This window comes from Oreochromis aureus, linkage group 19 (assembly GCF_013358895.1).
Source record: "Oreochromis aureus strain Israel breed Guangdong linkage group 19, ZZ_aureus, whole genome shotgun sequence".
Classification (NCBI taxonomy): domain Eukaryota; kingdom Metazoa; phylum Chordata; class Actinopteri; order Cichliformes; family Cichlidae; genus Oreochromis; species Oreochromis aureus.
In genome coordinates, this window is record NC_052960.1 from 4,647,144 (window position 1) to 4,766,457 (window position 119,314).

Genomic DNA, 119,314 nt, shown 5'->3' on the forward strand with positions numbered 1-119,314 from the left:
AAGCAGCATGCATCAGTATTCAGCCTACCCAAGCCACAAGTTACAGACGGCCAGTGAAGGTACATTTTTCATTCATTTCTCTTTAATAATAGAAAATCTCTCGTGGCATCTTCATAAAACGGATTTTTATTTCTTTTTTTATTTAGTATAAAATAGTTTGATGTTAATATCTAAACGATTGCTGTGTGGACTTTGGACAAAACAAATATTTGCTCCTTTAAAAAAGTTCTTATTGTAGGGTCCTTGTGAATATTTTATCAAGCAATATACAATACCAGGTTTAAAATGTATAGCGCGACCACCGGCATCACTGCCATAATCTAAAAACACGGGAAAAAAATCAACTAACAATCTGTGTCAATAATCCAGCTCAGTACAAAAGTATGAAAAACGTGAGTGTGTGACATATACACTGTCAGGCCCAAACTGATACACTCAGTTCTGTGTCTTGGAATATAAGGGTTTAAATGTTACTTACTCTGCACATGCTCAGTGGGACGTGCAGAGTTACTGCAGAAATTCTCAAGGACAAAACTGGTTTTGACAGAACGAACTTACTTTGTGGATGTAGAGTATTTTTTTTTTTCTGCTGCTTAATGTTTTACTGACTGTGAATTTTCTTACCTGGAGGCAATCTGTTTAAAAATTGACATGAACAACCTGTGCTGTTATAGGTCTTGCTAGCAAGAATGAAATATTGCAACACAGGTGTCATAATGGGTGAAATGTTAAAAAATGGAAATGCTTCACTAGAACAAGCTGTAACGTGTCATTCCAAGATTGTTTTATCCTTGTTACAATAATTTTAACCTGCATACAGACATCTGTCCACCTATGTTATTTTCTTTGCTGTCGTGTCTTGACATTGCTGTGCTAGCACAGTAGTGGGAGAGGTTCGAAGTTGGCTTTTGTAATGGTTTATTAAATAAATTTGGGGAAAGTCCTCACACTGGGACTGCTGCTACTAAGAGACGTTAGTAGGAATGCAGCATTTCAAGTTGATCACTGCATTGATGATCAAACTGAACACTGCAGCGTTAAATGAAATAGTGATCCACTTGCAACTGAATCGGAATACACGGAAGTCATACATATAAGACACAATATTTGGAATTCCAACAAAGAAGAAGATCTAGTTGTGTTACAGCAGCAGAAAGCTGGTTTTAATAATGTGGCTGCTGGCTGTTGTTAATATTGAGGCAAGGAGGATGTACCAGGAAAATGACAGAAAAATGTAAGTCTCCAAAAGTTGAATCTGTTCATCTGGACGTAGCGTTTTGTGGGAGAAACGTTTCGTCACTCATCCAAGTGACTTCTTCAGTCTCAGCTGACTGCAGGTTTCCCCAAACCTTATAAACAGTACATTTGCATAATGACTGAAACCAGCCCACTGAAGGAACAATGGGCTGTGAGGTCAGTTACTTAATCATAATTATGCAAATTCCCATGACCATTGATCAACAATCACTGACCAAAACCCACTGATCAAAGAACACTGATCAATGGCCATGAGTACCATTCACAGAGAGTTGGGGAATGGCTGCAATCACAGCATTGTAAGATGGCGAAAGATGGACCCTTAGGCCCCCTCCTCGATTCAGAGATGGTCTTTCCCTTTTCACGTAAAAAAAAAAAAATGTAAGTCATGTCTTATGGTTTGGTAGATATGACTGCGCAGTTTGCATGCATCGGCACCTGCCCACATCTATTAAATATTTGCCGCACCTACAGTTAATTAAGAATAAGCGATCAAACTGACGTGTGGAGGTTTGAACTGTGAACTAAATGCCCAAGGGCAGGGCACACCCATAGCCTAGTCCTTATTGTCCTTCGACATACCAGGCAATCAAGAGATTGAGGCAGTGCATTGTGATGCATTGGAAACACAAATGAGTCACTAACAACAATCAGTTTATTTACTATCATAATAGAAGGGTGGGGCAGCATCACAAAAACATGACCTGACATGTCCTGGCTACCACCTTTGAAAACTGACGGCCTTTTGGATGAGAGATGAAAAACCTTAAACAGCCTAAAAGAAGCCCAACTGCCTTCAGTTCAAGCACTTTAGTCCTTCGCAGCAATGCCTCCGGGACAGGCCCCACCTGTTTTTAAAAAAAAAAAAAACAAAGTACATGTACTGTCATCGCTCACCTGTGAGAAACCAGTGCAAGCTTTTCCCTTCAACGGCAGACAAGTAACATATCCTGTTGGGTCAAACTGCTTATGACCTGTCGACCAGTGTGTGTGGAGTTGGAGCTGTGGTGTGACAGTTTGAGCAGCAGAACAGCAAAAAGGACAATGGGAAGAATCAACTCTGTTGCCCCATAGATGGCAAAAATCATTAAATGAACCAGTAAATCAATTAATATGCTGGCTGGAGAACTCCAGGCAACTTCACATAAACAAGAAAAGAAAGAAAAACCAACAGAACAAAAAAGTCTGGGTTACTATTCCCTGGTTTATTGTGGGTAGCAAAGACAACTGTACCGAGTTAAAGTTCAAGGACCAGGAGACACAGGCTAAAGGAACAGTTGCAAACAGCTGTCTGTTGACCTTGAACTTGTTGGTATTCTCTGATGGGTGAAAAGACTCAAGTTACTAACTCACAGAATTAAACTACTCAGTTTAATGAGACTGTGCTGCAGCCCAGTTCAGTTGAAAACAAGTAGTGGAACAGGCTCTTCCAATAAAACCCAGCTACCTGTGCAGCGTTTTCTTTTTGTTTTTGGAAAAGACAGAAAATGTATGTTCGGCACAAAAATGCAGTATTAAGACAGACATCAGCAGCTGGGCTAGCAGATGTTAAAGTGTGAAAGTAGATACATGTAGACCCACAGGGAGCTTTGACATGCCTCGTATGACAAACTTGTACTCTGTAAGCCATTTATTGAAAATACAGCAAACATGTTATTTAACACTAAAACCATTACAGAAAGTTGAAGATGTACAGTATTTTCATCATGTCAGGATGAGATTCAGAAAAAGAATGTAAAAAAAAAAAAAAAAAAAAAAAAAAAGACTATAACAATACTGTGAAGCTTAAAATGTTGTTGTTTGCCAGAGAAATGCAGCACTCTGGACTTTTGCCTTTTATTTGATACAAAAGATGGAAACAGTAACACAAACAACTTGCAATTTAATCCAAACCAGTGAAGTACTGAAGCCTGGCACCAGCGCTGCCTTTGTGAAGTTTCTTTAATTTTAGTCTGGGCCCGTATCAGAGTGCTGTCGAGTCAACTCGGTGGTTATTTGGAGGCTATTATTTTTGCTTTTTATTGTAAGGTGTTTGCGGTACTTTTTCAGACATGACAATACTAGGTAAACCACAGGAAGTTGGGGGGGGGGGGGAACAAAAAAAGAGTACGCTTTCTCATCATTGTTGGAAATATCCCTGTCAAAGGCCTGTTTTAATCCTGTATCCCCCTGTGACAGATCCGCTTCATTTACTCAGCTGAAATTTCTTCAATGTTATTAGGTAGACATGTAGCAAAATTCATTTTTAGGTTTTCTGTTAAACACAGTGGCAGCTACATTTTTTTTATCATAGGTGTTAAGTTTCACTCTGAATAATTAACAAATGGGAGGGGGGCAAACTGAAGAATGGAAGAACTGTATATCTTTTCCCACTGGATAATCTCTAGTTGTTTAAAAGTGAAACCTCATCTTTCCTTCAGTAGATCATACATCACCCACCTCAAGAGTCTTTTACAAAGATGTCTTTTTCAGAAGTCCATACAAAAATAGCAAGAACAAGATATACATATCAATGGGCTCTGTGCATAAAATACTGCTGATTTGCCTCAGGTGCACATCACGATGAGGACGTGTCTTCTTAACTGTTCGTGTAATTTCCAAGGAAGCTTTGACTGCACATAAAGAGAGGGTCCATGGAGGCCACTTTGGCAGCGATAAAAGAATGTATACAGTGGAGGACGGCTGTCAGATTAGCAAACTCCAGCTCCTGAAAAGCACACGTCAAGGACAAGCGACGCACTGATTAGTCCGTTATGTTCACAATCCAAATCACAGTATTTTAAAAAAATTAACAGGTAATTGTGGATTATTAATCAATTTGGTAGTTGTGGCTGATGCTAACTGCACTCTCCAGATCTGTCACAATACTAGGAGTTGCACAAGAGAATGATAACAGTGTATGTCAGGGCAAATAGCTTCTTCCTGCAAGATTTATATACAGCCAGGTCGTATTTAGACAATGACATTTTTCTTTCTGGTACATCAGAGTGGATTTTTGATAAAACGATGTGATTAAAGTGCAGATATTCAGCTTAAATTCAAGAGGTCTAACGAATGCAAGGCAGTAATGCATTAAAAAATAATAATCAACAGTCTGGTACACTGTTAAAATGAAGGAATCAACTGGCAACACTGGAAAAACCTGAACGACAAGAACGCACTCACTCTTGTCAAAGTCTGCAATCAAGAGACACTTTCAGGTAAATACAGAGGTGTAAACCACCAGTTACAATCAAGACCGAGAAGGCCAGATTAGAGTTTGTCAGAAAACATCTAAAAGAGCCTACAAGGTTCTGAAAAAAATCTTTAGACGGACGAAACCAAGACTATCTTAAAGTGGCTGCAGGAGACACAGCAGTTTGTGCTCACGGGTTCTAGACCTCCGACACTGGCTTCAGAGAATTTTCATCCAAGTATTGAAGAAAGATCCTTGACTCCTTACAAGTCTGTCCAATTACTTAGGCTCACATTTTCAGAGCTTTACATGTATAAAAATGGCCATAACTCCTAAACAGTTAATGAAATACTTGAGTTAAACCACTTAAATAAAACTACCGTTTAATCACATCTTGACTATCTGATTTATGCACGGTGCTACAGAGGCAGAGACTAATTAGAAATCCCGCACTTCAAGTCACAACTAGTGTAAAAGAACCCAACTTGAATTAAACAAGTACATCTAATTTTATTAAATTGGGGGAAGAAATGTTTTATTACCTTCATTTCTATCTGCTTGCTTTCGGGATTCTTGAAAAGGAGCTTTACCCTGGTTTTCCCATCGTCAGAGGAGCCTTTAAGTTGAGAGAACTTGTATCGCCACAGTATGGTCTACAAGGGAAGGATGAAAAAACACGGCAGAGGGGTTTCAATAATGAGCACAACAGGCTGCATGATCAAGAAATGTCATTTTAATGTGCAGTTTGTGCACAGTGGACCATCTTTAAAGTTATTTAATGAAGGATTTTAACCAGTGCAGATCTGCTAAATTAAACTCAAACTGTCATTTTAATAATAGCATATTATTCTTGAAGATATAAAAGTCCTAATGGTAGAAATTCATTTGTGCAAAATGTTAAATTTGGCTCCCCCCCCCAAATAGCTATGATTAGTGCCTAAGCAAACATCAGTGAGGAGATTTTGAACTGCCATCTCAACACTAAGAACAGTTGAAGCAGTATGCCAACAAGAATTGTGAACGGAGTAAAATGTCACCTTTGAAGTGCTTTCAGAGCAGGTGAAGCCTGATGCAAAATCTATGGTGAAGCACAGCACATTCCCCTGGCTGCTGCACATGTAGCTTTTGGACTGGTGAGAGAGAATTGACATCCATTAACAAACTGGCTGACACATTTCTGCATTACATTGCTGTACAAAGGCACTTAATACCGCTCTGCATTAGCATCCACAGCCTTGCATCGAACCCAGAGAGGAATGGTAGTCTTGCGTGCATTCACAGCGGAACACTGAATACATTTGTGGTATAGATAAATAAATAACCTGCTTAGCATTCACCATACATCTGTGTTAACCCTTCATTTTACTGTTTTTATGACAACACAAAGTATGCTTTACTTTCTAGCGGCTGTTCTGATTTGTCATACTTTGAAAAGCACAGGTGTAACTAACCCAATTAGCAATGGCTGTGTTCCATTTAGCTGTGCCAGAATTATCATGTTCAAGGTTAATGTTGCATTCACTGACATTCACTACACCCAAGTGTCACATGCCAAAATGTCCACTGTAAGAAATGTGTACAAGAATGTTACAGTATTTGATAAAGGTTCAGAGTACGGATTCAGTTTAGTTTTATTTCCTTGGTGTGAGCTGACAACAAAAATCACGTCAGTAGAATTTTTACTTTTATGTTCCATGAAGCAAATCTGCTTCACCACACCTCAATGTGTGCAACTGCATTGAGATCTGGTGCCCGTGACTTCGACCAAATCCAAATTCTGACCCTGTCACAACAGTAATCGAGACTCATCAGAACATTCGACTTTATTTCTACAGCGCCAAATCACAACAACAGTCGTCTCATGGCACTTTATATGGTAGACCCTACAATAATACATACAGAGAAAAACCCAACAATCATATGACCCCCTACGAGCAAGCACTTTGGCGACAGTGGGAAGGAAAAACTCCCTTTTAACAGGAAGAAACCTCCGGCAGAACCAGGCTCAGGGAGGGGCGGCCAGGATAAAAGACATGCTGTGGAAGAGAGCCAGAGATTTATAACAAGTATGATTCAATGCAGAGAGGTCTATTAACACATAGTGAGTGAGAAAGGTGACTGAAGAAGAAAAACACAATGCATCATGGGAATCCCCTAAATCAAATCAAATCAAATTCAAATTTTATTTGTCACATACAGTCATACACAGTACGATATGCAGTGAAATGCTTAGACAACTGCTCGTGACCTAAAGAAAAAAAGACTATGAATAGGATAGGAAATAAATATGAAAATTAAAATGAAGGGTAAATTTAACTAGGAAGGAATAAATAAAATATAAAAATTAAAGTTAAAAATAAAATAACTGTACAACAAAATACACAATACACAAATACCAGTATAGAAATGTATGAGAATATATGAAGAAATATAGAACAATAACAGCAGCTGTACAAGTACTAAATGGTAATGAAGAAATATAATGTCCAGTGTTGTGCAATCCACATGTGTAAGTGTCTTGTGCAGTGCAAATATGCTTAAAGTGATTTATTTAAGTGACTTAGTGATAAAGTGTAGGTAAAAGCCTACACCTACTGCAGCATAACTAAGGGAGGGTTCAGGGTCACCTGATCCAGCCCTAACTATATGACTATAGTTATATGACTGACTGACTAACTATACTACTTTTTCTAGTCTTCTATTGTCCAATTGTGGCCAGCCAGTGTGAATTGAAGCTTCGGTTTCCTGTTCTTAGCTAACAGGAGTGGCACCTTTTGTGGTCCTCTGCTGCCGTAGCTAATCTGCTTCAAAGTTTGATGTGTTATTCATTCCTAGATGGTCTTTTGCATACCATGGCTGGGTTTTAATAAGTGGTTGTTGGATATTTCCTTTTTGGGGGATTTTCTTTTCTTTTTGTTTGTTTTTTGGACCATTCTCTGTAAACACCAGGAATGGCTGCGTGGGGAAAAGTCCCAGAAAATGAGCAATTTCTGAAAGAAATACAGGAAGTTGCTGCCATTGGATTGGCTCATTTGTGTAACAAGCAGTTGAACAGTTATGCCTAACAAACAGTTATGCCGGTGAATGTACATATTGTACGGTGAAGAATCTACAGCAGTAAAGTGAACTATAAGCAAGGTTTCTTGATCCTTGAATTATGTGGGTATAAGGGGAAAAAAGTATGTAATACATTTAGTGTAATTTAATCTACTTCTTCCAACTCACAATGGTAAAACAAGCAGATGTACGCCAATGAAACATTGCTGTTGTTTGGATCCTCATACAAACAGCATGTTCTAATTGTATGATGGACTCATATAACCGTTTTAAACTCACAATATTTCATCAGTCATACATCATAGGCATTTCCCATGTGTAGAGCGCTTGTGGAAGTCTGACATGTTAGGCTGGCAATATCTGATAAGAAGAGCAAATCTGTTTTTGAAATGTATTTATTTATTAATTTTGGTCTTGCATGAGCTGTTGGCACACCCAGCATCCTGTGCGGCGTTCTGATAATGTCAAGACACATGACACGGGAAATCTATTTTAAAAGCTATAAATTGTTAACATTCATTTTCCTGCTGGAACACAAACAAGCATGTGTTTTCCAATTCTTTTCACGCAAATCTTTTGAAAGCACTGATGTGTAAGCTTTTCAGCCTCTGCGGAGCATTATGCCTCAAAAGGCTTCTCTTGCCTCACGACTTCATTTTTCGATTGTGCGGTCCACTCAGTTGGAATGGCAAGAAGCGTATTCTGATTTTTGTATTTGTGCTATATTTTCGCTTTATGTTCACAGACAGCAGGGGCATGGTGATTTTAATTATACAGTGCAGTGTGCAGAGAATGTGGCAAGGGACTGTACAGTCCTTTTACTGAAAGTGTTTTGTGCTCACAGACCTCAACCGCCCTGTCTTTAGTGGTGTCGTGAATTCAGCTGTGAAAGGAATGGGGTGAAAAAATGAAGAAAAAAAGAAACCCACAGTAGCAGGCCAGCTGCTAAGTTCTTTCTGTCACCAAATGTAAGACTCTGTTGTGACACGGTGAGCAGTGACTACACTTCACTAATTGGAAAGGATTTTTCTGAGGGAATTAGCAACATGAAATATTTTTAAAGAAAATCTCCTTAAGTCTGACAGAAGTAGGAGCATGTGTGTAGAAGGGAAAGAAAACACAGGACACAGGGAACGCTCACAAGTGTGAAGATCTGCTGTGTCTTTCATAATTGATCATAAAGGGCGTCGAGGAGATAAAAAAGAAGGGTGGCAACGAAGACTGTGAAAGACACAGATTCACCTTTTTACCCACTAAAAAAGGTGCTAAATACATAGTACCACAAACGGCTCCAGCCTGAGGCAACGTTTAGCTAACCTCTGACCACACCCTGTGTCACTGTGGGGGTAAGTGTACTTAAGTGACCACACCTAACAGAGATGTCACCATGTACTGGCCTGACCCAATGTACCACACAGAGACCGAGGAGAACAGGTTGTGTTGATGCAAGTTGTTCTCAGAAGCAGATCTGTTAAAAATGTCTGAGCTTGTGAGAATTTGGAACTCTACCAGGACGAACTTCCATGTTTGTTGACGAGCATGAAATGTATTTGCTAATTACACTAAATGAAGAAACTTTTAAAACATTATACGAAATTTAACACGAGGTTGTTTGTTCAGTGGCTGCATGCCTTCTAACAGGAAGCTGTTAAATACAGAAATTACCAAGATAAGATGGTGATGACAGGTGATCACACCAACAAATGCATTCCACCCTGAACCAACCCCACCCTCTGCACATCAGTGACTGGAAGAACTTCACGTGCTGGATGACAGCCAGACACACGGGCTGCTTATGTAATGTGTCACTGCCTATTGTTTCTCAAAGACTTTCACTGTTTAAAAGGGAAACAGGTTGGGTTAGTTGGCTTTTAGAATAACAGATCTTAACAATGAGTGGATTTGTAATAAAGGTTGTTGGAGATGGTTTCCATCAGGGCGGATTTTCATGACTAATTGGTTATGACCACATACTTAATGATATTAAGCCTTAGCTTTATTTGATGCTTATTAGCAAATGTTAACATGCAAATACACAAACTGAAGATAAACATGTAAAACATTATACTGTACTTTACTGTAATTGCAAACAAAGTAAACAAAAAATATTTTAAAAACAAAAATATAAATTTTTCTAAGAATTCATGTTCATTAAAATAGACTTTTCAGTGACCTGCAGCATTTTTTTTAACCCCACACTGAGGAAAGTAACTTGTAACATTCACCAACAGTTTGAATGTACTGAATGTCGTAGCTGCGCATAAAGTGTTAATTTGAAACAGGTGTCATGTTTCTCAAATTATCATGTTAACAATATTTTAAGAAAGAAAATGTATAAATCAGTTATCATCAACATCAGGCGCCTAAAGTAACACTTGATTATTTTGATAGTTTAATATAAAAATATTCAGAAATGCAAAATCCTGGGTCAGGACCCAAGTGTGAAGAGCTGATACCAGTGTGGCTGTTCTGGGTTTGTTAATTATTGCTTTTAAACTCTCTTTGTTTTAAACATTCAGCCAACATAAAAGTGCCGTGAGACAATATAGAAACGTCTTCCGCTGCCGGCTGTACATCGTTCATGTCAACAGGCCGATATTGGTTAATATCAGTGCAGGCGATAGAAAATGTCCCCAAAAATTTTACTGTCATCATTGTGGAAATTATGATCTGATGAAAAGCTCCTGAAGCAGGTAGAAAAAAACATGAAAGACGATGCACTTAAAGAGGACAAGTGCACCACCTACAGGGAAACACAGAGTTTGCAATATTCATCACCTGCAAGGAAACTTAAATTAAAAAATTTTTTTACCCCCTTTTTTTTCCCCTCTCCCAATTTTATTTTTCCTTTACTTAGTTCTTACAATATTCAATTTTGTACAACAGAGTAAGTGTTCAGCAGGAATCAATCTTCCTTTTGATGAAAAACATTTTTTTTTTTATCCAGATTTTATTAGACTAGTGAAACTGAAGACCCTAAATTGCAAAAATCACTGTCAAGAGTATGCAACAGGTGGCAATAAGCATCCAAACATATGGGTCAATCAACAATCCACCGTGTTTTACAGATGGCTGTAGACACTCAGTTGTATTGTTCTCTTGACCTCAGACATGCTGATGTTTGAATCACGAAATTTCAAATTTAGATGCATCACTCCTGTTGCCCGTGATTTTCAGTCCACTTCTTGTGTAATTTGGCGTACATCACCTTTTTCTTCCTGTTCCCTTTCCTTAAGAACGGCTTCTTGACAGCCACACTAGACCATTTCTGATGAGCTTCAGTGGAAAGTCAGATGCATTTCACAGATCCTGTGTCAGCTCTTTGCTGTATCTTTTCCCATTTTTTTTCGAGGGACGTAACTTCAGATACTATTCATCTGCTGTCGTTCATATGTTTTGGGGTTTCTTTTGTTTTGTTTCTTTTAGGCCTGACCCCTTTTCCAGTTACTGCCATTCTTTAAAGAAACGCTGCACATCATGTCAAGATATGCCAAGTTTCCGGCTACTAAAGCTTTAGGAGTCACACTGATGGTGCAAAATTACTATTTTGTGCCTGTCAAACTGTTATCGTTGGCAGTTTCTTGCATAGTCAAGTAGAGAAATGAGAAACATTATGTGTTTTTGCTTTTGTTTTATGCTTGAGGATCAGCAGCTCAGGCAACCAAACAAATCAACATTTCTCTAAAAATGGTCAAGTACAAGAGGTGGACTGAAAATGAGTGAACAAACAGCCAATGTCCCAAGAAAACCTTTGAAACCCTGTTCAAGACCATATTTACCAAAACCTATATTTACCAAAACAGTCCTGTATTTGTGAACAGGCCAAAGTAAGAAAGGTTGTGCATAACCCTAACATGTTTATGACTCGAACATGCTTGGCGATATTTCAGCTTGTAGGATACAGCGCAAGTGAAATAACATGGATTTCATCACCTCCAAATAACAAAAAGAGTAAAAATGTGTTAGAGGATGCACGCTGGGCAATTTTGTCTGTTATACCCTGTACTCATACCCATCAGCAGTGTTTATGTAATGCCCTGATCCAGTCAGTTTGAAGGTTAGTATACGATGGATTCTGCTGAGTGCTCCTCAGAAACCACAGGAGGCTCGCCTAATTGGCTGGAGAACAGAGATTCACAGGCAAATTGAAACCCTTCATCACTTTCATTGGCTTCCCAAAGGACAGTCTCCCACATTTGCATCATTAAAGACTGAAAAAATGCTACATTACCATATTTATGTTTGGTTTCATACTAATAGGGAGGGAACCTGCCCATGCAGCCTCGACTTGGTCAGAAGCATTGAGTATATAAAGTGTTTCAATGCCCTGTCCAAATGGCCAAAGAGAGAGGTTACCTGTATCCATAAGGCCATTCAAATACATGCAGAAATGTTGGGCATCAATCAGCGGTTTGACATAGATTGCATTGTTAGAGATGTGTGTCAGTCTAGTTGTTTAGCCTGGATTTCAGACTGTCCTGAATGTCACTTGCAATTTGACAATTGACATTGATGTCACATCAAGAGCGGATTCAGCCAATCATTAGCTGGCAAAGAGCTGACTGTGTGACTGCAGCATCAAACACCCCTGCATATTATCGCTCCCCTTTGAAGCTAATGTCTGGCACAGCAGAGGAATGGGATATTGTTAAAGCAAAGAAGAGAGAACGAAATCAGGTCTATTCTTCATCCGTCCTGCAGTTTGGGTTTGCTTCTGTGCTGGAAAAACACGGCCAGTTAATGTACGAATGTGTCCATGCCTTTTGATGTCGACCACAAGCAAATACATTAACATTCACAGAACTTTCTGACTGTCTTCCCTTTGTTTGTGTACCCCTTTGTCAGCCTACTGTACTGGTCACATCTATCATGTAGCACAGGCTGCACAGAGGAGACGAAACCTGGACAATCAAATTAATGCCCTGCATCTTAAGCACCCGCCGCCAAGTTAACAATTTAATCTTTGTATGGCTCTACTCAATAGGACACATTTCACCCACAAATCATCTGCCATTGACATTCTCATTTATAATAATAATGATATACTAGACCGTTATGTTATTGAAACTTGGCAACTATCAGCTGCATGCAGCAGGATCTTTAACATGTATGAAAATGAATGCTCAGTAATTGACCATTCTGGATTACTGCATATAATATTCACTGTTCTCTGCATGTGTTATGTCAATGCATGTAATTGCCTGGTGAGCCCTGTCTTCCTTATTTAGTTACAATTTCTATGTCCAAGTTACTTCTGAAACAATGGATCCTTGATTTCAGACAGAAGCAGACAGAGCAAGCTTCACATTTCTTGACAGTAATTACATACTTTTCACAAGTAGATTTTTTTTAAGCTTTTAAAATGCAAAGATAACATCTGCATGAGTTGGTTGAAAACTGCCTCTGGCTGACTATTATCTTTTTCCCAACATTGCAGTGCCCGTTTCTGAGCCAGTTTTGCCTTGATGCCTTTCTCCAGGTTTGAGAACTGAACATAACACAAGGTTACACAGCACAAGGTTCTATTTTTATGAGAAATATTTGTATGTAAAGATGAAATCAGCAGCCTGAATCATTCTTTAATTTCTTTTGCTGCTGCCAGTCTTTCTCTGTGGATATAGATAGAATCTGTTTGAGATTAATGTGCAAGATTAGACAATATTTCCAGATATTACAGCACAGAAACCCTGTAAAACAGGTCTTAAATGTGGAGCTAATGGTTTGTTCTACATGAGCAGTACACAACAAATAACATCGACATTGAGGACTCATCCTCTGAAATGGTATTTTCAACAGTCCTCTGGTTCAGTTTAACAGTATAAACAGTAACAGCCAATCAAAACTGTTACCTTCATCGTTGAATAGCTTGGCAGCACAGTCGTGTCAAATAACCGACTAACCACAGACGCAAAGCTGTAACCAAGCTACCAAAGCATTTTGTTTTGAAATTAGGTTTTCTCATAACATGTACAGAGTGCCACAGAAATGATCCTAAACTCTGATATTTTCCATAGCTCGCTTTCACAAAGTGGTGTAGGCAGAAAGGTCTTAAACGTAACACTAGATCAACACTTTAGGTAAACATGGGGCCAATAAATGTGCTGTTTAAACCATAATTAACACCTCTATAAACTTATACCTCTGACCTTTATGTTTGTAGAAAGACTGACTCAAAGTGGCTAGAGAAATGCAAGATTTAAACTGGCCTGCAGGGATGAGCTACTGCTGCAAAGCTATAATTCTAACAACTGTAAGGTTTTTTTTTTTTTTTTTTTGGTTTTTTTTTAATCCAAAACATATTTATAAATAGTTGCACTGATTTTATTTTTAACAAATTTTAACAATACATGCCTTTTTTAAAGCAGCATAGAGTGCTCTATTATTTTATCACACTACAATATCTTTTAAAGTTGATTTTAAGCGCAATATTCTATAAAGCACAGTGAACCGGCTCACTGAGAATCAGAATTTGTAGCTCTAACCGAGCCAGTCTGTATCTCCCACGGTTCGATTGTTGGCTTTTTATTTTTTGTGCGATGCACTGTGCCTGAAGAAGTTACAGTCTGGCCTGTTTGGATAGCGCAGTGCCCACAGAGCCTTGCATGAGCTACGTGTGCTCTGATCTTCTAACTGTAGCAGCAAAGTCAAACGCATGAATTAAATATTTTGTTCAGTGATTCTCCTTGTTACAATGACAGCGTGTTTGGGGTCACAAGAGTGCTTTAAGTCAACACTCTCTCCAATCGTGCACATGTGAACATGCAAAGTGCAAAAAAGTGTTAAATATAAACACTGTTGGGTTGGAGCAGTTGATTTTATGCCCCCACCCCCCACCCCCCAGCATACATGCTGAAGGCCTGATGCCAATACATTTATTCCCTTCTTTGTGACTCATAGCACATTTATGGTGGCTGCCATGAGCATTGAACTGGGTTTTTCTACTTGGAAGCATCTGATCCAGTGTTTTGAAGACAGGTCCAGATGCATCCTTCTGAAAGGCTTAGGGATGCAACATGATGTGCAGCTCAGAGAGCTCACAGATGTGCCAAACCTCCAATTTTGTTCATATTGTTCAAAGTATTCTGTTGTAAAACTGAAACAACCCATTTCGAAATGCTTATATAGATAAAAAATGAATCTCGTCTTTGTGGTTTATCCAGCTAATACCAGTTTCAGTAGTAACACCCCAGAGCTTATGGTTTGTGTGAGGTGGCACTGAACAAAGAGTAGCATATAAGCCTGCAAAGCTGCTGTGGTTAATGCCATCGGTCCATTATGCTGTGAATCAACATTGTTAGGGTCAAATTTCAGGTTATTTCAGCTCGGTAGAAATGCAAGGCAAAAACTAATTGACCTAAAATGTATATTTCTTTACAAGTTAACGCTTTTTGACTTGAAATAAATTAAAGGGAAGAGTTCCCTCAACTCCTGAAGGCTTTGTGAAAAGCATAGAGCCCTGACTTGCTGCAAAATGTGTTGGTCCACAGAGAAAACGTAGTTTCACTACAAAGGCATTTAAAGTGTGAGCTAGCTATATTTTCATGGCAAATTGTAGGGGTGGGAATGGTCATTCTGAGAACTCAGGGTTCCCTTTTCATTTTGCTAACATATGGTTAATGCAGTGAAAGGGTCTATTTTAATTAAACCCATGACATTTTCACCTAGAGAAGCAGGGAAATCAAAGTCATGAAAATACAAGAAAACCAAGTCTCAGGAAATCTGAAATTACAATGATTGCCTCTGACAACCAGCAAAGACGTAGTTTACATCCTGCCCATTCAACACTCATTCACATTCAGTATCTAAGCAAATGGATTACACAATACTTACACAAAGGGATTGTTACAACCCTCAGGAGACCTTTTTATTCTGAAGAAAAAATATGCATAATAAAAACTTGTTTTGTTAAATAAATGATGAAACAAAAGTGTGATTGTTTCTGTTTGTAAATATAAAAACAAATTATCACACTGAGTGCCAAACTCTGCACTCTTATTTAAAAATCCACTCGGAGCCATCAAACTCGTTATCTTTGGACCAACAAAGTGACACAGTGTATCAAACTGTGCCCATGTCCCTTAAGATCTCACTGATGAGAGGAATTTCTGTTTTCAAACAGCTGCTACACTCAGCTTCTTGGCCACCCATTTTAACAAAATACAAGTACACCACTGGCTTCTTTGACATAAAGTCTATTTAAAGATTTGCCAAAAATAATGGATTACTCGTAATAGCACAAAAGTGCGTCCAAAAAAAAAAAGAACTGAATGTCACCTTACACTGCTTTTTACTGCGCTAAAAACTTCTTTAAGTGTTTAAAAAGAACAAAAGAAGGAAAATGAATATAAAATACAACATTATCACCTTAAAAAGCAAATAGTGCCCAGAGACTGACCTGCCTTGGCTGAGGTTTGTGCTCTCTGAGTGCTTCTTGTTCAATACATGCAACCACAATCTTGGGGAAGATTGCTGACTTGACAGTTGTCCAGATGACAATCGACATCCTTCACAAGGAGAGTAAGCCACAGAAGGTCATTGCTGAAAGGGCTGGCTTGCTCAGAGCACTGTATCGAAGCATATTAATGGAAGAGAAAAGTGTGGTTTAAAAAAAAAAAAAAACAGCAACAGGGACGACTGCAGCCTTAACAGGATTGTCGTGAAAATTTCAAGAACAAGGGAGAGTTTTACAACGAATAAACTGATACAGGTGTCTGTAAATCAGGAGCCATCATAACACAGATGCCTTCAGGAAAGGTGCTACACTGTTACTAACTTCACCACTCCTGAATCACAGACATCATTGGTGTCTTTCCTGGGCTAAGGAGAAAAAGAACTGGACTGTTGCTCAGTGGTCCAAAGTTTCACCTTTGAGACAAAATTTTGCCTTGAATTCGGAAATCAAAGTCCTATAGACCGGACAAAAAGCGGAGAGGCTCAGAATCCAAGGTGTTTGAAGTCCAGGGTAAAATTTACCCAGTGTGCCACGTCCTCTCCTGGTGTTTTGTCAAATCGACAGTCAACACAGCAGACTGATAACAGAGATTTTAGACCAACGTGCTCCCATCTGCTAACAATCCTTATAGAGATGCTGATTTCCTTTTCCAACAGGACTTGCCCTCAGCACCAAAACTACTTCCAAATGGTTTGCTGTCCATCATTTTGCTGTGCTTAATGAATCAACAAACTCCCCTGACCTTGAACCCCCAGAGAATTGACAAGGAAACCCCGACCCAAAAAGACAGATGAGCCGTAGCTCAGCAGTGCCTCAAGTCGATCACCTCCGTGCCACGCTGAGGTAATCAGTGTTAAAGGAGCAAGTACTGAGTTGTGATTTTGGGACATATATTTATCTGAAATTTGAACAATATTCTAATTCTTTGAGATGCACTAGTAATAGTATTAAGTTTTAGTCTGTATGAAAAACAGCAGCATATCAAACTACAGACCAGCTGATCCCGAGACTACAGCCCTATCTACCAGGGTGTTCTTTGATACAGAAACCACATCGCATTCCCAAAAGGGAATATTGGCAAACAGCAGCACAACTGCTAGAGACATTAGTAATTTTAGCTTCCCTTGTGCAGAATAAAAATTTCATGTTGCTGCTGTATATAAGACAGTTTACAGTCTACAGTTTCTAACAGTTAACAGTGATTTAGGCTTAGGAATTAGCATCTGCCGAATTAACTGGAGAATGTAATTGAGTCCTGTGGAATTATGACTCTAAACTCTGAGTGACCACATGAGCTCTCCGGACATAAAAGGATTATACATGGTTCCCAAGACTTTCAGATTGATGGCTTTTGCCCGCGTCCTGTGCCGAGTCAAAGATGCTGCTTGCTGGTATTATACCCACGTTTGGTTTGCTGTTCAAAAGTGAAATAAGATGCCATTTAATTATGCCTGGTTCCCACAGTGACCCGGAAAGGATTTTAGATTGTGACTGTGTGATTTAAATGGCTTCTGACAGGTGCTCTGCTTTGTAATATTTATAAATGTCCCTACTTAAGGGTCCCACGCACCAAAGCCCTGAGGCTTCATAGTGTTTTTAGCCTTTATCTTTGGCTGGCCGCACTTCAGAGGTGAAAGGGTGGGAATGTAGAAAAATTAAAGGCACCGCTGGCCGTTTCATGAAAAGTCTGACCTGACATGTGCCATACTTTCTTAATTCTCGAGTATAATGGACATGGCTGTGTGGGAGATTTTAAAGTTCCATGAGAAACTAAATGATACAGACAGAGACGACTGCATTTTGGCTTTAAGCAAGGAACTCGATATCTGTGATTGTGCTTATTGCAGTAGGTGAATCAAATGTTCTTTTCCCCCTTCCTCAATCTGAGGCTGGAATTAAAAGAAACTGGGAATTACTTTGGTAATAATGTTCAAATGGGAAAGAATCAAACTGTGCTGATGAAAGCCTGATCAAACAGAACCATGTGTGGAGCTCTCTGTTATTTAGACTTGGACTTTGTTGTGAAAACATAGCTCTTCCCTGATATCGAACAATTCTGTGTTACTGCGAGTCCTCAGATAATTCAGTTCTGAATTTAATGCGGCACAAACGGATTCACAGAAGGTGCTTTATACTGTGGTGAAAACGAAAATGAATAAGTGGCCTCGTTCCGTCCTGCGTTCCTTTTCTGCGACGTGAGGAATGTTTTCAGAGCCGCAGCACAATTTCCATCTTAAAAAGTACAGATGAGGGGATGGATTTGAATTAAATATTAATACTGTTTTCCCTTTCAATAATGAGCAGAAGCATACGGCTGGTTTAACGTGTTAAACTTCAGTGACATTCTTTGATTTGTTTGCCTTACTAAATCCCGATCAAGCGCATGTCACTGAGGTGTGCAAGTATATTACAAATACATGAGTCTGATGTCAGTCTTTTTGCAATGGCCTAGCAAGAGGACTCGATATTTTAAAGCTTGGTCAGTGCTGTGTTATGTTTTTGAAGCCAGTAGTTGCCAAGTGTGACTTTTAGGATGCAAGCAAGCTGTAATCATAAACTGTGTGGCTACAAAACACACACATCTGCTAATTAATGCTAAGTAAGAAACTAATAAACAGAATGTCAAGAATTTCAAAATACTAAAAGTTTAGCACACATTTCTGGGATGGTCTGCAATACACAGCAAGCTGTATTATTAGTATGTATTATCGGGCAAGTCCATGAAAAATGTTCCAAAATGTTCTGGAGGTCCAGTTCAGTGTGACTTCAGTCAGTGCTGGCCTTGAAGAAGCTCATTTTCTATGGCTGCATGTGTTAGAATCCCTGCCAATGTGGCCCTGATGCCAAAATCCAGAATCATAAAAAATGTAAAGAAAAGGAAGAAAGAAACGCTCATTTTCACCCAGTACTGTTAAGTAAAACTTACTGTACGAACGCCTGGAGGCTCCAACTTCCCAGTTGTGCCCCATTTAACTACTGGAAAGGAGGCGATGACTGACTCGGTGAAAAAAAACCCATTAATCTAACTTTGAATGGTGAAAAAGAATATAAAAATTCAGCATTTCCTTTTTTTTCTGATTTTATTATATATTTTGTCAATTTCTCTTGTGAAGCAGAAGCTTTAGTGAAGGTTTAAATTACATGCTAAGACTGTTTTTATTGTACTTTGTTCGCATTTTACTTTCATCAACACCGTCAAACCCTTTTTGCACAAACCTTTTTGCAGCATTTCAAGATTTCTTTGGGTCCTGTCTCCCTCTCTGTGTTGCCTTAGACTATCATCTTCACTGCACCATTACTAAAGTTATTTCCCCTGTTCAGGTCTTTTATCTGCTTTTCATGATTTATTTGAAGTTCCACATTTACAGAAATGAAATTCAGTTAATAAATGTTGTGTATTATTCTAGAAAGAAGCCATTTATCTGTTTTTGTGCTCATGTTGCTGTTGATGGTTGTGGATGAATTTAAATGGAAACCTTTTTTATATATATATATATATATAGATAGATAGATCTGTCTCTATATCTATCTATCTGTGTGTGTGTGTGTGTGTGTGTGTGTGTGTATATATACGTATATATATGTATAAAATTCATCATTAAATTCATCCACAGCTTCTAACCCATTAGAAGTAAACATTTCAAGTGGCCACAGTAGAATCCATAGTTGCAGGTCATCTCATAAGATGCTTATTTGGATTCTTTATTATTTATCAGAAAGTTGATTCTCATCAAACACATTAATATTCAATCAACATTCTCCCATTTTAGAAGCTTTCTGAATTCATGATTGAAGATGAAGCTGACAGCTGTTGACTTTTAAGGAGCGGACATTTACACAAAGAAAATTACGCAAATATGCAGGAAAAAGGAAAAGCCACGTTTTCATTTTCAGCTTGAACATCAAAGCAGAGAACAGAAAAGAAAGAGAATAGGTATTGGCTAAATAATTCAAACTTTAAAATGAATTATGTGTCGAAAGATGGAAATTTCTCGCAGCACTGCTGCCAGATATCACACTGCATCCCTCCACAGTTCACACAATTAAAATACTGCAACACAAAGACGGCAATGGCCAAACAATTTCCAGCCACTATAAATCCCAGAGGAATATTCTTATATCCCTCACACACGCATTTGTTAATATTTACACCCAAAGCATCTGTTAATCGCCAGGAAAATTTAGTGTCAGACAATTTGTTCATTACAACCGGTGAATTTTTAGGCAACCCAAAAATTAAGCACCGTGCAATTATTCGACATACGGCTGAATAAAATGCAAGTATGAGCTATTGTTGTCACTTCCTTTTACACCAGCTTTGCTGCAAAAGAAAGTGACAGTGTGCACTGGAGAGGCAACAACCAGACAACCTTCAGAAAGGGTTTAGCAGGTGGTGTCCACAGACCATTGCTCTCTGCTTATCCCTCCTGGCTGATTTTCCTCTATCTTTGCTGGCGTCCTTGTCACTACTAGTAGCGTGAGATGGTATCTCCTGCCCATTCAGGTTGCACAGGTAGCCCCACTCCTCCTGGATGGCAAATGCATACATGCTGTTGTAAGGGGGTTTACTGTGTCTCCCAGCACAGTCTAAAGCATGTGGAGGAAATGCCCCATTACACAAAAAAGCTGGATGGAGCTATAGCAGGGCACCAACCCAGCAGCAGGACCGATATCGGCTCGTTTCTGTGAAGACGAGCTCTGCCAAAGTCATTCAGAATGACCTCCAGCGTGCTTCTCATGGAGTCTGTTTCTGACTAAAATATCAGACATCCTTCAGTGGGACCTGCTCACAGACCAACAGTGTGCAGCTCAATCCACACTTACCAGATAACTGGTGCCAATACTGGTGCCCTGTTCTCAAAAGTAATATTGTGAAGTTAGAAAGTCCTCTGTTCCCATTTTGTTAGCATGCCACATTTGAGCCATCTGACTTACAACTATTAGAAAGTCTACATTACACAAAGGTATGCAGCAATTCAGTTCATTTAATTATTTATATAGCATCAAAGCACAAGGACAGTTGCATCAAAGCGCTTTATATTATAAGGTAAAGATCCTACAGTGAAACAGAAACTAGAGAGAGCAGACACAAATAAGATGCTGGCATAATAAATTGAAAGGCAAAGTGCTGCGTCACATGTTTTTGGGATCTATCTGGTCTCGTACATGCTGACTGGATAAAAAATTAGAAGCCAATTAAACCAAATTATGAAAGTTAACATAACTGAAAACACAGGGGAAGAGCGTCCTGGGGTGACTCCTGGCTTCTTAAGCTGTCTGTGGAGTATTTATGCTTAGACCTCTTGATGGACATGAAACAGCTACAACCACAGATTTCTTAACAAAGCACTCTCCACGAGAGCTTTACACTTTAAACATTTTTGCTTAAGAGGCAATTTAATGGCTCATTGATGTGAAGACGAATTCTTTAGGTTCCTTGTGATAAACGCGCTGAAAGTAACAATAACATTTATGGAAAACGGAGTGCTGGCTAGTCGTTCTGTTTTAGAAGCAATTAGTTTCTTAATAAGACTAAATGAAAATCACACTGAACTTCATCACTTTCAAATAACTTCTCACTGCTGAAGCATTAAATTGGCAGAAATGAGCAGTGCTGATTTTTTTAAAACTTTTTTTAAACACATAATGTGGTTGACTAACGCCAGGGTGTTGATCAGGAAAAAAAATCTAACTTCAAAACTGAAGTGCCCTCAAAAGATGAACAGAGTATGAAATGCTTTTCATTACTGTTTTGATTTTAAAATCAAAAGATAAATGACAGTAAAGGAGAAACTATCAACTTTTATTTCCATGCATTTTACTATTTCACAAAATAGTGAAAAAGTGAGTTAATAACAACAAGCAGATGAGTTTCTTGCAGGGATTGGTCACAAATTAAAGGCTATTGCTGCTAAGCCTTCATTCAGTCCATCTCTCTATCCGTTTTCAACTAAAGCCAAAGGCATACAACACGACCAGAAACCTGATTGACAGAAACACAGCTCGTCTAAAAACAAAAAAGACACAGAGAATCAAAACAATATATAAAGAACAGCAGTGTGGGAAGATCTGAAGGAAAAGGTACCCAGTGCTAGACTTTGAAATAAACACAGGACAGGTTGCCCATAGCGAACAACTTGAGCTGATGACAGAAAAATCCCTGGAGCTGTGAAGAAGAACTTCAAAACGACAGTCAAGGACGTCACTGTCAGTGTAGAAAGCACAGGTGTGAAAATATCACAAGATCAAGACAAAAGAACGGGCAGCAGACTCCCAGAGACGAGGCTGCAAGATGCAAATCTCTTATCAGCAAGGAGGAATCCATAGGCTGGATTGGCATTTACCAAAATATAGTGGTGGAAAGCCAAAGAGTGGAGAAAGACGAGAAGTAGCCATGATCAAAACAGGTGTGAAACCAAGACGGGCGCTGGGGTGTCACCGACCGGACTGTGGACGTTGAACCTTAATTTCAGTATTTTTATTTATTTATTTTTTAAAGTGATCTTCTCTGCAGGTTCAGTGCCAGGTAATCATATAACACCATGACTTACTTCATAGGGGAAAAAAAACGGATAACTTGCTTGTTTAGTGTCAAGTAACATCCTGATAAAATATTCATGTTTGTCTCTCTTATGAGTTTGGGCACTTTAACATGGGGGTCAGTGGGGACTGAGTCACTGACATCAGGAACTGGGTTTGCTTCATTTTTCTGCTCTAGAAGCCGACGTGCGAAACATGAAATGTTTAGCAAATCACGTCCCGTCCTGGCCACTTATGGTAGGTCGGGTACATGGATTAGTTTGTTTCCCAGTGTTGATTGATCGCACATAATGGCAGCAACAGGCTCTATTCACTTCTAGTTTAGTCTGTCTGTTAATAACTCTGTCTCATTCAGGGCTGGACTGGGACAAAAAATCGGCCCGGGCATTTTGACTAGCGACCGGCCCACCAGGTATTATAGGAAAAACCATAAAGCCTTTGAATGAAAACAAACGCTGTTTATCACAGTGATGTACACGGTCTTGTTGGTATATATGTATCAGTCTAATAAACTTAAAACTACACCATCCTCCCTATTCTGGTATTCTAAACAGTACCCGAAAGTAGACTGCTTGGTCGAGTTAACCTCCTGAACTATCTACAACACGTGGTGAAAACCTGAAAGTAAGACAGAGAAGACTAGAGGTGAGACATGATCATTACTGATTACTGATGACAGATTTAGATATATTTTCATAAATCATTCATTTGCCACATCAATAAACAGCATGGCAGGGCAAAATATTTTTTCTAACATGGCAACCTTTAAAAAGTGAAAGGAGATAGAAAGACAGGTGAGAAAGAAAAACTTAATTGACTTTTTGATGGCATTTCACACACAGTACTGGTACAGTATCTAGAAAATGTGGGAAAATACTGGCATCATATGCAGTACTTAGCTACTTCTGAAGAAATTATGATGAAGCCCTAAAAAAATTAATATGTACAACAATGGATTTCTATATATATAGGGCAGCACGGTGGCACGGTGGTTAGCACTGTTGCCGCACAGCAAGAAGGTCCTGAGTTCAATTCCACCATCAGGCCGGGGTCTTTCTGTGTGGAGTTTGCATGTTCTCCCCGTGTTTGCGTGGGTTCTCTCCGGGTACTCCGGCTTCCTCCCACCATCCAAAGACATGCAGCTTGTGGGGATAGGTTAATTGGATAATCCAAATTGCCACTAGGTGTAAATGTGCGAGTGAATGTGAGTGCGAATGGTTGTCTGTCCCTGTGTGTTAGCCCTGTGACAGACTGGCGACCTGTCCAGGGCGTACCCCGCCTCTCGCCCTATGACAGCTGGGATAGGCTCCAGCGCCCCCCGCGACCCTGAAAAGGATAAGCGGAAGCGGATGGATGGATGGATGGATGGATGGATTTCTATACATTTTACATCAGATGAAAACGTTTGTTGTAAGATTCAGATAATTATTTGTTAAAAGCGAGACATTTTAAATGAAAATAAGAAAGAAAAGTATTTCTTTGTGCCCCCCTTTCCCTGTTAATGCTCTACCTGGCCCCCTGGCAAAAACTTTGCTAGACCCGCCCCTGCACAGTTACCAGCTGTCAGCTACGTAGAAAAGGATCCTGGTGTTATTTGTCTCTCGGAAACGGTTCATAACTTCCCTTCAACTCATTCATGTCACCTAAAAGGTAAACCTGTTTCTCCATCACCTGTTCAGCTCTGATGATTCAGTAAGGACATCTCCTGGTTTCATCTGCATGTTTCCCTCTCACCACATATACAAACCGACATCATGACCAGCAGCTTTACAGCTGTGACTCCAGCAAACATCAGCTGATGCTAGATATTAATATTAAATAAATTCTAACAGCAGCTGATCAAGCTTAAACGTGCTGCTGTTGTTTAACGCGACATCCGCTGGTTTCCTCTTTCTGGCGCAAAGTGGGCGAAAAACAAACAAGAGAGAAAAGCCGATCAGCTGATCATTGATCAGTTTCGTGATTGAAGTAGAAACGGGAGAGGAGAGAATGAGAGAAGAAGACGCAGCTGAGCAGCAAAGACACAGAATAACTCCAGCTTTGTGTCTTTTTCATTGTAGCTGAAGTACGGGACAAACTGTGTTTCTTTTCACCTCAATACGAAACTGAATACGAGACCATTCCGTTTTTTACAGGACGGTTGGAAACTCTAATAACTAACCTTATAAATAAAATAACATAAAACAAGTTCAACATCAATAACATCATAGCACCCGCCCAGCAGTATATAAACTCCGTCATGCTAGCTTAGTACGCAGTACGAGTTATTGTAACTGACTGTAAAAAGTCAGCATAACAAAAATAAACTCCACCTAAACTTGGTTTATATCTGACCCAGATAGACTGCAGGTCATACCTTCTTACCTGAAGTTCAGTTCACCGCCTCGGGTCTCTGCTCCTCCTGCCTTTCCGTCATCCACCTGCCAGCGTGTTGCATCTGCTGGCCTCCACCACTTGCTAATGTTACTGAATCTGTGGAAGCGCCGCAGTAACCACCACCAAACAATTGAGTTATTTTTACACATCTCCCAGCATCTGGCCAATCGACCACCTTTCAGTGTTTATACCGTTACTGGAAAAAAACGGAAAAAAAAACACAGTGGCCCATAAAAACGAAAAATCACCATCGGCCCACCGCCAGTCCAGCTATGGTCTCATTGGCTGGCCCTTGTTCTCCCTACATAACAACAATCCTAAACACAAAGCTTTTAATAGAAATAAAAACTGAACATTCTTGAACTGGCCATCAACAGATAAAACTCGACTGAGCACGGGCTTTAAAAGCCCGGAAAACAATTTCCAATACAGAAACCAAGCTTTTAGGTTTATCACTGAGTTTTTAGGCTTCAGCGCATTTATCACAAGAAACAAATATTAGACTTAATTGCTTTTTATTCATTTGACCTTCATTGATTAACTTTTGTTCATGTGAAAAAGGAGCCAACATTAAAAAAAAAAACAAAAAAAACAAAACAAAAAAAACATATGTGCACATAAACGGTGTCACATAAAAGCTAAAAGCCCGTCTCTGCTTTTCTGTGTCGTGTTTTGATCTCAAATATAAAAGTCTGTGCAAACATTAAATTGCACCCTCGTGCAAATTAGGATACTTTTGAAGCTGCACTGTAATAACTAGTTAGCTATATTTATTTAATATTTAATCTGCTAATTTATGTCAATATTACAACTGATCGTCAATTTGGGGACACTCCTTTTTGTAAAGCTGTTTAATGCTTTTTATTGTTAAAGATCGTGACTATTGAAAGCGAATTTTAACAATGGGGACTGAGTCACTTTTGGAACAAGCTGGAGCAAGAAGTGCAAAGTCATGAACCGCCCCTCATTTCTTTGTATTTTGCTTGGAAAATGTGAAATAGGTGTAGAAAGATGCGTGGAAATGCAGTAAATAAGAGAAAAAAGTTTGTACAGTTCTAACCTTGACAGTCAATACCTCACGCTGTGTTGAAGAATACAGCCCGAAACCTTTATTGTTCATTTCTTGAAGTAGTCTTCAGGAACAGTTCTCTAGGCTTCTCAGAGGACATTGAAAGCTTCTCTTTGGTTACATGCTGGCTGCTTTTTGTTCCATTCTGTGCCAAAATGATCCCACACTGCTTCAGTAATGTTGAGGTCTGGACTCTGGGGGAGACAATCCATGACTTGTGGTGTTTCAACTCTGTGTTTTTCTACCCAGGCATGATTTTACTGTGTTGGTATTAAGCTGAGAAATGAAACCTTTGGAAATTCACTGTGAAAGACAATTTGAACCAAAAATTCCAAATCAGGATTCCTCACGGCTGTTTTTTTCAGTCCACTTGTTGTGTTTGGCATACTTTGCATAGGAATGGCTTCATGACAGCAACTCTGATGAAACTTAATTTAACAGTAACTGAGGGGCCAACTGTATCTCTCAAGTCCTGTGTGGAGTCTTTGGTAGATAACTTTTTCTATTTCTTAAAAACATGACTTTTAGATACTATTCATCTGCAGCAGGTAGTTTCTTTTTTCAGGTTTGCAGATTCCTCTTTTTTTCCCCTCATTTTATCCATTTTCCTCTTTTTTGTTTTTGGTAACACATGGCGAGATATGCATTTCTCTGAAAATATTGATGTAACTTAACACATCCTGTTGATTATAGAAGTATTTTAGGGGTAAGGTAAGAAGATTTATTAAAATGCAGTTGGGCCTAGAGTTTGTTTGGGTAGGGTTATATCCAGTCAGATAATGAAAGCGGCACAATTTTAATATCAAAGAGCTCCCTCTGTCCATCATTGCCACACACACAGTATATATATTTTTGGTAGGCACATGGAAATGCATTCAGGGCAACACAAACACATTATTTCCCTGCTAAATCAACCCAAATACCAAATGCACTCAGCCCTTACCTGAGGTAGCTGTAGCTTTCTCTGGATCTGGGTTTAGTATTCAGTGAATCCACTTTAAATATGAAGTGCGGCTCACAGTTGGCATTAGTTAGGCAGCATCAAAGAAATAACCTCCAAACATCTGCCCTCTGATGAAGCAGAGCCGACCACAAAGAGAACGACAAAACACCAGCAGGTGTTTGAAAAATCAAAAGTTGCCCCTGAAGTATTTCACTACAGAACGAGCACAAAAACACAGAGCTTCTGTGGCCTGGCGATGGCTTTAAACTCCTAAACATCAGTGTTAAATTAACATGCAGGCCAATAAAATCTACAAAAACAAAAAAAGACTGAAAATAAAGCGTCTTTCACTGGGAGGTTTGTCTGAACATTGGGAGGTGTCCAAGATGCAGCATTATATAGCGCCAGCTCAAATGCACTACAAAGAATTTGTGTGACTCATTGTCAGGTCCTACACCCAAAGTATTTCTGGTTGAGCTTTTTCCCCCTATTTTGGGTGATGTCACTTTGTCTGAAACAGTAAGGCTTGAGTTTTCCTGCTGTATGCTGTAACATTTTGTTATGTTAAGGATGAAAAATTTAAGCTGAATGTATTTTAGTTATTAATTTTAAGATGCAGTCATACTATTGGCAGCTGGCCTAGACGGTTTATTACAATGAGCTCTACATCCATATACTTGTAAGTTCCCAAAAAAATGAACTGATCTATTATTATAATTAAGTGTTTTACACATCTGTCAACTAGACAAGTGATTCGCTGGTTTGACAATCATCACAATAGTTTCCAATGGTAGCTGCATAGGCAGACACCACTGTGATTAATATAAGCAGGCCTGAAATATGATAGAAACTGCTCGTTTCAGAAAATAAATTCAAGCATTACTCCTAGCAAGAATTAAGGAAACATTCATTTATTATTATCAGAAGAAATCACAGATCAAGAACTTCTAAAGCTTTTTGTCCCAGCTGTCATTTGTTCACCAAGCCGTGCGATGTGTAGCGATCTGGTAGCTGGTTGGACACAAACTAAAAGACCAACTTTTTCAGACTTTTATAGACAATGGATAACAACCAGCCTCCATGAGGGATTTCGGTCTATTTGATACCCTAAATCAAGGGAAAGCGACTGAACTCTGTGCATGTTTGCCAAACTGAGAGGAGGAATGGGCTGGATGGAACTGTCAGGGGACCAGTTAAGCCCCATTTGCAAGCCAGACAAATTCATCTGAAGCAGGTAAGGCCTCTGGCATTTTTCTGAGCTGCAACCAGAGAATTCAAAAATGTTGTGGCATGTTAGCCTGGTGTAGCCATACGACTGAATAATGATTCCCTCAGACCCAAATCCAATCTCTAATTTTACTTGCACTATCTGTGCCACGAAAACTCTTTTAACTGCTCACCATGTCAGACCCGACACGCCGAATCAGGTTGGTGAAATTCTATTATTAAAATAACTGTTTTTAAATGTCTTTGTATCTTTAAACAGAAACTAAAAAGCCGCAAAAGTTACAAATCTGACATTTTTGACAGATTTCAAGTAATGGTTATTCATAGCAAAACTGGAATTAACAAAGGTTTCCTTGGTCAAAGGAAAAAGAGATGCCTGTAATCCATGGATATTGTAATTCACCAGTGGGGAGATAATGTGTTAGATTTTATATCACAGAAAAGTACTGATTGTTTGACTGATTTAGACGTCTTCCAAATGTCCTCTTCTGGCTGCTCCCTTTAGAGGTTGCCACAGTGGATCATCCGCCTCCATCTCACCTCTATCCTTCCTGTGTCATACTAACCCTCTACTGTGTCCTCCTTCATGAGAGTCTTCTGTGGTGTACCTGGCAGGTCCATCTTTGGCATCCTTTGTCCAGTATATCCTCGATCCCTCCTCTGCACATCCAAACCATCTCAGCCTCTAAACTGCTCAGCCTGACCTGTCCTCTCATGTACTCATTTCTAGTCCCGTCCATTCTGGTCACTTCCAATGAAAATCCTAACATCTTCAACTCGGCCGCCTCCTTCTACTTTTACACTCATCCCAGAGACTTGTCTCCAACTGCTCCACCCAGCCTGCACTCTCTCCTTGACCTCTCCTGTGCACGGTCTATAGCTTTGGCTGGTTGAGTTGAGTACAGGTATTTAAATTCATCCAACTTGCATGTTCACCTTTCCACCCGCCTACCTCTCATTCACACACATGTATTCTATTCCTACTCTCACTACAGATTTCATGAGTGTCATCTGTAAAAGTCCACAGAGACTGCTGTCTCGTCTCATCAGTTAACCTGTCCATCACCACTGCAAACAAAAAGGGGTTCAGAGAGCTTTTCTCTAGATCTACAAAGGCACAGTGCAACTCTGTCTGATCGTCTCTATTCTTCTCCATCAGCAAACCTCAAGCAAACATCACAGCTGTAGTGTTCATTCTCAGCATGAAGCCCTAACGCATGTCACCGAGTGTCACTTAACCTAGCTTCAACAACTCTTCATGGTATGGCTAATCAGCCTCATCTCTTTCTAGTTACTACAGCTCTGCACATCAACCCTGTTCTTGAAAATTGGAGTCATTCTTCCATTCCTCTGGCAGCTTCTCAATCTCCAAGATTGTGTTAAACACTCGAGTTTAAAAAAGGCCACATCCTATCTTCAAGACATCTTCATACCATCACAGGTATGCCACCTGGATAAACCCGACTTTCCACACTTCATTCCTTTACACAGCTACCCTCGCTTCCACCTTCTTAATTCTCTGCACTCCACTAACTTAACATCATCCATTTCTATCTCTGTCTTTAATCACCCTAACCTGCTGCACATCCTTTCCAGCTCATTGTCTCCATCTAACCAATCAACACAGGTTTTTCTTCTTCTTTGAGAGGTGTTCAAAAACTCGTGTATCAAATATAATACACACAGTTTTAATAAATACAGGAGGTAAATGATGAATGCAAGTCACTTCCTCAAAACCCAAGGTGCAATGACAATAATCATCAATATCATATAGGTGTTACAGGAGGATTTAAATGGCTTTCAAATTTTATGTTAACATTTTTGTGCTGTTCTGTTATGCTAATTAAATGGACCAGTGCACAATTGTACAGGAATATTACACACAAATGCAATTGTGCTGTAATGTTCCTATGCAATAATACTGGTATTAAAGGATTATAAAGCTCCATTTTCAGACTGTCATGTTTGTATTTGGAAGAGTTCATTTTAGTCATCATCCAAGATTATGGATGCTATTTATCTTCCTTCTGGCTCCAAAGCCCAACGGACAGCACACTTAGTCGTGCTGTGGTCTTAATTTCCACAAACACTCAGTATTTCGCGTTGCTCCTTTGAGTTGAGAAAAAGATGCTTTATTTTAGAGGCGCTCCATTCGAGCTAATATTCAAAGAATTTATAAACAGAAAATACCCAAAAAGGGTCTGAGATCATTTTATATGAAAGTACTCACTTGTACTCGCTGCACTTCCAAGAAGACAGCCCTTTGGAAGGACTTCTCCCAGATAGCCAGGTCAGTGGCCAGCTCTACCCTGAAGGTGTGGCTCTGGCCGTGGCCGACCAGAATACTGAAGCACAGAGACTCCGTGTCCTGCTCAGGAGAATGCTCCAGTCCCAAGTAGAGCCTTGCCTGGAGCCAGCAGTCCTCTGCCATCCACAGCTGTAATGCAAACTTGTAATTACTACATACTGGGGGAAAGGTACTCTGTTGTTTCACTTTCTACAGCTGATGTCAGTAGAAGAAATCACTAGTATTTCTCTATATTCGCAGGTTAAACAGATAAACCTGTGTACATGCCTTGGTTAGACAGCTCCCTGAATCACTATACTACACGCTCAAAGAGGAAAACAGACATCTCTAGAGAGAGCAAACAGAGGTGATCAAAATTTGAACAGCCCTGATGCACATCACAGCATCCTTCTCATAACTTACCTTGTGAACCTTGAAAAGAACCTCATAGAGGTTATATGTTGTTTCAGCTTGTCCCCAGTCAGCAGCACTGATCTGAGAAATAAACATCAAGGAGGATGAGATGAAGAGGAAGCGTATACAAACAAGCTTTTTTGCACTTGTTAGCAGCACTTCCTCATCCACATAATAAATGCAAATGAAAGTTAGGCAGGTCACTTTGTTGCTCTGTGTGAAGCCCTGGATGACTGCCAGTGTCAGGGAGCAAAATGGATTGATCCTGCTGCACTCTGCATGGGGAGAACATTTACATCATGAAAGTAACACGTTGATTCCAAAGACTACAGCAAAATAAACCAGTGCCTTTAAAAACTAGGACTTCCAGGTTTTGTTTCACAAATAACAACTTTAAATAATCCCTCTGATTTAAACTGGGATTTGTAAAAAATCCAACTGAGAATATTTTTTTATGGCCGCAGAAAGAAAAATGAAAGTGACGGCTGAATTTAGTAGATATACAGGCTCACTGTCCAACGCAAGGCTGGGAGCTTTATTTGGGGTGTGCTTAAACTGAGATACAATGTTATGCACACAGTGTTTATGACTTTAATCATAAACATCATTTGATTTTTTTTTTTTTTTGCAAAGTGGACTCTATTAGCCTGATGATCAGTTATCTGAAAATGTTAGAGTGGCACCACTGGTTACACGTATGCTAATAATATTAAATATCTGTAGAGTGTAGTTGATGTTTGTAATTCTCTTTGGTAAGCAAAAATACATCTATTTTTTTTCTTTATGCTATTTCAACATTAGTGTTAGAATTACCTGAGTTAATAATTTAAAAAGCAAAAATGAGCTATTGTGAATCCTATAGATCAGGGGTCCCCAATCCCAGTCCACGAGGGCCGGTGTCCCTGCAGGTTTTAGATGTGTCCTTGATCATCACAGCTGATTTAAATTGATAAATTACCTTCTCAACATGTCTTGAAGTTCTCCAGAGGCCTGGTAATGAACTAATCATGTGATTCAGGTGTTTTGACCCAGGGTGAGATCTAAAACCTGCAGGGACACCGGCCCTCGTGGACTGGGATTGGGGACCTCTGCTATAGATGTTTAATGTAGAGCTATTGGTTTTAATTGTGTTGTTCTCTTGTTTTTGAGCCTTTTTCCTTTAATGTAGAACATGTTTTTTGTATGAAAAATATTTTTCTTAAAGTTTGTCACACCCCAGGAAGAGTAGGTACTGCTATTGCAGGAGCTAACGGGGATCTTAATAAACTAAACTACTGAATTCATGAAAATGCTGTATCTTCTGCAACATTCTGTTTGCTTGTGCATAAAGAAAATCCTTGATTTGTTGATTGATTTTGTTTAGGTATTTTCCAGTGTGATGGCATCTAATAAGATCAAAGAAAGATCCATAATGTCCCATGTAAACATAATTAGTTGTGAAGCGGTTCTAAAATCATTCCTCAGTATATTTCCACTTATTTAATCACAATGAACAATGTCTAGTGCCTCTTTGTCTTCTTTACGATAGGTTGTGTTGTACTGGTTCTATAAATAACAAAACAACAAAACATCTCATACAAAATCAGCTTTGCATTAAAAATCTAACTGATTGAATAACACGTAGCGACAGCCGTAAACATCCCTAAAGACTCCTTAATGTTCGCGCCAGGCGTCATGTCATGGACGTGGTGGTGAAATGACAGTCGTGGTGCAAAATCACACATTGTTGGTTTGGGTATATTCATGAGATTTACTGACTATAAAAGAAACGGCCTTGTTTTATCCCATATGTGGAAAATTTTGGATTTAAAATAATAAAAATAAGGCAATGCTTTGTTTGTTTGTTTGTTTGTTTGTTTGTTTCCAACAGCTAACATTGTTAAAGTACTAAAGTAAGTTTTCTCTTACTGTACTGAGCTGTTACTGTTGACTTCTTTTTGACACATGATAATTGATACTAATAAAAACATACTGCTGAATATTCAAGGCCTCACGGCCTCAGGGATATTGGCTACTACCATTTTTCAACACAAGCCAGAGGACACGTCTGGCATTTCACAACCCACCAGCTGCATAATGTCTTTAGCTCAAGGAACCATAACTTCAGTGACTTCACAATACATCCATTAATGTTGTTCATTAAAAGTACAGCTGCTCACTTCTTTTGCTCTCATCCTGTAAACATGATTTGTTGGTCCTATGACTGGCCTATATCTTAACCAAAAAAAAAAACCTTTTCATTTTTGTAACTGATCTGTGTTGTGTGTAGTGTACTGCAGTTCTCGCCTACTCCCAGCCTGTAGCTTTTTCTCTTTATTTAAAAACTATGAAAAGGCATATTCTTTGTAAAAGACTTTCCTGCAGCACTTTAAAGAACAGTTTAAAAATTATATATATATATACTGGCAAAAATATTATCAGCCATCTCATTACATTATGTTCTCCTGGCAAACTTTAGGTTCTCCTATTAATGCAGATGCTACTTTTAACGGGCATCAAACTTTTCTAAAGAGCAAGCAAAATACCCCACGCTAAGAGTACGACCCAACTGCAGAACCCACAAACCAATATCCTAGAACGTCACAGGACACCCCCATAGGTCCTTTGTCCATGTCCTACCATCCTAAATCTTTTTTCTTGGGAATGGGGCGAGGGTTGTGCCAGATTAAGTTTTAATGTTGTGGGTTATATATATGGTTAAGTATAGCCACATACACACAACTTATTGGTTAGGGTTATTTAGCTGAGTATTTACAAATGAGTATATACATGATTGCACATTTTAAACATTTCTTTAAATCCAACAAAACTTTTTGATTTTGTACAGAAGATTGACACCAGAGGCCTCTCACCCAGTGTTACTAAAAATCTCTGATGGTTATGATTCTTTTTCCTGTAGTGATGCCTCAAGCACAATGATGCACAGGTTGCAACAAAAGGCCTGTTTGATGGTATCAGCAAGTGTAGTTTAAACAAGGCCAGGCTCTTGTTCCTGCCATTTCAACAAACAGCTGGGGTGACCATCACTAATCTTAACACAAAGCATCAGTGTGCAGAGGGAATTGTAAAAATGCACTGTTCAGACAGCCGTGTAAACTGACACCGAGACAGAGCCAGTCTGGAGACTCGAGCAGACTGAAGAGGATGGAAGTCAAAAGGAATGCATCAGTGTGCCTACGTGAGTTGCAGAAAGCACTGCATAGATGATGAAATGCTTAATTTCCTGCACATATGCAAATGGACAGCGGGATGTCAAGTAGCAAGGGCAAGGTTAGCAGAGCTCTTAAAGATATTCAGTACATGGAAATGCTGTCAGTGTGCTAATGAGTACAGAGACGCAGCAATACCGGCTGTTGTGCTACATCAGGGGTGGGCAATTCCAGGCCCCGAGGGCCGGTGTCCCTGCAGGTTTTAGATCTCACCTTGGGTCAACACACCTGAATCACATGATTAGTTCATTACCAGGCCTCTGGAGAACATCAGGATGTGTTGAGGAGCTAATTTAGCCATTTAAATCAGCTGTGTTGGTTCAAGGACACATGTAAAACCTGCAGGGACACTGGCCCTCGGTGCCCACCCCTGCGCTACATAATATCCACATATCCAAGATGTGGCATCCAAGATGCTTGGATGATGCTCCTCAGAGAACTTTAAGCATACATTCATATAACACTTTTATTCTATACATTTCACTCTATCAAGCTCACATATGTAGCCAATTTAGAGTCACCAAATAACCTTAAATGCATGTCTTTAGCGTGCGGGAGGAAGAAGCTTCTCATCTCATGGTCAGGTAATGGTCTCTCAGACCTACTTGTTGATTTAGCTGTAAATATGAAAAGTGTCTCATACAGCTGAGTACCAGTTGGGGGGGAAAGGGGGGGGGAGGAAGCTTGCAGGACTCCTACTGTCCGTACAGCTGGCCACTGAAGAAGGCTGCATATCAGAAGAAAGGCAACTGATATGAGTGTTCCTGCAGAATTACAGAAGTGAAATGCTATTAGGTAGTTATTAATCCAGATCAGTGGACTGGTACTTGTTTAGCACTTTTCCTAGTTTAACAGTACTTTTTACTACAAGCCTCATTCACCCAGTCACGACTGTGATAGATCCAGGATCGTGCTCAAGGATACTTTGACATGCAGAATGGAGGAATCTACCTGACCCACTCTAGCTTCTGACCCACCTCATCTATAGTTAAATTAAATAATCTTTCAATGATCAATACACAGCCTCCCGAGAGAGAGAACATATCTCCACTGAAATGACATCTCAGTACAAGAGTTCAGTGAGCTATATTACATCTAAACATTAGAAGCCCCTTAGAAAAATTGGATTTTGTTGACATAAGTGAATTTTTGTCCTTACTGAAACTTGCCTAACCAGGTCAATCATGCGGACATAAATTTGGATTACTACATGTCTTTGGCATTGACAGGAAAACAACGAGGTGCAGTATGACTGTGTCAAAGGCTCTACACAGAGGCTTGCCTTGTTACTGTTGCGTCGCTACCAGACTACTGAATATATTGTTATTGACTCCCCTGGAGGTAGTGCACATTTTACTGTTACTGGAGTTCATCATCTTCCTGCTGCAAGCAGTTCAGCCCTGTCAGAGACTGCCGAAGTATTGCCATTACATGTTAGTTCTGAGGAAGTTATTGAGTGTGACTTGAATTTAGATTTGCTCTCTAAAAGCTCTGCTACATTACAAGAACATTATAAGAGATTATTATACAATAATTGATTTGTAGCCTTACATGTCCAGATAAATGCTTTCCTTTTAGATCAACCATGACAGATCTTTTTGAACAAATAACCCACTTAAATAACCCAGTAGTGCAGTTTTTTCTGGATACATCAGCTACCAGTGCCCAACTACATGTGACAGAAAAATGTTTGACCTTCAGACTAACAACCATCTACACTTAATAAATAAACTGAATTTTAAATATTTTAATGAAAAGATTTTTTTTTTTTTTAAGGAACAGCGGCACTCTGACCTCAATTAAATTGAAAACGTTTCCAATCATGACCTACCTTTAATCACGTCACAAATTTTAAGATGTACTTAATCATGCCGCCATAAAATTTTCAGAATATATCTGTGTATAATCCTTGGTTCTCCTCCACAATGCTCCCATTGCAGAACAGACTGTTAGATATTTAAAATCACCAATCTTCTATCTGCAAAGTTCCAGCTAATAAGGAAAAAAAGTGTCTTGTACTTATTAAAAAAGCTAAATTTGATTAACATTCTTTCAATTAGCATTTAATTTCATTCGGAGAGATTTTAAACCCATAAATACAATCTTTAATTCTATATGTTCTAATTTTTTTTTTTTTTTTTTTTTTTTTTCCTGTATTGGTAAGATGAGATAAGATATGTCGTAAAGTTGTCAGTTTAAACTGAATCTCTCCCTGTTTTGCCTCTGTGCTGGGCTAACTGCTCTCACTATAGCTCATTTTTAAGTTATCGGTTGCAGTAGATAAATGCATATAAAGACTCCTAACCATCTTAAAGGTTCCTTGTTTTATTCTGTGGATTTCTCAAAAGCATTTAATTCAGTACCGTGACACTCTACTAGAAAAGCTTTGCTCAGTCAGTGCAGATTAACAGGCCATGTTTGATTTGTACTCTGTGTCCAAAGACTTCAACCCAGATGTCCTTGTAGTTTGCACAGTTGTTCAGCAGGGATCCAGTCTTGGACCTCTTTTATTCACCATAAGGTTTATCTCTGGCACCAAAAACTAAAGTTAACACAGATGGCACTACTTTTATATGGGACTGCCTCTTTCCTTAATATCTTTGCAAATCTACAGCCTGCTTTTGATGCATTTCACACATCTCTAATTCAAATTTTGCTCTAAACTAAAATAAAACCTGGTGCATTCTATTAATAAAGTCACCAAAGAATCTTCAGCCCACTATCCATATCCAAATTTCTTCATGACTGTAACATTTAAACTGTTAATACATGTTATTAGAAGCCCAGCTGAATGCTATACTCATTTTTAAATATTAATGTGGAACAACCACCAAGGAAAAACGGTCCAAAACTGGATTTTGAAAACACACTTTTCTTTTACAAGATGTAAGATTTTTGAGCAATCTACAGTTTTATCTGCTCTTGAATATAATTATTTTTCTATATTTGCTTTGCTATTCAGCTTGAAGCTGCTCAATTCCACCTGCTTTTATCATAACCGTTTTCTCACTCACCACTGCATTTTACATGTGGAATGGTCCTCACCAAGCATAAAAGAGCAGCACTCAACATGCATGAGATCCTTTTTGGGCAGTTTTGGGTAACACACTTGCTGTTTTCTCACGAAATGTAAGATGGCTACACAAGATTAGATACGATCTGCTTGTGCGGATCTTGGTGATGGGGTCACCCTCTTTTAAGAGCCTTCATATTATTTTGGTCTGCTGGGTTTGAAATGTTATCCAGTATTTGTAATAAGTAGATGTCAGCAGACCTAAGGCTTGCAATGTCTGGAGTTTCTCTCGGGACGTTTGCACTTACAGGTGCCTGCCTGGCAAACGTCAAGCCTGGAAAAACTTTAATTTGCTGCAACTTGTTCAAGCAATAATAATGTTCTGACTTAAAACAAGCTTTTTACAAAATGCTTTCCCCCTCTTACAGTATTTTCTCTTTCAAAATAATGAGCAATTTGAAATGAAAATATTTAAGAAGAAATGCTGCACTGTATTCGTTCACCTACAGCCACTGTCGTCAGTAGTCATTATTATTATTATTATTATTATTATTATTATTATTATTATTATTATTATTATTATTATTATTTTCGTACACCCTCATAAAATGGTCAGGAAATGCCTGGATTCTGTTCTCAAACTGCAGCTAAGAAGAGATCGAAAGTCTCTGACAACCTGAATTTAAACAGAGCAAATACACACACACACACACACACACACACACACACACACACACACACACACACACACACACACACACACACACACACACCAAAGTTTGCTACATTAACGAACCATCAAAGAGAACATTAGCTTCACCTGTGTACAGTTGTGTAAAGGGTAACAAAGACAGTCCAGCAGGAAGGCCAAGAAAACCTAAATCACCATTAATGTGCACACACTACCTCGGGAGTAAAAACCACTGAATAACTGTGATTAACCAGAAACACTTTCTAAATTATATAAGGAGAAGGAAAAAAGACACTTTAGTGTCCAGTGGTTTTTATACCAACGAGTGAACAGAACTTTGGAACAGAGAAGGACAGAATAAAAAGCCACATGCTCCATTCTGTACCTCTGATATAAACTACTAGAGGAATTACACTATAAACAATATAATGGCCAACGGTCATTTCTGTTATTCTCATATTACATGTGTCCCCAGTTTATCGTAGAAAAACATTCTTTAAGTATCAACATTACACGATGACACAGAGGTCTCACAACAATATTAATCACAAAATGAGGGCAAATTGTTTTCTTATGTTTCAAAACTTCCACACAAACAGGCTTTTCATCCACTGAGAACATGAGGACCCAGAGTTTTTATTTTTTATCTGGAAATTTTGCCTTTGCTAATTACATGTATCCAGTTCCACACCAAACATAGGCACCATACCACAACCCCTCCTTTCTAAAAGCCAGCTGTAGAAATGTATTTAGTTGATTCACTTCAGAAGAAATGATTTATAAACCTGCCCAACTCTAGTGAGCTTTCTGACCCACCACAGTAATGTACCAATTTCCTCTCCATATTGAATAGGAAAATTGAAAAAACAAATTACCGGCGGACTTTTGAAGATATAAAAATATGGTCCTCGCAGTGCCAGGAACTTAAATGTTGAAGATCGACCAGGAGCGCTACCCTCGGGGCATTCACATGCCCAGCCCATGTGAACAATCTGCAGAGATTCAGAAGGATACATGTTCATTATTTGATTTGAAATAAATAAATGGATAATACACAAAAAGACACACAATGAAAAATATGTTCTTACTAAGAAAATGGAAAAGAATAGTCAAAAGTGCACTGACAAAGTGAATGGGGGGCACCCAATGACACAGCTCATTTAAAATGATACTTTTCAGTTCTGCAGTCTCAGCTGCACTGCAACAATTTCCTTTTATCTACTCCAGATTGACTTGGGAAGTTGCCCTGTTCTCATCTAAGCAGAGGAAAGCAGAGAAAATCCCAAGCACTGCTTATCAGCTACACTCCCGTATCCTGCGGTTAACAGTGTCCACTGATTTCTAAGTTTGGGCCTTGACTGTTTCCTGAAACTACGTTCTATCTAAAGAATCCTGCAGTAAAGTTTAGAGTGACCAAGTTCTATTTTTTTTTTTTTTTTTTTTCCCCCTGACAAATCGAGTTTAATTTTCATATTGCCCCGATGATTTTGCACAGAGTTGCAGTTGTATGCAGACGATGCCATTTTATACACATTTATAACATTTCTCACAAAAAACTTGTAATAGACATGTGTATAAAGTTACTGCCAACATGGGATACATTGGTATACTCCTAGGAATGTGCTCACCAGTAGTAACTAAATTGAAACCTTGACAACAATTTAAAAAAGGCCACGACAATGACTAGAAACGCTGTTAAGGCAGGTCAAAAGGAGCTTGGGACAAGTGGTAAGTGAGATGAATGTAACGGCTAGAACTGCAGTTTCTAAAACATTGGTCTGCAGCATCATCGAGACCTCGGCTTTAGAGACTAAAATAGATATTCACACTCAGAATATGGTCGGAGGAAAATATCTGAGTTAACTTCAACAGGCTGTTTCACACATGTCAGGTTTCTGCTCATAGAGCCAGGATACACATTCACAGGGTGGACGGCATTTTCAGTTTGATTTTCGCCTCTCTCGTGTTCTGAAGGTGTGCTGTCAGAAGGAGTTTAATTGGCCTGTTGGTCTTTTTGGCAATTAAGCACCTGTTCTCAAAAAGATGCAAAAATGATGTGTTTTTGTGTCAAGTTAGGCAAATAATGACATACTTGATCATCTGAAGAGCAGTACTTGTTGATGATCTTTATCTATTAAAAGAAACAGAAATTAAACAGATATAAGTTAGAAAACATATTTAGATTTCAGATTACATAATGACATTCTGAACCCTTAATAGCTGTGAATCAAAGAGTTTTAAACCTTTTGTGCATTTTTACAAGCTAACCAGTTTTTACATGTCTATTTACATTCTGGGTGTCAAGAGAAGCTCAGGTGTAACCACTTGAATGCTACAGAACTTATTATAAATAAACAAATCAGCTTGTTTATTAAAACCACAGGATAAGTGAATCATTTAGTCTTTTAATATAAATGCTATTGTGACACATACAGCCATCGTAAACACTGTTATGTAGCCCATGTAGCCCCATGGAACTACATGAAGGCAGTGGCCTTGTCTAGCAGGACAGTGAACACCACCACACCACACAAACTGGTCAGGAAAGCAAAAAACAAACAAACACAAATTAAGTAGCAAATATAAATGTATTATAACGTATTAATGAGGTAATAAAAAAACATCTAAAGTTGGCAGCACTGCCTGGGAAATATGCTTCCCTGCAAATGAATCTAATAAATTCATAGTCACAATAAACAAAATCAGTGAAATAAAGGAAAAGGAAAAAACGCCTCTCTGGAGTTACATGTTGGCTCCCCACCAATCCGCAAAATAGCAGACCCATTTTAAAGTCATTGGATGACAGTGCATGTCAATTAAAGACCACCTTGAGAAAATATAGGTCTAGAAAAAGAGAAGCATTTTCCAAATGTGCCACAGAGGTTATCACTCAGCAGGAAAAATGTTGCAAACCAGAGCAAAGCATTTTCACACTGAAAGCACACCTGGTGTGTCAGCATATCACAATCAGCATGGGGCTCGTGACTTGCTTGTTCCACCTGAGCTACATTCGAAAAGTTCACCGTCACCTGAAATCTTCATATTATTAGATACCAGCGAGCTGCTGCTCAAATCTTTATATTTGTTTTCTCTTTTCCCTGGAAAAGAACATCAAAGAGCTTCATATAGTATTCCACCATGCTATACTCTGCGACGGACCCCAAGTGTGTTAAAGAGTCTATTTAAAGGTTGTAGGTCATTAAAACAAAAGTTCTGCTCTCTCCCAAAGCGGCAACACAATTACATCCTGATTGGCCATTTAGCAATCACACTGCACGTCCGTAATTAGGTGAATGCAGGCATGAATTAATCACACTTTTTAAAAAAGGCAGCTGTGCCATCGATGAGCACGGGCTTACAGTACGTCTTCATCCTCACCAAAAACTATTCGCATCATCAGCGTGATAATCAAAGTGAAATAGGAGGAAATGAGAGAGAGAGCAGAGCACGCGCCGAATGACTACTTAGCAGTCATTAATTAGGTATCGAAGAGCATTTTTTTTTTTTTTTTTTTTTTTTTGTCAGTAGAGGGGGAGAGGTGCCACTGTGAGTCAATGAGTGCTTGTCAGGAAGGGTCTATTAAAACCACGTTAATGTGTGATGGGGGGGTGGGGGAGCCAACTGTGGGCAAAACAGTTTCAATGATTCTTTTATTACTGAGCAGATCAAAAGTGGAAAATAATTCACAACCTGAATTTTGTCAAGTTTTGTGAATCCTTCCTTCCTCCCGTTGTGAAACTATTAATGTGCATGTGTAAATCATTCATTTTAAACTTTATGGAAACAGGAGAGCATTCGAATCACTCTTTTCACCTTCATTTTTAATACACACTCACAGGAAGATCCAACCAAGCCTCTAATGTTTAGAAATGGACTTACATTCTCCTGTGTCAAGTCATTGATATTTGTGGATATTGCTTGGAGCCAGTCTGTGCTTTCTGCTGCAGTGCAAAATTGAAGAATATTGGTGCTGGCTCCATCCAAGGCAAAAACTTCAAAACAGTTGAACCTGGTGGAGCAAAGAGGTCAAAATTAGACAGAGACGAGAAGATCAATGCTGATACTGAACAAGTGAAGCTTGAGTCGTCCAGATGTGAATTCATAGTCTGTAAGCCTTAATAGTATTTTTACATGCAGTAGAGCATCGTTATCATCTGATGGCTCCTATGTAAAAACGCCCAGCTTTAATAAAATGTTGATGACTGCAATGTTCAGGTTAAAGCTTCAAAACCGATGAGTGACGCAAGCAGCGTCTAACTTTTTTATGCACATGTTTAAAGAAGCTGCTACTAGCTACTACAATATGAAGAGGAGAGAGGTCCAATAAGAGAAAGCTGCCCAGAGGCCAAACAACCTTCTGGAGATGGGCGCAAAGAAGTAGTCTGGCTCAGTCCAGAGTAAAATTCAAACACCAGGACTCTCACCAGTTCTCAACGTGAACTTTGCTAAAACTGACTTTTTTTTTTTCTCATTTTGTTAGAAATTTTGTTCCCAGCTATTTCTTAGCTAGGAGCGGTAACTTTGTGCCATTTTCCCATTGCTTGTGCCAAATCAGCCAAGTTAAGCTAACCAGCTGCTAGCTGTAGATTCATATTCATGTGCTTTATTCACAGCAGCCCTTATGAGATAAGAGTGTTGACGGTAATGATAATAATAATAATAATAATAATAATAATTAGGGCTCAGGTTTGAACAGAACACAACTTTCATTAATGTCATTACTAACATGTGCTTTATATTTTCCTACTTTTTTCTGTCAAAATCACTGCTGTGAAATTGTTCTACTGGACAGATATAGGAGCATTAACAGCTACCCAACCCAAATATACTCCAGAGGATGAAGAGGGCATCCTGCATGACCGCCAACCAGCTAATAAATATGAAAATATAACACACTGCAGTTAAGGTTGAGAAAGCTACCAATCACAAACCATTTACAGAGTAAAATGAGAATATTAACAGTACAAATTTGCTTCACGTGTCCCTTCATTTCATTTCCTTTATTTGGGCCTGTATTTAAAACCTCTTTTCTTACTTTGGAGTGGCCTGCAGTCAAGGGCATTACTTTACAAATACAATTACGTTTCTCTGTTGATGGGGTTCTGATGAGGTCATCTGAGGGGATTCATGCTCATCAGCAGAATGCAAAGCTTTGACACTTAATTTTCGTGCATTCGCATGATGGTTGCCAAGGAAAAACGGTTATATGAGATGGTTAAGCAATCTCAGGCACTGGAGTGGAGAATGTACAACATTAGAAAGAAGAAGAAAAAAAACCTGAATTTTTGAGAAGTGTTGAGCAGCAGCAGTATGATGCTGTTAAGGTACGTGAGATGAAGGCTGATAAACACAGAAACAATAAAAGGCTTCCAACGCTCAGTGTGAAGAGGGAAATCTTCTTAGACGGCTCCTAAACCAAACACTCCATCCTCACGCACAGAGCAGCTACTCGAGGTTAGATTATACAAAGTCAGCATTCCTAACAAATCCTCTGAGCATGACTGTTATACTGTATCTGCAATAGGCTTGTTAAAATCTTATGTTCCGCTGCCTGTGTACTGACCCAGTGACTCTCCAGGGGTGATTTTGGCCGGACTGGAATGTCGTTTTTTGATTTAACAAGGGTGCAAATTCTTTCTGTCCCAGTGCCTGACCCAAATTTGCCTTATGTTGTGGTTTGTGTAACTGTGAAGCATCACTAATGGATAATCAGAATGTCTTTGTTTTTCGAGCAAGCATTGCCAAATGCATCTAGTTGCATTTCAGTGAGTACTGCATGGATAAATGAGCAGCTGATGAGCTCACCTTAAAAATAAATAAATAAACAGTATATCAATTAGATCTCTTTCAAATGACGTAAAACTTCCGAGGCCATGCAGCACAAGGGCAGATACGAGAGAAAAAGGGCAATGAATGAGGAGTTGAAAATGCAGAGATTAATCAAAGGAACGGACAGCTGGCGGCTCAATGTAGGGAGAACAGCGCTGTCAGGAGGAGCTGCTAAAGCCCTTCCACCTTCACTGAGCAGAACAAAAAAATCCTCGCTGAGAGATGGGATCTAGGGAGAGTGCGTTTTTTCATACATCTGCGCCATTCCCAGCGGCACAAATTATTGTGTCCTGCCTGCTGACTAGGCAGTAATAAATCCACTGAGACAAAGCATGGACATATCACCCAGTCAAGACGCAGGATAACACACGAACAATATACAGGAAGAAACTGTTTTTAGGGGAATCAAGCCATTAGTTTCAGTATAGTACAAGTGGCAGAGAGGGGGAAAATGTGCCATGGCTACTGATTAGTGAAGCAGGGAAATGAGCAGGCTTTGGGGCATTTCGTTCTTGGCATAATGAATGAGAGAAACTTGTTTGCTTTTGATTTCCCACCAAGAAATGCATAGATGTAAGTGCAACTTTGAATCCATGACACTGATCAAACACCCAGCTTGAATCATTAAAGTGCAATATAATATTCCTTTAATTAAAGCTGGGATTTTCACGAAATTAAACCCCCATTTTTGTCCCTGCTTAATTCCCACAACTACCAGTCAATATGTTTAGCGATCATTTCGCTACATAGTCATTTTCTTGGTAGTAGCGAAATGCATGAAATCCATGGCAATTTGATCTAATTAACAGCAACCTTACTTTTTGCTGGTGTGCCCCTGTATCAAAAGTGTAAATTGCACAAAACGGTGAGCATATAACAGAGTTGAAAGTATACTGGGGAACATATACATCTCTTTGGACTTGAGCTTGAGCTACGGTGCTTAAAAATATATGAAAACTTTAATTTGGTGCATGTGTTTTCTGCTGGATTTACTTTCACTGAACAACTGGCGCCCATCCATTTGTTTAATAGTAGCTTTGCAATATGTTTAGTCTACTAATGTTGGTGATGTGATAAAGACAAGGTTATGTACTCGGTGTCAGCATTACAGCGCTGCATGGGGTAGGACGGTGGGCTAGTGCATCGTTTTATTGTGAACTTCTGGACCTTGCAGATATTTTTGCATTGGGTAGGTATTCAGTAGTAATATCTTTTATTTCCAATGTGCAAAGAGACGCCATCCCAGCGTGGTTGCTGGAAATCCCTCTCACAGAAATGATCATTAAGCTTCAGTTCACCTGAGTGACCTTTCATTCCCCTTTGGAAACTACAAAGAAGAAGCTTAGCCAAAAAATCTAATGACAAACAGTCAGCAGTTGCGCTTCCACTACGAGGTCTTGCTTTCATAGTACAGACACACGATTGCCTGTTTCTGCATTGATTAGCAAGTAGCAGTGAGCAGCAAGCACCAGCACCCATGAGTGCACTGTTTGCACAAGCTCGTGCTGTTCTTATGGTTGTCTGCTGCACAACACCAGGAGGCTGTGCCAGATAATCTTGCATTAACTTTCTATCTGACTGACTCTTTTATATGTGAGTGTAAGGGAAGCAACTGCAGCTGTAATTACCTGCACTTTTACCTTGTCAAATGGTGCTGTGTCATCAGGATCTTAAACAATTCTCTACACACAAAATACACATCTTTGCATCACAGTGTTGTGTCACTAAACTGTATTTAGCTTCTACTGAGCCCCTAAAGCTAGTTTGCACACTGCTTAGCATCTCTTATTTGGTTTTTATCATTATATTCTGTTGTTTTTGTGACCATTTAGTTTGAGCTGACTCCTCGTTAGGTTTCCACATCAGATTAATTTTGGCAGAGGAAAATAAACACTTCTAATATCATGTAAGGAATTAAGAGATAATTAAGGCAAATGTTCTAAATGATATCATAAAACAATGTCATATTTGTTACTGCCTTTATTTCTGTGATGTTTCCGAGTACCTTCTCAAGAACTGTTTGCAAACCTATTAAATGCGCTTGCATCACACCGGCCAAGGATGAAACTTTGATGCATAACACTTGGAGTAAATAATTGCTTGCTTTTAGAATTTTTTTTAAAAAGCCCAGCTGTTAACACAAGTGTGGCTGACAAAGCCCTGATCATCTGCAAGATCTGCTCACTTTCAAATGTATCCGTTTTGATAGCTTAAACAAAACGCTGATAATACGCCATAGTCAGGATGAGGGACATCTCTGACACCTCGGTATTACTGAAAAAATGTATGCAAAAAGAAAGAAACAAGGCCTGCTCTTCTTCTTTGCTTTTAGCTTTCCATGTAGCTTTGTTTTAAAACATTTTGTTAAGAGTAGAATTAAATTCATCATTTGAGAGTAAAACTTTGAAAAAGTATCTGGCATACCAACTGGAAGCATACAGCATGTACTAACAAGGACCAGTAGAGCATTGTTTAAACTTTCAGATACAAATACACCGCAGTGTGCAGAGTCCACATCAACATTAAATGAGACCATGAGTCAACACTTCTCCATCAACACTAATGGAAAATCTTCATGCTCCAAGTGGGAATGAAAATACAGAGCAGCCTGTGAGATATAGAAAAGCTTTATAGAAATCATCTCAGCACCTACTCTTACATTACAGGATATATGCATGTAACAAAGTAAAAATATAATAAGGATAATATTAAATATGCTATCCCCATCCAGGTCTGTGTGAGCCAAACTGAAAAATGAGTGCTGCACCTTATTATTCATTTAATCAAATGTTAATTTTCTAAGAAATAATTCAGCTTTTAATTTGGGAATTTGGATATTTGTTTTTTCAGGCTTGGACACCTGACATTTCTCTCGCTTACAGCAGTGATTACCACACCTCATTGTTGTCAGCTTGGCAGCTTTTTCGCTGTTTTTATTGACTCCTCATACACCTGGCAAAAAAAAGCCAAACAAAAAAACCCCAAATCAAAAAGAAACACCGAATGGACAGAACTGCTTGGTGATTGGAAGTCTTGCTCTTCTTCAAGAACTCATGTTAGCAAGTGGAGAACACCTCTCTCTGTACACAGTGTACTGTAGCTGTTGGTTACAAGATGTTCTTTGAACAATGATTGGCTCCAACACATTATGCTCGTAGTTACACAACTTTTAGTTAAGCACAGACCAACCTTGTTTGGATGACCTGCACTTCATTCTGCACAGTGAAACTCGTACATCTAAATAAAAAAAATACATTTGTGAGTGGTACAGGGCTCAGAGAGTGAGAAATAAGAGGGAGCTGAGATCCAGACAAAGCATTCTTAATCTCATTGCAAGGTTTTTACTAATGTTTGACAGTTTTCTTTTGGACAAAGTTTATTCTGATTTCTGACGTCAGTAAAACTCAAAAACTGGTTATCAGAGCGACTTGCCAAGTTAGAAATTCACCCTGAATCAGATTTTTGATTCAAAGACATGAATAACCTATCGATGCATTTTCATATGCAAGTGTTAATCCTGGGCTACAGTGTGCATCTGTCAGCTGAATGAAGACGGCCGCAATAGCAGCCTGGCCAGTTAACCTTTAATATAAGAATACGAGGAATGTTTAATAGTCAATCCGTAGCTGATGGCACTGTTCTCTTAGATGGATTAAAAACAATAAGTAACCATTAAAAAATGATAAAATGGGTCACCATATATACACCTGGCCAGTGAGAACTGGCTGACTTTAACATCCAGATCCAGACTGGTGGTCAGTCTTTTATTATTTATCATCGACTGGAGTTTGGCAACGAGGCACAAACTATCCAGTCAAAATGACCTGAGAGACCTCGCATACTAACCCCAATAAAACAAACTGTGTAAACAAAATGCAAACGCAACTAAGCACAAAGCTAAACTGATTCAAATCGAACCCCGTCAGCTGTCTGCTGTTAAATGTGTTTTATTCCATGGCCATGATAATAACTGATAGGAACAAACGATTAACATAAAAAAAACAGCAATATGCATGTTTATTGCTGTAAATGTGTGTAAATGAATAGGTCAGATGTGAGGTGGATATTATAAGCATGGCTGTGGCCCTCGCATCCACACTGATCCGATCTATGTTTGTGCATTCTAACAGACTCATGTTATCCACATTTTTTCAGTGTAAACTCTGATATTGATGCGCTCTCTGCCTGCAGGGTTCCCTATTGACTGGACTCTGGTATTTCAGATTCAGCATCAGGTTATTACATTCAATGTGACCAAGCTCCAGATCTCCTCAATACATTTCTTTGGTCCCACTTACCAATCATTGGACTGCTGATTGGACTAAGCATTTGACAGATTTAGTATTGCAGGACTGTTGCTTCATCCAAATATAAAATTTAGGAGTAAAGATCAACTCCAGACGCATCGCCTCCTGCTGCGAACTGTGCCGCAGATTCTGTACTTTGGACTGATCAAGCGATACTTCAATAAAGAATATATTTAATAAGGATATCTTAAAGTTACAAAAAATATTTTTTACTTTGAAATGTCAAATTTTCTTTCATCCTTAAGATTTTTACAGACTTTGAAGTCATGGCATCAAACTGATTCGCCAAATCTTAGATGCAACATTTACAGTGTAAATATGAGAGCGTCCACATTCCTTTAAATTAATTCATTATAATATTATGTCTTTGACAAAATAATTCTCCATTTCTGGTGTGTACCACAAATGAACTTTCTCTGGAGTTTTTAAACTCACCTTAGGAAAAAGAGCTTGGTCATTCACAGAGACTTCCCACCAGGGCAGATGGATGAATTGATTTTTTTTAAACGTCTGTCTCCTTTAATACTGTAATGCATTGATCTCAATATACAGTGCCCGGCCAAAAAAAAACCTCATACACAAGACTATTTTGGTGGACCGCCTGTACCTTTGATAAAGGCGAGCATTCACCGTAGCATTGTTTATAACAAGCTTATGCAATCCCAGAAAGTTGATTCTGCTCATCTGGATGCAGCGTTTTCAGTGGGGGGAAACATTTCCTCACTCATCTGAGTGACTTCTTCAGTCTCAGCTGACTGCAGGTTTCCCCAGCCTTATAAACAGTACACATGCATAACAATCCAAACCAGCACCGCTGCATAACAATGAGCATTGAGATCACTTTCATCATCGTTGATATGCAAACTGCCATGACCATTAATCAATGTCCATGAGTACAGACAATTGGGAAATGGCTGCAATCACTGCATTGAAAGATGTACTGTTAGAGAGGCTTGTTCCTTTTTACATAAATGGCCTCCTTGACTCGCCTCTCCAATGTCAGATTTATTTCAGTTTGAGTTTCCAAGTTGCATTTCTTTTTTTCTTTTTTTTTTTGCCAAGTATTTTTCAAGTATTGATAATGATTGGAGAGTTGAACCACTGCAGCAGCACATCCTAAAGACTGCCACTGGGATTACGGTTTGGACTGTGGTGGGCATGTGCAAAAAAAACTTGTGCTCCCTGAATGTCACAGTTGGAGTCCGATGATGAAATCTACCATGAATCCATGCCATCAGCAAGCAAAAAACTCCATTGATGGAAAAATCTGATCTTCAGTCAGGAGTCAGGTGACCTCATTTTTTTTAGTGTTGCTGAACTCGGACTTGACCAACAGCAGCAACTCCAGATCCTAACAATGCCCCCACAGGTTTGTGGGTACTCGGCATGATAGATGCATCAGAGCTGGTGTGTCTCTAACATGAGGAGGAGCAGCACCTTTTCTAGAGCTTCATACTGACTTATAATATAAAAGGATGGATTAGATAAGCGTTACTGCATAGGTCATGGATTAAATCTATTTGGTTAGAACTAATTATGAACTGCAGTTTAGACTCACAGTAGTCAGTCATCAAAATTATTTCACTTCTGTAATATAAAGTTTACACATTTAAATATAAATGTGGAAAAAAATGGAAACCACTGGATTAGTAACTTGACAGGACATTAGAGACTATTTAGATCAATGTTTAATAAGTAATTTAAGCAAAGATGATAAACACTTAATTCCAGCTTTCCAACTGTGTGTGCTACTTTTCAATATACAGTTGTCCATATCGAGTGCTTCTGTTACTCCTTTAGCATGCTTTTGTTTTCCAGTGCAGGATTTTTTTTTCTTGTTAAAGTATGTGAGAATCAGCCCAGCTGAAGTTTTGTTAAACTATGTACTGACCGCACGGGGCAGCACGGTGGCACGGTGGTTAGCACTGTTGCCGCACAGCAAGAAGGTCCTGAGTTCAATTCCACCATCAGGCCGGGGTCTTTCTGTGTGGAGTTTGCATGTTCTCCCCGTGTTTGCGTGGGTTCCCTCCGGGTACTCCGGCTTCCTCCCACCGTCCAAAGACATGCAGCTTGTGGTTAGGTTGTGGTTAGTAGTTGAACTGTCAAACTTTTCCGCTGAAAAATCGATTTTAACTCTGAAATGCTGTAAAAATATCACTATGTATAGGTAGGTTAACTGGATAATCCAAATTGCCACTAGGTGTAAATGTGCGAGTGAATGTGAGTGCGAATGGTTGTCTGTCCCTGTATGTTAGCCCTGCGACAGACTGGCGACCTGTCCAGGGCGTACCCCGCCTCTCGCCCTATGACAGCTGGGATAGGCTCCAGCGCCCCCCGCGACCCTGAAAAGGATAAGCGGAAGCGAATGGATGGATGGATGTACTGACCGCTTCCTTTAACATGGGAGAACATGAGGGAGGGAAAAACCACAGTGTAGCACTTTTATACGATTTTCTTATCACTCGCTGCTGCCTACAGCTTGAAACGGCATAATAACCAATGTGGAGTCCAATAAACAAGTTTAATAAACATTTTTAATTAACTGAGCAGAGTCCCATCATTTATTTATCGTTAAGTACCTGCAATTTCTGAATTCTGCAGTTTGACACACCCTGTGGGGACTAGTGCTCAGCACAAGTGGAGGAAATGATAAGGAAAATGGACTAAGGTAAATAATTTCCAATTTGAAAGAAAAGCCATTTAAATGGAAGAAATTAGAGGTTTTATTAAGCTTCCTGTTTATGAAAAAGGTAACTAATAGTTGTTTAGAGCACAAGCTCAAGCACCTAAACTCGTGGTACCAGACTAACTTTGGATATCTGCATTTTCTACAGCAGCTACTCTGTGCTCATTTCTTAACAATATCTCTAATAATCACTTTAATAGACAGTTATTTTATTCTTTAGACAACTATGTCTTGTTCAAGCTTATAGAGTTTGCTGTTTTTACCTAACACAAAAAAGGGCTGTGAATATTTTATTTGTGATTTGACACTATGTTACACTAATATACTAATTGATATATTGCTTGATAAATTGATAAAGATGCTATATTGATTTGAAATAGAATTTTGTATGCGCAGTTTCACATTATTTGTAGCTTACAGGCTGCAAATAATATGGACATCTGCATATGATGCATGTAAATATCATTCAGACTTTGCTGTGGCTAAAGATAGTTAATTACCTTATATGGATGATGACCTCCAGTTTGCATTGGGGAGGTTTGCATTTGAGTGAAATGCAAATTAGCACCTCCAAATCTATGGTCATGATTTTCAGGCAGTAAAAGGTGGTAAAGGCATCCTGGGCTGGGACCAAGTTTCTGCCCCAAGTGGACGAGTTCAAGTATCTTGTTCATGACTGAGGGAGGGCGAGACTGACAGATGAATTGGTGCAGTGATGCAGATGTTGTACTGGCCTGAATGTTGAGAAGAGAATTCGGCATTAAACCAAAGCTGCTGATTTACCGGTGCATCCATGTTCCATCGTCTACAGCCACACGCTGTGAGTAGTGACCAAAAAAAATTATATCATGGATACAAGCGGAGAAAAAAAGGATCTTGGTCCGAAGACTGTCTGGGCTTTTCTTTAGACACAGATTTTTGAGATCTATGCCAGAGGAGGGGCTCAAACGAGGGGATACTTCTGCACGCTGAAAGGATCCAGTTAAGATGGTTTGGGCATCTGACCAGAATGCTTTCCGGATGCCTCTATGTAAGGTGCTTCAGACATGTCCTGCTGAGGGGAGGCCCCGGGGCAGGTGCAGGACACACCGGAGAGATTGTGTCACTTGGATGGCATAATAATATCTCGGTATCCCACAAGAAGAGCTGGAGTAGGTGGCTTGGAGAGGGGGAGGTTTGGCATCTCTGCTTAGATTGCTGTCCCCGTGACTGGGACTGCGATAAGCAGCAGCAAATGCAAATTGCACCCATCACTTTAAACAAATAGGGGACACTCCCAAAAAAGTCTCTCACATTAACAATGGATTCATGGTAGTTACCTGAAAATTCAACACGATACAACTTCCTAATTACTGTGAAGATGCTAATGATAATTTTCCCCCAGTGCAGAAATATTGTACATATGAGAGGAGATGGCTACAAAAACAGAAACCCAAATAAATCTGAGCTTCAAATGACAGAAAACACACAGAAACACAAAGAGAATCTAACTGAAAGAAATGGTTGGTACACACAGGGAAAAAAATCAATGCATTTCAGCAGTTTATACAAGCCTGCCATTTGGGATCTATAGGTTATGACTGTCAAATGTGAAACTATATCAAACAACAGGCCTCGTAGGTTTATTTTGTACTACAGTTTGGAAATGACTGAAAATCCTGATTGAAAAAGCCTGTGAAAAAAAACTGTTGTGAAATTACATTGCACAAGAAAATCAATACAAAAAAGGACAGGTATAATAATCAGAAGCATTTACAAGTTCGACCAGTGTTCTCTTAGTCGCACCTTCTGAGCCACAGCCTCGTAGCTGCGGTGACCTTTTAAGCCGTTTATGCCTGTGCATAGATATTGGCATTAACATCGTCCCGCTTAAATGAAAAGTGCTTGCTAAGCCAACAACTGCGCTCAGTGAACTGTGCGCCTTGGAGGTGAATTATATCATGCTGGATTACCCTTACCTTAATTTATCTTTGCCAGCTTTGTATCTGGAGACTCTGGCCATCAACAAGGGCAGGGAGACGGCATCCAGCCAGCGCTTCTCATACTTTGGTTCATTAGCTGAGGGCGAAGGGGGTGATGGAGCCTGCGTGGAATACATGAACGATGCGTGAGCTTTCTGCTTCTGTTGGCCAAATTCTTTTGATTACTGATGGATGCAACACAAGCACCATTTACATGCAAAAGAATTCCCTTCTCAACCAGGGCTAATCAGCTATTTTAGTCTGAAGTTCTCACTGTCTGCTTACTCTAAGCATGTCTGAGCGGGGTCGATATACTGAAGTTATAGACTCCAGCTGTTTTCTTAAAACACACACAAATAGCAACAGTTTTTCTTTCCAAATCAAACCCAATTATTCAATGTAAGTGGTGCAAGTATATCTGGTGCCCCAGATATTAACAGAGCTTTCCTCTGAATCAGGGAAATCACCTCCTGTTGCAGTTAACATGATGAAAATAATCAATAACTTGTGTATTGACTCTACATGTAAACTACATGCGCAGTGAGTAAGTTTGGAATAAGTGTACTGAAACTAAAAAAATCACTCAGCAGAACCTAAAAATGTCCATAATTTGCTAATGGAGTAAATACTGCACTCTCACTTCTGTAGTGAATCCACGTTCTGACTTCAGCATGCATCATAAATCCTTCCCTTCAGTTCCGAAACTGAATAAATCAGTTAGAAAAGCCTTTCATTTCTTTCAAATTATTCACTTTGAAATTGTTTTGTTATGAGTACAGCAATTATGTTTGTGGTCAATGATTTTGTGGAACACTAAAAGGCAAGGCCAGGACCCTCCACAGTGTTTGTATAGGCTAGGGCTGAGTATCATCACTGATTTCTAGAATCGATTCGATTACGATTCGATATTATAATTCTGATGATTTGTCAGTACTGACATTTGTGAGACTTGATCAGAGGTGTAAGCATCACAGCAGATGCCTTTGTGTCGAAGTAACTGAAGATAAAACACAGAAAAATATGAAGGAGATTTTCCTGGCCTGGCTTTTTAAAGCAGATAACCTTAAAAATATTCTGCAGTAGAACAAAAACAGAAGAAAACCATGACTCAGCATATGAACATTACCAGATGCTGCTGAAGTGAAGCAGAGCAAACTTACAGAAGTTTAATTAGAGTCACAACTAAGTGTTTTACAATTTGGCATCATTTTAAAAAGTTTACATTTCTTTACTATTAAACAGCAGAAATGGGGCTTTCTTGTCAGAAGTCATTTAAAAAAAAAAAACAGTGGCCAACAACGCGATATCATTTTATTCAAGCTAAACAACGGTAGACTGGTGGGTAATAAGCAAAACGGCAAAAGTCAGATGGAATTCATGACGATGTTTATGTGAAGAGAAATATGAAACATAGTCTGGATCAAACATAGTTTGGAGACACAAAACCTGCAGCTTCAGAATCTGAGCTGTCGGCTTTCAGCATCGACGACGTGTCTGTGTTCATGCCGTCGGGTGAGAAAGCCGACGTCTCACTGATCCTGATGCGTCGGGTCCGCGCTTTGTGTTTACGTCTTTTTGCAGAGTCCGTTTACCTGCTCTCATTTACTGTTTTAGCTGTTTGGTGGTTGTTGAAATTTATATTTAAAAATCCATTCAGGCTTTTAATGAATAGCTTTATTCGCTTTATTCAAGCTAAAATTGATTTTAATCAGAAAATTGATTATCGAAACACACCCCTAGTATAGGCCCCACAGATGAGTGGAAGACAGCAAACTATTTTTAACTTGCTGCTTAAACACTCGGAAGGAGCGGGGTGTCGTGCCAAACTCCTATTTATCGAATTTTCTTTGGCATTTAGCACGATTAAACCACATGTTGTAATCAGTCTTGGTTAAGTTGTTGCTGACTGGATTCTGGACTTTCTAACAGGCCACACAGGTGAGAGTATAAATACTGATAATGTTTGGTCTCTTCGGTGCCTGGAGAGGAAATGACAAGTTAAAAAAAAGTTTCTCTTCAGTTACAAGGAAAGCAACAAACTTTGTGCACTAAGACCTTGATTCAGAGAGACCACAGGGTTACAGGAAACTAACAAAGAGTGCCTTGCAGTTGGGTTTAAAAAATGGTTTGTAACTAAACCAGAAACTGTTCCTGGAAAAGGATCTTTGTCCAGTTGTATTGGTCTGCAGCAGAGCATGACTCCAGACAACAAAGGAACATGGCACAGTCTGATAAAACTAAACAAACCAGGTATAAAATCTGAAGAGTTAAAGTTTCGTTTCATTCAGGAACAGAGCAAACAGGACAAACACACACTCTACCAATCAGGCTACATACGAAGTTTAGATAAATCAGGTAACAGCCATTCTTTGGTGTCTAAAAAGAAGCTGGAGTAGATTAAGTATGTTTCTATTATCATCTTATTAGCAGTCACCTGGGAAACAGTTAGTCTTCCCAGTGTCTCCAGATAAATACTGATTACAGCTGTGTTAATGGAAATGTGCAGCATCGTTTACAAGAGAGAGAAGTTATAAAAACATCACCTCACACTCACACATAATCAAAAACACAAGTGGATCTGTGGAAAATAGTCACATATCAGAGCAAAATGTCTTGTTGACATTGATTAATGACAGAATGAAATTAGTTCTTGTAAAAATGTTGAGGTGTTAGCGAGTAATTTTAGGGAAAATACACTTGCCGTTTAAATTGATAGGTTTCAGTCATGTTGACAGTGTCTCTCTCAGCTCTTTTTAATGGATTTTTTTTATAAGTGGTGAGTGCTGGATACAAGCCTCTGGCAAATACAGAAGTGCATTTAGATATTTATAGGCAAAATTAGGCAAATAAAACTAAAATTGCTGTTTAAAAAATGCCTGGTGTATAACAATAATAAAATGTGTTAATATGAAATGGAAATGTGTGTTATGGATACGTGTTGATGGTGGCATTTAACGTGGCATTAAGCGAGTCTTCAAATTACTTTATAATGGACTCCAGAGCAATTCAGCATTACCATAATGGTCAGTGCAGCTCGCTCTGTATTAGAATCTGTTCAGAAGAGGAACGAGTTTGAAATGTGTATTCAAAATAGTTGTGCTTAAGTTTTCTTTCTGACAAAAGTTTAAGGAAAAGTGACAATGGCTGATTGCTGTATACTGCATACCTTTGAAGCATTATACCTATAACGAAATGCACTCAGCTATGTTATTGGGTGGTGCGGTTTCACCATCACCACCAGCAGCAGCCTGAGCTGTTCATACAAGCCAGGATGGATCCATGCTTTCATATTGTGTACATAGTTTACTCTAAATTCTGACACCACCATCTGTATTTTGTAACAGAAATCAAGGCTCATCAGACCAAATGACATTTTTCCAGTCTGCTGTTAAATTATGGTGAGTCTGTGTGGATTTTAGCCTACGTTTCTTGTTCTTCGCTAACAGCAGTGGCGCCTGGTGTGATCTTCTGTAGCCCACGAGCTTCAAGGTTAAAGGTTCTGGTCCTTTAGAGATGCTCTTCTGCATACCCGCTTAGTAACAAGTGATGTCCTTTCAGCTTGAAGCAGTCTTGCCCATCTCTTCAGACCTCTGACAAGGCATTTTCTCTCAGAACGGCTGGAGGCTATCCCAGCCGAGAGGCTGATATAGAGTCTGGTATAGGCGAGTGTCAGGGTACACCCTAGACCTACACCCTAGGCCTACACCCTAGGCCTACACCCTAGCCCTCTGTCACAGGCCTAACACAGGGCATGCACATTTATACTTGGGGGCAATTTAAGATCACCAACTTTCATATTGTAAAATCTTAATAAAGCCTGGTGAGTTTTCGGGAAATTCTTTTTCCATTAACAGTTAAAAATCAATGCAGGTGAAAAAGCCAAACAACCCTTAACTGGAGGAAGAAACCATCAATGTTTGTAGGAGTTCGTCCATATAAAAGCTTGTAAGGAATCTAGAAACTGAACACCAATTCCTGTCATGAATATAGAACCATTGTCTGAATTGGATATATAGTGGTTATGTCAAATAACACATATGATCTTTATTTTTAAATGCGGGCAGTGTTACAAACTCGGTGATGAAATTCTGACAAGCAACTCTCCAATAAGATGGGAGGAGTCAGGAGGAATAAAAGAGAAGACTGTTTGTGTGCATTTCCCAGAACACAAGTGGTTCAAGTAGAGATCCCTGTGGCACATCAGTATTAACGTACACAATGCTTTGTGTTCTTTGTCTCAGTTTTCGGTAACAATGTCACCAACCACAGCGCAGTGTGAGATTAGATCATCGAAGAACTCATTGGCTACACTGATCAGTGCAGGTTTTCAAGAGTTTTCTGATTTCAACTCAAATCCCATCCACCTTCATCAGCTGAGTATCTTTGCTAATATGTGGCTAATAAGTTTTTATAAGAGATTCAGAATATTGACTATATTTCTACCATGAAGCCGTCTTTTCAACAGTTCTTCTGGGGTTGCCTGAAGTATAGTCTAGATTTTGTAACATTTTAGGAATATTAATATTATGCAAATGCTTATGACAAAATTGCTGAAACAAATGTTTCCAACTGTTTTTAATTTTAGTCTTTCCATTACTATTGGTATCCAAATGAGAACCGTGCTTTTGCAGCAAAAAACACCAGACTGTATAATTAAAATGCCTCAAATTGTTTCAGAATTTCAAGTTCTAATGGAGCTTCTGACTGATCCGGTGCACCAAAAGTCATTTATTCTAAATAGTCCTGCAGCAAAATATGTTGACAAAAGCTCTGACAGTTGGAAGTATGCCACATTTAAATGCAAATCACACTATACTTAATGTGTAATCCATCTGTTCTTCATTATCTAATGAGTTACAAGCTTGAGGATCAACTGAGTGAAGCCGAGTGAACATCAAACAGTGAATCGTTCCTGAAGCCAAAGATTATCTGTCAGCACAAAATCCCAAAACTCCACAAAATAATCTGATGTAGTCCCGCTTTATCATTGCATGCACAGTAGAGGAAGGCTTGTGTTCACAATGCAGGAAACCAAATCGCCTGCCTTCCTCTGACTTTGAAATGGCTGAAGATGAAGCATTTAAATAGCCGCTAGGTGGACTGCAGTCGGGAGTGAACGGCAGAGGAAAAAATGCCCACCTTTGCACATTGAGACACGTCATTGCTGAACTACAACATGTCGCATGCAGACCCCTGTCAGCTCGCCACCAGTAATAGCAACATTTCTAAAGAAATTATCATCCTTTGCTCCAATTATGTCAACCCCGAACAACATGTTACTTAACTCTCAAGTGGAGCTCTGCAGAGAGTAGATGAGGTGGCAGGAAATGGAAAACTATCAGGCTGTCAGAATGGATTACACTGACAAAGCACCTGCCTCTTCTGTGGAGCTGGAAAACAGAACCTAAAGCCACAGTCAGCCATTCCATCACGGATACTGATATTTGAGAAGTGTCATGAACTGAGAATAATTACTGGAAAGGCTAGTGAGGACCAAGCTCAGTAGATTCAAGAGGACATTACTAAAATGTATAGGCACAGCTCTCTCCTTTCAGCTTAAATTCTATTATCAGCATTATAGTACAGGCAAAATATTTTATGTAGAGCAATGTAGGGTGCAAATCAGCAAATTATCCTGCAGGAGTCTTGAATGTCTAAACCATTTTTCTACTAAAACAATGTATTAAAAGAAGAGGAAGGAGCAGGGTGCTGCAGTGACTTCTGTGTGGAGTTTGCATGTTCTCCCTGAGCATGTGTGGCTTTTTCCCACCAACATGTATTTACAGTATGTTTGTTAACTGGTAATGATTTTTTTTGTTAGCTCTGTAGGCTCATTCTGCAACATATCCCAGCTGCCATAGGATGAGAGGCAGGGTACACCCTGGACAGCTCACCAGCCCACCGCAGCGCTAACACATAGACGCTAACACTTAAGGGCAATTTAGAACACTAATTGTGCAATTCTAATGAGGATACATGGCATTATTTGGTATGACCAGCTATATTCAGAGTGTATTTTTCTGTGTTCATAAATCCATCAATTTTGACGAGAGCCCCAAAATCACTGGTTGGCATGTAGCTAAAAATGATGACCGAACGTCCACTGTGTTTTACAGATGTTTGTCGACACCATCTGTTGTAACTCTCTATTTGAACCAGAAATGTAAAACTCAGATTCATCAGTCCCTAAAAAACCTTTTTGCCACTGATTTTCACATCAGTTCTTGCATAAACTGTGATACCTCAGCCTTTCCTCTCTATTCCTTAACCTTTTAAAGCCAAGTGTATCATACTTGATACATGAGTTTTTGTGAGTTTTTGAGACTTAAAAACTAAAATGAATGGCACAATACATTTTTAAGGAGCACGAAATATTACTCAAGGACACACACGATCCTGAGAGATGCCAAGTTTTTGGCCAATAGCTTGTTGGGATTCACCTTGTTGGTGCAGAAATAATACTTTATGCCTTTGACACCATTATCTTTAGCATTTTTCATAGATTGTTTCCAGTTCTTTAATTCAATTCAAACTGTGTGTTTTACTGACAGGTCGGTAATAACACAGTGCCTAAAGAATTTAAAGGTGGTTCTTTGCCAAGTTCTCCGTCATTCATAGACAAACTACTGATTCGTCCCCTGAGTTGGGTGGCTTAACAAACCACATTTCTCTGGAAACTGTAAGGTACAAGGACTGGACTAAAAATGTGTGTAAAAGCAGTCAATGACCAAAGACGGAGTTCTTCAGAAATCCTGGAAAACTATTGCTTAAGATCATTTAATAAAATACTGGCGGCTGCTACCCTCAGTCTCTGAATAGATGCACAAAGTGTCAATTTGATAATCCTACATCACCTCATTCAAGTTATCCTTCCAACTGACGAAACTGGTTGTCCATGCTGGCCGGCTGAGAGGTAATATATATAAAGAAACGATGAGTGGGACTCCGTAAAGCAAGTAAAATTAGTCAAGTCAGTCTCAAAATAATCTAAGAGCTGATTTTACTCAGACTGATGGTCTGATGGAGAATTGGCTGAACCACCAACCATAAAACAGCAATCCTAGAAAATGTAGCATAGGGCATTATTATGTGCATCAGTGACTCAGCACTGCTGCACAATGCTGGAAGCAAGGCACTGAAAAAAGAAAGCTGAAACTGATTTACAACACTGAGGCAAAATTGTGTAGGTTTTTTTTTTTTTTTTAATTAAAAGGTAAGTTTTTGTTGTTAAAACAAATAACGGACCCGTACGTGACATCATTCCACAAGAAGAAGGAGCTGGTGTTCATCATTGCCACGCATTATTGCAGTTCTTCTGTGAGGATGTTGTTTGTGTACCAACTTTGCCTCAACTTGCCTTCACGATTTTAACTTTTCCCACATTTTCAGACTGAGTTTTGACAGTGAATTCAGCAGAATGCAGCCATTTAATGTAAAAGTAAAGAGCAATATGAACTCAAAAAAAGGCAATGTCTTTTCTGACAAGAAAATAGGAGCAGCATGCTCCTCACCCCACCGTGCCCCTGGTGGCTGCACAGGATTCGGGTTTATTGGGTGTGCTGTCAGTGAAGAAATTGCAGTCTCTTACACTCTCCACCATTTCTCCCTGTGTGATTGTTGAGTGTTAATGAAAAATGGTCAGTCTAGATAAAAGTCCTTTCTCACAACTGGGGAACTCAAAACCATTTCCTGTTAGTGCTTTGGAATGTTTATGTGACAAAATATCAATTTTGTCGGAAAATTTGCCCTTTTGAAACAACATATGGTGACGGTGCTCATCCCTTTTTCTTACTATCAAAATGTCTAAGACTGCTTTTTCCTTGATGGATGTCATCAAGCACCAAGGTTGTCATAATAAAGGAAAATAAAATACACACTCTTAGCTTGGCCATGACATTGGACAGAAACATGATGTGGAATGTAAAATTAATGCCACAGCGGTGGGTTTAGACCGTTTTTTGTGGCCATGCTACGCACACTTTCTTCCACATTAGCGTTGCACTGAAATGACGCATCTATTCTATAACTTCTGTAGGCCCCCTCTTTTATTTATTTATAGAGGAAATTAATATATGAGGGAGTCAGCTCAGGTCGAAGATATAGTTAGGCAAGGTTGAGGGTTTGGACACGTGCGGCGAAAGGATAATGGATATAATGGACAAACGATGCTGAATATGGAGCTGTGAATCAGGAGGTAAAGAGGAAGACGACTGAGTTCATGGATGTAACGAAGGAGGACATGCAGATGGGGAGGTGTGACAAAAGAGATTGCTAGGAATAGGGTGAGATGGAGGCACCCCCCAAAAATGATGAAATCTATATGGGGATATGACTAAATAAGTCTAGTATGCACTTTCAGCTCAGTTTTGTTGTCCACCAGCTGTAAACAGAAATACCTGGACCTTTAGCGGCTTTAGTCAATGGTCTGTTTTGTAAAGTCGCTACTAAATGTGTTGCTAAAGTTTAACCAGAACTGAGAGAGGCTAAAATGTCAAAATGTCATGAGTGTGCATTTGCTTTGTAGTGTAGTTCATCTGAGGCCGACCTCATGCTTAAAGAACATTTCCTTTACAAACCATTTCATATGATGCTACTGAGTTACTTAATTTTTCCCCAAAAAAGAAAATCAAATGACATTGCATGCCATTAAGTTATGTGCTGCCCTACTTTTCCTTAAATCTCTATCTTGAGGCTTCCTATCATTATTCTGTGAACATGAAAGTGAAATCGTGCCTTGTACTGCACTAAAAAATCTCAAACACAACACACAATTAGGCCTACTCAAAGAACAAAAACAACCACTCACATAACACTCCTCTGTGAGGCAAGAACGATCTCTGTTGACGTGACCAAAAACACTCCAGAGGCCTGCTTTTGCCATTTTGTATTTTTGCAGCTTTTAAAAATGTTATTTTGTTCTCGGGAAACTGCTCATGTTGCCAGACACCTGGTTTACAACTGAAGATTTTCATGTAAAGACCCTTTATACAGAGCCAGCTGATCTGTAATGTTACAGATTTGTACCAGAATTATTTTTGCATAGGCAGGTATGTGTCAGGGTTTACTGTGCAAAATAAGATTGTGCACAGACCGTCCAGAGACGTGTGCTTCTCCAGTGCCTGCTAGAGATTTAAATGGAAACACTTTAAATCTATGAAAGGTTAAAATGACCACCTGCTGCCCTTCATGATTACTCTGAATAATGCATATGAAATGACAAGCCAGACATCCTGTTTTAAAGCTACCCTTTCCATTATAAATGACTGTATTAATATGCAATTATCTGAGGATTTACCATTAAAACCAAAATATTATCTTTAGGTAAATAGATTTGTTTATCCAGGAGAACTCAAACACTTTCTCTTTGATGCACTGATACACATGTTTTTGTTAGCTAGTGTTGTCAGTGAAGGTAATGAGCAAACTGTATCATGCTGTCCTCTGGTAAGACTGAAGTATCCCCTCTGTGAAATCAGCTGCTTCTACACTGAAACGTCTCCCAACCCGGCATCCCAGCAGTACACTGTAATCACAGCCATTACCACTGAAGATCAAGAAAGCTCAGTGAGCAAATAACAGCTTTGTAGGATGACAGAACAAAATGAATGACTTAGGTCTGTTTTCTTTTTGACCCTTCCTACCCTGTGACGGCGCATTGATTCAACTGCTTCATGAACTCAAACAGGCAGAGGCTCTGTTGCTACTGTGGGCAGAGTCACACTCTGATTCTGCAGCTGTGGATATGAAATGAAAATTACACTTTGTTATTTTGACACAGAGCTATTAAAATAGAGCCACTATTTAACATAGCCTATGATTAAGCATAAAAAAAAAATGACCAAAACTAACGTGATATAATTCCACAATATTTTAAACTGCTAATACAAAATTTTCCCCTAAAAAATATGAAAACAAATAGGTTTTGGTGGGTTTGCAGGTATTACTCTTAGGCAAAAACAATCTTCATCAGTGAAGCCAGTAAATCTTTGTTTTGACATGAATGAATGTTGGAAGCAACAGCAAGACTCTAGCTGAGGTAATTAATTCTCCTCCCTCTGCCAGGGGCCAACTCTCAGGTCTGGGACCTGCAGTGTGGAAAAAATAAAAAACACCATCCTAGCATATGTGTGCAGAGGATGTTATGGATTACTTCACATTTAATAACACGTCAAAGTCAAAGGAGATTTGTATGAGCAACAGTCCAAAAAGAGAGGCGGAGGATCAAGCTGCAGCTGATAACGCTACAGCTGCCATGATAGTGGTCAGCCCTGCTGAGCTAGCTAGAATGATAAATGGTGTGTCTTCATAGTCGCTGAATGAAGCAGAGTTTGCTCCTGTTGCTGATGTTAAATCAAAGCTTCCTAAAAAGCTGTTATTTTATAACTTCTTACCATCTTACAACTTCAGTTTCAACCACAGGTTAAACTGGGATTTAAAAATCTGATACTCCAATAAAGCAACCAGTATTTTTTTCCTTTCTAAAGAACAACTCCAATAGAGTTGTTCATCAGACTAATAATGACCCCTAACAGTTATAAAGGGTAGTTATTTACTCATGTTTGCTCTGTCCAACTCTGCTCAGATTAGATGGATGTTTGATTAATTTTCAATTCATTTTCATTTATTAGTCATTATAAGTGTCACCTTAACTGCCAAATAGCTTATATCGGTTGATATCCTCAGCCCAGCGGTATATCGGTCGGGCCCTCATTGAAGGAAGCTTCATGGTTTTAGGAAATCTCCTCCTGTGTCTATATTCTAATATCAGTGCCATTCTTCCCCTACTAGCTGTCCGTTCTAGGCTCGACGTAGGCAGTTAATAGAACAAGTAACGCGTTGAGTACTTCGCTGGTGAGACAAAATGAAAAAAATGTAAAAAATCATCTCTCCATCCACTGGTAGCTTGCAATTTTCAGCTACTGTACTTCCATACTAATGCATTTTTTTCAGACTTTAATTCTATTTTATTTATATAACTCCAAATCACGACAACAGTCACTTCAAGGCACTTTATATTGTCAGATAAAGACCGTCCGATAATGCAAAGAAAACCCCAAAAATCAGATGAGCCCCTATGAGCGAGCACTTGGCGAATGTGGGAAGGAAAAACTCCCTTTTAACAGGAAAATTCCAGCACACCCAGGCTCAGGGCAGAGCCACCATCTAATGTCACTAGTTTGGGGTGAGGGGAAGGAAAAGGGACACTGTGGAAGAGAGCAAGGAATTAATAATAACGCAAACAAATACAATCCTTCTGGTGTGATTTGTCTACACTTTGTTAGACATTTTGCAAACCATCACATTTACTTTAAATTTAATTTATCTTAGATTTTTAAATATCAGTATTGTGCACACTCTTCCCAAACAGCTGTTTTCTTCAAAATGCCCTTTCCTCTAATATTCTGAGCCACAAATCTCCACTTCAGTAGCACTTACAAACTTTCCACTTGGATTCCTCTATGTAATCTAAAGCTTTACACCGAGGACTCGTTCATATATCATTCAGTGACTGATGGAATATTTTATTTCCAGAAACATGTCAGAAATTGACTTCTCTGTCTGTTGACTGAATCTTCCGATTCATGGAATAATAAAGAAGTCGTATCCAAAAGCTTCACTGTCAAAACCTGTAACTCCAACAAAATAAAACAAGAATTTAGAACCTGGATCTACATCACAATATTCACAGGATGGCAGGAAAACGCACAAATATTGAGATTTACATGTCTTATTTGCCCCTACTTGGATACTTTAACAACATTTCTGAAAACCTCTATTGCAAAAAATATTTTTAAAGTAATTAGTCACCAAGAATTCATCATGATATGATTTAGTTGATATCTTTTTACCTTCTTGACCAGCAAAAGCCCACATAAAGAGAAAAAAGGAGGAGTGGAGGTTTAAATTCTAAGACTTAAAAAGCATTTTCATTATACGCCTCCAAAGAGACATCAATGCTGATAAGGCTCCTCTAACCGCAAACAAGGTCAACTCGAAGTCTTTTATGAGGCTTCTTATTCATTAAAACTCCTGTTATTTGAATGAATTTTCAAAAAATGATTGCGTATCGAACACTTGCAAAGCTGAGATAACCTATAGCTGTTCACCGTTACTGCTACTAACAACCTACACCTTTCTCATTGTTGTTATGTGCATGCACTTGGGTGATCTCACATAAATCCCAGCATCCCACGGCCAGACCTTTGTAACTGGTCTAAATCAGCCACAGTGTGTGGGCGTACTGGGGTTTTGTTATTGCATGTGGGATTAACCTTTTTCAGAAAACGAGCTCAGGTGTAATTTCTATCATTTAAAACTGAGTTTCAAGATTCCAGGACTGTCGCATATTGAGAAACCATTTCTCAGTCGAATGAAAATGTTACATCCACAAGATGTTCATTGTACTAATTGGAATAACAAGATGGCTCTGGCACACATTTATCTGTTGTTGTCCATCGCTGGGTGTGATCCCAGCAACGCCTCGATGAGATGAAGAGTCTGATAGTCTAACAATGCAGATTTCCCTAATGTACACAAACAGAAGGAAGCAGGGAGGAGATGTCAATATTAGCAGTGCAAATAGTCTCAGCTGCTACTAATGCTAATGGCCCTAATGTCTCAGCAGTATAGAAAATTACAAGCTACACTCACTGGCCACTTTATTAGTTACACTCGTAATATCAGGTCGGACTTCCTTTTAAGATAAGATAAGATGGCCTTTATTAGTCCCAGAGGTGGGAAATTTGTTTTGTTACAGCAAAAGTGCAAAGTTATGTAGCAGAAATTAGAAAACACTGGAATGCAATAAAATACAATAAAATAAAATAAAATACTATATACAATAGAATAAAATAGAAATACAAATACTATATACAACTGAGTAGGAAAATACAAAAACACAACTTCGTCAGAAGAAGAATTGCACGTATAGCAGTCTTATTGCACATGTGTGGGTTTGTGTGTTTGATCAGCTGCAAAAGTCTTTATTGTAAGTTAAGTTCAGAAAAGCTTTAATTCTTTATGGCGCTGTTCTGCAACACCCCAAAGGTGCTCTATTGGACTGAGATCTGGTGACTATGGAGGCCATTTGAGTACATTTGATAACTCACTGTGATATTTAAGAAACTAGTTTGAGATGATGTGAACTTTATGACATGGTGCGTTATCCAGCTGGGAGCACCCATCAGAAGACGGGTACACTGAGGATGGTTAGCAGCATGGTCAACAACATTACTTCAGTGGGCTGTGGCGTTTAAATGATATCCAGATAGTAATAAGGAGCCCAAAGTGCCGCAAGAAATATCCCCCCACACCATTACACCAATACCAGCCTGGTAATGCAGGATGGATCCATCCTTTCATGTTGCTTACTCCAAAATCTGACCCTACCATCTGAATGTCGCAGCAAAAATTGAGACTCATCAGACCAGGCAGGATTTTTCCAGTCTTCTATTGCCCGATTTTGCTGAGCCCGTGTGAAATGGAGCCTCAGTTTCCTGCTCTCAGCCTGCATGTGTGGCAGCCTGTCTGACACCAGTAACCGTCCCATGTTTAAAGTAAGCCAAAGTTGAAGGGATACCTCAAAAGAAGCACAGATTCAAAAGCACTCTCATCTTTCAAGCACACATAGGTGTTAATCACTGCACTACTCTCAGATAATTCATTTTCTTTAGTGTTTTAAACCTGTAGCTTTACTTGAAAGAATCAGTTACCTGTAAGAAATAAAGAGAGGCTGGTAAGACCCTGGCACTAAGCAGGAAAGAGATCAAACCCAAACCAATCAAGTTTTCATGTGCAACATCAGAAAAGTCTTTCTTACTGTGTTGTTTCCGTTTCCATTTAAATGTACACCACTGTCGAACAGCGGGGAGGATACTCGACTGTGATCTGGCCCCGGAGACCCTGAAACAAACAGCAGAATGATTCATGTTTACAAAAATCTTTTGAAGAATCACTGTTAAAGATTTAATCCAACTTCACACCTTTTCTATCAATATTTGAATTCATCTGGAAACAAAGGCGAGTCGGGAGTTGCACATAAACCTCAAACAGCATGTCCCAGCTCGTAGCCTTAAATTTTAAGGGTTATTATCAACTTTATTCTGCTGCCCTGCCTTTGAGCCATGCAGCGTAGATCACAGGCAGCATCCAAAAGAGACAAATGCTGCTCGTTGATATGATATTAGCTTGGCGTTGGAGGAACTGCTTTCTGATTCGGTCACACTCAGTAAAGTGTGGCAAGCGGCTCCTGGCCTTTCCTGCCTGTCATTTGTGCCATGGTACAACAAAGGCCGGCTTAGAGAGAATACAACTTGAACCTTTTCACTCTCAGACAACAAAAAACACAATTCACAGGGCCAAACAGCCTACAGCTAAAAACCTGAGCATCTCTGCACTGCAGCCTTCCCATGAATGTTAACACACCCGCACGATACGAAGGCTGGATTTCTCAAAGCGCTCACACTTTGATTTCCGGAGAATGTGGCGATTTATCGAGCTATAAATATTCATGCGTGCCTGTTAGTATTAATTATTTTTCTACATCTGTGTGCTCTTCGTAATTAGATAAATTGTACAAAGTGATTGTTGTGTTTACTGTGGGGACTGAAATCATTTGTATTGCATGGGGTTCATTCATTCATTTTGCTTACAGCTAATTCATAGGAGAACAATTATTAGCGGCTCAGCAGTGTGAGTGTTTGCTGCAAACACGAAACTGTCAACATCTAAAGGCACAGATGCAATGCAGCAAGTTACAGACTGTGACGTTGATGCATTAGCTGTGTTTACTACAGTAAAAGATAAGTTTAAAGAACTTTATTTGTAAGAGTTAGGAGATAAATTCAGTAGCAGTTTCTTATTCTTCCTTTAAAACAGACCAAGAGCTTAGTTAGGTTTAGCCTAATTTAGGATTAACAGAAAAATCACGAAAATCAGAGCGTCAAAGACATAGTAGGTCAGGGGTGTCCAGTCCTCGAGAGCTACTGTCCTGCAGCTTTTAGATGCATCCCTACTCCAACACAGCTGAATCAGATGGTTGGATTACCTCTTCAGCATGCCATCAAGTTTGGCAAAGGCCTAACAAGCCATTCATCTGATTCAGGTGTGTTGGAACAAGGATGCATCTAAAAGCTGCAGGACAGTAGCTCTCAAGGACTGGAGTTGGGCACCCCTGTAGTAGGTCATCCGGCTCATGATCCATCTCAGTTTAGATCAGGGGTCTCAAACTCAAGGCCTCGAGGACCGGTGTCCTGCAGGTTTTAGATCTCACCCTGGGTCAACACACCTGAATCAAATGATTAGTTCATTACCAGGCCTCTGGAGAACTTCAAGACATGTTGAGGAGGTCATTTAGCCATTTAAATCGGCTGTGTTGGATCAAGGACACATCTAAAACCTGCAGGACACCAGCCCTTGAGGCCTGGAGTTGGAGACCCCTGGTTTAGATGTTATTGGCCATAGAACAACAAATGTGACCTCAACCTTGAGCAGAGATTGGATGAAGATCCATTTGGTGATCATCATGTGGTGGTCACGTTTGATTAAGTTAGGAGTAAAGATCTCAAAACCACCGACTACCATCAGATTTGTATTAGCGCGTTTAAATTATCTGCATTTGTAAACACACCTGAAAACCCCAACAATAAGTCAGCAGAGCTGATTGAAACAGCTAGCCTGAATTTGCCCAAAGATCAGAAAATCCAACTACCGGCAACAACGGTATAAAGTGCTTTAACACGTAATATATACAGCAAACAGAAACAGCTGTTTCTCTGGCGTATAGAGCCTGCAGAGTGGCATCAATCTTTTTATCCAATTCTGGGGAAGAAAGAGAATTAGCATATGCCCTAAAATATCACTACCTTTTTTTTAAAAAGTGAGAGTAAAAACATGAGCAGCAGTATTTGAATTTCAAATGTGATGGCAGTTGGTGGATTGTTTACTTATGTTGAAGTGAAACTGTCAATGGGACAGGCGATTTTAAAAATCTTTTCTCTACAAAACATCAGACAAAGTGCTCATCAAATGTCACTTGAACCCAAACGAAGGTCATGGCATCTTTGTTTCCCCCCTTCAGTCCAAAACTCAGTTATTGAGATTTTTAGCACAGAAAACAAACAAAAAACAAACCAGTCATATCTGAACTTTCCAGTTATCACAGTCTGGAGATTTTGGCAAAGCAAAAAAAAAACTATCAGAGAAACTGGCAATCAAATTTGAGTGGGTGTACTAATCAATTAAAGCATCCCTGCTGGCTCGGTTTTCAGGGTTACAAAATCCAGCCACTAACAGCCCTTCTTTTTTTGTTTGTTTGTTTGTTTGTTTGTTTGTTGCCTTTTCTGAATTTCAGCAATGACATCACCACAGCCCTACCTTGAAATTAGATCAAACCACAGCTACACAGTCCTGATATACAACAGACAAGCTTACTTTGGAAGTGTTGAGCTCTGACGCTTGCACACATTTCTCCTGTTTTATACAGTGAATCTGTTAGTAAGCAAAGAAATTCTAAAATAACCAAACTTTTGTAGGCCTGTCTATTTTTTTCTTTGCTCTGTTGTCCAGCACTTCATGAGCAAAACACAGGAGATGGCTTCAAATGTGAAAAAAATTCTATTTATAGTTATTATATTGTTACTTTATTTTCTTATGACACACTGAAAAACAAAAGTAAACTAATGTGTAAAAATGTGTTTTTTGACTGGTATCAGAAATGGAAACAAACAGGAGGCAGTTAAGATGAAATGATTTACTGTAATTGGTGGGAAACTAAAAGGCTGCCAGTCATATCAATAACATGAAAACATTTAAAATGACATTTATGCAATGCCCTGTTTTTTTGTTTTTTAAAATGAAACATTAGAACTCAAACATGTTTTCAGACATTTCTCACCCGCTTTCACTCTGATGTTAAGTATATGATAAAGTATTGCAAAGTGGTCCAATAAATTGCCAAATTTACGATTTACTTTTTACTTTGAGGCTTGATTTGTGTTGCTTTCTTCTTTGCCATCATTTTCTCATCGCTCTCACCTACATCCTTCGCTCCACACCTTTTATCGGCTCCACGTGGATGATTTTAGTGTCTCCGTTTTCATCTTTTCAAGCTGCTGAAGGTAAGTGCAGCTCTGGGTGTTTCTGACATTACTGCTCGCCTCGGGCCACCGAGCATGACAATTTATTACTCTGAAATGAACGCTCGTCTATCGAACAGGTTTAAAGCACCGAGTTGAGCAAAAAAGACAATTTTCCATAAAAGCGGTTCGCTTCTCATTTGCTAAGAATGCTCAGTGAAATGAAGTTTATAGCCGGTTTAAACGGCGTCGATCAGCGCGCGCTTACCTAGAGGCAGTTTTAGAAATGATGGAACTTCTCGCAGGTAGCGAACAGTGATGGTGACCTCATCTCCCGCAGTACGCAAGAGGTGAACCTGGCGGGAGCGAGGGAGATTGATACAGATAGCGAGGGAGAGAGATTGCGAGTGATACAGCGAGATAAAACTTAATCTCATATAAATGAAACAAGCCACATTCATGTCAAGCTGTATGCTGCCTGAGCAAATGAAATGGAACGGGAGATGAGTGAGGAATATTAAATCAGAAGTTAAAGCCTGGCTGAAGTGGTTCCACTTGAATCATCAAAAGGCAGATTTCGAAGGCCGGCTTTTCGCTCGTGACAGGCGGCGGCAAAGTGACAGCTGACACCACAAAGTAATTACGCTCTGAATGTCTCATTATCTGATGTGTAAGTGACATATGTCCTCAGAGACGCAGAGTCACAGCAAACATATGTTTAATGCGATGAAATCTGTTTCTTCCATGCATCTGATGGAAAAAAAAAAGAAAAAAGAAAAATTTGAGCAAATGAGACGCATGAACGAAAAGCGCAAGGTCACTTCTGCACGCCCTCGATGCATATCTGCCATCCTCTCCTGCATTACATGCTGGCCCTTGTTACTTGAGCCCAAGCATCTGTCAGCGCCGACAGTGTGACAGGCTGCTATTAAATGTGCTGGATTTTGTTCTGAAGAGAAACTGCTCATTATGTGTTTTGACGCTCTGGAGGTGAATGTAGTGAACAGCTGTATGAGGCTGCACGAGGAAAAAGAGATGACAGACAGGAAGAGCGTGCGCGTGTGTGGGTGAGATGGAGGGATGGTCGCAAACAGCAGAGGGGATATTTAACAAAAGGGAGATGCTGTTAGAGAGGGAAATTGATCAAAATGGAAAGAAAGAAATTGTGAATGTAGAAGAAAGGGGGGGAAACACCACATATTGGCGCCCTCACTTCCTGTGCAGCCTTTGATAATAATCGACTCTTTTTCAGGCTTTTCAATTTGTCACAGTGTAAACGAAAAGAAAAACAGCCTCCTGCCAAGATGACAACTCAGATTGTTGAGGCGCACCTCCCTGTTGATAACCAGTGGGATTTGGTGTTACACCTGGAGGACGGATGGAAGAGTAATGGGCAGATGGAGCAGGGTATTGGCTTTTTGCAAGAGTCAAATACAAAAATACTCACAACTTCCTCGTGAGTACAGTGCTCTACATTAATGCCATTGACCTAAAGAAACAAACAGAGAGATGAAACACAAACATTTTGTTGAACATAAGACAATTTAGGACTTGTATGCTCACTAACAGGGTCAGAGGTGTCACAGGCCTCCATCTCTAGAATATGACTCGCAGGGTGATTTAATCACCTCAGTGAAGTTCTGAACAGGCCTACCAGGTCCAGAATAACCGATCCTGACTAAAGTGATTAATATTTATGTATGAAGATGTCTGATGTATGAAGAACATTTTCATCATCCAAACTAATTATTGTGTTTTGGGATTTTCTTGAGTTATGACCAAAAAATGTTTTGCAAGGCTACGGTGACTTTCAGCTCTCCAAGTCCCCATTCAGGCCAAGTTAACAGAACATAAATTCACCAGCCACTTTGTTAGGTACACCATGTTAGAACCCAATTTTGCCTTCACAGCTACCTGAGGTCTTCATTGCATATGTTCAGCCATGTGCTGCAAGCGTTCCTCAGCGATGTTAGTTCATGTAGATACAACAGCATCAAACAGTTCCTGCAGATTTCTCAGCTCCATATTCATGATGTGTCTCCCGTACCAGCACATCCACAGATGCTCTATTAGATCGAGATCTGGTGACTGGAGTCCATTTGAGTACATTCACTGGCATCAGTCTGAATCGTTCATGCAAGGCAGGATGGATCCATGCTTTCATGTTTTTCCAGAGATCTACTGTCCAGTTTTTGTGAGCCAGTCCAGTGAGGACAGCCAGTGTGGTCTTCTGTTGCTGTAGCCCATCTGCTTCAAGGCTGGAGATGTTGTGCATTAATGTTGAGGTGATCTTCTGCATACCTTGGTTATAACAAGTGCTTGTTTGAGTTACTGTTGCCTTCCTATCAGCTTTAAGCAGTCTTGTCAATCTTCTCTGACATCAACAAGAGATTTTCTCTAACACTCTAATACTCAGAGTCTACATGCCTAAATATAGAGTTGCTGCCAGTTGAACAGGTGTACCTAACAAAGTGGTCAGTGAGTGTATGGTTCACCCCAAAATTTAATGCCTTGAGCTACAGAGGCAAACTAATATGAAGTTAAAATAAGATGCTAAATCATAACAAAGAGAACAAAAGCAGATGGAAATCATCTCCAAGACAGGAAAAAAAGAAAAACACCAATCATATATATTTACTCAGCAGTTTTTTTTTCATTTATTTAGTTTTAAATCTAAGCTAAACTCATTTCACAAATTCTCTCCCATAAAAACAGTCTTCCAGTCTGAGCCTCCCCATGACTCCCAAAGTTAACGCACCAGCCCCTAATTTGCTGCGTCTCTTGCCATCCAGGCAAACCGATGCAATATTCTACAGTGTGACACTTCAAATAAGCCATTGCAAATACATATGAAACAGTGGTGAGAGATGGAAGCAGTGGCAGTTCTATTCATATTATTATTCGTAATCATTTTCAATATGAATGGTAATATTGCTTTGCTGTCCGTTGAACCTACTTGATATTCTAGATAAACAGCAGATCCAATAAAGCTGCCAGACGGATTCAAATTAACTTATTAAAAAGATTAAATGAATAGCATTACTAAACACTAGACACTAATGACTACCACTCTAAGGAGCATCGGCTATTGTTCATTGGTGATTTTTTTTAAAATATAGAAACACATACATTAAGTGATTCCTGTGGCAATGATGTGTTTTTTTTGTTTTAAATCACACGCTGAATGATTCATTTGAAAAACATGATATAGCTCAAGACATTCAGCTACCATTCCTTCAAATTAATAACCGTTAAAATGTGAGGGAAATTGAGATGCAAAGAGCCGCCCCGCTGGGTCGTGACCCCAACCAGCATCCAAGCAAATAAGTCAGAAACTGATACTGACCTGCAACACTGCGTCCCCGACGAACAGCTTCCCCGTCTGATCGGCTGTGGAGCGTCAATCGTCAAGTGTCAGAGGTTAATGAAAACATTACGAAATAATTGCTCATTTCATACATGGTAATGTGGGGGGAATGGCAATCAGTGTCCCCCCCATCCGTCTAATCTCAGACAACATCCTACAGCTCACAGAAAGAACACAGGAAGGCATGAAATTTGAAACTAATCAGGAAATAAACTCATTTGCAGCAGCACAGGAGGAAACAATGAGAGCTGTGTTGTGAAAAGATTCGTAAAGCTGTGTGAAAAGGTCTCTAAACGTCCTCAGGATATCAAGACATGATTTTCTCGCATCAGAAAAAGTATTAGGAAGCGCGTGGGCAAAAAGAAAAATTACCGGGAAATGACTCGCTCACATGATGCTCTAATATGGCTTCACGCAGGGAAACTTGGAGGTCATCAATTCTTAAAATTTAACTGACAGACATGATTAAAGTATTTTCCATCTAGTTAACAGCATGATCATATTACTCTTCCAATCTGGCGATGGTTTACTTCTCCACAGCACTTCATGCTCACTTATCATCAATTAACTGCCCTATTGGACTGATGAGCTGTTGTGAGAGATTACAACAGCTCATCTTTTACTTTGTGCCTCACAGCAGGCGCACATAAATAAAAAATGTTTTCTTTCTGAGAGTTGCTGAGAATTGGATTGAAACGAAAGGAAAAAACCCGTCATGTCAAGTTGCCTTTAACAACCTTTAAAGCAATCAAAGAGCAGATGTTTGCGGTTTTTAGGGGGAGTTTTGTGCAGCTGGGTGCAGTGAACGGGGACAACGGGGTTACCAGCAGAGCTTTCATTTTTCCTGATCACGGGGGGAACGGGGAAAAAAGTCACTGAATACACAGAGAAAAAAAATAATCACGAAAATCCACAGATCCTGACGACAAAAACAAAAATCCAATATTTATTTACATTTACTAATTGCTTACTCGGCACGGGGAGGCGGTAAGCATCGGCAGCTCTGCCTCTCACCTCTTTGTAAATAAAATTTTCAGTCCCATTTCCATTTTCACACCATTATAGCCATCCACAGACAAAAACACATGGAGCAACTGTGACCGTCTCATCTGTGTTTTACTATCGCAGCCCGGCAGGCCAAGGTTCTGGAACATCAGTTAAGAAATAGTTGTGTCCATATCGGCCAGTAATTGAGCTGTTTTTGTTATTTCGCTTACAGACACATGGAGGGTGGTTCGTCTGACATGACAACAGAGGCTACGATAGACTTGTAGATTTGGGAAAAAGTCTCAGGACGCTTTGGAACAGCTTAATGCTCTCCTATCATAGACTGTATATAAACGTTGGATGCAGGGTCCTAATAAAGCAAAGCTGGTTCTGAGGCGCCTCAGATCTGCATGACCTTGGAGGTTGTTTACAAACAGAAGCCAGATTTTAGTCTGTGGGAAAAGACTTCTCAGTGAACATATTCATAATAAGGTCATTATCTCATTAAGTCATCTTCAATACATCACCGCATTCACTTTAAAAGTTATGGTCCCATTTAGAGGAGTTTAGAAAATATAGTGTGATGGGGGCATGGCTGCCTTGTGATTGACAAAGTGCTACTGTATGTGTGTGAAATGCATTTGACCTTTTGTTTTGTCATCTTTTCATTTAAAAAAAAAAAAAAAAAAAAAAAAAAAAAAACAGCCAAAACAACAGCTTGAAGCTTCAAAAACAAGTTATGCATCCATCTTTTATATACAGTCTATGCACCATGTAAAAATTGTGCATACAATTTATTTATATGTCCTGTGCAGTTGTCTCATACATGTTCTGTAACGTTTCCTAAATGTGTTGTAGATGATTTTCTGTGTGTCAGATTTCAAACTGATTATTCGCGTCTGTGTTTAACTTCTCTGACGTTCACATGTGAAAATGACTTTATACGCACTGCAGTGCGTCCTGATAAATTAAAACTCATTACAAACTCATGCTGTGCAGATAATTTTGTAAGAATCAGATTGGGGTATTTTCTGCAACTGTCCTGCCTCACTTGTATCACACAGCAGGAAATAACCCATTTTGGGCACTTTGCACTACGGGAAATATCTACAGTGTGGTTTATGGCTGGGAATTGTCTGAACTGAACAAGCAAAACCCAACATCACACACACTCAGGGATTTGCATTCTTCTCATGCGCCTCTTTTGGTGAATTCCTAAAAACAAAAAAGTTCATTAAAAGCACTGCATGTATAAAAACAGCTCAAGTCACACATTACACGTGTTGGCTAACTTAATTTTAATGGTTAAGCTAGGCTAAACATGACCTTCAGCGTTAACATCAGTCTTCTCTTCCAAGCCTTCTTTTTAATTTATTCATTTATGTATTCTAATGTAACAATGTCTTTTTTAATAAAAGATGCTATCAAACTGAGACTTTTATTTTTAACCACTTTTTTTAATCTTATAGACAAATCTTGTCAATTTAAGAACCAATATAATAATAATTTATTATGTCTGTAATCACTTTGAACCGTGAAACTGAACAGCACACTGAAAACCATTTCCAACGCCACATTAAAGCAGTGAGATGAAATGCTTTCTTACCTACTTGATCTTTAAAAATCTTTGAAATAACCACTGGCACGTTGTGCTCTGCACCTCCCTGAAAAGCAGGAGAGAAAGATGAGGATGTGCATTTCTGAGTATGGGTGGTAAAATTTGCTGCCAAAACAGTTTTCTCAAACAGCCATCTCTGCCACCCAAAGCCTTTCATTTCCACTGTAGTCTCAAAACTTATCTGCTTACTTTGATGCTTAAGCCCAGACCGCCGGTCGCTTGTCTTCGCAGTACAACAGTTCTGTGCTTTAGAAAGTGGGAGTTTCTTATTGGCAAAAGGATATTGTGAACATTGAAAAGTATGCTGGAGTTATGCGGCATGAATTACAAAAAGCGAGCCTGGAGGCCTCGGGTGCACTTACATTTACTTGGGATTCACTTCCACTCGTGCAAACCACATCCAGCTTCTGTATGGTTAATACCTCTTTGGTCAATTTCAGGCAGACATCATAGGTATTGTTGGTCTCCTCATTGTACAGCAAAGCAATTCCAGATTTTGTCTGTTGGAATTGAGAAGAACATTGACATTTTGCCAAGCAGAGCAATTACGTAGACAATGAACATTTTAATCCTCTTTTCTCAACGTGCCATTTGTGCACCCCGTTCTACTGGTCTAGTTTTGGGTTAATTGGTTTTGCCTGACATTGTGAAACCTTAGTGTAAGGATTTCGTTCTTTCAGTTCAGTGTTTCTACCTTACAAAACGAGAGATACACAAAAGTTCAGGCAGTTGTGCCAGAAAGTCTAACTTTGAGGACAGAAATGACAACAGTCAGCCGGATCAAAGAAGCACAGACGTTACAGTTCACGCTTTTTCTGTTTCTTTGTAGATGAAGAACCTTCAAACATCTGAAAACTGAATGCAGTGCAGCTCAAATTTAACGCTTTTCTCTTTCTGTTCAGTATCATTATCTGAAAATATCAACAGAAATCAAAGATGCAGCAATCTCAAATTATTCACCTTTTGATTAAGCAAAAGACTGTCAAACAATACTGTTTGTAACGATATGGCTCTCTGCTCAAATGATGAAATTGAAAAATGCTATCAAACTATGTTTGCATCCCTAAACAGATAAACTGTGTTTAGGCCAAGTTACTAGCAGCCATGAAATTCTAAAAAGATAATTGTTGCCACTTTGGTTTATTGTATGCTAACTACTAAATAATACCTGTATAATTAAGACTAACAAAATACAGAAGAGGAACCTAAATAAGTATTTTTCAAACAAGCTGAGGTTTTGATCCAATAACGGGTCAGTAACTGGAATTTCAGTGTAAAATGTTTGGAGTAATAAACAGTTGGAAAAATTTTGCCACTATAAGAAATTGTAACTGTAAAATTCATCAGCTCACTCTCTGGGTTTCACAAAAGCCATGTCTACTTCTGCACCAATCTTTCACCATTCACTCAAAAATTCAGGGAGTCTGTTGATTTCCATCAAATGCATTTAAGGTCAAAACTGGTCATGGCACAAACAGAAAAACCAAACAACAGGCAGGTATTGACATTTTAATGTAGAATAAAGTGTCGCTTAACAAATACAGAAATACTAAACAGATTGTTACTATGAGGAAATTCAAAGTATGTGAGCACGCAGCCATGCAACGTCTTCTGCATGTATACAAAGTAGCATTTTTAAATGGAAACAACACTGTTACACTAGTTACATTTATGTGCATTTAAATTCCGTTTCAGTTGTTGCATGGTGAACTTATCATGTCGGCCCGTTACAGTGACCTTTCTTACCTGATTTATTGACCCTGTGATACAAATTGTTACATTCCCCACATGAGCCTATTGGTACGGAAAGTAACAGAATACTAGATGGAGAAACTTGAGGAGGCTGTTTGGGTCATGTGGAAATTATTTACTGGCACAATGTCAAAAACTGCATAAATTGGCTTCTGGGAGAGCCAAAGACAACACAACAGCAACCCCAACACAAAACACCTAACTAACTTTAAACTTTGTCTAAAAAAAAGTTACAGTCCTGTGCTTCAACTCCCTAACAAACCAGTGGAACGAGAGAAAAAGATGACCACAGGAAACCTGTTGGGAAATGTAACACAAGACAATGACACAAAGGGAAAAAATAAATTAACAAGCACAAAGAAGCAACATAAGAATCTTACGCTAAAAAAACATTAACAGACTACCAGTACCCTGCTCTGAGAGAATCTGGTGCTTCGGCAACCAAAATGACCAAAGGCCTTGAAGGCATTGACCCTGGAGGGCACCCACTGGCTACAAGACTATGATATGATAGGTGGAAACATCGGGAGCCAATGGGAGGGATCAACGTCATCAGGCCTTTCATTTTGGAACCGTTTTCCAACCATGGGTAGATATTGAGAATCCATCACCAGCTGGGTTACTCAGCTTCAAAATGTTTGCTGGGCAAGCATTCAGAAAATATAGAAACAACATTTTGTGGCAGTAGATGGTGTAATTTCAGTTTTGAACCACAATCAAAGCCTAACAAAAAGCATCCATCCACACGCAGTTACTGAGATTAATGGAAGACAGTGTTTCCGCGCGGTAACATGTTTGCATGGAGATGCCAGAGTTCAGCTGGAAGCAATTTGGTGTCTGTGCATTTAAACTAAAGTTAATAATAATAACTAAGCTTAGCTTCACATACATTGAAGCTTCAACCGCATTTTATAAACCCATAGAAATAGCTCCATCAGCCCATATACAAGTCAGTTCTGAAAACGGTAAACTAGGGAATTGCTTTGGGTCTAACACCATAAATGTTCGAATAAAGTGCACATTACCTGCAGCGACCGTCATTACTTTTCAAATAAGTTCAGCTACTCTGCATCTTTCAGTGACACTGAGGGAATTCTTGGATACACTTTTGAATAAGTTTTACTAGCAGGCTCGACATAAAATGAAGCTGAATGCAGGAAAACTCTTATTCCAAACACATTCTAAGTATTAGGATGGGCAGCCAGTCGTGGTGTAAGAATTAACCCAGCATGTTTTTCATATTTGGAGAAACAAGAAAATTCAAGCAAATGCCCCAGAGAAGAGCCCGGAGAGCACTGCGTTCTGATGAAAGCTCCACCAGTCTATATCGTTTTTAAAATGGTACCACAGAGGGCTGAAATACATTGTTCCTGTAGGTCTAGTCATAACACTTCATAATCTGTGATGCAAGACATCATAAAGACAAACAATTATGCCCCCTCTAAACCTCCTCCCCGCTCATGTTGGTTGTTTGAAAAGGCTGAATTGATGGAGTGAGTTACGTTATTTCCCAAAGCTTCATCACAATTCAGCCAAGAGAGTCAATAAGATTGATGGATGATCTGGCATATAAACAAATGAAAAAACAATAGTCTACATTTGATGGAAAAACAATTGCCTGTTAGTTGAAGTGACGTGACTGTGAACTAAAGGGTTTTATACACACAGCAGACTAAACGCAGTAACACAAACTACTACAGCGAGTCTCCGATCAAAAACGACGCATTTAAGGCTTCACAAAACCAGAAATGTTTCACATTTCTGCCGCATCTCATTCATCGTGTCCGGCCTCTTTCATTTGACACTCAAGGAAACCAGAGGCTAAAACCTTTTTGTTTAAGTGGTATCAATTGGCTCCCACGTCAATGATGATTATAAGCAGAGCACTGGGAAAAGTGCCTTTAAATCAGCACCATATCATTTTTATGTCCTTTTTGACTTTGATCCATTAAAAAGTGAGAGACACAAATTAAATTCAAAATAGACACAGTGCTGCTGGACTGTTTTGCTGTGATGCCCAAATTCCTGTAGAGCAGCAGAAGATTCACCTTTTCATAGATGATGCGCTCTTAAGTGATCAGAGTGGGAAAAGGTCACAATCACTATGTGAGTGGGGTCAACCAATTCTCTGCTGAGAGACTTGAGAATGAAGGTCGAGCTCAGTTGCCACTAAGGAAGACGGAATATAAATGAAGGCTTTGTGGAAATATACGGCCACTGCAGCAGGAGAGCAGCGGCTACATTCAAAGGACAAAAACAGTCTAAACGTTTAAAGCCGAACGCAGCAGAAGAAGTCGGCGTCGCTGCTGAAATGACAAAGGAAACCAGCTTCACCTCTTGCTTCTTTCTACTCTGTCACTGCCCACCCTCTCAGCCGGCTCCCTTTGTGCAGCCCTTATTGTTTCTTGTTGAATGACAGCACTGTAAAACTCTAAATAATAACACTGTATAATAAACTGACAGAAAAAATGCATTTGGTCTTGTCAAGTGCAAATCACACATGACATTCAAACATAAACAATTTCAACTCCATAAACTTTACATAATTGTTGTGAGGGCGCTGAGTCTAGTAGGAACAAAGACGTTTAATATCGTTTTTATTTTGCTGCTGACATTACAGAAGTGATGAAAAACTAGTTATTTTGCACTTTAATATAGCAAAACACAAACTGTTAAATCAAAAGATTTACAAGTTTCCAAAATGAAAATCCAAACTTTAAATGGGGCCATAGCCACTCTTCACTTTGAATGGCAGCTGTGTGCTGCTGAGCAGACCCAAGCTACACTACAGAAGCAAGTTAAAGGATCAACTTCATGCTAATATGATGCAAGCAATAGCCAGACAAGAACAATAACCATGAGCAACCCGGAGCCTGTGCGTGTCACAGTTTCCACACACAGAAGGTGATTTGTCTTTATAATATCCTGCATAAATTTGGAAGCATCGACGATCAAGTGTAGGCAGATGCCCCTCGCAGAGATGTGCAAAAGGAACTCTCAGTGCAATCACAATAAATGTCGAGACATCCACACAGGCGCTAAGAAAATAAGTAGAGTTCACAAATTAGAGATCATTTAGGTGAGTACAACTCATAAAAGGCACGCATGCATGCCACTCAAATAAAGAAGGTCGCAGCTGAGCTCGCTTTAGTGGAAAACAAGAACGCACAGATTGTGAAGTTTCAATAAATACAAACTTGGCCTTTAGCCAATGAAAATACTGTTTTTTTCCCACCTACTGGTTTATTTTGTTTCTGAAACAAAGAAATCTCCTGTTTTTAAGTCTGTCAGCTCTTCATCAAACTATCTTTGAACATAACAGATTACATCAGACCGTGCCGTTGCTAAATGTCATATCAGTCAGCAAGGATGAAATCTGCTGATGGGGATGTTCAGCTGATATATCAGTGCGTCGGTTTTACAAACAGAATGCAGCATAGTGTGTAATTGTGTGGAAACTTCAGGGACAGTAAATAAAGGAGTTTAAAGCTGAACACATGCAGCTGTGTGTACAAGGTTCACAACACATTCATGTGACAAATACCAATTTTCTTTTACAAATCTTTCTATGCACAATTTAAGAAACGGTGGCCATGGAGAGCTTCTGCTGCTTCAGCTGTAGATACAGGACTGAAACACCTCAGGTATCAGGAAACAGCTGCCAAATCAATGTACACTAATCACCATCTCAACATTATGTGTTAATGCACTGCAGCGCTTCTCAGAAGTGCTGAAATTGAATTTTTTAGCTGAGGCTTAATTATCTTTTTATCACTCCAACCTGTTTACCAAATTAAAATCATCATGAAGAAGGAATTTAAATGGCACTGGTGATCTGCAGAGGTAGTAAATGTATCATCTGACATCTTCAGCACTAATAATTTGCACTGTGCAGTTTTCTTGCAGTGTACCATTGAAAGTTGAAATCCATTCTGACGGCTGACACAACCTAGACCCGCTGGTTTTATTTGCTCAGCGAGTGTTGACCGCTCAGAAAAAAGGAGCTATGCAAGCAACAGTCCATTTAGAACAGACAAAAAGGCTTCCAATGCTAATGGCCACAAGATAAAAGAAGGGTCCTTTTACATTATGCTAACTGATGCTTACTCATTGCTAATGTGTGTGCCCACTCAAGGTTGGGAATGAGTATCTGCCCCAAGTGGAGGAGTTCAAGAATGTCAGGGTCTTGTTTACGAAAGGAGGAGGATGAGGGAGATTGACAGATCAGTGAAGCATCTGCAGTAACGGACGCTGTGCCAGTCTGTCACGTCCAAGAGAGCTGAGTATAAAAGCTAAACTGTTGGTTTACTGGTTGAGACCGCAGACGCAAGCAGCAGAAATTAGCTTTCTTCGTAGGGTGGCTGAGCTCTCCCTTAAAAATAAAATGGGGGGAGCATCACCTAGGTGAGGTGTTTGGGGCCAGCTGGGAGGAGACCAGCAGGTATTGTAACAACCCTTTTGGGTTATAGCACCACTAGGGGGGGTTGCCCTACTATTGTAGTAGTTGTGGGAGTCTCCTAGTGGGTGTGTGTTGTTAGCGGCATCCATTTTCATGCTGCTCATGTTCCTTCTCTCAAAAAACCTTACTGTTGTGACCAACTGGCGACGGCGACTACCGATCCCCGCACATGTATGTACGGACAGAGTAGAGCCGTGGAGACCTGGCTTGTATGGTCTTATGTTGCTGACGGCAAATAAAGGTCTGTTATTGGATTTAACCGACTGGCTTCGGGTATTTCAGCTAACCTCCACACCACATGCCCGCTGGACCTGCTAGCCGCTCCCGCCTCGCCAGACTGCTGTTACAGTATGTCAAGCTCCTTTTACATTATGGGGCCACATACAACCTATTTTAAACTGAGGTGAGCCAGACCAGTGAAACTTCCATTTCTGTCGATTTAAAGAAACTTAACTACACATTTAATCAGTGAGACATTTAAAACGGTTTAATGTCCCAGTTTTCGTACATGATGACGAAATGCTGTTGTAGTAAATGAAACGCATCTGTCAGGATGACTCTTTGAACTTAAATTGTAAGAAATAAATGTGCAAAATTACAGAAGCAGCTCTGGCATGTCATTGCAACAATGTTAATTCACAAAAAACACTTTTTCTCTTACTCTGTAATCACTGTAAAAAATACAGATTTCTACATCAGATGTTGAAAAACAGGAACTTTTCCAGCATTTAACTTTTTAACTATCACAACTTGGTTAGTATAGTACAACTGGCCATGTGAGAGGTCTTTATCAGTAGGAAAAGCTCTCTCTCACAGGTCTGGGTGTCTCTGCTCAGATGGCTGTACCTATGACCAGGTCTGGGTCGTAGGTACAACCGAAATTCACCATCAATGACGAGCTTCCAGTTTCTTAAATTAATCCATAGACCTGGAGAGATCCTGCAGACCTGATAAAGTAACGCCTTAAACCTGTGTTGCTTTTAATGACAAGGAGGTGACGACAACTCCAATTGCACTCACAGCCAATGAATCCATTGGCTCAGTTGCTAGTTTGAGTTCATAACAAATAGAACTTAATTTAGTAAATTATGTTAATTATTGGATTGAGAAAGGAAGATAATCCCGAGTATGCTGGCACTGCTATGGAAAAGTCGTCAGGAATTAAAGCGCAGACACCATTTCCACAAACATACTGGTGGAAAGTAAGATGCACAAAGGTTGAGCTGTCGTTACAAGTGGCATTTTCATATCCTCACCGAGTCACGTTGCTGTAAATAGTAAAGATCTAGCAAATATGCCGGGGTGATGCTCTTAAGCCTCGGCATGTAATGATCCGTGGTTGTATGCTAAAATAACTTGTGGGTATTGCTAAATGAGGTACTTAACTGGATTGACAGGCTCATCTTAATAGTGAATTATCCCTTTAAAAGCACAAAAAACACAATCCATTACCTTTGGTTGACTTTTTAAGTCTAGCAGTGGATGTTGTGGATTCCTATGGTGAACATGGATTAACTGCATATTAAAGTATTTAGCAATGGGCACCTTTTTCCCTAGGATGTAGGTAAACGTGTGGGAAATAGGAACTGTGTGAAGGCATTTGGGACCATTAAAGTGCAGCTCAGACCATCACTATTTAGACCATTATAATGCGCCAAACCACTGAATCTGAATTTTAAAAGTATGTGTCATATGAAGATTGCAGAGATTTGCCTAAGCCCTGCCATAAAATCATAAAGGTATCATGCAGTCTGTTATGGTTATTGCGGTACTGTTTTGCCACCTTATCTCAATTGTGTAGCTTGAAAATGATAGAGCATAAAAAGAAAACAGCCCTGTGGGACACCTGTACACAAAACAATCTTGTAAGACACCGCAAGCTCGTTGCATATTCTCTTTAGGCAGTCTGTCAGAAAGTCTTTAATCTGGAGAAAGAAAACTACTTTCAACATTCATATCACACAGGCTTTGCAAAACCGCATTTCTTTGCAGTATATTCAAAGCTGAATTGAGTTAAAATCTTGTGACAGCATATCATATTCATCATGCTGACTGTGGTCAAATTGTGTCCTCTTTCCCCTTTGAAATAAAAACTGTGAGAGTGAAGCAGACATCTAATACAATCCAGTACAACAGCCCTGCAATGAACCTGTGCTTGTGAAGCAAAATAAGCAGGTTTATTTTATTTCTTCCTTTTTGGTATTTTAGAGACATTGTTGGGGAGGCCTGGCAAATATATTTTCTTTTAAAAAGCTGAAAGAAAGCAACTTCAGACTATTATTTACAGCAACCCAGTGTTAACAATGTAGACAAATTAGATTAAAAGCACATATCAGAAGATGTTCACATTAAGCCTTCACTGGTTCAGTGGGTTGTTGATTTCAACGCCTAACTCGCCTCTTTACTGGATTATCTCAAGGTTGAGAGACATTTTATTGAATCTGAATCCACTTAACAATGAGAAACTGAGATACTTGTTTGTGGTTCTTAAATAACAAAAAAGCTATGCAAGTGTTTTTTTTGTTTGTTTGTTTGTTTTTTACTTCAGCATGATGATCATTCAATATTTGAAAGGATAATTAACGCATCATTCCTGTTTTTGCAATTGTATTTTATTTGGCCAGCTGACTTTGAAGTACACTGAAACTGTGAGTTCAGTCAGTTCAGGCAGGCAGTGTTCGTCACAGCTCTATCACCAACGCTGCATTCATGTTGCATTTACTTTGATTACGACATCCAAGCTGTGATAATGACTGGGGGACTCTGAAAGCTATGAAGCTGAACAAATATAAAACAAAGGATTTCTTAAGATTCATGGCAAAACTCTTCATAAAGTAACTACTTAAAGTTATTCGATTCCAGTGAAAGACGATGGCTATCAATAGTGTTTCCCCCGTTATCTCGTATAATATCTGTTAAGGTGGACGTTTTTCATATTCCTGATTCCCTCCAACATTCTTCAAGGTTATTTTTTTCAACTCTGGCACTGTTGCCATTTCCTAGTTTTAATGATCAAGTGGCAAAGTAAATTAAAAATAACAGAGCTGGAAATGGTCCAGAGGTAACCTTGGAAGCAAGATTGGCCAAATTTAAGTGAGGTACACCTTTATACATGAGTGCATAAGTGTATTCCCTGACCCACTGGCAAGAAGTCACTGTAGATTTGTTCACTTGAGTCCCATTCACTGGTCACTGGTTATGAGGGAAAATATGTATTCCGATCGGTTTGGCCAATGGTTGCTGGCAGTCACTAATGTGAAACTGGGCACAAAGACGTATGTTGTACTGCACCTAAGCCTGATTGTGTTTGCTTTGATAGCTAGCAGGTTGCTACAGTTGTCAGTAGTTTATATAGAAAACACCAACTTGTCTGCAAACACTTGCAAACTACTCGCCAAGCAGTTGTGAAACTGTCAAACGTAGATCATAAACAGAAACCATTTGCCTTTTGCATTCAAATGTCACAGCTTTTACTTTGAAGGCAAAAGTTCTCCATTTCTGGGCCCGTATCCCTAAAGATTCTGAGAATCCTCTCAGAGAGCTCCTAACTTAACCTCAAAATTCCTTGCCAGGAGTTTTAGCTTAGAAGTGATTCCAGAACATTTTCAGTGAACTCTGAGCAAGGAATGGATGGAAAATCCTATCTTAGTGAGGAGGTGTGGTTGACCCCGTTGCTAGGTATGAGTCATCATTTCAAAAGCCGTGATTGGTTGATCCTACAAGTTTGATGGAAATGAGCTTTTGGTGAGAATGAGCAAAGGATGTACCCTCAAATCAATAAACATAATTATACACTCTAATCTTATGCTGACTGTAATTGTAAATAATATTTCACATTCAAGAAAATATCTGGAAAATGAATAGTAAGCTGTAGGGGTTATAGCCTAACATTAGAATCTAAAATATGTGAAAACTTAAACTAATTACACCCTGTTCAAATAATGATTCGTGTCTTATTTGCTCATATCAATATCCTAGCTGGCATATTTTGTACTTTCACTCCCATATGGACCCCATTGAAAACAAGATGGCCTATCTCAAGGGGCTGTCCCTAATGAAGAAGAAATCACGTTACAAGTCCCAGTGTGGTCTTAACGAGGGTAACACGGCTCAGCTTTTATCAATGTCTGTGATTGCTGGCTGGTCTATTTGTAAAGGCTTGTTAACAAATATCCTACAAACACAGAAAATGGAGAAAAAAAGGACTCGCAAGCCGAACTGGACTGAGGAGCAAGGTTTGTTGCTGGCCCAGTTGGTGAACGAACATAAAGGTATCTCTCCTGCCTCTTCTGTTGGAAATTTTGTGCAGCTGCTTAGGGGAACTCCTAAGCCACTAAAAGTCCTCTTCCCTGCTCTTAGCAGATCTCGCCTTAGGAGCCCTTTTAAGCGCTAGGAATCTTGAGGAATAGCTTTTATATTAACTGGGATTGTCGTGTCACTTTTAGGGGAAATTCTAAGAAAACGTCACGGCTCTGAGAATTTTCTTAGAATTTGGCCGCTAGGAGCCACTTTTTGCACAAAGATTCTTTAGGGATAGGGGCCCTGGTTTGTGTCACACTTTTTCCAAGCACTACAGAGCGGAGAGTACATAGCAAGTGTTTGCAAACAAGTCAGTGTCTTCCATTCAAACTACAGGATATCAATCTGCTACAGTAACAACCGAAGCAATCACAAGGTGATTTACAAAGAGGTAATGCTTTGTCTCTGACGATATTTTCCACCCTGTTGTATGTCAAACAATGGCATCATTCACTTTCACTGGTATTCCCTTCAAAAGTCTGACCAGGTCCAAGTTGATGTAGCTACAGCTACAGATTTTTAAAAGCCAGTTTTAGTCTAATTGTCATCACCAAAAGTGAACAATAAAATCTTCTAAAAGGACAAATTAGATAAATTTACAGAAGCGCCATGCTGTATTTGATTTGTAAGGCCACCATATTCTCAGTAGTACTGAATGAATGAGTAAAATTGGGCAAAAAAATCAAAGTTAAACTTTTATAAAGTTGTCTGCGTAGAAATGAAAGAACGAATTTGCCAGAGGGTGAACATGTATTATCGATTAGTTTAGATGGGGGGTATCTTCACACACAGAAGATGAGATAAATCTGAGATCACAGCATCAGCCAGATACATTGCATAAGATCTCAGTTGTCTACAATTCATTTGAAGACAGTGATATTAATTATGAATAACATTTTCAAAGAACAGCTCAAATGTATTACTACATGGGGGCAAGAAATATATATAGGTTTAGTTTTAAAAATCAACACAACCAACTTGCTTTTTAGAGATTTTACCCAACAGAGGTCCTTAAGCGTTTTGTTGATAGTTTTTTTTCTTTTTTCCTCAGGTAAAACGAGGTGAAACAGGAAAAAAAATCTCAGCAGGGCTGTCGAAGGAGTGAAAGAACAGAAGTTGTGTTTCACAGAAGGTCGAGGATGAGCTTTAGTCAACGTACTAAGTACGTTGACTAAAGTACTTGGTTCATTCTCTCGGGGGTAAATAAATCGGAGAGCAATATGACATTGGTCATTAAACAGATTGGTCACACTGGTCAGGAGGAGTGCTGATGAACTCATCACATCAGTGATGCACTTGAAGAGAGGCAGAGTTCACATTTGATTCATTTTGATTTGATGACTATAACTGTATCACTTAAGACCAGGCAGATACGGGAAATAAAACTGACTTTAATATCTTTGGCTGAAAATGTCAAAGCTCTTTGTGACACACAGAGCCCTAAAACTTAAAGTATTTTCTCTTTAACATTAATGATTACCAACAATCTGAATTAGATCACTACTTCTATGAGCCCTGCACTGTTGTCAGCTTCAGGATTTATTTATTAAGCCTTTAAACCATTAAAAACTCCAATTAGGAGTGAATGACTTAATCAAGTGTGAATGTCCTTGAAACATTCACAAACAAATGCCCAAGAGGGAAGCTATAGCCTTGAAGTTTACTGCGGCATTTTACAGCATTTTAACTGTAACTTTATTTTTCTTATAAATTATAAATTTCTTCTGCTTATCCAATCTTATTCAATCTGGGGTGCTGTTGTTGATTTGGCCCACCAACACTGTAGGTGGTTAGCAACACCTAGAGCTTGACACTAATGCAGTTTGATATAATTTAAACCATTTTCAGAAAGCAAAAAACAATATTAAGTATTATAGTTATGGACCAAGGTCTCCCTAGAGGCTAGTCTAGAATACCTCAAAATACCCAGACATACTTTTCCGCTTTAAAAGTTTAGTGTCTGCAGCAGAAGATTTGCAACTGCTGAATACAGCATCAACATCTTAAATCAGGTTTTGTGCACTAAACCACTAAACTACACGTTTACAATTGGCCACAGTGCTGGTGAGACTTATTTTGAATCATTTCAGGAACAAATCAATGCATGGCCCATTGAAAATCTCACAGCCAATACAACAGCACTTAGTTCAATGAAGAGTGTGGAGCTTTTGCTGGAACCACTGTGGAACAACACATCCTAGTCTGGTAGATGTTTTAAACTAGTAGATTGCACAATGTAATTCATAACGCGCACAGCTCGCTACACATCTGGGAATATCTGTGGAATATGCTCCTTAAAGAAAAGCACACTGCTGCTCTGCCAGACCAAATGCACAACAGTTGTTTTACAAAAAGATAAAACTGTGAAACAGGGTTCAAGAAAAATACCACAATTTTTGGAAGAAACAGCACCTCTAAATTGTGTGAGACAGAGGCTGCAAACTGTCTAAACCATTATCTCAACTGTTTATGGTGTTTGTACCAGGGTATCACAGTATAGGCTCCACTGGGAGTGGGTAAAGTACACTTTTCAGACTTGAAGTGAACCAGAGTGAGATCGTACTTGGCTTGGCACAACTGAAGTGAAAGCAGACAATGCATAAAAGTAACCGTATGCTCAGTGGATCACTAGCACCAGGATGCCTTTTTTCTAGCAAAAAATTGCTGCTATCGAGCGTTTCTGTAAGTGGCACATTCCCTGTTCACTGGAAACGAAATATTATCGTCATCCTATGAGTGTGCTGAGATTTAGGCCGTTGTATTTCTACCCCTGTGGAGCTATAGTATTTCAATTACAAATAAAACATAAAGCTTTTTACTGAGTCCTGCGCCAGTGCCTAATCTTTAGGCCAGTCTTGTAAACTAGTGTTGGGGTTCAGCTTTTTGTTGAATCCAAATCCTTTCAAATCCCTTATCAAAGGTAATTAGGATTTTTTTCCCCCATTCACAGGTAACTATAGTTATAAATAACTGAACCTCAAAGATTCAATTTAGATCTGTAATCAGCTTTTGTTGCCTGAGAATGCAAAAACAGTTTTTAGCTGCAGCCTAATTAATGTTCACAACCTGCAGCTCCATAAATGAGCACAGGGCTTAAAATATTTCAATTCATCAAACACATTTAATCAACATTTCATATCTGTGAAAAACACCAAGTACTTACTCCGAATATTGAAGATCAAAAGTTTTAAAAACTTAAAAATCTGCCATGTCGTAAAAGCTATTTCTCATCTATTCATTAAAATTATTTTGGTTTTGTTTATCCACAAAATGTTACAGCTTTCAGTTTTATTGACAAATTAGCTTGTCCAAGCTACATGTCAGATTGCACTGGAAAGCCCTTCGTTCCATATCTTTCTAACACTGGACAGCAAGTTTTTGTTTCAACCATTGGGTATAAGCTTCCAAAAAGCCAAACCCACTTTACAGCCAGATGTTGAGGAACAAGGAATCTTTCTAGCTCCATCAAGCCATTTTCTAGTTTTCATATTCAGGGGAAAGGAAAGGTGGGGAACATCCCGTACACTATTCGAGAGGTTGTTAGTCGATTTCAAGCCAACAGGAAGCTAAAGTACCTCAAGAAAACCCACATAGGCCCATGGGAGGAAAAAAAAACATCAATACACACACTCCAGCTGCCCGGCAGGTTCAAGCACACAAACATCAGTATGCAAGCATGCTCACATGGCAAAGGCAGCACATTGATGTTCAGCAGATAATATTCAGCAACACAAACTAAGTCTCAGCCAGATGGTAATTTAATTTTTGCAATAACTGATTCATGAACAGAACCAAATTTGACCAGATGGTTAAGTCTTTATAAAAAATAAAAATTCTCAAGTGAATATGTGAACCAAATTTAAACTATAAAAAAAGTGTAGAAAATAACCGGAGGATTGAATCCTAATGACTGGCACAAGGAAATTCTAACCCTGGACGACAGGAATGCCTCCGACAAGTCAACCGACATGAGTTTTGAGACATTTAATATTAACATGAACACGCAGAACCACAATGTTTGAGGAAGTTGAGCTTTGTCTCAAACATTTGTTTAAAGTTATTTTTCATTTTATCCTTCTGCTCATTTTCCCTGATTATATAAAGTTGGTTTATCCAGATGTTTTTTTTCCCCAGCAACGGTTTCTTATCAGGGTTCTGAGGCCAGTGAGATATAAAATCTCTCCAGTGACTTGTGGGTCTCTCAGTTGGGAATGCCCCAAAGACGTGAAGAGAAGATGCACGGGAAGCATCTTGATTAGACTGTCCACCGCTGTCTCCTTTGGACATGAAGGAGCAACAGTTAAGCCCAAATCTCATAAGGAAAAAACTCTTTTCAGCTGCTGTATTTGCAATCTGATTCTTTCATCATTACCACGTGTGAGGAGGGGGAATTAAATCAACTAGCAAACGAAAACATTCACCTTCGGCTCGGTTGGTCTGGTACAATGCAGCAGTAATGCAACAACAGTAATTTCTTGTTCCACTTAAGCTGCACCATTTCAATCACTTGTGAACAAGATCCTGAAATACTTAAATTCCCTTGCTTGGGGCAGCATCTTTTCCTCCAACCCAGAGGGAGCAATCCACCTTTTTCTGGCAGAAAACTGAAGCGTTAGCGTTGGTGTTGCTGACTTTCATCTTGGCTGCTTCACAGCTCGAGTATATGCCGGATGAAGTCAACAGAATCGCTTGAAAAAGTAAGAGTGCAATTCTGGATGTTTATTATTAAAGATTACAAAAAGATGATATTACCCAAAACCCTCTTTTAAGATTTCAAGTAGACAATTGTTCTTTTAGTTTTGGCTATGTGCCAGACCAATCAAAGCTGAAGTCTGTACAGAGCGTGGATTCCCTGCATGTATTAATAATAAAACGGGCAGTTCTGCTATCTCCAAGCTTCCTTTCTGATGTGGAGATGGCATTTGAGTTTACTTTAGCTGTGGCGGAAGCAGAACTTTCCAGACACTGATAACCTTGAAAAGCACCACAACTGTCAAACACACACACACACGCACAGCTGATCCAAACACAGCCAGCAGCCAGAGTTCAACACACACACTCTCCAGATGCCCTTTTTTGTGTAGATCAGTCATATAATGCCTGGAACAGTCCTCCAGACCTGTACGTACAGTGCAAAATGTGGTGAAATATTTTTGAGTTAATCCACTCACAGCACTCCCCGGTGAATCATACTTTAGTTCCATCAGTTCCGTTTACCATTAACACACCCTCATCATGGACTCTATACATTTTCAGCCATGACTCATGCGTTTTGATTACCCGAGCTGACACCAGTCCTAATTCTCTCTCTGGCTACGAGCCGATAAAACTATATCTGAACCTAGAGGTTGTTACTGTTGTTAGCATATGAAATATTTACTTGGCTGAAAAATCTAATTAAAAGCTACGTTATGCATGAAAGTTACCACAACACCCACATCACAGCAGTTCACATCATTTAACTGTAAGCAGCATGAAGAAAAACCAACAAGTCACAGTCAACTTAACAACTATTAGAAATATCTGGATACACGCAGCCTCGGCGGCTCGTCCAAAAACAAGAATATCTTTTTTAAACAGAAATGACTGAGCTGTGTGTGTGACGAGAACCCATGATGTTGACAAGTGTCACAATTACTGCTATTGTCAAGGCGAGCACTTTCATCTGGATCCTTTAAAAGATCTTCACATTTAAAAATCAGACAGATTTAGAACAGAAGATGAAAAGCAAAACTCTGCTCTCTATTCAGCCCGTCCCCCTTTTTTTGAGGTCAATTAAAACTACCCTGGGGTTGTGTCAGCGGGGAAACGGCTATGGCTGTACAACTTCAGTCACACAAGAACGTGGAACTCTTTTAAAAAAGCATGTTAATTTTAAAATCCGAGCAGAGCTGCAAGTTGCTGTTATTTATAACCAAGAGGCGAAGTCGATGGATAGAATTTTAGAATAGAATATTCTCATTTATTTGCAAACGACATGCCACAGAGGAATCTGGCTCCGCTGCAAAAGAGCAAGCGCGCATTTTAACTGGGATGGTATTTTTGCTCACACTTAAGATTTTTGTAAATGATGCCAAAAACTGTGGCAGAGTTACTTCTTGTTTTCAAATACCAGCATGCAATTTCCCTGGCAACTTTGTAGTTTTTAAAAAAAGGAAAAAAAAAACAGATTAAAAATTTTAATGTGTATTTTTTCCCCCCAAAAAATCCATTAAACACAGCCCAGAGATACAGCTGTACTGATGAGCATAATCCATCATTTTAAATGAGACAACTTTGGTAATTTCTCCTAACATGGCTTTAAACGCTGCTAATTACCACATTACTGGAACTATTTTCACTTCTTTCAATCAAGACGCAGTCTTACATAACGGTGAAACACTATGTTACTGCAAAACAAACACTCCGTAAATACCTCAGCACTGATTGTGTCCCTTTTTAGAGCACTATATGGCAAAGTCATTCAGTTCATTCAGTTTACGGTGATAAATTAGATTCATATTCTCATGTCTGAACATGTTTTGAATGCATCTTTGATCACAGCAGGAGGTGATGATTCAGAGATGTTGGCTAAACCACAGTAAGTGCTTCTTCGGTGTGATTTTTCTTCAGCTGAACACTGTTTACTTCAAGGGTTACAGTTAAAGCAAGGACGAGAAATGGTTTTTTTATATTTACTGTATAAGTATTTGAAAATATACCCAAAAAAATCCATCTTTTTCTGTGTAACATTGATGAGGTGAATTCCCAAGTTTGGGACTCACAACCCAAAGCTGTGATGCCAAGGCTGAGAGAAGCCTAATAACAAAATGGCAATGAACATTTCAGAGATCTCCACCAACAACAAGCAGCAACCTCCGGGGCTGAAAAATGAAGCCAACACCAGAGCGCCAGAAACTGCAGTTCCCTGAGTGGCCACTTAAGACTCGCTCCAAAGTGAATCAATCATGAGAGTATCGTGGTAAGCAGCCCAACTTTGCAGCAGAAATTAACGTGGTTAACGGACTGGTTTTGGTCTCTACAGCAAATGACCCCCCTCATAACAACTGGAAGAGTGGCTGAAATCCCCCCCTCTCCATCTCCACATGCCACTAACTGTCAGCTCAGCTTCACCTCCACTAATTCAACTCATTGAACCAGACCTCTCGATTGTAATTATGTAATCATGGCTGGCTGTAAAAGGGAATCAGTCCCTATAGACTCTGAAGTTAAAATGCCCAACTTTACAGCATTAAAAAGCATGTTTACAGCCTGGTGCGAGGAATTATCTTGAGCTCTGGAGAGTCCCAAATTGGCTTGTAGTGCCACGTTTATTTAGAGCATGTTTTAAGTACAACTTTGTTAAGTAGTACCTTACTCAAAACCACAGAATGAAGTGCAAACTGTGCGTCACATTGTCACGAGAATGTGCATGTATTAATTTGGTCATTTAAAAAATGTATAAAATGGTTTTATGCGCGAGTCTAATCTGCTAAGTCACTTTTACTCCGGTGGAACTGCAGCTACTGGAACACAGGACAGACAAGAATACCATTTCAATCAATCAAATTGATTTCATTTGGATCGGTGTCAAACTGAAGTGATTTCCACGTCTTCTTTATTAGGCAGTAAGCTTTAATGGATTTAGTTTAAAGTTTCACAGCAGTGCAGTATGTGCAGCCGTCACCTTAGAAGCAAAAGGCAGCACTGAGAGCCACACAGTGATAAAATAATGAACTGGAATTAAAATGTTTATTTTATCACTCTGTGCACTTAATCACCCCATTAATGATCATCTCTTGTCCTTTTACAACAGTGTTGCAAATTACTTTTATATTTTCTGTGTTAGTTGTAGATTTTTAATCAACATTTGGTGTGTTTTTAGTTGAAGAAGACTCATATGATCCGTGAAATGCCCCTATTAGATTGGTCAGTTGCTGCCAGCACCACCCTGGGAGAAACCCTGGCTTAACTCAGAAAGTTCATTACCAGCTTTGGGTGACCTTTTATTTCTGATCAACTATTTTAGGTTAAGTGAATCCAGATAACGGAAACATATTTCTGGTATGTTCAGTTCAATTTTATTTATATAGCGCCAAATCACAAGAATAGTTGCCCCATGGAGCTTCATGTGTATGTTGTAAGTAAGACCCAATAATAATACAGAGAATACCCTAACAATCATCCACTTTGAGCAAGCACTTGGCGACAGTGGGAAGGAAAAACTCCCTTTTAACAGGGAGAAACTCTGAGAGGGGCAGCCTTCTGTTATGACCGTCTGGGACTAATGGGAGAGAAACTGGACAAATTACACTGGAAGAGAGCCAGAGATTAATAATAACAACATGTGCAATGAGCTTCATAATTTAGGCCCCTGGTCAAAGCTAAATGAAGCACATTCAATTTTCAAAAACCACTGGGCATCATGTGGGGGTAAATGTATTATATTATTGGCTGCCAGGAGTGTTGTGGAGTGTTGATAGGGAACCTGTATTAAATGTCAATTCTTCTTACTGGTGATTCTAATTTGACACAAAATAATATAATTTGTCCGTGTTTAACAAATTATAAACACTGATAATGAACAAATTCACAGCTGGAAAGGACTCCATCACTTCATTCAAGAACAGTAAGAAGAGTCTGAGGAGAAAGAAAAGAGAGCAGAGTTTCATGAATAGAACCAAGAGAAAAGCCGTATCTGTTGTTCAGAAGGTTTTCTACTTTAGAAAAGTGAAACTTGTTTTGCTTCTGCAGCTTATGTGCTGGACTTGCACTTTGGGTGGCACTCGGGGAGCTTAGCACTTTGCAGTCCTGTCCAGATAAAAAAAATAAATAAAAAGCAAAAATAAATAAACAGCAGCAGCCAAAATCCTTACTTCACAAACCTTTGTGGGACAGTATATGCAGCAAAAGAAGGGGAATGGACCTGCAGGAAAGCAACTGTCTGATTCCATCATTCAGTAGGTTGATATTTGCAAGTCTAAGCTTAGTTTGTGTAGGTAAAATGCTTGGATATTAGGTAAATCAGGACTTCACTGTGTATCATTATCTTAGAGGGTCAATAAACTGTAGCCAGGATGGAGCTCTCAGAAATGTGGAGTTGTATCTTCTGCAATCATCCTTGTTCAATCTTCCACTCGGAGCAGCTCCATGGGGAATCAGACCCACTTGATGCATTTTCTCTCTATTGTATATTCATTGTTTGAAAAGGCTCCTCTCACGGAGCTTTACTGCTCGAACAGCACCACGGTCCAACTGTGTTAGATAGTACAGCCCCCCCCAAGAATCTGCCCATGTGTGTTTCATGTGAGATGAAAAACTACGTGAACAAAATAAGAGCAACTGGTCTTCAGGTTTTCAATAAATTGTTGATAATGGGAGTATAATTTATCCTTTTATCTTCATTAGGCATAAATAAAAACAGAGAGTGGCACACAGATATGAAATGCATTGTAAACAATGCAGTGAAAGTTTGGTTTGAGTGGAAGGTTTTCATGTTGCTACTGTGGGAGGAATAATCTAGGGTGAATGTATATTTTGAGGAACTAATGTAGGACTGTTTATATTACCATAATTCATTTATTTCCATTTCAAGGGCGACTCTCGGGCGCCCAGCTACTGTTTCTTTCGCTGCATTTTTTCAGTGCAGTTTGTCTCGAAGAGGTGAGTAAAATGTCCACAACAATCCGCCGTCAGCCAGTGAGGAGACGAGGTAGATTTCTTCGTATCTCGCTTGAAAATGAATGGGGAGGACATTAAAATGCATAAGTTTCCTGCCTTGAATCTAAATAAAAATGCTAATGAAACGCCGTGGGTATTAATAATGTGGAGGACGAGTTTCCTTTTATTTGCTAAAGAAACATTTCAAGACAAACAGTGACAGCCCCAACTTGTTTTTGATGTATCAGGATTTATGACACTACATATCCTCTTGACATTTAAAAAATTAAAACGCAGTCTAATTAAAGCTTTAATTAACGCCTGAGTTTGGACTAAGTTGAATAATGGAATATGACTGTGCATGATGGTGTGTTATATATGTATCTTTGCACTTCCTACAGGGATTAATTATACGCTTAAAAAAAGGACTAATTTATGATATAACGCTGGAGTGTGCCCTTTGGCCCATCTCACAGTCCTCATGGGATCCTCATGTTCCTGCCATTAGCTCATATGCCATGAGGAGATTAACATTAAACCGTGGACCCATCTGAGAGGAAAGGATCTACGTGCAGTGTAACAATTTTGTTTAGTCCTACTAAACATTTAATATAATATAAGGTGGAAATGACTGAAGCAGTCCTAACAACACGTGCCACATGTTTGCATTCTCTCTCTAGGGTCATTAAATTATTGTATTCATTTTGAAGAGCCTGACTGCAGTGATAGGAGGAAAATTGAATATTGTTCTGGCAATGAAAGAGACTAAATATAACCTTTTTTAAAAAAAAGAGAGAAATAGAATTTCATTTTTTTAAATATCAAGTCTGATTATTTTGTCTTTTCCAATTACCTGAGTAGCTCTGGGAAAATGAAAAGTTAAAGAGAATGCATGTTTCATGCTCCAACAGGAGTGATTTGGTTAAAATATGATTGACTTCCTGAATACAAAAGCAGACTTTCACACTCCACTGGGGTATAATTAAGCTTCTGCAGTTCCTGCCAAGAGAAACCCTCGAGCGGGTGACCACAGGGGGTTGGAAATTTTATGTGACATGAATGCCACTTATTTTTTTAAGCTTTTAAAATGGGACAAGCCTGGGTTTGATTGTCTGATAATAACACTGTGTCACCCTCTTTTTAATCCCATTTGCACTGATCTCCGCTTTCGGTTGTCCTTGCAGCATTCCCCCTCTGTAAATGTTAATGTTGACCAGCAAGTCAATATCCTCAACGGTGAGTATAATCCTATAAGGCTGTGTGTGCGTAATTATTCCATCACTGTCAATATTTTAACATCAATACTGTGTTGTATATGTGTTTGCATTGTGTCAATGGGGGAATCTGTTGTGGGGAGTCTGCGAATGAGAAACTGTAACACACAAAACACATGGCTCATTAAAGTCTATGTTTTAGTTATATTTAGAGCTGATGCAACCAGTGTACTGAAAATTCCAACTTGCCAGTTCAAACTAAAGGATCTCAGGAGAAGTGATACTGAATGAATTCTGAAAATGTGACACTACTTGTTTTTATTGGACCAAAATAACTAAAAGTATAGTAGATGCTGTAACTGCATGAGAAAAACGACAACATGTGAAACAATTGCAAGAAGAGGTGTTTAGTACTGTGCAAAGGTTCTTTTAATTCCTTTATATTTTTCTTCCAACAATCCAGACTTTCCTGTAAGTTGTTAAAGCTGTCTCCAGTTTTTCTGAAGATATTTCAGGGGATTTTTTCTATTTTTTTTAAGCCACATAACACTGATTTTTGAATTATTCAGCCACAAAAAGCACCTTACTCAAAGAATGAACCAATACTGTTTCCATTAATAAGAAGCAACCTAGCAAAGCAAGGTTATTGCCTGATTTAAAAAAAAAATGGGCAAAAAACCCCCAGATTTTAAAAAAAATGCCAGTCATAATAATTTGACACGCATAATAGTACGTTAGGACCATCATGGTGATTCCTAAAGAGCCAAACATTTGGCATCTGTCAGCATGTTGTGCCGTGTGTTGTTAAAAAATGATGTGGCAGGCCTAACAACAGTACCTCAGACAAACAGTATCTTAAAGCCATGTCCTTAAGAAACAGGGAAAAAAACAACAACAAAGAGCTGGCGCAGGGCCTTTGAGATGCATCTGGTCCATTAGCTGATCCATCTGCCGAAATGTTCCCAAATCCATTTTTTTTTTTGGTTAAGATTATTGGCGGATGGACAGGAGGAGGTCAGGAGAGAGGTATAACAGTGAGTGTCTACAGCCATCTGTAAAACTGTGTCATTTCAGCCAGTGGTCTCAGGGATTTTGTCATAATTATGAAAGTAACATCAGATTTGGATCCACCATGGAATACCACCTGGAACGCTGGTGAAAAATGATCTCAGAAACATTGCCAATCCAGTAAAATCATAAAAAAAAAAAACACACACAGTTGTCCTCCCCAGAGCCCGGACCGCAACATTATTGAAGCAGTGTGGGATCATTTTATCGACCAAGAACAGAACAAAAGGCAGCAAACATCCAGAGGATTGTTTTGAATGCCTTTCATTCACTCAGTGCAATACTGCACTTGTGAAAAAGAAAAACGACGACAGACATTTCAGTGCATCAGATATCACGTTGATGGTGTTCCTCCGTCATCACGGTTAATGTTACTCCAGATCCACCACTGCAACTGACCAGTCATGTTACTGTGATGTCATAGTTCTGTGACTTTGGCTTCATTTTTCAGTTCCAGAAACAGCATCCAAAACATAGCTACGCCAACGTCATACACTGACGTCATATTAAAAAAAAAAAAAAAAAGGTGGAGTGCTCCCTCTGAGTTGGGGTAGAGAGGATGCCCCAAGCAAGGAGGAACAAGCATCTCAGGATCTTATTCAAGAGCGATGGGAAGGTGAAACGTCAGGTGGATGGCAGAGTGGTGCTGCATCAGCAACAATGCAGACATTATACTACACTTCTTGAGGTGGAGACTTGGGTCGAGAGCTGAGTTGAAAAGTGAAGCTTTCATTTCATTTCTACCAGTCTACGTTCCGCTACTCACTTATAGTCGTAATAACAGAATGAATGTAAATGAGGTCACAAGTTCAAGGAGCCATGATGAGATTCCTCGGTAAGAATGCTGGGGTTGGGCTTAGCGTTAGAGTGAAAAACGCTGATATCAGAAGCAAGCTGCTCCTCCATGCTGAAAGAAGGCAGTTGAAGTGCTTCAGACATCTGGTTAAGATGCCTCCTGGGCAGGTGCATCCCTTCAAAAGGTTGTACAAGCATGCCCATCAGTGAGGAGACCCCGGGTAGACCCAGAACTCACTGAGGAGGTTAGATTTCAGCTGGTCAGGGAATGCCTTGGGGTCTACCAGGAGGAACTGGAAAGTGCTGGGGAGAATGATTTCTGGATTGCGATGCTTAGCCTGTTTCCACTGTGACTCAACTTTGGATAAGTGGAAGGTAATCGATAAATGGACATACGGCTACAACCCATAAACCAAACATTAGGATTCACTAGAAAAACTCGAAGCTTGGAAAACCCAAAACCGGCACAGCACGAGGGTGAGCATGACTGCTGTTTATTTAAGCATTCTGCATCATGAATTTATCCCCCAGGATCAGTCTACGGACTGAATATTGCTGTAATATCACAAGATTAAGACTCTGTGCTGTATTAAGATTAAATCAGGTATGGTTTGAACTTTTCTAGATTTTTGCTAAACTTTCTGACCGCACTTCATTTGTTATGAAGTAAAAACGGCGCAAAAACTATCCAGTAATTATGAATTTTGGCACATCTTAGTGATGGGTTCATCAATAAGCTGCTGAAACACAGTCCAGAATCCAGGTATTGCAAAGGCAGAGAATTATATATGAAGAGTTACATTTTTCAAGTGTTCACCACACAAATATACTGCTTGAACTAAGTCGGGGATGGAGTCTCTCCCAGCATGCAGAGGCAGGAAAACACCCTGCCTGCCAATCACAGCACTAATATACCGTGACATACAATTCAAACATGGCAAAACTAATGCACACACACACTGTAGGCAGAGAGCTGCTTGTATTTGGACAGGAGGACTCAGTTTACTGTATCTACTGACTCTTCAAACACCTTCAGACAATTCAATACAAACCTGATTTATTCCTTACTTTTGCTACACCCTGGTTTACGCAAGTCTTCACAGTAATCACGTCTCAGATGCTTCATCATTAGGGGGCATCAAATATTTGTTGATATGCACCCAGCGTGCTATGGGAATAACAAAGGGAAAAAAAATAGGAGAGGTGCGCCTTCCCAGCACTTTCATCTAATTTATCAGTGATTGCCAATCACCCAGATAGATTCAGGGCATCTCCATGTTTGAAAAACCCAAATTTATGATTGCGGTTTCATGTTTAACATTCCCTTTGACAGAAGATGGAGTAAAATCCCCTTAAAACAACATAATCCAAATATATATGGCATAAATTGGGGAGTAAAACGGAAATATGGTAAAGCACTACGGATGCACCTTGTGTTACAAAACTCGAATCCGTCTCTGGAATCTTCCAAGCAGCCTAACTGCATATAATAAAGCATCTATAATTAACACATTTTGGCATTAATTAAAACCAAATTACCCTGATATTTGAAACTACTGAAGGACATGCCAAACTGCATTTTGTTAATTCCAGGCACAATTAAGTCCATGCTTACCAGCCTGAAACTTTACACTACACTGTCATAAACATGCTTTGTGGAATTGGAGATTCTCTTGCAATTTGCAACTGTTTACTTGTGCTTACTGTATAATTTTAGCCATTACTCAGCGGTAAATGAAGAGTGGAAGTGTGTGGAAACTGAACACACTCTAAATAGAGTTAAGCTCAAGACTTGTGTCCCCAGAGGCTCAGATATCCAGTATTTAATGGCTTTGTGAAAGCAAGGCAGTGGCTTCGATGGAATTAAAGGTGCTGGACGCCCAGCGAAGGTGACAAAAGGACAAATGTAGGTAAAGATGTGCCAGAAGCTGTACTTTTAAATGAACCAAGAACTTTACAGTAAGGTATCCATGGAAACATGTTTACTGACACATATGAAAAACCAACAGTGTATGCAAGTGGTGATATATAATTTTAAGCCTATTTCTGAAGACAGTGCTTGGTTAAGTAACATGTCCTGCAGCCTATGATGGACTTTTCTTTACAGAGCTGACTCACAGAATATGAAAGTCTGGTAAAAGGTCAGGTCATCTGTTTTCTTGCTAAAGTAGCCTAAACATGATATCCTGCTAAATATGAAGCCCTGAAGGAAGCTCGGTGAACTCACGACAAAAGATGGTGGTGATAATAATAATAATAATAATAATAATAACAATAGCTATATTACAACTGGGGTTCGAGTGCGCTATAACAGAAACAATTAGCAGTCACTTATTTAAACTTATTTTGTTGTCATCTCAGATCATAAACACTGGTTTGTTTGTTTGTTTTTTTATTATTGTTACTGTAAACAGTTAAATGAAATGTGAAAAATAATACCAAGCTATAAGAGCTAAGCTGCTTAGTGCACCTGCAACATAAATGCTACAACCTATCAAACCATACCGGATAATCATTTAACCAAACGCGCAGTTTTATCATAGAGAAGAAACTACGCACCAGACTTAATTTAGGAATTAGCCAATTTAATGATTACTCGCTCGTTTGTTCAATTACACTGTTCAAATATGTAATAAACAGTAATAAGACATTAGTATAGTATTTTGCTGGATTCGGCTTATGCAAAAATAAATAATACATGAAATAGCCATATTTCCACAGATATTGTCCTTAAACCTGTAGCACTTGGATATTAGCAGCTCATGCCTAATAGATCATTTATCATTATATGACCAGCAAAACGCCATCTAGAAAAGTTGAACGGTTTTTTAAAGTAAGAGAGCCATAGTTTTCTAGATGTATGCCGAACTGTACAGCTATTCATGATGCTTTGGAAACGATTGACACCTGAACGCGAGCTGTGCAACGTCAAGCAGTTAAAAGCAAAGAAGCATAAATAGTATAATTTTAAAGGAAGCTTGGAGCTGCCTTCCACATCAGCGGACGAACTGCCCGAGTGCTCTTTCGGAGTGCCCTAACACGGAAACTACAAACTGCCGTTAGATTTCATGTCATTCACAAGGAATGACTGAAAGGGTTTACTTGCCGAAGTTGGAACCGGGAGGCTGGCGGGTCGCTCGATCAGCTCAGGTTGCTGTTTCCCGGTAACATTCATCTCCCGTACAACCGCTTTCTCTGTCCGCTCACTTCGACGAGAGTTTCTCAAGTCATTTATCCAGCCGCTGACAGGAAGTGTTATTCACCGGCGTCCCGCTTACCCACGAAGGCAGAAGGAGAAAGCATGCCTGAAAAGCTCGGGGGTTCTTCAAAAAAGGGAAAACAGCCGTGCGTATCCTGAGATGACCACGGTGGTGCCCGCTGCAGGGACGAACTAGGAGCGCCGGTCGCTGCTCGTTTCTCCCCGGCTCAGCCCCAACTGTCAGCACACAGCGGCTCCTCTGCTTCTTCTGCTGCTGCTGCTGCTGCTGCTGCTCCTCATCAGTCTGCATGACTCCCCACCTGCTGCCTGTCCTCCTATTAACCATTCCTGCGTCAAACCACAGCACATTAACCCGTTCACTGGTGCTGGAGTCCTGGAGGCATTTTAATCAGCAGAAATCACGGATGCATATTTATTAGTGCTCGGATCCTCTAATGATGGGCTATATTGCAATCAACAACATTTATGTTCACTAAACAGCAACATTGTCCTTGAACTTTGCGGCCAGGTGAAGGCTCCCCGACTGTGTGAGCACGGTAATTGTTAATGGATACTGGCACAAATTAATTTCTGTGGAATCCTCAAAGGCAGCGCTTGAGGGAAAGAAGGCTCATTTTCCTGATGGAGGGGTGATGGGTCACAGAAGGGCTTTTTTTTTTTAAAGCCAATCTTATCACCGGCTCCTCAGAGCTGGCCTGAGGGATCCAGCCAATGCTGCCTGACTCATGTTGGATTTCAGTGGTATAGACAGCTTTATACACAGAATATGATACCTCTTCTAATAACCATCTTTTTTTTTCCAGGAGAAATAGAGGTTAAAAATAGACTCACAACTATCTAAGTGCACACAATACCTGAGAGAGGGTTTCATTCTGTGTGGTTACAGCCCTATAATCAGTGACAGACTTTTGTTTTGTATTTTTTTATGTTCCGGATTAGAGCGCTAATGTGTATCTGGGAGAGTAACAATGATGAAGCGCCCTATTGCAATATATTACAGCCTAGCACTTTCATCAGAGTATGAAAAGGTATCATCAGAGGACTGGGAGAGGTGCAATTGTTAGGGAAGCTACTTCAGCTTCATACTTCAATGGCTGGCTTCCCACTCAGCATCCTGCAAAATCTGATGTTTTATGGCTGTTATGGATTTCGGGAGGAGAAAAAAAATCTGCTTTCCAACTTATCACTGCTACTGCAAATACAGCAGGCCTTGTGGAGTTGAGTGTGCAGCCTTGAGTTTCAGGTAAACATTTCTTGCGGCAGAGCAGAGCTGCAAAGGTCAAAAGGCTGTGCATAGATGAAGCAGCTCACATGTTAAAATACAGTTCTGTACAACATTATATTAAAGAAAACCCATGCAGCTCTGCCCTCAGTAAGAACTACCACTTAAGCCCACTGGAGCACCATTATCTATTTATTGGAGCTCAGCCTAAACTGATATGACTCCAAAAAGAAGTCGAGGCAAAACAAACAACACGAAAAACTTTCTTTCTCAGAGGGAATAGTAAAAAAGAAACACGTCTCTAAGACAGGGTACCACAGAGACCCCGAGAATAGCACGGAGCACCCCGGGATAGGACTCTTTTTTTCCCTCAGGAGACATGATTGAATGTCACGAAGGAAAAGCACAGATGCAGACAGAAAGAAGAAATGAATGCTGGCTGAATTCTATAGGGTCCTGCTGTTGGGTGGGCCACGTGAAGAGATTAGCAGGTGCGCGATGACGGGCAAAATATCAGTTGGAAAAGTGAAAAAAGCGACAGAATGGACTCAGTGTTTTATTCAGTACGACCTGAAATTAGTAACTAAATCTAAACACTCACCTGGAAAGTGTTTATAGAAGGTCTGTTATTTCATACACATAATAGAAAAAGAAGGTTTGTTGCAGCCATCGGTATCGCCCTCTGGTGGCCATGTCGTGAATTAAAGAATGTAACGACGGAGAGCAATAAGTTGGTAGAAAAACTTACTTTACTCCATTGAATAAATAAATAATGAAATAAGCACAGTATTGTATTTAAGGGTTAAGAAGCTTTTCCCTTCTCTGTGCACAAACCCATAATTCTAAGACAATTAATCATAATCAAATTCAGCACTGAGCTGGATAACAGGGTGTTTTCCTTCAGTTTATCATGTAACTAAAGCAGCAGTGTCTTTCTGGACCTTTGTTGAATTTGTTGCGGGCAACATTGCAACCTTAAAGACCAGCAAAGATGATACTGAGCATTAGGGTGTGTGGAAGTGACTCAAATCAAATACCATGGCATGCTCCTGAGACAAAAACTGGTTCATCCCAAGGCGAAACCAAACAGCCATTTCAGAAACGCATGGCACAACTTGGAAGAGCCTCCTCGACAGGACAAGACTCAGCCGCACATCTGCACCAAAAGGATAAAGATCACTCTTTTGAGGATGCCAGTGTTCACATTTTGGACGGAGAAGACAGATGGTTTTGAAAGAGTACTAAAAGAGGCCATCTATTTCCACTGTGAACGACCAACAGTGTTGAGGTCTCTACCCAGGCACCACAGGCGACCTCAACAGATAACATACATAATAGGTGTCAAAGTGCTTTCACCTGAAAACTCAGGTGGTAATGACCCATACCTTTTCTCCACACCTTTTCACCCCTTGGTTCATGTAATGGTGCACTTGATTAACAGATTAATACATGATTAATACAAGGTTAACAACCACCTAATGGACAACCTCCACTAGGGTTTAAATACCTGGTGCTCTCCACCTTTTGGTCTTAGAACTAAGAGGCTGTGTGAAGAACTGTACTGTGTAAAGAAAACAAGCAGAAACCAATATCTAATATCAGTACTGAGTAGTAGTATTACTATTGTTTTACTGAAATTTTGGGGCTGCAGGGGATTGAAACCCACCACAGCAAATTATAGCCTGCACAGCACAACCTAAAACAGGCAGACAGGCGTTCTATAGCTGTGGCCTCACATCTACTACTGTTTCTGAGTTGAGTCTTGTTAAAGCTGTAGCTCAGACTTTAATAAGACTAAGATATCTGTATGTCACCTCTACATTTCAGTACTTTAAACTTTAATATGTAATAAAAATTTTAGATTGAAGGGAAAATTCCATCCAACTGTGATGCAGTCCTAACATCTGGTCAAAGCTCCACAGTGCTGAAGGAAATAGACGTCCAACTATCAATCAGTTATTTTTAAAGCGCTCTCCAATCCAAGCGCATCGCCCTGGATCTCACTGTTGCATCTTTAACTTCTGTGATGCTTTGAAAGCCTTATTCAAGGCTTCAAAGTGACTTTCTTCCTCTGATATTATATCTAAAAGTGTTCGCTTTTCTAGGGTTGTGTTTTACATATTGCGGATATATATTTTTTTAGTCTTATATCTGGTGTTGAAGATAATACTCCATGAAAACCAGTTTGTTCAAAAACCTGTCCCTATTCAGTAATCTCTCCTGGTAGGCTAGATTCTGCCCCTCTGACCCTACTTTGTCCCTTTTGACTGGAGAGTAATGTTGCACATGTTCCCACAGTGTTGTGCTCACTTTCCTAAGGTTGCATTTTACATTACAGGTTTATAATTTAGGCATATTTCTGGTGTTGAAAATAATACTTCACCAAAACCAGTTGTGCTCAGATGCCTGGCCCATATCAGTGATCGCTGCTGGTGGGCTACTTTCTTTTGCCCTGACCCTTCTTTGTCCCTGGTGACTGGAGAGTAATGATGCACATGTTCCCAAAGTGTTGTTCTTGTTCCCTCTAAGGGATGTTTGTCAGGGTGAGCTTGGAACATCTCAGATGTCACTGTCTGCAAAGTTTTAAAGTTTTCCTCCAGGGGCAGCAGGTGAGGTGAACTTGCTGTTTTGACACGTAAGGGATTTCTTAAACTTTTCTATCTTTTTTTTAAACAATACCCACAACTGAGGGTTCCCCTGATTATGGTATCCAATGTTAAAAGGTAAGTGAATTTAGGTGAAACTGCTGTTTTAATCCTTCCATATCTTAGCGCAGCCTTTGTGTGTCTGAATTCTCTGCTTGGCATTAAGGAATCTGCTGTAAATTGGTTCAGCTTCTATCTTTTCTGTACTGTAAAACCTTTTCTGTTCAAATTGGAAAGTAATCAGACGGTAATCCTCTGCAGACAATAACAGGGGCATGGTTCCTCAAAGTTCACCCTAAGGTCCAATGCTTTCTTGCATTTCTCCTGGCTTCCTTTTCATACCATTTATCTCCTTTTCTACAGTTCCTTCTTGCTTTTGGGAGTAACTTTTTGATGCAGAAACCCATAATGTTATGGATTACATAACACTGGACACCAAAGTAAGTCACTCCTCAAGAACTGCTTTCTCATAGGTAAGACCAGCCTTCTCCAGGCTGTGTTTAAAATCAGTCTTTACAGTTTTAACTGTGCACTTTGCGTTTACTGTCCAAACTCTACAAATTCTACAGACCTTGTAAAAACATATGCCTGTGTAAAATGTAAAGGAAAAACAATATAGTCATTTCTACATTTTTAATTCAAAATATTACAAAGGCAACATATGAAATGCTGCAACTGCATAAAAACGTACAACTGTGTAGCAGATGGAACTTAATAGGTTCAGGAACACTCCTGAAAACCTCTCTCACTGAACAAACGCCCACCGACTGCTTCATTAGAGAACTGCAGGTCTCACTTACCTCAGTTAAGGTTGGTGTTCCTGATTCAACAATTAGAAAGAGACTGGGCAAAGACTGCATCCATGGTAGAGTTCCATGGAGAAAACCACTACTGATCAAAAAGAACACAAAGGCTCGTGTTATATTTGCTTAAAAAAAAGAAGAAGAAAAAAAAAAGTCTTGGTGAGCCCCAAAACTTTTGGGAAAAACTCTGTGGAGTGACGAGATAAAAGCTCAACTTTCTGGCAGGTTTGAGTCTCACTTTGTGTAAAACTAACTCAACTTCATAAAGAGACCATCATACCAACAGTCAATCATGGTGGTGGTCGTGTGATGGTCTGGGGCTACTTTGCTGGTTTAAGGTCCAGGCAACTTTCCATAAATGATGGAACCATGAATTCTGCTTTGTACCAGAAAATTCCAAGGGAGAATGTCCGGCCATCAGTTCGTACCCTGAAGCTCAAGCACACTCGGGTTATGCAGCACACCAGCAAGCCCACCTCTGAATGGCTAAAAAACATTTTGAAGTGGTTTAGTCAGAATCTGGACTAAATGCGATTAAGATGCTTGGCTTGATCTTAGGTTTTAGTGTCTGCAAACCAGATTACGTCTGAATCTACAGAGCTGCTGTGTGGAGTTCCTTATGGCTCCGTACTGGGACCTATTTTGTTCTTAATTTACATTCTTCCTTTAGGCCAGATAATACGGCATGTTCCTGATATTTTTGCATCTAGGTGTCATTTTTGATGAAGCTTTTTCTTTGGAGCAGAACTTAAATCAGAGAGTAAGAACCTGCTTTTTTTGCTTTTGTCTCTACAAGACTCGACTATTGTAACAGTCTTTTTACCTGTCTAAACAAGAAAGGACTGGCTCGTCTCCAGGTTGTTCAAACCTCTGCAGCGAGACTACGGACTTGCTCAGAAAAAGAAGCTCATATAACTCCTGTTTTAAAGTCGCTACTTTGGCTACCAATCAGATTTAAGTTCCATTTTAAGGTTTTAGTTTTAACCTTCGGAGCACTACAGAGACAGGCCCCTCCCTCTATTGCTGATTTGATTCATATTCGTACCTCTTCTTGTAACTTGAGGTCATCGAATCACAACCTTTTAGTGGTCCCCCACACTCGTTTCAGAACTCGAGGGGACCGATCTTTCCAAGCACCAAGACTGTGGAATGCACTTCCTCTATTTCTACTGTGTCTGGACTCGGTGGAGACCTTAAAAGACCATTTTCATTTCAAAAAGCTTTTAATTAAACCAGGGTTTTTATGATGTATTTATGACTGTATTATGTTTTGTTACCTTTCTTCTGAGGCACTTTGTGACATATGTCTGTGAAAAGTGCTATATGAATACACTTTTGCTAACTTACTGACTTTTTACTTTAAACAGCCCATTCTTTCTGGACGAACACTCAAGTGTGGCTGAATTTAAACAATTCTGAAAAGAAGACTGGGCCAAAGTTCCTCCATAGTGATGTGAAAGCCTCATTGTTATCACAAACGCTTGATTGCAGTTCTTGCTGCCAAGAGTGACACAACGAGTTATTAGGTTTAGGGGGCAACTACTTTTTCATACAGGGCCAGGCAGGTTTAGATAGCAATTAAGTGCAACAAATATGAGGGAAAAAGACACTGTAATTGGTGCTTTAGGTCACTGAAAATGAATTTTTTAAGAGGTCCTTCTAGAGCTGAACATTTTCAGAAACTTCATCTCTGCATTTATATGTGGACAAGAAAATTGTGCAATTGCCTTTTAATGTCAAACATGTGCACTGTCATTTCCTTTTCTGATGTCAGACTGTGTGTCGTGTTGTTTTTTTGTTAGAATGACATTTCTGTACAGTTAGTTTTATATTGCCATCTGTTGCTTTTGCATGTTTTTCACAGGATTCAACATTGGGTCTTTTTTATGTGGATGTGTTTTTCAAAATTAAAACACTGAACACTAAAACAAAATTCAATGGGTTGTCTGAGGAAGGAAAGCCACCCAGCAGCTGAGCTCTGAGAGCTTTTATAGAGCACTGACACGCTGAGCACTCAGGTGTTACCAATGTTACTGATTGGAAACAAGCCACACCACCTCTCCAATGCCTGCAGATGAGACCTGCCACACAAGAGGCCGAAAGGAAAGCTGGGTGGAGTGGGTTATTACAGTGATAATAAACAAGCATTCAGACTCCACAAACTTAAAGTGACAGATGCTGAGCTAATGCTTATGTGAAGAATACATTCCTCTACAAAAGGTGAGCTGACTTTCAAATCACCCGTAGAGTCTGGAAATGCATTTATTGCATGTAGACAAGTGTCGCGCTCCATTTTCCTGCTTAAGTCAAATGTCTCGATCATCTGGCAGTTGACGAAAGGAATCACCCACTCCATTTTCCGGCACTTTCATTATTGATAGGTGTTTGTCAGCAGAGATGGATTAAGTGGCGTCTTGCTGAGTCTCTTGGCTAAGACGCAACCCTGAACTCATGCTGCTCTAAATTCAAAATTTTCCCCTGGGAGATTTGTTATATGCCAGCCACCCTCTGTCTGTCTTGCCTTTTCCAAACTGTTCAATGGCACAAGAAATAACCTTTGAAAGCACACAATTCTTGTCTCCAACATCCTCAGCTGAAGCATTTCTGTGTATTTTGTCATTATTTTAAGTTTTATACTCTGAGAAGTCCAAATACAATTCCCCCTTGTGGGGTCCAAGTCAATAAAAGTGTAATGGAAGTCAGCCATGGGTGTTAGAAAAGTTCAAATTAAAGTGTAAAACAGTGACGAAATGGACTTGGTGCAATTGCTAATACTACATAAATAAGGGGTCATAGCCCTACTCTAAAGAAACAAATGGTCACCATTACATTTATTTGATATGACCTTTATATCTTCAGTGATCACAACACACAGCCAAAACTAAAGGTCAAAAATATTCAGATGTTGTCTTCAGGTATGGATATACTTATATACTATATATATAAAACAATATAAATATAATTAATCTGTTTTATTGCCGTGTGGGAGTTCGCACCGGGACAAAACAACACAACGTGAGACGGAGCTCTCTGGGACAATTTAGGAAGCGTGTGACTCCACAGGATAAATTATCAGCGGCCTATTAGAAAGATGGGATCTGAGACAGCACTGCACCGAGCCAGATACCCACCTTAGTGCTTAAGTGAGTCCATTAAAATTTCATGCTCAAATCTGAACCACTGCACTAAGGTCTAAAGGAATTAAGGCTGAGCAGTCTGTTGTCTGTGTGTCTTGGGTCCATAATCTAATTTACTCAAAACTGTTTGTTTTTAAAGGCCTTCGCTAACACATGGAGTACCTATTACCATTTGAGTTCTCAGCAGACACATGGTGTTCCTTTATATTTGATAATGATTCCTAAGGACATTTGTCAGAACTCCTCGGACGAAAATACTAAATAAAGTTGCAGAGATAGTATCGAGTATAAGAATCTCCCCTCTTAATCGCTCACATCCACTATTTAAGAAGTGGTGATTAGCCCATAAGGCTTTTAATGCAAATACTCCTTGGATAAAACATCTCACGTTCTCTTTTACATAAATCTGAATAATCGTGGGTCACGGAACAAGCTGTGATAGCAGACATATCTAAAGTTCATGTTGTGCCTTGAGAGATGTTAAACTAAACCAACCAGTCTGGATGAAATCAGCAAAAAGAGAGGATTTGGGAGGAAAGTTAAAACTGCAGCTAAAGTGTGAAGCTGTGCACCCCTCCCCTCCACAGACCTTCATTTCATTAATGATTCACACGAATGAGCAGAATCAACTTGCCCGTATGACATTTGCCAGCAAAGAGTTGTGCACCCTTTAGCACCCTGGCTACCTCGGCTGAAATTGCCTTTTGTAGACAACAATGCAAACCTGTGTGTGTGTGTGTGTGTGTGTGTGTGTGTGTGTGTGTGTGTGTGTGTGTGTGTGTGTGTGTGTGTGTGTGTGTGTGTGTGTGTGTGTGTGTGTGTGTGTGTGTGTGTGTGTGTGTGTGTGTGTGTGTGTGTGTGTGTGTGTGTGTGTGTTCCTGAGATGATGAAGCTGTGTCAATGCCGTCTGTGGGTTGTCTGGATGAACCTGCAGACTTTATCTCTCGCTGCCAGAGATAAGTCTGACAAGTGCCACAGGAGAAAGCGGTCAGTGGCGTGACATGCCTTCTGGTCTTGAAGGTGTGTAATTTCCTGAAAGAATTGACTGGTTTGAAACATTTTCTGCCAGTACTGAGTGTTTTCACATTCAGAGTAGCACTGGACTGACCTTAGCAGGATCTAGATTCTCTACGTCCATCTGCTACTTCATAACGTCCAGTGAGCAGCAGAAATGCTAATATCAGTGGTTAAAATGTGCTTTTGTCAGCTACTTTGGTCTCTACTCATTCCTGCAGAAAATATCTGTAAATGTGTGGCTGCAGCTTACTCAGTATTGTTAACTTTGACTGTGAATTATCCCCCGTCTAGGAGATGTCTGTGAGATGGGTGATAATTCTCTGTAGGTTTGTTCCTTTTTGTTGACTTGGAGGCATCAAATGAGCCCATAAACACAACACTGAAATTTCTTTAGCAAGCAACAACCTGAGATTGAAAATGTACTTAACACCGAGGTGTCAGAAATGGCAAATTTTGGAGTGGCCACTTAAGGCTCCAAACGATTTTCAGTTCCTGTGAATCCCATTAAAATTATAGAAAGGGGGTGACCTCACAAAAAAAAGTTTTTTCCTCAGTTTTCAGGAGGATTTTAAGCCCTAAAGTTATGCACAATTTATAGTCAAGGTGGACGACTTTAAATACCCGGAACCAACAATATGAAAGCAACAAACATTACACAAGAAAGGTGAAGAAGAGTGTCAAGGTTGATTTGTGACAGGATACAAGCAAGAGTGAAAGGGAAGGCTTACAATATGTTACTGAGACGTGCTATGATGGATGGTTTGGAGGCGGCGGTGCTGAGCAAAAGACAGGAGGTGAAGATGCTCAGAGTTTTGTTAGGAGTGACCAAAATGAACAGGGTCAGAAGTGAGTACAGCTCAGGGTGAACGACTAGGAGACAATGTTAGAGAAGAAAGTGTGAGACGGTTTTGGACGTGTGCAGAGGATGTACAGTGGATATACTGATGCTGAATATAGAGCTGGCAGACAGGAGGAAAAGAGGAAGACTAGAAAGGAGGTTCATGGATGTAGTGAAGGAGGACATGTAGAGGTGGTGGTGTGACTGAAGAGGTTGGTAGGAATAGGGTGAGATGGAGGCAGATGATCTGTTGTGGTGACCCTTAAAGGGACCGGCTGAAGGAGGACAATCATCATCCACATCATCCCCTTTAGCGATGCAGTAAGAGACTTTGTAGCTTCTAATGTAAAAACAGTCATTAATAGTGCAGCTTTAAGAAAAGCTGCTGGCACCATATTATTAGTGGACTAACAACAAATCCAGTGGGGCATAAGTGGGATAGAAGTGATGGCCACTACTACTACTAGCTAGTTGGCCTGAGAGCAGGTTTCCTTGGCGTTAGCACAGAAGCATCACATTCAAGCTATCTTACATGAAAGAGCTGCGGCAGCCGGCGCAGATGTTCACAGCAGTTCAGTTCAGACAACACGGTCGTCAGTGGGGTCATCACCGAGTGAGGAAAGCCCCAGAGGTACCATGTGCGCACCTCAAACAGAGAATGAGTAAGTGGACACTTGAGAAAAGCCACATCTGACTATCAACTACCAACTTCCCCTTCTAATGTTTATGAGGCATATTGTTATAATGGATTATTAAATCAGGTAAAGCCAATGAGGTGGAACAAGCAATTACAAACTCAATCAAAAAGATGCTCAAATCTCAATCTGCACATTTGCATTAAAACAGGTTAGCAGCTGTACTTCATAACAGCGCTCTTTGGTATTCAATTTAATGGACCTGACTTTATTATCCCACGTGAGCACATTTGTTCTGTAGGGCAAGGTTTAGAAGACAGCTTTGAAGAGGTTTTCAATATCCTTGAAAGTATCATGCCTTTGCTCTTTGTTTCCATCATTAGGCTAATGAGGCCTCTCATAACAAGATGATGATTTGAAGATGTAAAGAAAAAATATTCTTCCCCTGGAAAGCAATTTTCAGTAATGGCTGCGAAAAATAAATAAATAAAACTCTAATTATTAACAGAAAAAGGTCTGTGTCAGTTTAAGGTGTTCAAAGCGGCCTCGTGTGTTCTTGGCAGGGCACAACCTCAGGTTCAAAACAATTGTGAAGCTGCGTAATTTATAAATAAATACAGAATGCAACTGTGAATATCATAAAGCCATTTTTTATTCACAAGAGAGCATAGAAAACATATGTTTAAAATTAGAAATTCAATATTTTGTGAAAAATAATAGCTCAAGTCTAATTAGGTTTAGAAACAAGACTGAGTATAAAAAGAGCATCAAGCTAAAATGGAAAGAGGTTCACCATCTGCAAGAACTGCCTCTAAAAATATTAGAACGAATTCAGAATCATGTTTTTATCACTATGAGAAGACTTTGAATATTTCATCATCTATATTACAATAACATCAAAATATTCAGATTATTGGAAGAAATCTCTGTGCGCAAGGGACAAAGCCAAAAGTCTACACTAGATGACTGTGATGTTTAGGCCACGAGGCAGCAAGACAGAAACTGCACAGGCGCAGGAACACTTCACCAAACCGCTGTCTGTTAGCACCGTTCACCCTGCTCTCCACACATGCAGGCAGGGACGGCTGGTATAAATAAGACGACCTCCTATCCTTTTCAATAATAAATAAATATATATTTATATAAATTAAAAATAATCTTAAAAGAGATTACTTAAACGCTGGTGTAACGAAATGCAGCAACAACACCAAATAGTCAAAAGAAGAAGAAGAAAAAAGAAAAACACAGGCTTTAGCTACATTGGCTTATTCATCATCAACCATTCATCTTCATAGAGTAGTGAGTGACAGGCGTCAGGTCACGCCCCCTTGATTTGTTGTTCAGCCCAGAGGCGGGAATTTTGGCGAACGAGAGAAGGGAGGGAGTGTCGAAGGTGAAATCAATATGGCGGCAGCGGGGAGCATTAGCATGACCGAAGTGGAGAATTTACTTAGTCGAATATTTTCTTCTGTCTTTGGAGGAAAAGGTTAAGAGACTGGTAGCTCATCATCCAAACGATGTTCAAATAACACAAACGACAGAATCGTAATTTTTGTGTTATGTGGTTTCAACTAAAGGACTAGCTAACGGCAAGTAGGAATTCACTTTACTGTTTCCCACGCCTCCTTTTTGGAGGAGACAGCTTGAATTCAACAAGGAATTGTGGATTTGAAGCATTTATCTGACAAATTAGGAAACACAAATGAAGCACAAGTCACATATTCTGCCCTCATGCATGTTGATATTTTATAATACATTCTTCAAAAACGGACCAGGAGCCTCTCAGAACCAGACAGGAGAACCACAACCAGACGCAGCTGAAGTTGCATCAAGGCCGCGCAGAGTGCGGCGGGCTTACGGCCTCAGTAGCAGCACAGTGCTGTGACATGATGATGGAGCAGTCACAGGCTCGCTTTGAGAAAGCACAGCACTTGGTGTCGTTTGACTTCAATGACAGGGTGATTAGCATGTTTGCATCCCAGAAAACTCGATGTGATCTCTTTAAATAAGGTAAGCCGACCCCCTTAAAATAGGGTAACATGCTTCTTTCCTGTTGCCTGTTACTCATCTTTAAAGATCAATATTTTTCTGCCGTGGATACCAACTCCTTTTGTTGGTGATGTGTCGTTTGAGTCAGTATGTTGTGAAATAGTTGTGATATTGCAACTGTAGTCTATTGGCAGATTTTACATTTTTAAGTACATCCCTGGAAAATTCAACAGAATTTGAATAGATTTTTCTGGCATTCTGCTCATTCAACCGTCATTCCACCCTTCTTGCATATTTTGTTTTTGTAAAAACAAAAACAGCATGTGCTAATGTGTACAGAAACAACCTAGTCAAAAGGTGTGTGTGAGAGTGTGTGACTGGGATTCTGGGTATTCCTCTATATAGTTTAGTTAGTGTTGCTTTGATAAGGTCTTGTGGCTGTAAAGTGGTATCAAGGATGTGATGTCAGTATTATTTTACAGTAATCAGGCTGTATTTCACAAATGCAGTAACATCTGTAAACAGCAGTTCTGGGAGCTTGTGGCAGTTTATTTGACCTGTAAATTTACAGGTGAACTGTGGGATTTCTAACAGTTGTGACTGCAGGCAGTTCCAGTGGCAGGAAGTGACTTATTTGGTTCAAATGTTATTTCAATATTTTACTCTTCATGTTTTTCTCTCCTCTCAAAATGAAAGCAACCAGAAGAATAGTGTTTCTGTTGGTCTGAATTTTAAATCAGAGCTTCATGCAACTGTGCGTTTATGGAGACGCTCGTTTATCTTCCCCTCAACTTGTAATTTCAGTGACTGTTTGAGAGTGAAAAACTCCACTGTGCATGGGGAGGAACTATTGAGGAGTGGAGGGGAGACAGGTGAGCTATTTTATTCATAAAATGATGTGTGAACAAAAAAAAAAAAATCACAGCAAGCAGATGTTGTAACATAAGAACAGAACAGGGAGAATAATCCCAGCTGTTTTTTTGTCCACATCAGCAGCAGTAAGCATGTTGTGTTTGGGCCACACAGTTTAGTTAACTGCTATAGATGCACTGCAGAGCTGCTTACTTCATGCTTTTCCTAATTTGACCAGCTACACGGTCAGTAAGAGCCGTCTTTGATGTGGAGTTTTACAGGGATTCAACACACGTGAATGCATTAATCTTGGAAGAATGCACTTTGATGCATTGTTTCTGTATTTTTCATCTTTAAATGCGTATTCTGCCATGCACGGGTATGATAACCACTGTCAGAGAACACAGTGATAAAGTCTTGCTTCTGTGGGGCAGGGGGAATGGCCTCAATTGGACAGAGGGGGTCATTTAATTTCAAATCAACCAAGCCTTCTGCTTGACCATCGATTTGCACAAATAAGTTTGTACAATTATAATGATTGCTGTGAAATTTTGGCTTCATATATCAAATAGTTTTCAAGATAGATTATTTTGAAAAGTTGTCTGTTGATACACTTCCAGTTTTTCACACATTGAAATCTGAGGCAATGCTCCAACACGAATATCTGAGAAACTATTAAAGATAAAAGCCTGAACATTTCACTGGTGTCTCTCACCATCAACGAGAATCAGGATCTGTAATTTGGGACAGACACAACGAAAAAATGTCTGAGTACTGGCTAGTTAAAAGGTGGAAAAAACCCAGCACTCCTGCAAAGTTCCATATGATCACACACTGATTACAAAAAATGTTTAAGTGTTGAGATGATCCAGAAGTGTGCCGCCGCAGCAGCTTTTCAACCAAAACACACACCACCTGGGAGCCTGTGACTCACTGTACCCATGGTAGACTGTGTGCACTCTGTAATTAGTGTATTTTAAAGGCTCACTATTGGTCATGCTGTGATGAACAGATCTGTGTGTTTGAGCCTTTTGCAGGAATTTATTTGTACACAAAAAAGACTAAAAACTTTCAGTAAAAAGCAGTGACATCTTAAATCAGTTAAATTAAATTCGTAGCACATTAAAATTACAGTAATTTAAAAAAAAAAAACCGCAACAAAAAACCACTTCCTGGATGTCATCACTTATGGGTGTGTTCTTATAATTGCAGTGTTTCGCATCTTGGGTTGATGGATCCAGGTGAAAGCCTCATCGAGATTTAAACGTCCTTTCCAGGAGAGACCTGGCCACCATGGAAGCAAAGTTTACAACAAATACAACGCATAACATAAAAAGTGAGCACAATTTAAAGCAAAAGTACGTTTCCAGTTTTACTGGGAAACTTGTGACTATTTTTCAAAGATCAGCCCCACACTGCTCTCAGGGACTATTTTTGTAGTTGTGGAAAAGTTGTAACATTGAACTGGTATATTTAAACTGTTAATATTTACAACTGATCCTGATAATGTCACTGATGTTTATATTGCCATTTTGAATAAGCTCGTCAATGTTTATAAAGCATGCTTTTATATCCTTCAGCTTATTATTCTTTTTTTCTTTTACAGTTACTGCATTGTGGATTTCAAAATAAAAGCCTTCCCTGTCTGCGTAGACTTGAACCTGCTGCAGTCAGATTCAAGTCTACCTATCTGTAGGGTAGGTGTGCACTGGATGAGTGCAGAGAACTTAATTTTTGTGGTCGCAGCTCCATACGGTGGTAACACTTAAATCTCTTTTAAAAACCTGCAGCCGTCGTACCTGGACCTGGGGAGCGTTTCGTGTCAACACGTCTAACAACGAGACACAAGCATCCTGCAGTTTTCATCTTCACTGGTTTGGTTTGCTTCTTTCTTCAAAATGTTGGCACCAGAAGTCTCTGTTGCTTCTTGAAGTATTTAGTGCAGGAATGCTGACAGAGTTTGGTACCTGCTCGAATAAAACTTTTAACAAACTGACTCCAAGAAGAAGCTTGTATTATGTTCTTTTTTTTTTTTTTTTTTTTTTTTTTTTTTTTGTTTTTTCCTTTTTTTTTGTTGTTTTTTTTTTTTAATAATAATCATCATCATCAAGATAACAAATCATCACCACGACCAGAAGGAATAAGGAGCTGGTGGTCGTCTTCGTCTCGTAAATTGTCGTTAAAGATGATTCCTTCTTGTAGTTTGGAGGTCAAACTTAGCTAGCAGTGATAACAATAAATCTTGTGCATGAAGGAACAGCAGCATGATAACTAAGCAGCAACTGCATAACTAAAGAAGCACCGACTGACTCCGTCTAGCTATACCCTGGTCAGACCTTCAACTACATAATTATTATGTATTAGTATTATGCTTAGCCCTGCCACGAGGACCCACTCAGGTGCTAAACACAGCCACGGGGGGGGCGAGGTGGACACCAGGTTGGTTGACGCGAAGAGGTTCCAGCTTCCAGTCATTATTCTTCTTCATACTTCCTCCAAGATAAAGATCATCTGACTCGCTTTGTTCCTGTGAGTGAGGGGTTATGATATTTACCCCCCCTGACCTGGCGTCCTGGCTCCCCCTTGCCGTAGCATGTGTGTTGCACTTTCTAGGTCACCCCAGGCAGGAATCGAACTTGTGACTCCCACTTACAAAGATGTGTAGTCTTACCACTAAGCTATCTAGCTGCTATCTGTGTATGTATATATGGTCTCTCCTAAAGTCCAGGGGCGTTAAAAGAATCTTACTGGCACATTCACCCAGGCTTTCTGCTGTGTAGCTCGGGGCAAGAGACCAAAAATGATCAGTAAAGTCTTCCTTACAGGATCCAATAGAGAGCAGTCATGTCTAAGGTGATGTGATGACATCTGATAAACAAGAAGTCAAGCTGCTGCTGTTTGAACTAGCTCAAGGTGATATACTTGTTTTGTAGTGTTATGCTCTCACTTGTGTTCTGTATACTGCTTTTGCTTCAGCTTATTTTTTACCATCTCATCTTCCCAAGGTCAAAACTACTCGAGGCTGAAATTGAAATGGTCACAATATATTAAGTATTACTATTAGAAATGTAATTTAAAATGCACATTGAAAAGCTTGTATCCAAGCTGAACTTTAAATTAGGTTTCTTTTTAAGGAATAAATGAAAGGAATGCATGGATCTGTGCTGCCTTTTATTAATGGGTCAGGCTGCTGCTGCTAGTGTTGTAATGGGGTGGGGGATATTATCCTGGCACACTCTGGGCATCACAGCCTACCTGAGTACTGTTGCTGACCACGGTGTACATCTTCTGACAGCTGCTTCCAGCAGGATAACGCACCATGTCATAAAATTGAAACTGTCTCATGAACATGGCAATGTTCACAGCACTGTACTCAAATGTGCTCCACAGTCACCAGATCTTTTGGTAAGTAACTACAAACGATTATGAAAATGAATGAATACAAATGGGTTCAAAGAGACAAAATGAGCACAGATGGAAAAGCAGTGCAAAGTAACACAAAATGAAACAAAGAGACTTAATAACCTTAAAGAGATGCACAACAACAACAAGGCTAAAAACTCATTTCATCTTTTAGTCTAGGTGAATTCTCTCCTGTAGTCCCAAAACTCAAGACATACTCTGGCACCTCAACAAAGACTCGAGCGTGGCTCTCATGCTGAGATGCCCGGTGTTACTATGTCGCAATGACTTGCAATTTTTGCAATTACATTTTTTCTTGCCGTGATCAAACACAGAAGATATAAAAAAAAACATGCTAATTAATGACTTTCATGTAGTTTCGCACCCAGTTTGTGAGGTTAAAAGGAACCCTGGTGCTTTTGTCCAGCTCAGTTTGTTCATTTGGGTTGGTGAAAACCGGAGAGACTGGTCTGCACCACCACCAAGTTTGCAGTGATTTTGAAATTAATGCTACAATTAGCTTTTCAGAACGGTGTTTTGCACTCTAATCTATCAAATAGAGATTGTCGTCATCACATGGAGGTGACCTAATGGTCTTTGTTAGTCTTCCTGGACCTGGTAACTCCAGCGAAGAGCGCCTGAGCCGGACGGATCGAGGGCAGACGAGGCCAATTTAAGCTGCTCGACATCTCTGGCCACTTCATGACTTTTTAATGTCTTCTATTCCGTTTCTATTTTATAATTCAGGAACACAGCAGTACACTAAAGGGAGGTGTCATTAAGGTGTT

General features: G+C 39.5%; 1 protein-coding gene and 1 long non-coding RNA gene across 2 annotated transcripts; one reads left to right on the top strand and one right to left on the bottom strand.

The window, feature by feature from the left end:
* Positions 1–2,514: 2,514 nt before the first annotated feature.
* Positions 2,515–102,311, bottom strand: sntg2 (syntrophin, gamma 2). Its single transcript, XM_031732027.2, has 17 exons — positions 102,159–102,311; positions 75,903–76,040; positions 75,730–75,786; positions 75,529–75,586; positions 72,915–72,958; positions 71,016–71,057; positions 69,837–69,924; positions 66,313–66,395; positions 52,491–52,615; positions 41,590–41,719; positions 39,803–39,841; positions 38,586–38,702; positions 30,807–30,878; positions 30,327–30,533; positions 5,470–5,562; positions 4,975–5,085; positions 2,515–3,964 (listed from the first exon to the last, which is right to left on the bottom strand). The coding sequence occupies exons 1-17, from the start codon at positions 102,309–102,311 to the stop codon at positions 3,836–3,838; spliced, it is 1,686 nt and encodes a 561-aa protein (XP_031587887.1). The 3' UTR covers positions 2,515–3,835.
* Positions 102,312–113,620: 11,309 nt separating this feature from the next.
* On the top strand, positions 113,621–117,136 carry LOC116314132. Its single transcript, XR_004199004.2, has 5 exons — positions 113,621–114,293; positions 115,077–115,144; positions 116,337–116,460; positions 116,731–116,821; positions 116,915–117,136. It is a non-coding gene; the product is annotated as an uncharacterized LOC116314132 (long non-coding RNA).
* Positions 117,137–119,314: the final 2,178 nt, after the last annotated feature.

Coding starts and splice junctions, on each gene's coding strand:
- sntg2 (XM_031732027.2), bottom strand. CDS start 102,311: ATGGTTAATAGGAGGACAGGCAGCAGGTGGGGAGTCATGCAGACTGAT. Junction 39,842..41,589: donor ATGACTTGACACAGGAGAAT/GTAAGTCCATTT, acceptor TTCTTTTAATAG/ATAAAGATCATCAACAAGTA. Junction 3,965..4,974: donor GCAAGCAGATAGAAATGAAG/GTAATAAAACAT, acceptor TGTGCTTTTCAG/GAGCTGGAGTTTGCTAATCT.